Source organism: Drosophila ficusphila, unplaced genomic scaffold, assembly GCF_018152265.1.
Source record: "Drosophila ficusphila isolate 14025-0441.05 unplaced genomic scaffold, ASM1815226v1 contig_198, whole genome shotgun sequence".
Lineage (NCBI taxonomy): Eukaryota > Metazoa > Arthropoda > Insecta > Diptera > Drosophilidae > Drosophila > Drosophila ficusphila.
This window is the reverse complement of record NW_025064092.1, coordinates 14025059-14155790: the sequence shown is the minus strand read 5'-3', so window position 1 is coordinate 14155790 and position 130732 is coordinate 14025059. Positions and strand designations below refer to the sequence as shown.

Here is a 130732-nt window from a genome sequence, read left to right as displayed (position 1 = left end):
CCCGCGGCCGGATTCAATCATCCGGACAGGCAGCCCGGTTCGGTACAGTGAACGTCCGAAGGAGCGTAGTAATTATGGCATAGGAAGAATAGTACACAAATGAGCACAGCTATGGATAATATTAACCAGCTCGAGCTATATTCTGATTGCTAAGCAAAGGGGATTCGAAGTGTAAAGTAACCTCTTTTTTATATAATTTACAAAAAAAAAAAATGAATTATTTACTTCTCAATCAAAATAATTGCATTCCCAAGGAAAAACAAAATGTAATATTTTTTTGCGGTATGTATGTACATTAAACTTTATTTATAAGAGTTGTGTCGCGTCAATCCCTACAAATATTATTTGTACAAATATTTCATTAAGCACAAGAACTAACACAACTGTTTTGCTATCCATCCATTCAAGAGACTGAAAAGAATTTTCGACTTGATTTATTCCAGTTTTGCCTCTTTCCTCTTTCCATTTCGACCAACTGGTAATCTTCGCTCCGGTTTTTTGCAATCCAGGCCGAGGAGGTTGAAATGAAGATCATCCATCAGCAAATCATTGACCATCAAGCAGTTATTGTTCGGGCAGAGATTGTGCCTTTCTTTATGTCCAGGCTATTTCTTTGCCATTTATTTTGAGCCGGTCTTTAAGTGTTTTCGGAGGAGGCAAAGGGAAACTTTCAAAAGCAAATTTCCCAGAGGATCCGGGGAGCCATGGCTGCGGATGCCGTCGACTATCCGTCGACTATAAACGTCATCGGAATTCCCCAAAGCCATTAAGCGAAAATGTATGCAACACCCAACCGGAAAAGGAGAGGAGAAGCTGGAGCTGGAGCTGGAATAACTGAAAAATGTGAGCTGGCATGTCCCGCCAATATCTCACGCCCGATCCGCCCCCCAATCTTGGCAACACTTCATTAGCAAGCTTAGGAAGTAAGCGAAGTGAAAGCGCCGGGACCTCCTGCTCCTCCGCTCCACCGCTCCACCGCCCCACTCCCAATAATTTCATTTTGTAACACTATTGGCTCGCCTTGGACTAAAAAGTAATTTCATTGATTACCAGCGGGTCCTCGCGCAGAAAGGATAACAAGCCAAGCCAGTTCCCCAAAGTAAGCGCTACACTGCTAATTAATTTAAAGGTCTGTACTCGTACAAATACACATAAGGTGCATGCTCTTTAAAGTCCTGCAACTGAATTGGATAAACCAAATAAACAAATAAATAAATAAAAGGCCTCTTTAATAAAAGTTCGCGAATTTAGGCGCTCACAGATTTACGATCACAGATCACAATTAATGCGCCAATTGACTTGCATCAAACACATAAAAAATGTTGATATTTTACCTGCACAACTTAACCAAAATCTTACTCAAATGAAAAAGTGCCCAAAAGGAAGTGAATTCGCTCAGTGCCAGCAGCTAAAAACCAAGCCATAACCGAGCGGTGCCCAAACAAAAGCGAAGCGAGCAACGATGCCAGCCACTTGGGATTCGATGGGGGGATGGATGGATGGAATGGAATTGGTCCTGGTCGTGGTCCTCGTCCTCATCCTCATCCCGTCCTTGTTCTCGTCCCGGTATTGGCATATTGGGGGGAGATTCAACAGCCGGGCTGCGGTTATTCCGGAACGGACGGAGCTTCGATATGGCACCCATTGTTGCTCTGTAAGTAGCACTTTCATAAGCAAACACAACGAGCGCAAATCAAAATCGTAAAGCGTTCGATTTCTTAAGTAAATCAAATAAAAATAAAACAAATCATCCATAGATTTCAATAAACTCGCACATTGGCACTGACTTGTGCCATGAAGTTGCAATATTGTGAAAATACTTCCCAATTTAAATAAGTATTATTTGTGAACCTGGCATTAAACTAACAAAATTTGTTCTTAATAAAATTAAGCGGAACAAATATTAACTCCAAGGACCTCACCCAATCTTTATTTATAATTGAAAACATTTGAATATTATAGCTTATTAAGGTTTTTTCGAACTATGGAAACCCACTGCATGGAAAGGAATGACTACCAACCTTTTTCTGCTGGGGACTCTCCCATCCCATCCTATTTTCCCCTACACTCCACTCCACCCACTTGCGGGGCAATCAAAATGTCCTGCCCTTCGACCCCTTGCAGAAAATGAATGATTGGATCAATGACGATGAGTGACTGAATTGGGGTTATTTTCGGAAGAGCAGAGGGGCAAATGGTGCGTCTTTGTAACTTTGAATGCCCCAGCGTTTCCAGCTTTCCCCGCTTCTCCCTGTTTTCCCCGCTTTCCCCGTTTTCCCTGCAGAACCACAGAGGCACTTTAATGGTTTTGTTGCCGTGGGAGTCCTTTAGGCTGTATGTGCGAGCCAAGGAATCGTTTTCAATGCCTTTAATGATAAGCTGCCATTTTTCCCATTTTTCCTTCGATTTCCTTCCTCCTACAGAGAAAATTAACTTATCAAACATACATTACCCGACCCGAAGCTAACATTAAAATAACCCACGACCGGATGTTTAGTATTCAGTATTCCCTCGACCAGATTCCGACAGTTAATTGCAAATTTATATATTTCAGAAGCATTAATAAAAACAAAAAAAAAACGTTAGCTAAAAAGGCACTATTTTGAATCGCTAACTCAACATTTGGCAATAGTTCATATTGTGCAAATCAAAAAAATGGGATTATTTTAAGATGCGCGTGGCATATTTTTCTTGTGTGGCAGCAGTCGACCTAAACCTTAGCTAATGGCAGAAAACGTTTACTCCGGAGTCCGGATTCCCATAACAATTGAAAGCTGTCGAGTTACTAAGCCGGTAGGGTTGGAAAAATCCGAATCGGAAGAAGAAAATCACAATGCCTGCGGTCGTCGCTGATTGAGTTTCAACTACAGCTTCGCCAACTAATGGATAATGGAAATCCGTTTTGACACATAGATGTCCAAGTTTTCAAGGCAATATTGAGGGGAACTGATTTTTTCTATGGAAATTCGGCCCCATTTAACAATCAATGAAAGAACTAAAGTGGATGCCACGTCCAGCAAGCTATATGATATAGCCGATCTACGAAAACATATTCAAAATTTATCTCTGCAGGCGATGCAAGAGAGAAGGGCCTGAACAATAAGTCAAAATGCGATCATCATGCCAGCAACACATGGATGAAGGATCCTCGACCGCCTTTCCCCATTCCCCATTTCCCATTCCCGGTTCCCAACAAGCAACTGAAATCATTGGAAAATTCATTAATAAAGAAACAGGAAATGGGAAAATTGCGCAAACGCAGCTAAACATCAGAAGCGCGAGGCGACAGAGAGTGTACTGATAAAAAAGGTTTAAATTGTTTTGAAAAGTTTTAGTAAACGTATCTGGAAAAAAGTATTTGTATTTTAAAATTGGCTTAAAAAAAATTGTGGAGAGAGGAGAGAAGCACAATCGTCATTATAATTTAAAAAACTAGCAGAAGTCGTTCAAAGCTTGAATAGTAAACCGGAGTAAATCGCAGTGTTGGATGGCGAAATCCGGGAGGGATGAGGTCGCCAGATGGACGGACAGACAGTTTCGTTTAATTGCACCCACTTGAAGCCCCTCCACACACACACGGTCACACACACACACACACCAATACCCACGCCCACACACCCACACACCCAGGCACACAGGCAGCTTCTGTTTTGTGTTTAGGCTGCATGAATTATTGCCAAACTGGCTTCGCAGGACGCGTGGCGTGGTGCATTTTACTGCCGAGTCGGGAGGTTACAGGAGCACGGGGCACCGGGGGATACAGGATCCCACAGGATTGCTGAAAGTCGAAACGGCACTTAAATCATCGATAAATGAATGAATAAGCAGGGCGGATTGCCAAATGAGCAGACAGCACACAACACTTAAATCATAACCTAAGCATAAAGACAAAAGCTCCACCAGATGTAAAAACACAACAAAAAACACGAACGCCGAGAAGCCGAAGCTGATATACCCTTGCAGTCATCACAAATGTTTTGCCTTAACAACGCAGTAATAACGATTTTTCTACTTATTTCTTCATATTTTCACCGATTGCTCCTATGACAGCTATACGATATAGTCGTCTGATTTTCATGCAATTTAATTAAATTATTTATTATGGGCCAAAAAATAAGAAAAATTCAAGTGATGCCGTTGGTTAAAGAATTTAAAAAATATGAAATATTAATTAAAATTCATATAATGTTAATATAATGTTAATTTAATGTTAATTTAATGTTAATTTAATATAATGTAAATGTAATGTTAACTTAATGTTAATTAAATTAATATGGCCACGTCAGCGACAATGATAATTTTAAATTTTTAACGTTTTCTTGCACTTGCAATTCCCAAGTGGTTCTGGCTGATTCGTAGTGGGATACCCCTTGATTTTGGCCAATTTCTCAAGTTCTCCGGGATGACCGGCAGTTTCTCTAAGAAACTCTCTCCGGTCTCTGGAAGTGTGTGTGTGTGCGTGTGAGTTGGTGAAGTGGTTCCAGAGTGAGAGAGGGAGTATCCGGCCGACTACTCCTACTGGAGTCCACTCCCGGATGCAGTGCATCATGGGTCGACTCCTCCTACTGGAGTCCACTCCCGGATGCAGTGCATCATGGGTCGACTCCTCCTATTGGAGTCCACTCCCGGATGCAGTGCATCATGGGTCGACTCCTCCTACTGGAGTCCACTCCCGGACACAGTGCATCATGGGTCGACTCCTCCTACTGGAGTCCACTCCCGGATGCAGTGCATCATGGGTCGACTCCTCCTACTGGAGTCCACTCCCGGATGCAGTGCATCATGGGTCGACTCCTTCTACTGGAGTCCACTCCCGGATGCAGTGCATCATAGCCTGACTTGGCATGAACTTGAAAGTGGCGGATACCTTCCTGCATGAAGTGGACTCCAGGATGCAGTGCATCAAAACCCGAAGAGGTGGGTAGCAGTTTTTTTTTTTAATCAAGTGATGACGTGGTCTTTTGTAAATGTAATGCAATTACACTGTCTTACAAAGATTTTGCAACGGGGACGGGGTATTTTTTTTTTGGATTAGGGGTGACGAAAGACTACAAAAAAATTAAAAAAAGGGTTAGTTAGTTGTAGAAATTTCGCAGTAGAGGCAATTTTTCATTTTTCCCATTTTTCAAAAAATGACTCCGACTTTCTTAAAAGTATTAGCTAAAATTTTTATCCGATAGAGTTTGTTAATACTTTGTTTCAAAGGTAATACTATTACGCAAATTTTAAGCCCATTTGACGTTGTCTAGCTCATTGCTATCACGAGTTATGGCCAAAAGTGTGGGAAATTTTGTTCAAAAAATCGCATTTTTAGCATTTTTATTCACCTTTGAAATTTTATAACGGTACCGTGGAGCAAGAAATTGAAAAAAATTCCTTTTTGGGGTCGTAGAGAATTCTATTACCAACATCCCCATATATCTCACAACGAATAATTATTCAATTTTAACGTTCGTTTTTGCACAAAGGTGAAAAATTGCGTTATTGTTTCATTTATCAACCGAAACAGTTAGCTGTTTTGTTGTAGATTAAGTTAAAGTATTATACGCTTCAAAATTATTTTACCTACGTTTTCGAGGTTGCTGAACAAGCCTCCGTCATCAGAACTTTCATTCGACCAAAGAAATTCAATACAGTTGCAGTTTTAAGAAAAAAAAAACGAAAATCAGGTAACACAAAGTAAAGATTGACATTTCGATTTCAGATATTGAAACGCTAGACGAATTGTTTCATTAAACCAAGTTATGTAATGGTGGCAATTTAACATTTTCGTCGTCGACCAGTGACCGAAAGGAAACGTTCTATGTACCAGGCATTTTGTCTACTCGTTTGGGCCAAATTTTTATCGACATTTTGATATATACGTGATACCAGCGCGTCAAAATTTTAAACTTTTAAATCTTCATGTTTAGAGTAATTACAGAGTATGTGAACTTGTCATAAAAAAAACGACAGTTTTACACATTTGCACTGAAATATAATATTCTATAACAAACCAACAAATTTTTCCTGATACAAAATTAGGCAACAAAGTACTTTGTGTTACCTGATTTTCGTTTTTTTTCTTAAAACTGCAACTGTATTGAATTTCTTTGGTCGAATGAAAGTTCTGATGACGGAGCTTGTTCAGTAACCTCGAAAACGTAGGTAAAATAATTTTGAAGCGTGTAATACTTTAACTTAATCTACAACAAAACAGCTAACTGTTTCGGTTGATAAATGAAACAATAACGCAATTTTTCACCTTTATGCAAAAACGAACGTTAAAATTGAATAATTATTCGTAGTGAGATATATGGGGATGTTGGTAATAGAATTCTCTACGACACCAAAAAGGAATTTTTTTACATTTCTTGCCCCACGGTACCGTTATAAAATTTCAAAGGTGAATAAAAATGCTAAAAATGCGATTTTATTGAACAAAATTTCCTACACTTTTGGCCATAACTCGTGATAGCAATAAGCTAGAAAACGTCAAATGGACTTAAAAGTTGCGTAATAGTATTACCTTTGAAACAAAGTATTAACAAACTCTATCGGATAAAAATTTTAGCTAATACTTTTAAGAAAGTCGGAGTCATTTTTTGAAAAATGGGAAAAATGAAAAATTGCCTCTACTGCGAAATTTCTACAACTAACTAACCCTTTTTTTAATTTTTTTTGTAGTCTTTCATCACCCTCAACCCAAAAAAAAATATCCCATCCCCGTTGCAAAAAATTTTTTGAATTTTGTAAGACTGTGTTATTTAATTAAATATTATTTTATTTTATTTCAGGTTTTTGGTTGTGTATTTGACTGGTTGCAGAAAATAATTGGTGACACCATCTTACTTGTAACTTGGAGTTGGATATAAGGATGCAGTGCACCAAGTTTTTTTCGCAGTGAGTACATCAATTAGACAATAAATAATTAAGTTATTAATTTTAAGATCAATCAAGAGCAACAGATAAAGATCTGAAATTATTCAAGAACAATAAGAAAGAAATTCAGAAGGCGATTTTGTTCAAATAATGAACTTGAAGTACTCGTAAATCAAACACAATTAATTATCTAAAACAACTAGGGTCATATTATAATAATATATATAGTAAGTAAGTAGTTGTAAGAATGCGGTTACCGGAGATATATGCTGATACAACCTAAATGGACTGGAGAACAGTCTGCAAAACCACGGATTAATGGCGAGATCTTCTATTGAACTTCACTCCAGGATGCAGTGCATCAACTCATTGGGGTATGTATTTTTTAAATAATTAGTTTGTATTAAATAATTTAACTAATATTCTGAAATCCTTTTCAATTTTAAAAAATTAATTTGCATTAAATAATTTAACTAATACTTTGAAATCCTTCTTCTCATTACAGGTGATGACTATACCTTCCTACTTGGAGTGAACTTCAAGATGCAGTGAATCAATAACCCAAAGAGGTAAATACCTTTTTTACTAACAAATCAATACTAACTCTTACTATTTGTAACAAATTTCTTATTTTTTTATTTTTTGTTTCTTATTTAATTTCAGGTTAAAGTGTAAAGTGAAAATGGTGCGGATAAAGTGGTTACTTCAAGAAGACGAAAGATTGCAGTGCAGATCAGGGCTCTAACTAAGTGAGTACCAATTTAAAAAGATTTATTTATCATTGTCTCATAATTATTTGAATATTAAACTAGAAATTGCTTAAACTGGAATTGATTAACATTATTTATAATTTAATCCAATAATTAAATTAAAAATGTATTTTATTTTATTTCAGGTTTATGGATGTATATACATATGACTGGTTGCACAAAACAATTGTTGGCACCATCTAACTTGTTGGACATCAGGATGCAGTGCACCATGATTTTTTCGCAGTGAGTACACCACTTAGACAGTAAATAGTTAAGTAATTTTAAGGAAATAAAAGGAAGAAAAGGCAAACAGGGCGCATTAAAGGCATAAAGGCAATATAGTAACCAAGTGGACGCAGACTAGTGACCCATATACGGAAAACCCTCCTCTGGAACCCGCTCCACTAATTTACGTTCAAGTTTCTGCCACATTCTTTCGAGCTTGGCCCAAAACGCTGAGAGCAAAGGTCACGCGACCGCAAAAGTATCCCAATCCCCCAACGGGTCCAGTCCGGTTCGGTTCGGTTCGGTTCGGTCTGGTCTGATGCTGCGCCTGACCCCCGGGACTGCCCTCATCCCGATTACAACAATCCACAGCTGACTACGTGCCACATGGTGCACGTGAACAAAAAAACAGAAAAACTACTTCCTTTTCATCATAAATGAGTGCCTTCGAAAAAATCAGTGTTGTTATCCGGTGTTAAAAAGAGGCTATGAACCTTAAGTCAACGTAAAATAACATCGTGTTTTTTAAATTAATTTTGTATATTTTATAATCAAACATTTGACTTCCCAATTCTCTGAGTGTGCTCATCCCAAGCCCTGCCTGTATATTTTATTTGATTTTATTGATTTTATAAAAAGGTTATATCTATGACTCCAACGGGGGGGAACTTTGCAGCTCTTTGAAAAAGCCAAGTTGAGGCATTTTTGGCTTCTAATTTCAATTTGACAAGAAAACAGTGGTTACTTTTTCTCCTTTCGACTACGTTTAAATTGTTTTGGGAGTCTGGGGAGTTTTCCCCTTTCTCTGCAGCTTTCCACCGACGCTTTTCGCCCACCGCCGATACATTTCTGTCCGCATTAGAGTGCCAATTGAGGAACTCACTGCACTTAATGACGGCTCCTGAAATTCCCTAGCTTCCTATATTCTAGTACATCAGTGGGATGTGGTTCGGCACATATATATTATATTTATATGCGAAAATAAAAAAGAACTTGACCTTAAACAAAATATTTTAACATTTCTACACTTAGTTCTGTTGAATTTCTTATTATGAGTATATAAGAAATATAGGTTTAATTCCCAATAAATTTCGAATTTAAGACAATGCTCTATCGCCCGGGAAATTATACATTGAGCGAAACGCACTGTCTTAAGTGTCTGAGTTTTCCTTTGCCCCAAGTACGTGTGTTTAAATCTTCGATAACTTTTCGGTCGGTACGTGACTAAAATGCATTTCGACCTACAGAGACTAGCAAATGTCAAAATGTTCGGGATATGTGTGCACATCCCGGGTTTGGGTGTGTGGGATATGATTTTGAAATTTACCAAAAATGAACAAGTCGAAATGGCGAGCCAGGGGCGGTTTTTTTTTTTGAGGAAAGTAAAAGGAATTGGAAAAGAAGATTGGAAATTCGGTGTCGAATGTCTGCCCTGGGGTCTTTGTACCGGCAGATCTAGCATTCGGTTAAAAGTTCCTCCAGAATTAAGTGCAAAATGCCTGCGGAATCATCAAACATTGATTTTAAGTGTGCAGCTGGGAAATACCACTCAGCCCTGCCGCCCAATAAAACCGATTGATTAACGGGCCGAGGTGAAAGGTGATTAAGTAAATGTGTAAAGGATCAATGGCAGGACGATTGGCTTATGGAATGCCAAATGACAATTGATTTAAGTTTCCCTTCCTACAAATTGCAAATATTGAGCACGTTTAGACCTTGGCCATGAAACACATTTCGAAGAAGTTCTTTCGATCCGAACAACATTATGAGAATACAAACCAAGCTATTTTTGTATACAAATCGGAATGTTGGACTCTCGTGTTGTCATTTTTGTTTAAATTGTTTTTTGATTCAATTACTCATCGATTTCTTCCTATGGTTTCTTCTTGCACAGCTTATCTAAATCAATTAACGTTAGATAATTATATTTTGCAAGACCAAATTCCTTATTGAAACATGCAGTTAAAATTGAATTTCGCAAGACAGTAATAAACTATAAATGTTGATTTATATTAGCCTCGAGCACGGGTTTGTGGGAAATACTACCAAAATGCTGCACATTATTAATGAATCGATATTTGGCATTTGTGTTGGACACATAAACCCTTTAAAGTGTGCAACATTTCAGGCATCAAACAGGTGAAAAACTTCCGTTACGAATTTAACATATTTCTAAGAAAATTTCCAACTTCCTAGCTTACATACGAATCCTTCCTCCCAAAAATGTTTGGTCACAACTGGCCAATAAATTCAATGTTCTCTCTCCCATTCTGACCGTCTATGTCTTTCTGTACACTGCAAATCTTATTTCTGCATTTAATGCACTCACAATATTTAAAAATATTTAAATATCAAAACGTAGGTCCAAGCCAGACAATCTTAAAAAACAATAATCTTCCTATCAAAGAGTAATGGCTATAGCGTTTGCGTTGTTCCCAGTGCATCTATCATAGGCAGGGAGCAAAACAATTGAAGATGGCCTGCAGCAGATGTGGGTGTTGACATCTCTGTCCTTCCATCCGTGTCTGTGTGTTTGGGTCTTGCCTGTGGGAAAATGTGCAAGGAAAATGCAATGACAAATAGGCGACAAAACGAAATGAGAAATTTCCAGCGAGGAGCAAGGCAAGATGAAGAAATGCTCGAAGAAGGCAATGCTCCAGCTGAGATTAGAAAAGCATTTGTTCCAATCAAAAAGCCAACAAAAGGGAAACGGCAGAAAGAGAGGTGACTAGATGATGTGAAAAGGACGGGGAAGGACGGGAGGGATTGGGAACGGCTGAAGGGGAAGGCGGACAAGGCCACCAAGGCGGCGTGTCCTTTGGCCCAGCCCAGCCCAGCCAAACAAATTGAAGGAACAAAGGACAAATGTGTGAAGATATACTGCCGAGTCACGTGAATGTAGTTGACTCGGTGACGGAGGCTCCCAAACGGCATAAATGGAAATGGGGTTAAAAAAGGGTGGAAAGCGATTGAAAACGAGCGAAAGAGAGGAGGCAAAAAATGAGTTGGTGTCAATCTAAGGCAAAGTTTCAATTAGTGTTCCAAAACCAAAATTAAAGCACAGTTAGTTGCTCACAAAGTTAGTTGCTCAACACTTTTTTGTCGGACAGTTAAAAATAGTTGTAAAACCAACTTAACCTTAATATCTGTTCATCAAACTTATTTCACATACATTGAATCTAAAAGCGAAAAACCGATTCAAGTCTACAGCTGACGCCTCTATAAAGGTTTGGCTCCATCAATCAGGCCAATAGATGAATGACCATCTGACGAATTGACCGACTAGATGGGAAGCGAATGAATGGTCTGAGTGACTGAGCGGATGGACAGGATGCGGCAAGCGGTGTCGTTAGCACACTCGTCTCAACTGTATCTGCATCTTGGCGTTCTGCTATTGTTAAGTTCGTGAAAAACACGGCGGCAGGATCCTTCTAGAATGTGACTCTCCTGGCTTTCGGCATTCAGTTCCTTTGGCCAGGTTCAAAGCTCAACCGCCGCGTTGCCCGTCGATTTATGTCCACCGGCTGCAAGTGAACAAAGCCGGTCGACCTTTTCCTCTCTCTAACCCCTACTTCACACTGCATTTTCGAAACACATCAGATTCTGTAACGCAGATGCTGGATTTAAAGCAAAACCAGCATCCCAAAACGTTTAAAACATTGTCAAGGGACCCTTGAATCCTACAAAAGGTCAAGAAAAGAGGCTAGCTTCAGCAAGTCGAAGCTTATATACCCTTGCAGTAATCAATTAAATATGCCGAACAAAATACATAAAAGCTAAAACACATCGAAGCTATCACGAGTTTTCTATTAATTTTCCATATTTTCGACTTGTTCGACGCATTTGATGACGGCCGAAGCTAGCTTCCTTTCTTGTTTTGTTTTTTTTTTTTTTTTTGAAAATTGAATCAGTGGCTGTTTATTAACTTAAAGAGGCAGTGGTTAATGGGGCAGGATGCTCAAAAAAAAGCTTTGTATCTATGGACAATCGCTTTTAATTGACCAAGCGGGTAACGAATTAATTAGCTGTAATGGGAAAAGTCCACTCTCCCAAATAACGAACACATGTGTATAGAAAGTGTGCGAGTGCAAGTGTTGATTGTTATAAACGCGATCGGAAACCATTTAAAATGTTTAAAACCCCTTGTCCGTTTTGTATAAAATAAAATATAGACAGGACCAAGCAGTATAAAAAGAAGGATTTTTGGCAGGAGATAATTTGAAGCCTCTTTTGCGGGGGCCAGGCTGCCTGGCGGCCCAATCGCACATTTCTGTTGACCAAATCAATTTGCTTGGCCTAACACGATGCAAGCTGAAGCGATTCAGGTTTAATTAGACAAATCCCCTGCTGGAGGGGGGATTCGGGCTACCGGGACAAGTCCCCTTAGGTGGAACAGGAGCCATTTGCGTTTGATGCGGGCGTGAAACGTAAAGGATCGAGGACGACGCCGGGCAGCTCCGAGGGTAAAGTGCAGATAATGGACTTGCCAACCAATAAAGGGAATATCTTAATTAAATAGCTTATCTTTTGAAGTCTGCCAATTGGCTTCAACTACGTGTCAATATTTTTCTGCGAATGCATTATTATCTGTGTCCAAACCAAAGTCGAAAATCGGCTGTCCATTTTCGCGACGCGTGCTGTAAATCGCCCTTAAGAACCACAAAATAAGGAGTGCTTGGTGCAGATATGACTAAATATTCAATGAGCTTTTGTTTTATTTATTCGCGAGTTGGGCGTTAAATCACCCTTTTGGTGGGGGAGAAAACGGTGCTAATTTAAGTTTTTGTCTAGTGAACAGGTGCCTCGTTTAACCAGAACCACGCCCACCGCCGTACGACGCCCTAAATTGCTTATGGTTTCGATCACGGGTCGGTAATATATCAGAGGTTGGGTCGACTGCTTGGCTCCGGTTTCCACGCATTTTCACGATTTTTTCTACCGATATCGACTAATAAAATACGTAAAATTAAGTGTTCATGTAATGATTTGCTCGACGAAAAAATACTCTGGAAGACTGAACGTTAATATAAATGTTAATAGAACCTAAACACGCACAAAATATATGAATCTCTAGTAAGAATTTCCAAACTTGTTTATTCAGTTTTCGGTTTCTAAAATGTAAGAATCGTATGGAAAATTAGCTATAATAGAAGAAACAGAATGCCAGGGTGCACTTGGGGTTAAAGGCTGTCAGGAAAAATGAAAATATTTGCACAAATGTTGAGGCCGAAAGGTAAAGCTGCGCTGATTGTGTGCGGCTCACGTAGTCGAACCGCAATAAATATTGATGAGCACACAAACACAACATTAAAACATTGTGCGTAAACGGACGGGGTCCTGGGAAAAGGACCTTAAACACCCACCGCCTCCCCCAGCTCCCCGTAATTTGTCTGGCAGCCCAGCAACAGTTAAGGGCAGTAACATTTAATAACGATAATAACGCTAGCCCAGAAAATTCGACGACTTCGCTTTATTTTTATGCCAATTGCTCTTTGGAAGAGGGGACGTCTTTCCGTAGGTTGAATGGAAATGAAAATATTAACTGCTGCAGAGCGGGGTATGCTCTAAAACGCACTCAATGTTTCAGAATACATCAGAATACATCGTTTTTCTTACTTTTAGTTTTACTAGAGGGTTGGTCCATTTTTTAGTACAACTATGAACATATATTTTTTTATTCTATTTGTATGAGAGCATCTGATACCTTGCAATCAATTAACCCTAAATATATTCTAGAGGCCCATAATTGGCTAATCGAATCAAAGTTCGCAGAAAAGAAGAAAGCGCTATTTTGCGACTTTGGCAGGAAACCTGGGAGTTTTATCCCAAGATAATGCTGCAGAGCTGATACTGTATCACTGTCTAAGACAGAAGCTAGAGTTAACAGGAGTCGTCTTGTTATACACACAAAAAACATTTATAGATGTTGACCAACATATGAGAACAATTTTCAATGAAAATACCGCATTTCAGGACAGCATATCGAGCATAGCGAACCCCAGTTGTGAAAATCTAAGGTAACTCAAGTTGGCAAATGCTATTCTGCGCCCCATTCGAATGTAGCTAAACTGCATTTTGCAGCATTTTCCACTCCATCTGATATGCGATTGATTCTCCCCGGCGAGAAAACCAAAATAAAAGAGATTTCAGTTAACAAGTTTAAGTCGCTCATATGCTCCGACAAATCCTTTGACTATGGCAGGGTCCAAGAATGAAATTCGTCTTCGGACAGGACAATTGCTGGCCAAATCGGCAAAGGAAGCAAAATCTGGGGCAGAGATGAGACAGGTATTGGGTGCAAGGGTGTGTGTGTGGGTGCAAGGATCCTTTGGAAGGCGGAAGGTCAAGTGTGGCAGCATCCTGGTCTCTGATTAAAAAGTAAGCCGTTTACTGTGCCGTGTCCTTGGCTGTGCTTTTACTTTATACAATCAACTTGGTCCGAAGACATTATGTGTATACTCTAATAGAACAGTAAATGAACTCCTGCCAAAGAAAAAAGAGAGCCTTTTTTAAATTTCAAAATCACTCTAACTTCGGTTTACTGCCGTCGCGATGCACCTTTCAGTAACTTCGGCAGCCTCGTAGCCTATATCGCAATCCCTTGGTGTCCTTTTTGATTTCTCTTAGGACGCAAGTATCTATCGGCTTGGTGGACGTGTCACTTCCGGGCGCCGTTCATCACCGTCCTGCATCCTGTCAGCGAATAGTGCTTTGTTGTTCTTTTGTGACTTTATTATAAACAAATAGGAGTAAAAATGTTCTTGGCTCTCAGCAAGCTTCTATCGCCTGCTGACAATGACAAGGCAAAGCACAGGATGCACACACAAAAAGGCTGACTGGCAGAAAAGTTGTGTACTCCTACTACAAACAAAAAACAAAAAACCTTTAAATATGTTAAACTAAAATTCAATTTTCGCACAGCTATTTTGTGGCTTATTTTAAAAGAAAGTGCCCAATACAATAATAATGCTTTTGAAGCAACACGTGGATAAGGTTAAATAACACCTAAGATGCACTTGACATTGGCAAATTCTAAGCAGTAGAATTTGTTCTCAGTGTGGATGTGTGGGCGGGCCAAGGCGCTGGGGATGCAGGGCAAAGCAAAATATTGTCGCCTGCAATAAATGCCAGGCATCCGCTGCGACAAGAAGAACCGGAGTGCCGACGGAACGACGACAGGAAGCGACCAAACCACCAACCGCCATTATAAATGCAGCCCCATTTTGTTGTGCCCCTCTATAGAGCTATCTATATATATATGTATATATATGTGCTTGGGTGTGTGCGTTTACCCGTTTTACCCCCCGATGCGTACGCGATAAATAATGCGACTTGACAATTTTCATTGGCTGCTCTGGACTTTATGCCTTTTAAAAGGTTCTTACTTCAAACCATTCCAAACCGTTTCCAAAACCTTTTTGACACCTATTTCGGCTACATTTAGTACTAGGAACTAAGAGACTAAGTCCATAAACAATCTTAGGCAATACTGTAATTATTTACGGCAAAGAAAAAAACATTTTTACGGAAATCGGTCGCATTTGGCATCTCGTAGATACGTACGCCCCATCGGCAGAAGCGTTACCCAGCCATCTATGAATAAAAGCAATCCCGCCCTTTGCCATCCAAAAGTTTAATTAAAACATAAACTAGGAGCATAAACAAATGAATAATTCACATTACGATGAGGCGTACGCCCCACGTGAAGGACCCTCAACTGGAAACCATCAAAACCAAACACTTACCCTGACCGCAACCTGACAAAAATTTGCATTAGCAAAAAACCAACTTAAAAAAGCATGGGAGCATGGGAGTGCAAAAGGGAACTTTTTGGTTTTGGTTTCGTTGGTGCGACTTTTATGCAAAATGGAAAGGAGAAATATGAAATTTCGTTGCATAGTTTTGGGCGCGCATTTAAATTGGTGCGGATCAGCCCTCGCATCCTTTTTCCATCGTCCTGCACTTGCAGCATGCCTTAAAGGCTTTAAAAGCAATTTGTCTACTTTTTTTTTGCATGTGAAATATCAAAAAATGGTTTGCTGATATGGTAAATATGTGCGGGTACATCGGTTTTATCGAATTAGAAATAAATAACTAACAAATTATTGTAATGTTAAATTGTTTAAAAATTAGCATACAATATTTCTGTTTAAAGCATAAATTGTTTATCTTTTAGAAATTTTTATTCAATATTTTTCAATATTTTTAATTGAACGCTACGAGTGAAATGAAGGAAATAAATTAATTCTATACAATTACAGGATATCTGAAAATCCACGCAAAACCGCAACAGAAAATTTGTTTGTTTTGTTAAATTTTTTTTTTTGTTTTGTTTATTATACCACACGAAAAAAAATTTTTTTTTAACTCGTACGAATTTAATCAAAAGTCAAAAAGCGCACACGATTTTCTCCCCCGTTTTCCCTCCTGTTCTCTCAAAGCTACCACTTTTCCCAGCTAGCCCGTTTTTCCACGAAGTTTCGTTTCTCGTTTTGTGCGTGAGACTTTGACCCAAATAAAAACAAACAAAAAATAATAACAGAAGAACTAAGGTGGGGACAACGCACAAAAAGACTCATCAAAAACTCATAAATTTGCCATTTTCGACACATGACAAAAAAAATTGTAAACAAAAGAAAAGCTGAAAGCCGAGAAAACTAACAAAAAGCTGCAAAATAAACTTAATATCCATAAAAATATTGCCCATTTAAAAGCCTCCTTATTTATATTTTATCAATAACAGTGGTGTTTTGGGAGAAAAATGGGGATATAAAACCCTATTGGCTAATGACTAATATGTTTTATAAAATACAATTAAATAAAAAAGTGTAGTTGTTTACTTTAATATATTGGGCATAAAAATGATAAAAATATGTCTTCAAATATGTCGAACAAAATATAATACATTGAGGCTAAACAACATAAAAACTTTGACGATTATAATACCCTTGCAGATACCATTATAATTTCAGTCAAAAGAAAAACTTCACAAAAATCGGACAACTAAAGCCGACATAGGAAAACAAACATCGTGCGATTTGTAAGGGTACAGTGAATGCTGCGTATCAATGCCAACACGGCAAGTAGCATTCAAAAATTAAAAAAGATGAAAAACGTTTTAAAAATACAACATGCAACGTGCAACGTTCAATTTGCAACATGCAACATGCCACATGGCACATGCGACATTTCACTTGCCACATTCTGCACGCAACATGCAATATCATGCATCCAACAAAATATTAACGATTTTTTTTTTCATATTAATATAATTAATTACATTTAAAATAGGCCACGTCATCATAAATGAGAAATTCAAATTTTTAACGCCCACCCTTTTTTACAATTCCCAACTTGTTCTGGTCTATTCCTCATGGGATAGGGCTTGATTTTGGTCCATAAATTAGTGGACCGGACTGACCGGAAGTTCCCTTCTGGAACTTTTTCGGATTCTTGCTGTGCGCGTGTGTGTGTGGTATCGCCTATATGGCGATACCACCTATGGACCAGCTCCAGGATGCAGTGCGTCAAGCATCCGAGTGAGCAGGTACCATTTTTTTGGATTCAATAAATTCGGATAAGTATGCCCCCTGTGGGTAACTCCGCCTAGCGTGGAGTGCGGGATGCAACGCATCTCCGCTATGGACCAACTCCAGGATGCAGGACGCAGTGCGTCCAGCGTCCATGTGAGGAGGTACCATTTTTTGGGGTTGAATAAATTTGGGTAAGGGAACTCCGCCTTGAGTGGAGTCCGGTATGCAATGCATCACCGGTATGGCCCAACTCCAGGATGCAGAGCATCCATGTGAGGAGGTACCATTTTTTGAAATTCAATAAATTTTGGATACGTATTCTTCCCTGAAGATGACTCCACTGGAAGTGGACTTTCGGATGCAGTGTATCGGAGACCCGAAAAAGTAAGTGATTACGTGGCATTCTCAGTGCCGGATTAAGCTAGCGCGGGGCCTGTAGCAAATTCTGTCAAGGGGCCCTTGCTTTGCTTTAGGTTCTCAAGTTTAGGGTATTAAATAAAACAAAATTGTTACAAATAAACTTTTCTGGATTTAATATGGGCAAATTTAGAGATAACACTTTCAATATCGACTTCTTTAAGCAAATCATGCTCTATATTCAACAAAGTGAGATGATTAAGACGTTCTTGGCCCATCGTGTTCCTTAATTCATTTTTAATACGTTTTAATGTTGAAAAAGAACGTTCGCCACTGCAGATAGTGATCATGAGAGACAAGTAAATGCGCAAGGCAATTTCTAAGTTTGGGAAACACGATTCTAAAGACTTATTTAATAAAAGTTTATAAAATTGCTGTTCCAGAGGCTCCTGTTTCGTGCTGTCAATAACAGTAGCCACATCTGTTTTCAGCAGCTCTGCGAACTGCACTAATTCGCCACCTAGGCTGTTCTCCAAATCATCTTCGTAAGCACTGACCATACTTAAGTCATGCAAATTATTTTTAGGCTCCTATCTAAATTTTTTTTTTTACGATCAGATAGGTAGGAGTTGGAGCGCGGCCGCGCGGGGCCCCCCAATGCGCGGGGCCCGTAGCATTTGCTACTCCTGCTATATGGCTAATCCGGCACTGGGCATTCTGTAAATGCAATTTAATAATTAAATTTTTGTTTTTATTTATTTATTTCAGGTTTCGAGTTAGTGGGTGCTTGAAAAGCAGCTGCAGCAGAGATGTGGCTCCAATTTAACTTGGACAACAAGATGCAGTTCACCGAGGATGGGTCGCAGTGAGTACTTAGAACTTTAAATACTAGTCGTTTTGGAATTTAAACACGAGTTTAACAATTCCCATTATTTCCATTATTTTTACATATACTGGATAAAACTTCAAGATGATTAGTTTTTTTTTTTTTTGTCCAAAAGGAGAATTCAAATTTTAATTGAAATATAATATATAGAATATTTTATTCTATATTGATTAGTGTATAACATCTGAATGTAAGACTTCTCTTAACAGTGTTAACTTGGATAGTAGCGCAAAACAGAACAGGATCTGCTGATCCAAAATATAAATACTTTATGGGGTCTAAGGTTTCTCGATCACTTCAAACTCACCTCAAACTTCTGACTGAAATTTTAATACCCTCTGCAATGGTATTATGATTGAGCATATTGTTGATGTTGCTAAAGTCAACTTATTGACAATTTATGGAAATGCATTGTAATGCATTTCTCTCCACTCTTCTTAAATTGAAAACAGCTTTGTTAAACACTATAATACACAATACATACTCATGACTTTATAAGCTACATATTTATAAATTAATGTGTTTAACGACTTTTCAACAATAAAATTAGCTTTAATAACCGTTCAGCCAATCAGCGATGAGTCAGAAGGGAACAAAGGGAACGGGCATTCACCCATCGGTACCTCCCAGATAAATGACACTTGGACGTAATATAATCCTCAAAAGATGTTTATTGATACCATGCCAACCCGCGGTTAAGAAATAATACCTGGTCTTGGCAATTCGAACAAAATATTACAACTAATTTATTATATTATAAGAGTTTGCTGTAAACTTTATATTATCTTTATTGGCAGGCACGGCATCTCGACAAGAATTGCAAACTAAATGAAAAATTAAAAGTTGCAATTGTCTGGTGTTAACGTAATTTATTTTTGTATTACTGCTATTGACGTACTTGAGGAAAGTTCATTAGTTTCGTTTTGTAACCGCAAAATTGTCAATAAAAAAATACCCTGTAGGCATCAAAAGCGCAACACTTTTGCTTACACAACTTAATAAAAGTAGCACCAAAAAATCAGCAAATACTTAATTAAATAACGTTAAAAAAACCAGAGTTTACATAATTAAAATGAAACTGGATTAAATATTTATAAAAAAGATACATCATAAGAAATAAATATTTGAAACAGTCCCATCCGTTCATACCCTGTTAATTGCATATGGGGGCATTACAGCAAGAAAACGGCAATAGAAAAAGTTCAACTAATTAGCGCAAGTGACTTTTGAACGTTGTCGTCGCAAGTTTATTTTTATTTTTTTTTTTCAATTGAACAGCGACATGAAGCGTAAAATGTACTGCAGCAACAGACAGAACAATGTTGAAAGAATTTAACATACAGCAGAGTAATAACAATAATAAAAAACAATTAGCACACTTTTCTAGCCGAGCAAACCAGTTTTCATTTCGAGGGCAAAAGACGATTTCTGTATTTCATTCGGATACAAACAAATATGTAGATCGTAACTAACTACACATAATATAGTATGAGTCTCCATCATTATCGCTCTCAAGCAGAAGCACACGAACGTATCAAATACAGCCGTGCTTGAAAAAATATGATACTGTACACGGAATTTTTTAAAAACTTTTTGAATGGTCATTTTAATTTTTTTCGTGGGCACAAAAAAAGCGTTTATTATGAATTAATAAACTTTTTTGAGTTTTTATTTTGTTTTTTTTAGAAATATATAAGTATACCTATACAAATATATTTTAATGGCGCTCCATTGTGTAAAAAGATTTATTTTAAATGTTGTTGTTGCACTCTATATGAAGTTCAACATTGTACAACGTCGTCTTCAAACTTGATTTTATATTACTTTTTAATATGAATATATTTTTCAATATATTGTAATGTTTTCCGTTTTTACAAAACATATTATTTTGATCTCAAGTGTACAGAGTGTTCGCTGTCTTTAATCTTTTTGAATTGAAAGAAATCTCGGCGCGACTTGGAGGCTCTGGGCTTTTGTGCCGGCGTCAGTTTTTCAGTTTGAAAACGAATGCGACGCGGTCAAGACAAAGAATTCGATTTTCAATAAATCGAAAGTGCATACAAACTAAATAAAGAAAATTTTTGAAAATAATTTTTGTAATCTTTTTTGTTGTGTGTGCAGAGAAGTGTGGCAAAGCAAGAGAAAGAAAAATTTAATTAAAAAACGGAAAATAAATGGCAAAAAGGTGATAATACATAGTGATGTGTTTTGTTCTCTCTAACGTGGTCTATTGAAAAGCCCCTCTCTTTCTCTCTCTAATTTGCAATCGTCTTTTTCTCTTTGTGAGAAGGGCTTTCCGTAAATGTATATGCAAGGTTTCTTATCAGAAACGCGCTGATTAGCTTTGATAGCAGATAGAGTGCTAAATTTCCCTCTCTTTTGCGCTCTCGAGCTCATATTCTCATTCGCAAACAGCTGTTGGAAGTAACAGCAACAACAAAAATTAAGAACAAAGCTCGAAAGCCAGACGGAAAAAAATAAATTTTAAATGAATTGTTGAAAAATATTTAAAAAAAAAACCCAAATTCTATAGATAACAACTATAAATTGAAAATCGAGTACAAGCCAATCCAAGCCAATCAAAAATGGGGAAAGATCGACTTCCTGAGCTTTTACAGGTAAGAGAAGCGACAATACGAATGTTCTAAGAATGTGGGCGGCGATTGCAGGGGGTGTGAATGTGGTGTGAACGAGGCAACTGCTACCTACTAATTAGTTTAAAGCACAGTGATTAAAAGTAATTTGAAATCTAAACAAACCACATTTCAAAATAAACTTATGTGACTAGTTTTTTTCCTCATCTGAAAAAGGTAAACATACAAAAAAAATAACCTTTTTGTTTTTTCTTCATATTACAATACACCAATTGGTCACCACATTTTCATAACTAGTCCTTTTGGGATTCTTTCGCAACTTAATTCTTACGAATCTCTAAAGACTTAAAATAAATTTCAAAGAATCACTGTTCTGTTGTCTCCTTCACAATTTGCTCGATTTCTCACAGTTCTATTGGCGCTTTGGCACTGTTTCGCCTTGATAGCCCAAGGGGTTTGGTGGGGGGGCGCGCTTGGGTGTTTATCAGATCGCCCAGAGATAAGGGCGATACTGGAGCTACACATCACACTGAATGGGCTGCCCGTCGCCCGTGCAAAGTTTCAGCACTAACTGAATTTCAGCACCATAGTCATTTTTATTGTTCATTTACACCGCGCCAGATTGTAAGCACACCAAACGTAAATACTCAACCAAAGTTGGTAGTTTCTATTTGATTTTTCTCAGTTTTTCGCTGCAGCTCGCTAAGATCGCATGGACCTATTTAACTTATTTTTTTTTTAATACATATTCTTTGCCAGCGCTCGCTAAGCACGAACTCAAACTCAAATTCGTCATCCAACGGTTCATTGCTTTTAAACGTGTACAATGGTACCACGGAGTTCCTGACCAACAACACCGGTGGTAACAACAGCTACAGTGCCATTAGCCAAAACTGCAACAATAATAATACAAAAAGTGTCGAATCCAATAATCGGTTAAGCTCGAAAATGTCGCAGCTTGGCTCGAATGTGGATGAAATACTCAATCCGGTGAGTTGAAGACAAGGATTTGTTATTTAATTTTTTGAAAATAACTACAGTTCAAAGTTTTGTTCAAATTTGTGACATTTGTCTAACAGGATCTTAAAGATAGTGCGCAAACTTATATGTAGATATCTACAAGATATATTTTATTTCTAACCCTAACAATGTCCAGTTAACTAGTAAAACTTTCTCTCTGTTCACTTTAAACAGAGAGCGGGAAATAAAGAGAAGTGTTTTCTTTTTGTATATGAATCAGCTGTATTACTCAATCGCTACCGGCGTCGCACAAAAACTCGTGATAAGTGTAAAAAAAAATAACCTTTTTTTTATCAACCGTATTTGATGTGATAACGAGAGGATTGAAGAGAGGAGGTTATAGAAAAGTCCCGCCCTCTTTTTTATGGGGTCTCTTAACTCTCTGTTAATGTAAACAAATATTTTGCACCTATCAACTGGTAGAAAGTTTTCTAAAATTAAAAATGTAAAAAGCTTTACAAATAAAATTCCATTTTAGTTAATTTTAATTTTTTTGATTTTTTTTCGCTCGAACTTTACTAAACCCTTTTCAGTACACAGAGATACGACAACAACTCGCACAGATTGCCGCCAATTTGGAGACGATGAGCAGAATGTCCCAAACCGTGAATCTGCGAACGTTCAACGGTGAGTCTTAGGATTGGTAATATTATCGAATAAAGAATACATATTTATAAAAATAATCCCCAGAAAACGAGATGGATGAGCTTCACAGCAAGAACCTGAGGATAGGCAATCAGCTGATGACGCGATTCAAGGACTTCAAGTCGAATCTACCAGTGGAGAACGATTACAGCTTGGAGGCAAGAATAAAAAGGACCCTCTTTTACGGACTGCACCAGACTTTCATTAATCTCTGGCATAAAAACGAACTATTTCTGCAAAACTACGAGGCAAAAGTCAAAAAGAATTTGAGACTGCACACAAAAATCAGTGAGTATATGGAAAAAGGGGGAATGTGGATGAACTAAACAAAAAATTATACGTATATAGATGTAAAATGTGCATTTAATAGTAAAGCTGTTAACTAAAAAAAAAATTTGGAATCGAAAAGTGGTAAAAAAGTGAATTAAGTGAATGTCAAGTTGCGAAGTAAATTTAGTTCAATACTTCGCGGTATTGTGAGGAAACTCGTTTTGAGAAAGAAATAATTTATTTTTTTGTATTTTTTTTTCAGTTAATTCAGAAGCCAGCGAACAAGAAATAGAGTTACTCATCGAGAACAAGACAACCAAACTCTTTGTGGATAATGTAAGCATGGAAGTCATTGCAAAACAAAAAATATAGCATTGAATAATTCTATGTTTGAAGCAACGACATGAGTACGTATACGTTATATACGCTATATGTTACGCTTAAACAAAATATTGTATAGGAGGAACGCAGTTTGGGATACATTTTCTTAAGCCATTGAAAGCTTAAAAATAATGTCGCCGTTTGTGGTCTGCATTTTATATACAGAAACCACAGTCATTGTGATTCAATAACTTCAATTACTGAAATACATATGTATGTTATTTTGGTTTAAATTGCAGTATCTACAGGAGACGGAGAAGGAGCGGCAGACGCTCCGCGAGATGATGGAGCGGTTTAACGAGCTTCGTCGCTTGGAAAAGTCCATCGAGGAGGTTCACGCTCTGTTTATGCGCATCCAAACATTAGTGATGGAGCAGAGCGAGGTGATCCAGCGGGTGGAGTTCCACGCCCAGCAGGCTACCATCCACGTGGACAAAGGTGCTGACGAGCTGGACCAGGCCGAACAGCACCAAAAAAAGGCACGGAAGGTAAGGAAAAATTCGGAATGCGGTACCAGTTAACCTGAATACATCTTATTCCCTTTTTCATTGGCAGAAAAAAATAATGCTCGTCTTGATACTTGCAGCCATTTTAATAGTATTACTTCTTGTTGGTTATTATTTGTGATGCGTAAGACATTTTTTTTTTTTTTTGTTAAGCTGTAGTCTAAAAAAAATAAACTTTATAACAGAAATAATATTCCCTTTGTTCCACAACTTTTTTCATTTGAAAAAAAGGTAAGCCAAAAACATATTATTGGGAATATGTTAAAAAACATTTAATATACCATTATAATAATCATATGCATTTCCTAATATATGTATTAATGTTTTTTTACTCCCTTTACTTACCATCAAAATTCACACGATCTAGCTGCAGTCTTACACACACATTTACAAATGCAAAAAAGTTGCTTGCACATTTCTATGTATGTGAGTACAAAATTCCTGGTTCCGGAAAGAAAACTGCAGGCTTCAACGAATAAAAAACCGCAGATACCGAGCCAAACTCAAAACACTCACGAAAACAAAATTTTTTGCTTAACAAGTATTCGGTTTTTAACACTTTTTACAATATAGAATAAGTGAAATTCAATTTATTTAACTTTTCCCGGCACTTAGCTACACGTGCTTGTGTTGATGCACCGATGCTCGCGAAGGAAAGAGGAAGAGGAATTTCGCAATTCCACGAATAGCGGTAAAAAGTTTAACAGATCTCGATAGAATTTTTTATAGGACGGAGTGGGTCTAATTGAGAATTAAATTTAAAGAATACTCTGTCAAATTTCGTATAACATTTTTTTTTAAAGTTTTGGAAAGAAGCTTATTAACTGAACATTAACCGAAGATAAAAAGTTGGAAAATATAATTGAAAAACTGTAAGGATTTAGAAGGTCATTAAAAAAATCTGTCAAGTTTCTGTTGATGTTAGTTCTCATGTTGTAAAACATGACTAATGTGGTTTATGTCTTTACTTAATTTACTGTTAGGGTTACAATTGCTCACATTTGATTTAATTTTAAACTCTTCCTTGCCAGCGACGCTTAAAATTCTATTTCAGTACAATTTACTAACTATGAAGTCCGAAATTTTTGCCAAACAATCTTTTGCCCCAGAAAACAATAGCCAAGTGCGCCTGGATTATGGCTGGGCAGTCAGCACTAAGCATTGACGAAACAAAATAACAGCGAGCGCCTTGCGCCTAACAGCACGCAGCTCACTGTTAACGGCACTCTGTTAGGAACATCAACATCCCTGGCGTCTTGATTTTAACTTTTTTTTATAAAGCCATTGCACCGATTTTCCATGTCCGATTTCTAGGTGAGTGTCCTCCGGAGCTCAGTGAAGCGTCCAGGACTCTTTCGGATTTGCGGGAGGACTCACCGGACGCCCGCTCCGGCGGCAATTACAAACGATAAAAGAGTCCGGCGAGCGCCATTTTTCTCCCTTTTCCCGGAAGACTACGCAGTTTAATTGACATTGCCAATTGCAATCCTGCATAGGCGACGAGCGGATGTGGACTGGCCAACATGGAGGACCCGTGCAAACCGCCCCCGCCCGCCGTTTCCGTCGAGGAGCCGTTGCCCAATGGAAAGAGTGGAGTGCACTTTAAGATCCATCTACCCGAGGAAGAACTTCTCGGCTCAGTTACCACCCACAACTGCCCCGGAACGCGGGCCAGTGCTCGGGTCATTCAGAAAATGAAGCAGGACCAGACGCGTCCTATGACACCGCCGCCCAGCGAGCGGGAGCCGAGCAAGAAGGACGAGAAGGCCGCTCAAAAGACGCCCAGCCAGCTGAGGACGGGCAGCGGGAAGACCACCTGGACAAACGTGGAGCGCAACTGCTTCTTTGACGCGCTCAACGAGTTTGGCAAGGACTTCGAGGCGGTGGCCAACTGCATCAACGCCAAGCTGAAGCGGCGCAACGCGAGCAGCGATTATAGCTTCAAGACCAAGGATCAGGCGCGCCAGCACTACTACCAGACCTACCACAAGATCTGCAAATATGTGCGCTACTCGGAGGGTAAGAACCTTTCTAATCTTTACTTTTCTTAGAATTTTTCTATGGGTTTTCTATTAAAATCATTTATGTATAGCAATTTTATCACATTGTGACCCTTTATCCAATTTATCCAATCATTTTTTGATTTTCAGAACTCAAAAAGCTTGCTCAGGAGCTGTACACGTTGATTAACTACGGCGAGATGCGCCGCAAGCTGCAGTTTCTCACGGAGAAACACTTCATGAAGCTGAAGCAGCTGGTTTACCAGGGACAGATCACTGTGCGCTGCAAGGGCAAAAATATCCGGATCAAAACGCCGTCTTGCAAGGCGCTCCGGCGCCTCAATCAACTAGATGGTAAACACTCTTTCCTTAAGACCACGTGCTTCCGAATACCCCTTGTGTAACGTTTGCCCGCCAACAGATTCCCTCGAGGACATCCGGCTGCCCAGCAAGGTGGAAGTGCTGGTGACGCCCGCCAACATGGAGGCCTTCGGTCGAGTGCAGTCATTGGCCCAGAATCCGCGCAGCAGGATCATTGTTCCGCTGCACAAGAAGCTGATCGGCTTCATTAAGACGTTCGAGTACAAATGGCGGAGTGCCAATCAGCGTCTGCACGAGGAGAAGACCGCATTCTTCCTCGGCAGCCTGGGCCCCGCTGCGTCCGCCACCAGCGCCTCGGTGAACAACAATGAGCCGGAGACTCTGCAGCCGGCGGCTCCGTCGCTGGATCCCTCGCTGTGCTTTCAGCCCAGGCCGGGAGTGGCAATCCATCGACCGCTGCTCAGCATCACCGCCTATTTAAGCAGCGTCAACATCTGCCTGACCGCCTACGAGGAGCGCCTGGGCTTCAAGGTGCGCAGCGAAACGCTGGGCAGCTTGCCAGGCATTGCAGCGGCGGCCGGCAAGAGACCCAGGACGGAAAGTGGCTCCGAGAAGCGTTCGCCGGAGGCCAAAAAGCCCAAGTCTGGTGCCAGTCCACCGCTGGAGAAGAGCTTGGACGACGTTCCTTTGGAGGGAAACCTACTAAAGCTGGAGAACAGCAGCGGCGACGAGCTGGGCGACGAGATTCAGGAGTTTCTCGGCGACATTGTGGAGGCCACTGCTGAATCGCAGGCAGCCGCGACTACGGCTTCATCTGAGGCCCTAGCTCGGGCTGCTGTGCCCGAAACTCCCGCTGATCCTGTTCTTGTCCCGCCGGCTCCACCAGTCGGCATTGAGCCGCCTGCTCCATCGGCAACTGCTGCTGCTACTCCTGCGGCTGGTTCCCTGGTGGCTCCCCCGGCAGCTCGCTCCAAGCGCAAGGAAGCCAAGGAGGCGGCAGCAGCGGCGCAGGCTCGAAACTTTAAGCCGCTGCTGAGCGATGAGATCCTCAAGCGGATCCGCAAGGGCTGGACGGAGGCCAATGCTGCGGACATAACCATAGGCGATCTGTACGTGGTCTTCGGCCAAGACTCCAAGCTCGAGCTCGAGTACTACTGGTGCGAGATGGAAAATGCGACGGGCCTGGCGGCCGAAGCCAGCTCGGCGGTTTCCACCCAAGTCCAAGCCGGCACTACCTCCTCCTCCGCCGCCTCAGCTAGCTCTTCCTCCGCCCCCAGCGCTTTCGCAATCAATCCGAGCACCTCGCTGCCCTACAACCCCAACGACTGTGATAGCGTTGAACGCGTCAAGGCTGTCGCCAGCTCGTCGGTGAGCAACAGGCTGAAGCACCTGCTCCTGGTGGCCAATCTCAGCGAGCGCGTGCGCAAGCGCCAGTGCACCTGCGGCCACACCTGCGACCGCAAGCGGGACCTGGTCAGCAAGGCGCAGCAGCTGGCGGAGGCGGCGGCTGCCGGCGGAGTGAGCGTGATGGACGGCAGCTTCCGGACCCCGATGCTCCCGGTGCGGCGGCCTATAGCCAACATCATAGACCCCGTGAGACAGCTTTCAGCGGTGAGTGCGACCAGACATATGCCTCGTGAGTGATTTGCAACGCTGTTCCCCTTTTCCAGCTCACGCGGCAGAAGATCAGTCGCCAGGTACTCGTGCAGCGTCGACTCCTGCACCCCGCCTCAATGGGGGGTCGTCCATACGATCCGTTGAGCGCGCGGCAGCTCCACAGCGGCCTCTTCGAGCCAATCGAGGTGCTCGGCGGCACCAGCTCTGGTTCCAGTGGCGTCGGCACCTCCGACTCCGTATCCGACCCAAATGCGAGTGGAGCCTCGCAGGGCCAGCAACAGGAGCACCAGCAGGCAGTGCAGTTCCTCGACGAGGCATCCGCCCAGGGCGGCGGTCGGGACATGCCGAACTTGGACTTTTGTGTGGCTACCAGCAGCAGCGGAGTGAGCAGTTCCCTGGCCGAGGCTGTCCAGGACGAGAGCACAAGTAGGCATATATAGAAATCTAAGATTTACCAGCATTGCTGATGAGCAAGCCCTGACGTTTTCCTGTTTTTTTTTTTCTCAACTAAATACCATATTTTTCCTGGCAGCACAAAACTTCTTCCACGGCAGCGTAAGCCCGATGCACTTGCTCAGAGACTCAACTTCCAATGCACGCTGGCTGGAGGAAAACATCAACGACTTCTCGCTGACCTCGCTGCTGGGGCATCTGGACGAGATCGACGCAACCAGGGATATACTGGTAAGCCCTCTATTTCCAAAGCATTTCAAATCGATGTGACTGTTTCTCCATTCCGAAGGACCCCTCGTCGAGTATGTCGGTAATCAGCGAGAGCAGCGTGGACTTCCGTCACAAATTCCAGGAGATCGCCGCCCTGCTGCAGCAGCAGGAAAAGGATTAGCAATGGTAACTGCTGGAACTCAGACGTGCTTGCATCGTCTTTGTCCGCAATTCCGCGCCCTGAGCAACGAGAGGAATAGAACCCATGTGTGCCTCCAAGTCTCCTGTCCTAGGTTTTTTCACTAACTGATATTATTCATCCCACATGTTGAATGAACTAGCATCTATGTTTTACACCACTCCTTGTGATCTATTCTCATTTTATGTCTGCCAAGTATTAGCAAGCACTCACATTGTCTTAACATATATATTTATTTATACATTATTTTTATGTATCATGCTATAGAGCCACTCTCTCAGCGTCCTTCTTTGTCTTCTCGCTCGCACACTTGTTCCACACTCCTCTAATTGGTTTATAGCACGTAAGATCGGTTCAGCATATGTAGTTCTCTAGCATTTAACACCAACCTTCCATTTGTGTAGAGATTACCCCCTGTCCGCGAACCCAAGTTTCCCAAAAACAAAACTCAAAGGCTCCATAAGTCTGGAATTGTTTTCCCTGCCACATCCCGCTCCTTGTTAACCTTAGATATTTAATGCGTAATTTAGGCGAGAGCAACAACACAACCTTTAATACTAGTTGTAACAATAACAGTTGAAACTTGTTATGGAAAGGCAAATATCGAAAATAAAAGCGAACATAAACTTAACTTCTGTGGAATATATAAGCATAAGTACCGATAACTATTTTCTAGTTCTACAAGTGAGTGCTGAATTGAAAATGGATTCGAGTTCTAAGTGCTACCTATTTTATTCCTTGTCTTTGTATTTTCCCTTAGTCCTTAATATCCACAATGTTTACGTAGAACTGATTGTCAGAAGAAAAAACTGTTTTTCGAAAGTTCAAGAGTGGTCTGACCTCTAAAAATGTATTTGGTTTTCGCTGTACATACTTTCTTGATTTGAACTGATAATCCATTCATGCCTCTCTCCTTTACGGCCTGTTAGTGCGACTGCAGGTGGATGCTAAGGGACACCTTCCGCTTAAAGGATTTCCCGCACTTGCCGCAGTCGAACAGCCGCTCGCTGCTGTGGACCAGCATATGGCGGTTCAGCTCAGACCTGCTGCCAAAGCTCCGCTTCTGGCACACGGCACAGTGGTGCGGCTTCTCCTGGCTGTGGCACCTCTTGTGGGCGATCAAGTTGCTCGAGTAGCGGAAGCTCCTGCCGCAGACGTCGCAGCCGTGCGGCCTCTCGCCCGTGTGCGTGAGCATGTGCTTCTTGTACCCGGACTTCTGGGTCAGTCCCTTGCCACAGATGCTGCACTCGAAGGGCTTGCTGCCGCTGTGAATCAGCAGGTGGGTGCGGAGAGAAGACGCATGGCGAAAGACCTTGGCGCAGGTGGGACACCTGTTAGGGTTGTTCACGTCGTGCAGCGTCGCGTGGCCCTTAAGGGCGTTGCGCGTCTTGAAAGACTCGTCGCACACCTTGCAAGCGAAGGGCGTCGCAGTGCCGTGGAGCTGCATGTGGTATTTGAACGAGTTGTTGGTGCTAAGTTGCTTGCCGCAGATCTGCATCAAAGAAGTGCTTATCGTTTAAGTCCTTAAATTGTTTGCACTCGATCTAGATACCTGACACTGCAGAGAGACGTTAGAAGCTTTCCTTGGCCTGCTCCTGCTGGCCAAGGGTTTCTGTGTCGCCCACGACTGATCTGGTTTCTTCAACATATCGTAGAGTTCATTGCATTCCTCAATGTTGGCAGCTGTGTTTTGTGGACTGCTTCCCATGCAATCGTAGGACGGGCCATGGAGCTTTATGTGATACTCAAACGTTTGTTTGCAGCTCATTTGCTTTTGGCAAATCTGCAAAAAGGATACATATCGTTATGAAACGCTTTTCTTTCGATGCGAGCAAGCCCACCAGACACCGCAGCGAAGGATTAAGAGCTTTTCCAAGCCTGCACTTGCTGGCCGCAAGTGCCTGTGTCACTAGTTCTTCTTTTTCTACAATTTGTGCTGAATTCTTCGCGACCTTGTAGGGATATTCCATATCCGCGAATTGTTCATCGGTTTCAAGTTCAAAATGCAGCCCTCCCTCCTGTAGATCCAGCTCTACCGGCTGACTCTTTTCTTCGGTCAAGGCTTTCAGATTTAGGTGCTTTTCGACTTGCGGGCTTGGGTCTACTGAATTTGTCGGATCCTGGTGGAAAGCGTTTATTGTTTCCTGGTCATCAAGCACAAGTATAAAATCATTTGTGGCATTGTTAGTCCTTTTGGAACGGCCACACCCCAGATGACTTTGCCTTAGATTCCTGTCCATCCAAAGGACCTTTCTCTTAAATTGCAGAGAGAGCCGCAAGCCGACCACGCAGTGGGGGCAAATGTGGTGCGGCAGAAATAGTTCTGTCTCCAGGATCTGCAGTCCGCTGCAATAGCTCAAAATCTTGGCCAGAGTTGTGGGCTTACCGGCAATCAAGCCATAAAGCGGTTTGAAAAGCGGCAAACAAAGGGGCGATAAGTTGTTGCAAACGCGGCAGAAGACATCCTTTGGAGAGGGAGGCTGTGGAATGGAGCCCGGCTGCTCCAACGACATTGCCTCCATGCTGACATTTACACTTTAGTGGCAGCTAAGAAAATAAATCTTTAATGCGCGTCCTGCCTTGCACCTCCCGTTATCGATTGCCGATTGCCGATATACCGAAAAACCCGTCAGACTTGGTTTGTAATGGGCGAAGCACCACTGGCGTGCACCACGTGCCAAAGGTACTAACGCTTGCTGGCGACAGGCCCCAAAATTCCTAACGCCTTCGACGAGCCGGTGCGAGGTAGAATATTTTATTGGAAATCTGAAAGAAAAAAGTCGCTGCTAGCGGGCAGGACTCGTATTCGGCGCAAGGACTTAAAATTGGGTAGAATGAGCATGGCACCGGCCACCGTCCTTCAGATGCTGCGCGGCCTAAGTACGCCGCGCGTTCTCGCCCGTATCCACCAGAACCGCGCATTGGGTAATCACCAGCCTCAACACTTTCATCACCAGCTCCACCCGCACCGTGCCATTGCCACATTGCTGCCTTCGGTCCAGCACACAGCCCGCGGCTACAGCAGCACAGCCAGTAAGTTGTCGGCAGGACGTCTTACAGAGCCCGCACTTCAACACACCTCTCTCTCCTTCAGAGCAGGAAACGGGCGGATCCGGGCCGGAGGCATCACCAGCAGGCTCCAACGCTCCGCTGTTGGCCAAGCTCTTCCCCCAGACCGCGCCCGAGGTGGACACTAGCGCCGAGCAGGAACGCCAGAAACGGGAGGAGGAGGAGGCCAAGGAGAACGAGCGTGCCTGGAAGCGTATGAAGCTAGGGTAGGTTCCCCACGGCCACTGCACCGCGAACTGCGTACACTCACTCACATTGAAACCCCTTCGCCCGCAGCTTCGCGATTTTTGGAGGCGGTGGCGTGGCCGCTGGACTATGGGCCGTCTACGAGTTCGGAAAGCCTGAGGTTGACCCCACAGGGCAGACCATAGAGGACGAATTCTCACACAAGCCGCTGGTGCAACAGTACCTGCAGCGAATGTGGAAAAGCATCCACTACTACCAGCGGATGATCCAAGAGCCGTCGCGGGCCAAGCTGCTGCCCGATCCGCTGAAGCCGCCGTACGTGCAGCCGCGGTACACGCTTGTCCTGGAGATGAAGGATGTGTTAGTGCACCCGGACTGGACGTACCAGACCGGCTGGCGCTTCAAGAAGCGTCCCGGTGTCGACCACTTCCTGGCCGAGTGCGCCAAGGACTTCGAGATCGTCGTCTTCACCGCCGAGCAGGGAATGACCGTTTTCCCCATCCTGGACGCCCTGGACCCTAACGGGTACATCATGTACCGCCTGGTCAGGGACGCCACGCACTTTGTTGACGGACACCACGTGAAGAACCTCGACAATCTGAACCGCGACTTGAGAAAGGTTAGAGTTCGTTTTTTGTAACTGGTTGCCTAAGACATTTGCCGTTTTAGGTGATCGTCATCGACTGGGACGCGAATGCCACTAAAATGCACCCGGACAACACATTTGGCCTGGCCCGCTGGCACGGCAACGACGACGACGGTCAGCTGCTGGACCTCATCGCCTTCCTGAAGAGTGAGTTGCGCCCGATTGGCGTGGGCGAAGTTCAATAACCAACTCCATCCTGTACTCCACAGTAATTGCCCAGAACAACGTGGACGACGTACGCGAGGTGTTGCATTACTATCGGCAGTTTGACGACCCCATCAGCCAGTTCAGGGACAACCAGCGCAAGTTGGCCGAGCAGATGCAGGAGGCAGAGCGCATCGAGCAGTCAAAGACGAAACCCATGGTCAAGCAGTGGTCGCGCAACATTCTCGGGCGCTAGGAGGCCGGCAATCCTGCGCACCCGCTCCGCGTCCACACATCCACCCTTCGCCTGCCCCAATGCACGCAGCGAGCATAGCCTGGACCCGGAGCAGCACACTGGCCATATTTTCTGCCGATTTATAGTAGGAGTTGGGTGCAGGAAGGCGCGCTCTTTTTATTGCTGCCTCGGGATAGATAGGGCGAATGTTTTTGTTTTAATAAATACCTTAACTTGCTTGTTTTTGTTGTTTGGCAATGTAATCTTATTAATACTATTATACACAAATGACCTAGAAGCAAAACCAAAAACATATCAAACCCATGTGTTTAATGCCTAAAGTAGAGGGAGTCTGATAATATGCAGCTCTGAGTTATCTAATCAAGCAGAATGCATAAGAATGATGATACACAAAACGTTAACGATACCATAAATTGGTAACGCAATAATTTACAAGTAACGCATACTTTCTTATGTGATATAAAAAACCCGTACATGGTACAGTGTCATCAGGGTGTGTTTAATGTTTGGTGTTCCAACAGTTCAACATGGTCGTAAATGTAAAAATCCTAGACTAGTCTTAGAACCTAATCCGCTCAGAGCACCACCACCACTTTGGAGGTGGACACCGGCTGCTCAGGTACTTCGCTCAGATGCAGGGCGGATCCCGCGCCACCCCCCGCGCCCCCTGCCACGCCCCGACGACGATGGTCAACCGCCTGGCCGCCGTTGGTGGCCTTCACTGGCGCCTCTTTGTTGTGGACGCGCAGGTGGCTGTTGAGGCGCTTCTTCGTGGGAAATGCCTTCATGCAGATCTCGCACTTGAACGGCTTTTCGCCGGAGTGCAGGCGGACGTGGGCGTTAAGGTTGCTGGTGAAGGTGAAGGCCCGCCCGCAGATGGGGCACTTGTGCGGTTTGGCGCCGGAGTGGACCAGCAAGTGCTTCTTGTAGCCAGACTTCTGGGTGAGCCCCACGCCGCAGATCTCGCAGGTGAAGGCCTTCTCGCCGGTGTGGCTGATCTTGTGCTGGCGTAGCGAGGAGGAGTCATAGTACGCCTTGTCGCAGAGGTCGCAGGCGTAGGGACGCTCGCCGGTATGGGTGAGTTTGTGGCGACGCAGGTGATCGTACGCCGCGTAGCCTCGATCGCACTGGTCGCAGTTATAGGGCTTCTCCTCCGCGTGCGTGCGCTTGTGCGCCGCAAGGCTCGAGGTAGTGCGGTAGAACCGGCCGCAGACATTGCACTGGTGCGGCTTGACGTTCGTATGGGTCAGCATGTGCTCCTTGTAGTTACGCAGGTGTTTCAGCCGCTTTCCGCACTCTTCGCACTCGTAGTGTTTCTCGTCCACGTGGGAGCGCATGTGCTGGTTAAGGCGGCACTGCTGGCGGAACGCCTTCTGGCAGACGGAGCACACGTGAGGCAAGGCCTCGCCCGCTGTTAGCGGCGAAGAGTCCAGCGACTCCTCCAGAAAGTCCTCCTCCTCGCAGACTTCCTCCGTCTCGGCCAGCTGTGGTAGAGTTCTGGTTAAATGGGGTGCTTGGCCGCCGTGCATACGACTACTTACCAAATGCTCCTCGCGCTCGTCCTCGTCCAGCTCGAGGGTCTCCCCGATCACTTCGTCCATGGCTCCTTCGGCGGGTATTACAATCATCTGGCCATTCAACATCTCGTCGTGGCCGCCGGACTCGTCCATGACCTCGATCTCGTCCTCTTCGGTGACGATCGTCTCGTACTCGTCCTTGATGGTGACATACTCCACTTCTGTGGGCTGGAACTCGTGGACACTCTCTACGGTGATGTGCTCCTGTTGGCTTCCCGTGTGCGAGTGCTTGCGCTCCTCCTCGGCCAGCTCCTCCTCCTGCTCGGCCACTTCCTCGATGACGAAATCCTCCTCGTCGTGGTGCGTCGCCGCCTCGTGTTCCTCCACCTCCTGGAAAAAAGATGTTCCTGGAGTAATGTTCCTTAGCCGTCCAGTGGACTGCGCCCATGTACTTACAGTGCCTGGCTCCTGCTCCTCGTTGAGCATCTCGATCATGACGTATTCTTCCCTGGGCTCGCCGGACTGCTGTTGTTGTTGCTGCTGCTGGTGGTGTGGGTTCTGTGAAGACTCAGACAGATGCTGGGGCTGACTCTGATGCTGATTGCGACTAACGCCGTGCGCCTCGTCCAGCCCCAGGCGCAGGAGCTCGTCCGAGTCGATGACCATACGCTTAAAGTTGAACGCCTGCTCCAACAGCTGCAGGCAGTTGAGGCAAATGTGCTGCGGCATGGCCACGCCGTCCTGCGGCTCGAAGGAGAGCCCGGCACAGTAGTGAAGCATGCTGGCTAGCGTGGTGCTGCCCTCCAAACCCAGCTCGATCTCCTCCTGCAGCGGCTTGTGTTGCTTGCATGCTCGCGTGCACGTCCTGCAGTTGAGGACTACCACCCCGACCGCCTTGCCACTCATCATCACGTTTCCGAGCCTAATACTGACCGTATCCGTATCGGTGTGTGTGTCTAGGTGTGCTGCCTTTGGTTTACCCCGGATTCCCTGCTCTAGCGACGCTTGGCTTAAGTTTTAAAAAATAAAAAACAATTTGTGTTGACAGAAAGTGAATTGGCTTTAGCCCCAATGCTCTAAAAAATCCTGCCTTTTCTAAGTTGGCATCACCGGGCTGTGTTAGTCGAGACATCCTCCACCATTAGCGAGTACACTTTTCGAATTTAGCAAACCTAAAAACCTAGAACTTAGTAATATTTATTTATATATGTACGATTGTGTGAGAAAGGATACGTTATTTTTAAAGAACACATTAGGCTACAGGTTAAACGAGTGGTTTGGCTGGTGAATAAAGCTGGTGACATGTTTCCGATTAAAGTCATTAGAGCTCCGCCGACTGCCAGAATTTTTTGGGGACAGCCGATTTCGGCCACGGACGGAATCCTCCAAATGACTTTGTGACTCTAGGGAGCGGCTCATCTTGGCTTGCGAATTCCTAACGGACAAAATTAATTTAACTTTTAGGTATAACCTCTAAAACACATAAAAAATAGTTCAAACCGTTGAATTTCCGCCTTCTTAATTTCAAGTTGCGTTTTTATTTGCCGCGCCCGTTGCACTAGCTTTTTGCGTTCCACATTTAGCATCTGCACCTCTCGGAGGCGCTTCTGGCATACGGATTTTGCCAGCTCGATATCTCTATTCAGCTTGTACATCTCCGCTTCCTGTGGATACAGAACATGGGATAATTAGGTAGTTTAGTTGAATTTACAAATAGGGAACATTTAATTAAGGGTTGTTGCTGTACAAAACATTTCGTTTTATTGACCTTTTTATTTTTGTGTCTGTCGAAGTGGTGGTTATTGCCCCGCTGAAACTTTTCAATGAAGTCGTTGGTCAAGGTGAAGGGCTTCGGGTGGAAGAACTGCTTAAAATTGTTGGGCATTGCGTTGTTCACCTGGCGGCCGCGCACACTCCGCTTGCAGGTGCGACACTCGAAGATGGGTGCATCACTGGGCGTGCGTCCCGCGACGACCTTGACGCACCGCTCGCAGCATACGTGGTGGCAGGCGAGCAGAAAAAAATCACACTTTTTCTCGGCGTACAGCGCGCAGCAGCAGTTGCAGTGAATCCATAGCTTGTGGGCTTCCGGCTCGCCGGACGGAGTTCGTGGTCGGGCCTGCATCACTCCGTTTAAGTTGACAGCTTAGCTTATACTGGACGGTTTGCCGTCTGTGCTTCGGTCGTAAGGCGCGAAGTAGGCTCTTGTGAGTGGATAGCCCCATGAGCACCTTTCTAAGGGTGGCAGCGCCGAGCGTAACGGTAAATGCAAGACGGAACATTTATTAAAATTTTAAAACAGATTCTCGATTAAAACATAATTTCTCAGATAAAAGCTTAATCGCTATTGGCGCCGCATCCGCTCAATAGGCTCCCGGGACCGGATGCGGTAGCGCTTCGAGGAGCTGGACGGCGATACAGGACCGCAGTACTGGTTGTCCAGCGTGTGCGTGCGCTTTCGCTTAAGGGTCTGTTGGTCCTCAACGGAAGACTCCTTGGTGCCAGGGCGCACGAGGGACCCGGCGATAGAGGCGCACCGGCGTATAATGGAGCCCGAGCCGGCGTTCTCCTTGTCCCGCTCCTGGTGCTGGTCCTTGTCTCGCTCGCCACGCAAGCTGGCCGGCAGGCGCATCATGGAGCTCATCAGCGACCATAGGCGACCAGAGCTGGGTGGCTCCTGCTTTTTCTCGTTGCACGTGGAGGCGTTCGTGGGCCGGAACACCTCGTCCTCCTCCTCCTCGTCCTGAGTCTCGGGTTCGCCCACATCCTGCACGCCGCTGAAGGCCCTGCTCTGTCGGCACTCACGCAGCGGAGGACGCGCCCTTGGGCGCTGCAGTGGCGAGGAAACCAAAGTCAATACCGTCAGCTCCTTCTCCTTGAAATTGTTCTTTCTGGGCGAGAACTCACCGCTTAACTGGCGCGGTACGATCGGCTGGCGACGCCGCACCCGCTCTGGTCGCTCCGGCGTCCCAGAATCGGGTGTGAAGAACTGGTCCTTTGAGTCTTCGGCCTCGCCACGGGCGACCAGCTGCTGGCCGCTCTTAGGCGGAGTCTCGAATTTGATCTGCTTCTTGTTGATTCCAGCACCAGTGACGCGGATGGGCGTTATGGCCGGCACATGGACAGCAGCTGGCTCCGAGGTGGAGCAGATGATCTCCACACTTTCGCAGGAGTTGTACACCGTGGAGGAGCTCTCCTGAGAGTTGGAGTTCATCCGGGTGATAATGATTGACTCGGTGGTGAGTTTCTGAGCGGACAGCAGGAACGGCCGCTTGTAAAGGTCGACATTTTGCGAGCAGGAGCTGACCTCTGAGCTGCTAATCTCGCTCTGGGTGCGCCGCAGGGCTGGGGAGAGGCGCAGGTCCAGCGCGGAGGACCCTCCGGCGGCCGCCTCGCAGGAGCTGTGCTCGCTGAGATCGAGGCGAACCCGGCGCTGGATAACCGCGGACGCGGGCTGCGTCAGCATGCCGCCATGCTCCACGAAGGCCTTCTGGATACTTTTCGACATGACCTGCCGCAGCGGTGTGGCGGCGCTCATCTTGTTGCGGGCGCCCATCTTCCAGGCGCGCTGTTGCGGAGGCTGCTGCTGCTGGGAGGGATTGCTTTCTTGGGGTGGACTAGCCACCGGCTCCTCATGGTAAATGCTGGACACATGCCCGCCGTGGGAGGCGTTGAAGGTGACCGGCTCTTTAGGCTTGGCGAACACCGGCTCCAACTGCAGCGGAGTAGAGGTTGACCTTATGACCTTACCCTTCTCCACGGTTGCCGGCGGATTCACGCCCAGGTGGCCGGCGGAACGCTGGGTTGAGCTGTTGCTGAAGGAGGAGAGGTTGCGGATGGAGGAGACGCTGTCGCTAATGAACTCTTCGTGGGTGACGCGGCTCTTGGCCTTCCACCGCATATTGATAAGCGATATAGGCGTCACACCGGGCGACGTCTGCGTAGAAATGGCGGTGCTGTTGCACGCCTTCTTTACCGTTGCCCTGGAGGCCTCTGTCTCGCCGCTGAGGTCGGTGCAGCCTGCTTCCGTGCAGCTCTGCGCCTGGTCCACGCACTTGCTGAACTCGCGCAGGTCGTCGATGTGGGTGTAGTTGCGCTGGCACTTGCGGCACCGCAGCGGCAGGTGGCAGGTTTCGATGTGGGCCAGCAGCTCGCCATGCATCTCCTCGCGCAGCAGGAGCGGCCGCCGCTCGCAGATCGGACAGAACACGTAGATAGTGGTTGCTCCGGACTCCATCCTATGGCAGTGCTCTTTGATCCCGCCGACGCCGTCTGCGCCGCAGGCTTTTAACCCCAGTGGTTCGCGCACAGCGATGGCGTGGGCCTTGAACTGGTGCTTCTGGCGGCACTGGCCGCAACAAAAAACCCGCTTACAAATGTGACACCTGCCCTGGAACGGCGGAAGAGTCATTACTCGTACCACGTGGACGCGCTAGGAGCCTACCTCGTCGGGCTGTCGCATGATTATTACATTGGAAAACGACATTTAATGTGCAGGCCGTGATTACACACATGGACAGGGACACACTTACTTGGCAATGCAAAGTAACGGTTTCTTAGTTAGATATGGTACTAATGTGTATATAAATATATGTATGTACATATATAAAAATAACTCTTCCCATTAATATCGATTGTCCGTGTGGCCAGCAGGCCAGCGATCTATGAAGACATAGATCACCTTGTCTCTTGATATCCGTAAGCTAACCACTCCGGTTAAGGCTCTTTATTTTATGAACACGCTTTTAAGATCCAATTTAAGTCTGCTTAAAATAAGCAATACTTATACTTCTATTATATTCGTCTTGGTATCAGAAACGAATCAATGCAGTTTCAAGTAGAATACGCGTTTCGAAATAAAACTAAAAGTAAAATATTAAAAGTGAAAAAAGATTTCTCAGTCTTTCTTAGCTGAGTTGGCTGCTTTTGCGGTTGGCCTAGAGCTCTGGACCATCTGCCTTAGCTTGTCCAAGCATCGCGCTTCCTGGTGGGCGCTGAAGCGTTTCACCACAAAGCCGCGCAGGTCGTCGCCCTTGTCGTCGTACACGTTGTCCACGAAGATGGTCGCGTGGATGGTGGCCTGCACTTGGGCATGGTACTCACGACGGCACATAATCTGCGAATCCCGCCTGAAGAACTGGGTGCGCACTGCGTTGCGCAAGTCCTCGGGCCAGAAGCGATCCAGGCTGCCGGACTCGAGGCCTGCAATCCGAACTTCCATCGCCTCGCTGGGTTGATTCTGCAGAGGGTTTGGAAATGGGAGGTTGTTAAGCAAAGTGTTCTTCTAAGGATCAACGTAGTGCCGGAAAAGCCAGGCTTATGGACTGAGTAAGTATGCCCGGAAAGCGTTTAGTGAGATGAAAAGGTTGACCCAGTCCATAATGGACAGTAGACCTCACCTGAAAGATCTTCTCGCAGATGTAAACCTGGCTAGCATTGTAGACGAGAGTATCGGTGGACGAGTCCAGCAGTCGCACAGCGACCCGTCCATCGCCAATCGCCTTCAAAATTGCCACCCGGTCGTATCGGTTCATGTTCCTGACCACCGCCTTCTCCCCGGGGTTTGGGTTCGGGTGCCTGTGCCGGTTCACCTCGAGTCCGTAGTGACGCTGCAGCTGAGCTCCCAGTTGGCTCATCGGGACGCCGTTGAAGAAGGCCACCGTGGGGAAGTCCTTGTTCAGACGCACTGACAGATGAGCGGGACTGTTACACTGCGAGGGGATAAACAAGCCTCCTTCTAATTAAAAACCCCTTTCACAATTTCAGAGTACTCACAGTCAGGACCGTAAACCGAATCTCGCCGCTGGTGGGGTAGTGATCCGGTGGGCGCACCTCCTCCCGCCACATCCAGTGGCGGTAGCGGCATAGGTACCTCAGGCAATCCCCGTGGGCGGTCAGCTGGTTGCAGAGCATCAGCGGCTCCGGTTGGAGCTGCTGCACCAGGTGGCGCTGGGAGAGAATGTCCAGCAGCGGGGCGGGCCGCGGTAGCCCGTGCTTCAACAGAAAGTCGCAGAGCTGCCAAACGCCTTCCCCACAGTTCTCCAGGAGGAAGATTACGGAGTGCCCACGACGTCTGGGGGGCGGAAGTCGGAAGTTCTCGAAGAACAGAGTGAAGCGCTTCTTCAACAGCAGCCAACTGGTGGCTAAGCTGTAGTGGATAAGCAGGTCGATGGGGCCGCAATTCAGTTTGGGCATCACTTCGTCCACGACCAGGAGCGGAAGCGCCATGGACTCTACTCGCCACCGGGTGACCATGGGGAAGCCCACTTCCGAGTAGCAGGGCAGGGCCGCCACTTGCTTCTGGGCCAGCTTCTTGTGCAGATCGCGTACCTCGCGTGGACTCTGGCAGACCACCACGACCCGCTCCGTGGCGAGGTCTCTGTTCGCGACCATCCCCACCAGGCGGTCGAACTTCTGGTTCTCCAGAACCAGCTCGAAGTCGAGCTTGACGTCGCGGTGGAAACTGGCTTCCAGGGCGTCCTCGAAGAGTACCAGGACATCGGGTACCAGCGAAAGGATGGGCTGCATCACCGACTCCTCCTGCCAGCTTCGACCGGAGACGTGGAGTTGGCACTTTCCCGGGCCGAACTCGAAGAACTCGGACAGCTTCCTGAGCAGCTTCGTGGTCTCGACCGGCTGCAGGCAGACCAGTTCGCTCAAGTTCTCCAAGGCTATGTGCTTCACAGCGCGGGCGTCGAAAAGGGGTGACTGACTTGAGTGGAGGGCCAGCAGCTGGAGCATCAGGTCCACGGTAGTCAGCAGAACTCCGACGGGCTGGCCAAGCCGGTTGGCGGCGTCCCTCACGCAGCCCTTCTCCCAGAGAGCGACCACGCCCTCCAAAGCCACCTCCCCTCGCAGCGGAGCTAAGAGCTGCTCCGCCCAGTGGTGGATCTTGGCACCGTGCTCCTCGTTGGGACACAGCAGAATGCTGGTGGGTCCGCAGCCGAGCGTGGGCCGCCGCTGCAGCTCCTCATAGCTGCACTGGCACATCGTGGGCAGATAGCACCAGGTCTTGCCGATCTTCGAGTTGCCCACGACGATCACGGACTTGCCTGCGGAGACGTGTGGCCAGGCGAACCTCTGGACGCCCTTGGCTCGGGAGGCACCGATGCCCAGACGGCGCGTGGCCGCCGCGATGGGTGCGCTTATGGCGGGCACGCCGCCCAGGTCGTAGCAGGAGAAGATCGGGTGGCGACTGCAGGCCAGCACGCCGTACTCACTCCGGGTATTGGACTTGGGCCCCACCGCAGGAGCGTCCTCTGACCCGGCCAGCGGGTGGAACTGTTTGGCAGTCTTGAAGGAGTCCGTCGAGGCGGTTTCTTCAGTGCCATATAGATCCGTAGGTGCAATTTTAGGATCGGTGACTTGGCAATGTAAAGCCGATTCTTCCAGTTTAAGAAAGGAAGACAAGGTGTTATCCCTAATTTCCATTGGGAAACCCAAGTTCTGAGGACCCTCGTCTAAGCATCTTTTTTGGATATCTTCGATTTCTGGCCAAGGCTTCGTTTTATTACTGCCGGATTTCAAGTTTTCCTCGCTGTGGCAAATTATAGCCAGCATGTCCACTTCGATTTGCGACTTCTTCAACAGCTCCAAACGTTCCAAGAACTCCTTCGAGGGCGGAAGCGTTGTATGGATCACGAAAGTCACATCGATCTTTGCGAGCAAGTGAAGCATGTCATCGCAAAGAATCAATGCTTGTTGAATGTACTGAAAACGAATGGAGAAAGACAAGAACAGAGAACTTTACTTCTCTAATGGGCAATAATGCAGAGGGTATTACCTCAGACCCCTTAAAGTATGTATGTATATATATTCTTGATCAGCATCCCGATCTGAATCGAAATAGTCTGTCCGTCTGTCTGTTTCTATGTAAACTAGTCTCTCAATTTTAAAGCTATCTTGATGAAACTTTTCCAAGCAAATAACTTAGCAAATTGCCACTAATTAAGGTATACTTTTGAGCTCCTCTCAACTTTAGCATAAAATAGCTAACTGTTAAAAAATTATGTACATATCTAAAAAAAATTTTATGTGGGGTTTCTTTTTTGAAAGTATGTATGTACATATGTATGTGCATATGTATGTGTGTTTATAGAAGTTATTTCCACTTCAAAAACTCGCACGGCATCCATTGTAAATTATATTAAATATAGAAAACTTACCCCCTTGGTCCAGAGAACTAACATTTGGCCGGGTATCGGGTCATCCGCTGACAGAAGTAACGTGTTGACATTGCGACTGGCGAGCTCCGATTTCAGATGCTTGGCCTCTAAAATTTGCTGACATATCAAAACGATTCTGCTTGTGTTGTGGTTTTTTCCTCTGATTGCCTGGGCTATAAACTCAAAGGAGTCTTCACGGGATTTCGGGCTGGCGAACGTGATAGTGGTTTCTGTGGAATCCACAGTAAAGCTAGGAACCTCTGGGTTCCCCATTTTCATTTTTTACCGATGTGATGGCTTTCGATGTCCGCTATTTTGGAATCTTCTACAAAGGAAACGGGCCAACTCCTTTTTTTTTTTAAATGAAGTGGCAAATAATCAATGTGACCACCTCCACTTAAAATGAAAATCTGGAAAAAGCTTGTTTGGCTTGTTTCGACGATGTATCGATACATCGGTGTTTTCTCCAGCTCACTTCGCCAGCAACACTTCGCCAAAATCGCAAAAGCGACTTCCTCCAGTTGGAATAGGTTGACTGCTCTTCGCCATGCTGGACAACGACACCAGCAACAACAACAGCTGCAACCCACAGAAGCTGCCGCTGGGTGAACTGAAACTCGCGCTTTCCGGTCAGGATGGGGTGCGCAGGCACGTTCCGGCACTGGTAGGTGACCGCCAGTGAGCACTAGTCAGGAGCACACTAATACAGACATTTCGTGGCAGGACGAGCACTGGGTGCGGCGCGAGAAGCCATTCGGCAGCTACCTCTGCCTGATGAGTTCCTATGGCCGCCTGAAATCCGGAGCCGCGCTGGAGGAGTGGACCTTTGCGGCTACCAATTGTCGGCAGGACATGGAGTTCCTGCTGAGCCTTTCCCAGCACGAGTGAGTACCACCTACTCCTTTCCTGGCCACGACCAAACCTTACGTGGTATCTGCCAGGTTCTGGTCCTACATGGTATACGATGAGACGGCCATGGCTGCCGTTGTCACCTTCCTGCAGCGTGCGAATCCCTACTACCGTCAACCCGATGACATCCAAGACAAGGAGTTGGAGCAGGCCAGCCTTCTCTACGAGCAGCTGCTCGACCTCGTGGTGCGCGTGGTGCTGCGACTCTGCACACCTGAGGAGTCAGACTCGGAGTGGATCAGCCCGCAGCAGCACAGCAGCCTTTTGTACAGCAACTACCTAATCTCGGTGCCGCTGCTCTTCGACCTGCTCATCGCCGTGGGCGACGCGGAGCCCTCGAACGCGGAGCTGCTGCGCCAGATCTTCGGGAAGGTTCTGCGCTTGCAGCCGGAATACCGGAAGGACCTGAAGGAGGCGCTGGCCTTCTATGAAAGCGCCTTTCTCAGCATGCAGATCCAGGTTGAGAACGAGGGCTGCGAGGGTGCTGGCGGCGGAGCGCCGTTGGACGCTGACTCGGAGACGCCTTACGACGATGTGGTGCTCTTTGCGCTGGACTGCGCCTACACGTTGCGCCTGCTGCTACAATTCTGTCCCGATCTGGTGGAGACCGTCGAGCAGCTGCGTCTGACCCAGAGGTGTGGTTTGAACGAGGTATCGGCGCAGTCTAGCTGACCTGCTTTTCCTTTCGTTTACGCAGCATCGCCAACTTTTACGACATGACGGTGCCGATGCTTTACAAGAACATCTACATGGTCAACCGGGGGCCAGCTCTCTGCGCTGGCTGAACGAGACGCGCCAGCAGTTCCTTCTCGTCGTGCGCTGTGTGGTCAGCCTGCAGATGGAGGCGCGGCGCGGCCAGCAGCTAGTGGAGCTGCTGCAGGAGTGCCTCTCCGCGCAGACCTTCGTGGTGGACTATCAGCGGCAGTTTCCCCTGGAGCACGACATGGAGCTGCTGGTCCAACGCTGCCCAAGCATGTAAGTGGTCTCCCCATACCCATCTCTCCTGTCCCGGTAATTATATTCATACCCACCGTCCCTGTACCGCCAGCAAGAACTACAAAGTTGACTTCGTGACCGCCGGCTACCAGAAGGCCTTAAGTAGCTGCCCTGGCGGCACAATGGCCGACGACATGGCCAGTAACTTGGACAGCGAGGCGGAGGACGAGGACTACGAAGAGGACTCCTCACGCAACTCGCCACCGCCGTCGCCGACTGCCAACGGAGCCGCTAGAGACTTCGACCTCGAGGTGACCGCTGTGCTGGACGTACTACCCGACCTGGGCAGGGGCTTCATCCGGCGCCTGCTCACGCGCTACGAGAACAGCGAGCAGGCCATCGCCGCCATCTTGGACGACAACCTGCCGCCGGACCTGGCGCAGATGGACCGGCAGGAGGTGTACGTTCCGCCCGACCCACAAGACAAGCTGCAGCGTCAGACCGGCGTGCGCCACTTCAACGTTCACGACGGCGACCGCTACGACGTGCTGACCCGGGACCAGCCAGAGTGCATCATAAAGCAGGGCAAGGGTTTGCCCGGGGCGCCGCGGAATGCGGAACAGCTGCTGGACGACAAGCGGGACCTGGGGCAGCTAAAGGAGCGCTACCAGCAGTACTCCCTGGTAGAGGAGGGCCCGCAGGAAGGCGGCGAGTACGACGACGAGTACGACGACAGCTACGAGGCACTTAACGAGGGCCAGGCGCCGCCAGTGAGTCTGCTGCGGGCAAGGCTCCAGGGTGCGGCCTCCAACTCTGCTTACGAAGCCCAGGACCAGGTGGAGGACGACGACGAAGAGAGCTCCGAAAGCACCTCGGATGCGGATGCGGAGGCGGGGAAGCGGAGCAGCAGGGACTTTTGCGAAAACCCTGAAGTGACCCGTGCCCGCTACCAGCAGCGCCAGCTGGCCAAGTACGGACAGAGGAGCGGCGGGGGGGGAAGCGGCGTACAGCACTCCAACCCCTCTGTGGTGGGAGCTCCCAAGGGCCAGGGCCAGACGCAGCAGACTCAGCGCAGCAGAGGTCAGAAGGAAGCCCACAAGTCGTCGCGAGCCAACCACAACCGCAAGGCCGGAGCAGCCTTCAAGCGTAGCAAAGGAATGATGGGCTAGGAACGCGAGGCCCCGGATTCAGTTGGAGCAGAAACCAATAAATGTATTTAGTACAAAAATATTTCGCCATCAGTGTTGAGTCTTCTTTGGGTAGCAATGGCTGGAACAAGCCCTAGCCTTGCTGGTTACATTTATTTGACAGATGTAACCTCGGAAGTAAGCGGTGCACTCTATCAAAGACTATAGAATATCAAGATGTTGCATCCCATACAAACAATTTTTCGTTTCTGTTTCGAGCTTCATGATGCGGTCGGTCGGGGTAAAAAGGGAAAATCTAAAAATAGAAACACGACGAACTGCTGCTTTCGGCTTTCGTCTTCGTTTTTAATATTCGTCGTGTTCCCAAATTGGGAATTTGTTCACAGCTGCTAGTTTTCAGTTTATCGGGCTTTATACACTTTACAATAGTAGAAGGGTATATCAGACTTGTAAAGCATTATTATTTTATTTTCTTTAATTTTCATTTAAATCATCATTTTTCGTTTATAATAATTAAATTAAAGAATTCATAGGTGCAATATTAATAATGTTCCTTATTCAGATAATTGTGTCGTTAAATTTTCACACATGCGCGTGTACATACGCGTTTTAGGGTATTTTGCTGCTCACCATGATACAATTATACAACGTAGTCCACTCGTTCGGTTTTGGTCCCTTATTTTCAGTGCGTGCCTGCTTGTCAAACTGAAGCACAATGTAGCCGTTTCACTCACACTTACTTGACAAAGTTAAATTAGGGGACTATGGATTTTGCCGAGTGGACTACCTTGTATAATTGTATCAGGCTGTTCACCACTTGCATGAACGCGAAAAAAAATATAAAAACAAAAAATTGAAAAAAAAATGTAAAAATAAAATAATTAATTAATTTACACAAAAAAAAAAAAAAAAACAATTTATGATATGGCTGGGCTCGGCGAGGATACGAACCCGGGCCTTCATGTACACGAGGCATAGCATCTACCACAACACCACCGGGCTTCATGAAGCGCGGCGAACTAATTGAGTATATGGTCTTAGCTGCCTTTAAAAGTGCAAAGTAATGTGGGTCTCCATATCAAGACCCACCATAGAACGATTTTTTTGAGGTCATGCAACATCTTGATATTCTATAGTCTTTGACTCTATGTTAGATTGCATCTGGATTATGGAAGCCAACGGGACCGTTTCGCGAGTGAATTGTGAATAACTTGTGTTTTTTTAAACAAATATATATATTTCTTGTTCAAATATTCCACTTTCATTTGAGTTCCAAAACTTAACGAATCTTCTTTCCATTTTACACTTAATTTTAGATTAATAGTATTAGGTGCTGTAACATACATACATACATAGTTTGAATATTTTACTTCTTATTGCTTACTTGCTTATATTACTCTTAGTTCGAATCTTTGTAGATCTAACTATGATATGCATGAACACTTTAGAGTCTTATTTAATGACTATGAATGACTGCTTCTATTGGCCTCTTTTTTTTACCCTACGCGATCGGGTTTCTCTATCAGGCGGAGAGTTCATCTCCGCGTACTCCCCGCTGAGCTGTATCATCTTGGAGCTGTGCGTGCCACCCCCCCGCTCGCCCAGCTTGAGGTAGTGCTCCCGGACGAAGGACTTGAACGGTGTCATCGTCGTGTCCGGCCGGGTGCCCTGGTACACGTCGTCTTGGTGAAAGGGCTTGACCCCCACCTCGAATTGGCAGTAGTGGCAGCGCAGTTGCTCCGTCCTGAACTGGATCCTTCCGTAGGAGCAACGAGCGCACATGGAGCAGGTGTACTTGAAGGTGACCTCACAGTCGTCGATCGCTGGCAGCTCCGGGAGCGCGTGCTTTGCCTGGTACGCCCTGCAAGTGGACGAAAGTGGGTGATTTTCACGGAATGTTTAATTTTGACGCACTAAAATGAACTCACCATCTGCGACAGTTGTCGCCGTGCCCTGTCTCCCGGTTAAAAACGAAGGCCGCCGCATGGCACATCTCGTGCAGCAGCGGCTTTACGAGCATGGCCGGCTGGCTTATGCGCTCTGACAGCAGGATGCGGGCGGTGCGCTGCCCGGAGTCGCCCACGGACAGCTCGCTTAGGCTGGGTATGGCCATGCCGCGCTTCCAGTTAATGGGCGCCTGCAGGCCGCAGTGGAAGACCGCATGGTTTAAGATATTGAACAGCTGTTTGGCCAGGGCATCCTTGCAGCGGTCGAAGCTGCTCTCGCGGTAGGTCACCGCCATTGGGTGACACATGCTGATCGGGGTTTTCGCTGAAATGCAGGAGATCAGACTCGGCGGCTCAACGCTGGACGGACAACTTACGATTGAGCGACTCCACAAATCCGTAAAAGAGCGGGTGCCGCTTCAGGCAGATGAGGCTTTCCTTGTGGCGGCGGCAGATTACCGCCACATGGTTGCTGCTGGGCAGCTCGCTCAGGTCGATGGGCGTCTTGAGATGGTCGGGCGTCTGCTCCTCTGCTGAGTTGGCGTTGGCCTGCAGCACAAAGTCGTCGACAGCCTTCGCTTGCCGCTCCTCTAGGGTGGGCGGATCACGGTGCGCTATAGCTAGCCTCCACCAAACAGAAATATCCATTGATGAACGCGAAACAATGGGCTTGGGCGACGCAGTGTCCTTTTTGGTGGGCGTGGGGGTGATCAGCCGGCATTGGACATGTTGAGGCGACACCACCTTCTCGTCCTCCTCCGGCACCGGATCGCTGTCGTCCGCCGGGTTGTACAGTCTGCGCCGCGCCGCCATCAGGCCCAGAAACTTGTGCACCTTTGTCTTGAGGTCCTCGTCGTCGTCCAAGGAGAGATCGGCGAGGGGATCGCGCTTGACGAGAGCCACCTGGCTTCCCAGCTGTAGGTAGATGGTGGGAGCCCCCTCCGGAGAGGAGAAGCTGGTGTCAGTGCTGCAGGCACTACTGCTGCTATGCTCTAGGCTGACCCGCTTGCGACCCAGCCGCTTGAGCTCCAGTGCCTGCTGGTAGTCATCGTCGTCGTCGGAGTCCTCTTCGCCGTCGCCCTTCGACTGGGAGGAGGAGTAGTCGAACTCCTTGTCCATGCGCACTTTGACCGCGCGACCACTGCGTGTCACCACCGAGCGGTTCGTGGGGTTGGCCAGCTTGTCTAGACTTCTATCCGGAGAGCGTTGCTTTAGACGCGAATCCATGTCGGTTAAAGCTCCCGGGGAAACAGGACCTACGGCGATCGAAAAGGGATAAACTTGTCATTTTACTATCACATCGAAAACTCACGGCTGTCATCCGTTTCAGGGATAAAATCGCTGTATGTCTGTGCCAATGGCTCTTCGGAGGAGCTGCTCATCTGAGAAGAGTAGAGGTAGCTGACCACCGGCTCATCAGAAATAACGATGATCTCGTCGGCGTCCGCAGATGAAGCACTCATTCGCATTTGGGATTGGGGCGCCTTGCACGGCGACTTGAAAAGAACCAGTTGGCACTGCGACTGGGTTGCCTGGCTGGTGGCTTCCAGTGGCTGATAACCTGCCACCGGCTCATCGTCGTCGCTCAGCCTGCAGTCCAAGAAGAGGTTGATCAGGCTATTTTCCGGGTCACTCGCGGACGACATTTCGAGCGTCGACTTTAAATTTGTATCCCGCCAGTTTTTGTGGCACGATTGCCGGGTGTTGGAAAACGTCCACTTCTGCTCTGTTAGCGGCAGTGCGGGCACTAGCGCATAGCGGGTAAATTGAATGTCAAGATCTACATTTGTACTGAGTTTAATTTAAAGTTTTCTATAAATGCTAAACTTAATTCAACAGATACCTAGTGCGTAAGTATTTGTCATTTTTTGAGCAATACAAGAGTGAACGAGTGTGAGTGACAGGGGACACAAATTTTTTATATAAAGTTTCGTTATTAAATGGAAGGGCTTAGTAATGCCTCCAACCCCTTAATAGCCGTTAGCTTTTTCCCGCTGATTTTATGTGTGGCCGCACTTTCTAGCGACTTTCTGAGCGACCAGCACTAGTGTTTGGGGCAACAAAAAGAAAACAACACCGCCGCTAAGTTTTAAAGTATTATTTTGTTAAATTAACATTGTAAAGATTGCCGGCAAGATGGGGCGCCGCTCTATTAACACCACAAAGAGTGGCAAGTACATGAACCCCACAGACCAGGCGCGTAAGTACAATAGTTGGCCCACGACGAAGTGTTGACCCACCAGGCGCTTTCTTTCAGGCAAGGAGGCCCGAAAAAAGGAGCTTAAGAAGAACAAGAGGCAGCGCCAAATGGTGCGGGCGGCGGTGCTGAAGAACAAGGACCCTTCGCAAATTCTCGAAGAGATGGAGAAAATCGACGAGATGGGTGGGTAAGCGCGCAGTTAGCCTAGAGCCAGCCACTGACACAGTGCCTCCGTTTTATAGAGTACAACGTGCTGCAGCCGTCGCCGTTGAACGAGAAGGTGCTTCGCGACAAGCGAAAGAAACTGAAGGAAACCTTCGACCGGGTGATGCGACTCTACGTAAGTTTGTCTCCCTGGTCACCGGGATGGAGCCCTAAACGCCTCCCTGTTCTTTCAGCATAACGACGAGCCTGAGCACTGGGCGGACCTTAAGCGAAAGGAGGTGGAGTACGAAAAGAAGCGCCTGAAGAAGCAGCAGTACTATGAGAGCGTCAAGCACGCCCAGAGCGTTCAGATCGACGAGATCCCACTGCCCGCGCCCGTGTCTGCGGCCATTCCGGGCGGTCCTACCAGCTCTGCTGGGGGGCCGATTGTCGGGGGCTTCGGAGCCGCCGTTGGGATACGCCTTCCCCCGCCTCCCATGACCATGGCCCTACCGCCCTACGCCCCCGGTGCACCACCGGGCGTCGCAAAAAACAGCGATGCGTCGGCCTGCGAGGCGCAAACTGACAAGGCGAAGGAGGATGAAGAGAAAGATTGGCTGGGAGTGCCCCCGGGACCGCCACCAGACCTGTTTGCACTGTCCGAACTCGATTCCGATGCCGAGGGCAACACTGACTATGACGACGAGGTCGAGGAGGAGGAGCAGGAGGCGCCAAAGAGGAGCAAGGGCAAGGAAAATGAGTCCTCCGAGCCGAACAACCAAAACATAGATGACTTCATGAAGGAAATGGAGCACGTGCACAAGCGCAAGCACCGCAGGCTGGCGGCCGAGGAGGACGATTTAAACAGACTGCGCGACGAGGACGAGGACGCGGAGGTAGAAAAGCGCCAGGAACGAGCCTCCAGCTCGGACCGAAAGACGGCCAGTAGCAGCGACAGCGACAACAACGATGATCCGGACGAGGACTCAGAAATGGCCGAACCGCCGGCCAAGCTTGCTACATCAAAATCCTCCTCCGGCCCGCCGTCGCAACCAACTCCGGCGCCTCCAACGGCGCCGACCTTGCCGACTATTCCACTGCCCCCTGCTTCGGCGGTGCCAGCGCCTCCTCAACTGCCGCAGCTGCCGCCCATGCACAACATAGGCCCGCCGGGCATCATGTACCGCCCTCCGCCATTGCGACCACCTCACGCGGGCACCGGTTTCGGCATGCGCATGCCTCCCGGACCGCCGCCAGGAGCGAGGCCACCGCACGGCCTGGGGCCCATGCCCCGAATGGGCATCAGGATGCCGCCGGGGCCACCACCAGGTCTGCCCCCTCGCCTGGCCCACCACAACAAGCAGGGCGGCGGCGGTCCGCCCAAGGACTCGGCCAAGGGGGTGACCACCATCACCGCCAAGCCACAGATCAGGTGCGCTTCACAGAGCTTTGTGAATTTTTGTTTTGTCATGCTTACACTCTTCTCGCTTGCCAGGAACCTGAGTGCGGACGTCACCCGCTTCGTGCCCTCCACGTTGCGCGTGAAGCGCGAGGATCAGCGCCGGACGGCAAGGCCCAGACACGCACCGAGCGATGGCCACCACGCCCCCTCCGAGGCACACAACAAGCCGCCCACGAAGGACGACGCCTATCTGCAGTTCATGAACGAGATGCAGGGCCTGCTGTAGGCCGGCCGGGAGTTCTGTAAGTTGTGTAGTCTAAGTCCTAGATAAAGTGTCATCTAAACGAACACTCAAGGCGTTTCATTGGGTCAAAAATTCAGAACATCCTTGAGTGGATTAAAAACAATATATATGTATTTACATGCTTCAAGTTTTAGAACATTTTAAGGAGTAATAGGAAATACAAAGGAAAAACACCCGTGGATCCACTAGTTGCCATTGGTCTGGGCCGGAGAGATCGGAGAGGTCGGAGAGGAGGATCCCGACTTGCCCGCCTTCCGGCTGAACGGCCGCATCTCCACAATGTCCGCCTTGAGGGCCCGGAAGCTCCGCCGCAGCGAGTCGGACACCTTTTTCGTATAGCTCGTACTGTTGCTGCACTGGGACAGCTTGTCGTCGCCGTGTCCGTTTCGCAGATCCGCGGCCAGAGGACGTAGCTCGTCCTCCAGAGGCGAGGAGTCGTTCAGCGTGTTTCGCAGATACTTCCGGTTGAAGTGCAGTTGCGGCGTGCCCCACTTCCGCACGAGTTCCGGCGCTCCGCTCCCATCAGCCCCACCGCCGCCGGCAGCCGCGTCCTCCTCCGAGTCCGGAGCGGCTGCCTCGGCCCTGCTATCCGCGGCTGCCTCGCCGATGGCCTCCTTGTATGTGCGCGTGATTATCATGCTGGTCGGCACGCTCTTGCCGTTGCCCCCGCCATTGGCGGTCTGCTCGAGGTCCGCAGGCTGAGGCAGACTCTGGCGGGGAGGTTTCGCGCGGCGCGGCGACTTGACCGCCACCACACTCACGCGATAGTGAAGAACCTGTCGGTGGAAGGGGTTTCAGTTTCAGAATTCCGAACTCAGAATAGTTACCAGACAACCAGCCGTACCGTGCCGGCGATGAACTGACCTTATCGGGGTCCAGGAAGCGGCTGAGCTCGGCCAGCGGGATGCTGACGCAAGTGCCCTCCATCAGGATGTCCTTGTCGTACTCGCTGTGCACGGGGAACTTCTGGGTCATGGACATCGCCTCGTTGTCCGGCTGGAGCATGGCCACCTCAAAGGCGTAGTTGTATTTGCTGTCCCGCCGGTTCGAGGTGCAGGTCATGGTGAACAGGATGCGCTGGTGGTCGTGTATCTCGTAGAAGTTGAACATCTCGTCGTGCGCCTGGAAGACGTAGTAGCCGGTGAGCGGCTTCCGACGCGTGCCCAGGTTCCACTCGAGGTGCGCGCTGCTGGCGCGGAACAGACGGTCCGCGTGCTGCTCTTCCAGGTGCTCCTTCCACTGCACCTCGCGGCCCTGCCAGCGGCAGTCGCCCCACACGCGCCCCATGAAGCACTTCATCGGCTTGTACATGCACTGCTGCTCGTGCCACGGCAGCAGGACCACCGGCATCCGCACCTGGCACCCGCCGGCGGCGTGGCCGCACCGGAAGTGCGCCTTCGCGCAGAGCGCCTCCACAGTCAGCGATCGGGAGGAGGTGAAGGCCTCCTGGGGAGCAAAACAAGGGGAATTAGTCTGTGCTACGAACGTGAATCGTTGGGTTCGTCCCTTAAAAATGCCTCCGCATTCTTTTATTCCACAAAACGTAGAATACAACGTTTGGCCCTACAGCTATTTGAAGTCCCGCTGCGATAAGCACTCCTCGGGGGAATTGCACGGACACATTACTCAAACTTAAGCATTGTGGACGTCTGCAATCCGATTTTATCAATATCATGATCGGATAGCAAGAACTTCCCACTTTGCTTCTATAGGAACGCAGAACGTATGGAAAGTACTCCCAACGGACAAGCAGAAGCGGTGTATCTATCTATCTATGTTCGGTGGAGATAGTGTCTCCTCTTGAGAATCGATTAAAGGTGCCACCGCAGGGCACACAAGTAATCGGTACTGGAGATCACTTCGTGCGTCGATAGTGGCAATCTGCTCCCTAGCAATTTCTCCTAGTTTCTACCCGCGCAAGTACGTCACTAGATAAGAAGCCCGCGGGAGGCGTCAACAGCCGAACCAAAACGGGCGCTGACGTCAGCCGGTCGTCTCACCTTGCACAGTGGGCACATGAGCAGGATGCGGGTGCACTGCTCGCAGACGCTGTGCCCGCTCTTGCAGAGCAGGATGGGCGCCTTCATGGCGCCAGCGCAGCCGGGGCAGCGCAGCTCTTCGATGAGTCCCTCGTAGTGGCGGGCAGACACAGTGGCCGGCGCTTCTTCGGCCGCGGTAACTGGCGGCGCGGTCGGGGCGCTCGGTGCAGCCAGGATCACGCCCTCGGGGAAGCTCTGTCGGATCAGGGGGCCGTCGGGCCTGGGTGCGCCGTTGCCCACGGGACTCTTGCCGTCGCCGGAGCCTATGCTTCGGGTGCGGCCCAGCATGGGCGGCTTGGGGGGCGGCGAGAGCGGCGATCGCAAGGCCACCACACTCGGACTCGGCAGCGTGGCGTACTTCACGTTTAGGGTGAGCGTGCTTGGGGGCTGGGGCTTCGGCTGCTCCGCCTGCTCGGGCGACTTTTCCTGCTGCTGCGTCGCCGGGGCCACCTCCTCGGGCACTTCGCCCGCCTCCAGTTGCTTTAGACCCTTCTCCAGGCTCTCCTCCGGGCTGCTCTCACCATTTGGGCCTTCCGACGCCTCCTCGTTGATCGTGCTGCTCAGAAAGAGGCGGCGCTGCTCGTTGATCTGCTCGATGCTCTTCAACTGGCCCAGGATCTTCAGATCCTCCGCCTGTCCTCCGTTGGCCAGCGCGGACATTTTTCAGAGCTTTGTTGCGTGTGTGTTGTATAACCGGCGGGAACAGTCGCTCCAAGCACTGGGGCCAGAATGGGCTCTTCTGGTGGATTTCTGCGCGAGCGCTCGCCACTCGTACTCCGTATCTTATCTGAGAGACGCCTAACTAAACTAACTGGGCCCGCAATCGATTGGACCTGTGATATATGGGAACGCGGGAGGAAGCAAACTAAACCCAGAGCGGCGCAGACATATCGGGTGCACGCCCGTCGGCCTGTTCTTAGCTTTCCCCGAGGTGGGGACAAGTCTCTCCGGACACCGCCAATAGAAATGTTACATTTGAATTTGAGTTGCTGCCCATTTGTGGTTTCCTCCGTTCCGTTTCAGCGGCTTTTCCCTTCCTCGTTCTTCGCCGTTTCCGCCGGCCAAGTGCCGCAGCAATCAATGTCAAGGCATTGACGTGTGGCCCGGGTCTACAGCACAGTGCTCTAGGTGATGGAGGCAAAACAAACGATTTCCATATGTGTACCATGTCCGTTTCGTTCTTAAAGTGTTCGCCTTGTCGAGAGCTCACTGTGCCTGTGCATGCTTAGTTGCAAGATGGACGGAACCACTAAAAACGAATTGCAACCTGTAACGATGTAAACAATAGGCCTTCGCACCGCGCCGATCGATAATCCCGCACATCGCCCTCACTTACTTGACCTCTTTTCAATTAATAGACCTTCGTTAAAAAATCTATTATTATTTTTGCACCTTTAAGTGAATTTTGGGAGTTACATGAAAAATCTGACAAGGTGAGTATTCAAAAAATGCAACAATTTAAACGCAATTTGCTGAGGAAATATTTTTAGAGATCCGACACATTGAATTCGGATCAAAATTGTGATAGTTGTGGGCTCTGGATGCGAAGATTTGGGGCTTCCTTTTGCAAGTTTTGTAAATTTTTATAAAGAATTTGATCACAATCGGATTACATTCTCAAATGGCTAATCACCTACATTCAAAAATCCAAATGTTCTGAAAAAAACAATGAGTACATTTTTGCGGATGATAAGCAGGAAATAGACAGCTCACGCGTCTTTCATGCCGCGTCCAGCCAGAAGTGGCATCTATTTACATACGGAATCTTATCGGACGAGCACTCAGCTCGGCTGGCTAAATCGTGTAATAAAAGATATATACCTGACATACACACGTATGTATATTTCGGTGGCCGTGGAATCGGGGAGCCAATGTCAATGCGTTGACATTGAGGGTTAAATGCCGGCAAAGGCAGTCAGTCGGCTGTGGAACTTCCGTGCGCGCGCAACCAGCATCTGTTCATAAAGAGCGAAAAGCCCACACAGCCCACAACATTTTCATGTCGCCACCTCGCCACATTTTGAAGCTCAGCCTGGAGGAGCAGCGCCAGTTCGTTGACTCCTTCGACCTTGTGATCAGCGACTGCGATGGGGTCGTATGGCTCCTGGTGGGCTGGATCCCGAACACCGGACCCGCCGTTAACGCTCTAAAGGCGGCTGGCAAGCAGGTTAAGTTCGTGTCCAACAACAGCTTCCGTTCCGAAGAGGGCTACATGGAGAAGTTCCGGCACATAGGCGCCCGGGATGTTCAGGAGGACGACATCGTGCACCCGGTGAAGACCATCGTCAGGTACCTGCAGAAGCACAAGCCGGGGAGAGAGGGTCTTCTCCCTCATGTCCCTGGAGGCCAACGAGACGTTGCGTAAGCACAACATTGAGTTTGAGTCGCTGGTAAGAGAAAATAGAAAAGTTAGTTGGCCAAGCAATGTAAGGAAAAGCTGACTCAATATGCCGAGCAGTCGCAGGCAACCCAAGTATTGCCATTCTTTTGCTGCCAATAGCTCTAGCTTTAACTACTTGGATCTGAGCTTGTTATAAAGATCCCGCTTTTCCTCGCAGCAAGTCAAGGAGCACCTGACCGCCGCCTCGCTCGTCGATCACCTGGCCATCGAGAAGCCCGTGGGAGCAGTGCTCTTCGACATCCACCTGGACCTGTCGTACGTGGAGCTCGCCAAGGCCATAAGGCATCTGCAGGAGAACGAGAGCTGCCAGCTAATAGCCGGGGGCAGCGACGTCATCATGCCTCTGGCCGAGAACCTCAACGTGGCCGGATTCTTTGACTTTCTGGAGCACGTGAAGCGCTACACCCGGCGGGAGGCTACCTTCTTGGGCAAGCCGTCGCCCGTTTTGGGCGAGATGTTCGGCGAGATGTTTGAAATCCGGGACCCGGCGCGTTGCATTTTCATCGGCGACACCCTGGTGCAAGACGTGCAGTTCGGGAAGGCCTGCGGCTTCCAGTCCCTGCTGGTGCTCAGCGGTTGCCTGACCAAGGAGGACATGCTAAGCGCCCCAGAGGAAGCCCAGCCGGACTACTACGCGGACAGCCTGGCGGATTTTACTCAGCTCCTCGAAAACATAAAAAAATAGACTCGAGACTCTGTCACGCGAATATGAAATGAAAATAGCTACCTGAAAGCAACTATAAACGCATAAGGTGCAAGTTAAGTTATTCCTACAGCTAAACCAATCCATCGCATGATGACTTGTTATTGCTGCTAAGCAAAACTAAATACTGTTCAATATTTATAAACAAAACTCTGTTTGTTAACAATGTTGATTGGTCACTCAGGCATTTACTTTTGAACGAATAAAAGCATGTTTACAAGTGTTTACTATCAAGGCTGCAAGTTCTTCTGAGGCGTTGCTACAGCGAATTAAAATCAAACCAATCTTCAGGAAGCCTTTTTCTGCCGAACTCAAGGTCAGCGTTTATTGAATGATTTTTTGCGAAGAAAACCTAACCGAGACAATCACGACTTCAAATCTCCAGGTCCTCGGGGTGATAAAGTTCCGTGAGTAGGCGGTACACATACGACGGGGCGTGGCCACCGCTAAAGAATAGTATCATGGATAGTAACAGCACAGTAAAGAGCAAGAGGGAAACAATTACTACGTACGTGTTTGATATAAACAGGGTGACCAGTTCCGGTGGCACATAATCGAACATGGGACTGTAGACCTTTGCCTCGCGGGCGGGAATCGAGTCATACGGGATCACGTCCTCTGCGCAGCCGACCATGTTGAAGGCGTCCTGTTCGCACAGGTGCAGTGGCGACAGCTTGTACATGGGCGCCAGCACGATCACTGGCACGGAGTAGTGCTTGGCGGCCAAGGCCACCGTGTAAGCTCCACATGCCGCCCTCAGTCCGCCGTTGGCCAGCACACTGTGCGTGCCGATGATTACCTTGTTGACGCGCGACATCATCGCAAAGATGGCCGCATCTGGGATCACGACAATCTCCACGTTTTTCTCGCCCGCTAAGCTGGCAGCCAGATTGTGGCCCTGTATTGGAAACGCGGTAATATGTTGGGTATATACAGGATATTATTTAACGACTGTATCACAACTCACCCGACAAGCGGGCGCACACTCGGCCACAATGATGGTGAGGAACTGGCGCTTCTTGATCGCACGCTTGAGGAAACTCTCGACGCTGCGCGAGTGTCCTAGTGTCAGGATGATCTCCGAAGAGTGGATATGCTCCTCGGCCTGTACGCATATATTCTCCGAGCTGGTTTCCAGCTCGGTCTCGACCTCCTGCAGATGGTCGAGCAACGCCTCGCGCAATCCCTGCTGAGGCACCGAGTAGTCCACGCTCACGTTACTCTCACTGGTCTGGGTGACCAGTTTGTGGAGCGATAGCGAGGCCTGAGAGTCGTCAGCAAAGTGCTGCACCTTGGCGTGCAGCAGATCGAACTCCTCGCGCGTCAGCTTTAGGATCCTCCTTGCGATGTTCGAGGTTACCGTCTCCTGGGGCAAAGCTGCCTGCAGGATCTTGCACTGGGCACGCACAATCTGCATAAGGGCGCTGCAAATAACGTATGTAACAGTTGATCCAGGCGAGAGCATCCCCAACTCACTCGGCGTTTTGCCAGCTCTTGCTCATGATGATGTACTTGAATATATCCAGCGTCTTGTTCGTTATGCTGTAGGAGCCCTCCACCATCCTGCAGAAAATAGCCACCTTAGTAGCGTTTACGGGTTTACGGTATCTTAGCCCACTCACCCCACTTTGATGGCGTGGATTAGCTGGGTCACCTCCTTCAGGGGCTGTTCGCGCATCTTGGTTGCTGAGTTTCACAACTCCTCAGAAACTTGCAAGTTTCGCTAACTGTTTTGTTAATATGCCACTGAAATCGCCACCCGGCCCCGCGTTATCGATAAATGGGCTCCCACAGCACGCACGAGTGATAAACAGCCCCCTATCGATAACAATCAGCGGACTTGTGCAATAAAGCGGCAAAATATAAAAGTTAAGATGCAACATTTTAATATTGAAAAATAGTGTCAAATTGTAACTGGCAACATTCAGCAATCTAACCATGCAGGATTGGACACGCGGCTTACAACAAGTGGCATGGCCTACATGAAACAATCGAAAAGTTGTATATGCAGTAGATTCACTCTACCTTATAAAAGACATTTACATCTGTTGTTGCTTTATAAAAAAAAACTATAAATAGCTTATTTTTCTACCGACTGGAAAACTAATCAACTTGGTTAGCCGGTTACAGGTTTTGGTGTTTTTTTTATGGCTGCTTCAGTTGCAAAGTTTAACTTCAACCACACCTGAACAAATAAAAACAGAACTTCGCGGCAGCACTTCGACATGAAAACAAGGAGTCAGCAGAATAATTTTGTGCATACATATATATATTTATATGCACTTTTGAATTTATATTATTAGCATTCAGCGATGCTTCCGCTGCAATGCCATCACTGGGTCTATCGAAAGCCGTCCACTGCCGCGAAAGCAACAACTGCAACAACCACACAGCGTAGCGGCGATAAAAAAGTTGCCGCTGGCCGAAGCTTGGGGCTCAAATTGTTGTTTACGTGTCGCGCGGAACGGAGTCGTCTGCTTTTCTCTCGAACGGGTCGATCGGATCGGATCAGATCAGCGCACCAACGAAGACTGAGCGATCTTGGCCAGAAAGGCCTGCGTCAAGACAATTTGTGTGCCTAACTCTTTTGTTTGTTTGCCTTTGGCTCTATTGGTTTTGGAGTTTAGAAAACAATAGTTCGAGCGGAGCAGCATGAACATACACAGTGAGTAGTTAGCCTCCAGTCGATTGGTGTCGCTCCAGCCGAACTGAAATGGCGCTTCTGCCCGCACCTGCCACATACTCATACTCCTACTCGTATCCCCGCCGCCTAGTGAACGCCAACACGTTGAAGTACATCAGCCTGCTGACGCTGACCCTGCAAAATGCCATCCTGGGGCTCAGCATGCGGTACGCCCGCACCCGGCCCGGCGACATCTTCCTCAGCTCCACGGGTTAGTATTCAAGTCTCGACTTCAGGTCATTGGTCTCGCTTGGTCATCAAGTTCAGGGCTTAGCGACAGTTCCGAGAACTCAAGAGCTCGACGTGGGTCTGTCTGTCCACGCAAGCAGCAACATCATCAGAAAAGCGAAGGCAAAAGCAATAGCGAAAGAGGAGGCGGGGAAGTAGCAGCAGGCGGGAGCCGAGGAAGCTGATAAGAAGTCACTTCCGCATGCGGCACCCACTCTCGCCCATAGAAAGTTAGATATACATAAATTGCTTGTGTCTTCTAATGTAGAGTCTTTTGAGGGTTTAAAGTACACCTAAGAGTTTTGTTTTCGTTCACATTCGCCTTGTTTTCTAATCGCTTCTAACACCCTTGTTTGTAGCCGTCCTAATGGCCGAGTTCGCCAAGCTCATCACGTGCCTGTTCCTGGTCTTCAACGAAGAGGGCAAAGATGCCCAAAAGTTTGTCCGTTCGCTGCACAAGACCATTGTTGCCAACCCCATGGACACGCTGAAGGTATGTGTGCCGTCGCTGGTATACATTGTTCAAAACAACCTGCTGTACGTGTCCGCCTCCCACTTGGACGCAGCCACCTACCAAGTTACGTATCAGCTGAAGATCCTTACCACGGCCATGTTTGCGGTGGTTATCCTGCGGCGCAAGCTGCTAAACACTCAGTGGGGCGCGCTGTTGCTGCTGGTGATGGGCATTGTGCTAGTGCAGCTGGCTCAAACAGAGGCTCCGGCGACTGGTTCGGCCGGTGGAGCGGCAGCTGCGGCCACGGCGTCTTCTAGAGGAGCAGCCCCCGAACAGAACCGTATGCTCGGACTGTGGGCCGCCCTAGGCGCCTGTTTCCTCTCCGGATTTGCGGGCATCTACTTCGAAAAGATCCTCAAGGGAGCCGAGATCTCCGTGTGGATGAGGAACGTGCAACTAAGTCTGCTCAGTATTCCCTTTGGCCTGCTCACCTGCGTCGTTAACGATGGCAGCAGGATCTTCGACCAAGGCTTCTTCCACGGCTACGATTTGTTTGTCTGGTACCTGGTACTCCTGCAGGCCGGCGGCGGTTTGATCGTGGCCGTAGTGGTCAAGTATGCGGACAACATACTCAAAGGCTTTGCCACTTCGCTAGCCATCATCATCTCGTGCGTGGCCTCCATCTACATCTTTGAGTTCAACCTTACGCTGCAGTTCACCTTTGGAGCTGGTCTGGTCATCGCTTCAATTTTCCTGTATGGTTACGACCCGGCGAGATCGGCGCCGAAATCCAGTATGCAGGCTCCCGGCGGCGACGAGGAAAAGCTGCTGCCCCGTGTCTAGCTCCAAGTTATCTGGATCTGTCAACAGTATTTTCCACAACCCGGAGGCCGACGATTACATCCAATGTTCTTGATATTCCCCAAGTTGTGTGTATATAAGTAAGAGTGGATATTAATGTCTGGAAAATTCGTAGCACTTCTCCCTGAAGAATCGATATTTCCCATGCAAGGGAAAAGAAACACCATAAAAATACTTAATTATTTATGTACTTTAACTATTATTAAGGTATACACTACCTGAACTAAAGCGTAGTCGTTAAAATTATAAAAACTTTAGGTCATTTTAAGAATTAGTTTATCAAAGCCACGAAATACCAAGAATATTTACTGGATATATTCTTTTATTGACCTATGTATGTTTACTTATGTAAATATCAACTTAAAAATTAATGACGAATTAACTAAAAAAATGTTACGCTAGAAGAATTCTTTGCATTTTGTGTAATGATTAACTAGGCATATATTGTTTCAACATTCGAAAGCCCGTAAACAACTATAATATTGTTGCTCACATTGCTTAGAAATGTCCATCAGTAAATTTTCTCTTCCCTATAATATTTTCTTTCGCAAATACCTATTTTTGGGCTATCCAATAATATGCTAAAGTCGAACTACTCGCCAAGCGGTTTAAGTGCGATTTCACATCGAAACCACGTTATTCTCAATAATTTGCCACTGTGTTTTAATAAAAATATAAAAAAAGTTGCATATTTCAGTTCCTAATTGTATGAAAAAAGAACATTTTCTTGAAATTTCATAGGTTTAACTTAAGAATTCTTGTTCACCTTATCTAAATGCTCGTAACTTTTTAACGAGACCGTCCCAAATTGTTTTGACGAGGTTAATTGCCCACTAAAGTGTCACGTGCGTTTGTTTATTTACCTTTTTCATAACTTCCCGTCAACAAGAAACATAACTTTGGGCCCTCCACTTCCCAAAAAGCATTTAAACACAAAAACGTATAGTTATTTGCAAATATAGCAGATATCATTTACAAAGTATGTGCATTTGCATGGGTGGAGTTACATGAAGAACAAACTTAAAACTGGAGCGCATGAAAGCCGTTCGCCAGAAGACTTAATATAAGCTTTTATTGGTTGGCGATGGCTCTAGATGAGAGTATTGGGATAAAGTTACGGGGGGGCGCGTGATCTTAGGAGCTAAGGAGGTAGGCCGCTACTCGAACCAGGCGAGTCTGACATCGTCAGAGCGACTTTGCAGGGACATCACGAGCTCGAAGACGCGCAGCGCCGGTCCCAGCTTCAGGCCGAATCCGTTCATCACATCCTGGCGGGTGAGCAGAAGCAGGGAGGCGCCATCGATGTCCTGGTAACGGAACACGTGCGCTTCCTTCGGATAGTGCTTCGCCACAAAGCCAACGACCTGCTCCACTGACCATGTGGAAACCGGTTGCCCCCTAAAGTTCAGGGAGCAATCTGGTGCTGCATGTTGTGCTGGCGGTGGCGTAAGACGTGAGGGAACCAATTCCTGAAATGACTCCTGCTCGCCCTGACTCTCTGGCTGCGCGGGCTCCCAACCCTTCTCGTCCTCTTCAACCTTTTCTACTTTAACCACCACTGGCTGATCTCGTTGCTCCTCATTCTTTTCCTCGCTCCTCTCCTTTTTCACCTCAGTTTTCAGTGGCGGACTGCGCTTGCCCAGCTTCTCGATCTTCGCTGGCTTCTCTTGGCCTGTGGGCTCGGATTTGATGCGCTTCTTGCGGCCCGCATTGGATTTTCTGGCCACCACTAACTGGTCGTCGCGGCCAGCGTTTGATTTCCTGCCCGACGTCTGCTCTTCGCTAGGCGGGCTCGTGTTGCTTCCGTTGCTGCTCGCCTCGCATCTAAAGCATTTCCATTTGGGATTGGTGTCCACGGATTTGTTCTGCTTGATTGTGGGGTCGTTGCAGTCCGCGTGGTAGGCCGCCACGCAGGTGCTGCAGATGGCCAAGTCCCGACCGCGAACGTTGCACACCTGGCAGTAGCGACACTTGTCGCACTTGTACTTCTTGCGGGCCAGGCTCTGGTTCTCGAAGTTTATAGGCAAGCAAGGAAAGTGCCCTGAAATAATACGAACAGAGGAAAAAAACGTCGGTTTTTAGCTTTTAAAGTAAAAAAGTGTAAAAACTGTTAAAAGACTTTTATCTTGCTTAAGACAAGGAAGGAAATAGTCATTTTTATAGAATATAAAATGGAACATCTAAATGTGTAGGTATCATTTTCTTTTTTATATGAAACTCGAAGCAATTTAAAAATACGGAAAAAAGAAAGAAAGCAATCAGATGGCAAAATTTTCAACAATTGACCTAAATGGTAATGTTACTAAGAGTGAGCAAACTGTGGGTATACTTTATAGATATTCTACCTGTTACTAACATTGGGTATCTTGAATTGCTAATGGCTGTAAGTTAGGCATAACGATTATGCTTATAAATATTGCAGGTTTTTTTTTTCGTATATGCACTTAATATTGTAAGATGGCAGATGTCTGTGATAATAGGGGAACTGGATATTTACATTTCTGCATGCAGCCCTTGCAAGTGAGGAAGTTGCTTTTGTGTCCGGAACCGCGTTTCGGCTCGCTTTTGGCACACTTTTGGCACGTGTCGAAGTTGCGACTTTGCGACGGCTGCTGCTCGGGAAGCGCTGGGCTGGGTGTGGAGTCCTGGGAATCGCTGGCGTCCTTGGCAGCCCCATTGTCAGGCGGTGACTGGGCGGTGGTGGCAGCCACGGCTGCTGATCCAGCTGCCCCACCAAGGGAACTGCGATTGCTGCTGGCCCGAGACACATAGTTGTCCGAGGGATCATACACTTGTTTGGGTTTCTGGAGGAGATGCAACCGGTAAGGTAATGCGCTGGCGAGCAAGGGAATGCCTGCGGGGTGCAAGGATTTCGCACTCACCTTAACGCGTCCTGTCGTGCGAACAGAGGCTCCTACTGCGGTTGCCTCGAAAACCGCGAATGAAGTGGCCGCCACTGCGGAACTGGCCGCCGAAGATGCGGATTCAGGCCCGTTACTACCAGCGATAGAATTATGCGTCGTCGGCTGCGGAGACGACTCTTCCTTGTCCTCGTCCTTGCTTCTCTTCATGGTCACCGGCGTGTCCCGAAATCGCAGCAAACAAAACAAAATGTTTGTTACTTGCGCGCTAGAGAGAGTTGCCACATGTTGCAATAGTGTACCCTCTCACAATACAAACACAACCAAATTGAGACCTAGCATCTGGCATCACCGGTCAGAGCCCTGATTGGTGGGAAACTCGGATGTGTCGAGTTTGTGAATCGCACAAAGAATAAATGCGTTTGCCCATCTCCAGCCAGCCATAGCCGAAATCTAACGGATAATTTCTGCATAAACAGACTTCCTATATGAAGTTTGTAAAAATTATCAGTGGCGGCTACCTGCTATAGTTTCCGTTGGACTAGTGTTTAAAACCGAACCAACTGGTGAAAAAAAGATGTATGACGTTCCACAGGCAATTTAAAATTTACAGTTGTATGTAGGCCCCTTAATTTGTTTAACAATGATTTGCATTTCGTTAAATCCTTGAGTTTATTTGTTTTAACTATTTTAAATTTGGACCAATAACAATTAACTTTCAGAGTATGGGTGACTCCGGTAATAACATTCTTTCCTAGTAACAAATGAATATTAAGAAGCTATCGTTGTCTTTTAATGCAAGTCTTAACGTTAGATAAGCAATCAAGGCTCTACAAACACTTCATAAGTACACATCTTAGTTTCGGAATTAATTTACAATTGTCAGCTATGTATAAATATGTTGTAACTTCTAACTGTGCGTCTCATTGCGGTCTAAACACAAGTGCCCTTACTCGATCTTGATGCGGCGACCATAGCGCCAAGCCAGTCGCACCAGGTCTCGATGAGCCAGCGCCCAGGACAATAGGCAGGCGAGTCCGGCCAGGACACCCACTCCCAGGTGTGTGGCCAGACCAGAACTTTGGTACTGTAGAAGGAAGAAGGAGATTTTATAGCAGGTATCCAAAGGAAAACGTCATGCGGAGCTCACCCAATAGCAGACGATCCCGGCCAAGAGAAGAGTGCTCCCGAAGAGCTTTCCCGGCCAGAGGCCCAGCAGCGGATCCAGCGACAGGGGGCGGAACTGGTGCCGGATGTAGTACGTGCTGTACAGAATCCTGCTCAGCATGTTGATGCAGTTCGCAAAGATGAACCCCACTGGTCCGAAGATCCCCGTCAGGATGTAGGAGAGCACTAGGAAGCTTACCGAGAAGATGGCCATCAGGTAGTTGTACCTGTCAATGTCCCGACTGGTGTTCGTGGCGAACATGTAGCCCTCGCTGATCCCGTTGACGGCCAGCAGGTAGATCGCCAGGCAGTGCCACTGCAGCAGGCTCTGCGGCAGTCCGCCGACCACGAAGTCCGGCCCGCCGTAGAGCAGCAGCACCGGGTGCGAGTAGCTCTGTCCGAAGACAAACGCAATCAGGCCGATGGAGCTTACGCCCAGTAGCAGGTTGTTCAGAACGCTGCTCGCCTGGCGGACGCGCTCCTGCGGCTGCTTCGCCAACTTGATGTCTCGCGAAAGTGTCTGTGTGAAGTAGAAGTATGAACTGTCCTCGATGGGCCGGAAGATGAAGCGCGCGGCCATGCTGCCGAGGTTGTTCACCACGTCGTAGGTGGCCTGCTCCCCGAAGCTCAGCACTGGCGACACGGACATCACGTACTTCTCGCCCTCGGTGAGGATTTGCTTGAGCACGCCCTGCTTCACGAAGCTCAGGGTCAGCGTCTGCAGCTCCCGGTTCAAGTGCTTCCCGTTCGGGTTGAACATCACGCCGGGCAGGAAGTCGCTCAGCCGCTTAAAGGGGAAGTCGTCCATGTGCTCGTACAGCGAAGTCTGCCAGGCTGTTGGGGCCGGTGGCTTCTTCCGCGTCTGCTGGGCCCCGAAGGCCTTGATGCCCCTTAGGTAGAGGTAGAAGAAGCCGTACTGGCCCAGGACAATGGTGGCCGCGCTGGAGAGCTGGGCGATCGCGAAAGCGTTGATCGCCGCGCTGCGGTCGCCGGTGACGATCCACAGAAAGATGGCCGAGCGCACCAGGATGTGAAGCGTGTTAAGCAGGATCTTCAGCTTGACGAAGCAAAACACCTGAGCCACGAACACGGCGGACTCGGCCAGCAATTCCAGGACGCAGGACAGGGCCACGGCGTAGCAGGCAAACTCGTACTGCTGGGCGTAGACGGCGTCCACCGCCGAGAGCCAGTTCAACCAGATGTACAGGCAGGGAGCACACAGAACCGCGCATATGGGCACCCTGCGGATGGGGAGAGTTCGCATTGGTGGCCACCGGGGAGGGACATGCCCGGCTACTTACGTGAGCCACATCTGGTTGATTAGCTGCGCCCAAGAGCAGCGGTCGCCCTGCTGGGCGTTGGCGCTCAGGGCCGCCCGGTTGATGGCCTCGCGCGACAGGAAGAGCAGGGTGCTCTCCAGGAGCAGCAGGCGCACGTTCATGATGCCCAGCACCTCGCGACCCACATGGCGGACGATGTACGCGTTGATGCCGAAGGTCAGGATGCGGCACAGTATCTGCGGGCGATAAGACACTCGGTGGATGAGTAATGCCCGGCCCCAGGGTTCCGGGCCAGAGAAAATAGAACGCAACCCGGGGAACCTCACCTGAAAGATGATGCTGAAGCCGGCGCCCAGAAGGCTGCTCTCGAGCACGTTGCGCGCCATCCGACCCGTTGGCCAGGCCCCTCCGATCTGTGTCCAGAAGTCGCCTTCAAGTGGCAAAGAACGGTAGAAACGGGCTGTTTAGCTATTTAGTTGGCCAAAACAACACAAAAAAAATCAGTTTAACAAACGATAGTATCGATGTTTCAAAGTTGTTCGATGCATCGATGTTTTCAGTTTTTTTTTTAAATTTCTTTATCGATGTTTGGCCTCCAATGTTCCCCACCGATCCTAGTGGCTGCTCCCCAAATGTGCCAAAAAATTGGCATCACTGTCTAAATTTGACTTGTACCCAACGGCCTTTTATCTGATAAGAAAAACTGTCAAAATGATTCTGATTAGAAACGTTAATCTCAAATGTTAAGTTTGGTGAACTGGTATGTTGTTAAGTTAGGCGTCTAACTATATGCTATATGAAATGGTTTATTGACAGCATAAAAGCAGATTAAAAGTAACTTAAATTTAAGATTTAAAAATTTATTAAAAATTTATTAAAAATCTTTTGTTACCAAGGTACGATGCCTTTTTCAAATACTTCGTTGCGGAAGAAATTTTACAAAGCATAAAGTCAAGTTTTTCAGTTTTGATCTCGGAAATCTAGAGACTGACGCCACCGGACCAGTGAGATTTGCAAAGATGAAATCTTGACATGAGAGTCACGCAAAAATAAAAAAATTACACGGGCCCCAACAAGAGGCACAGCCACAGAAACAATGCCAGCAGCACGGGTGACAGACAGACGAGCGATGATGTTGTTCCAGTCGCCTGGAGCCGCCGCAGATGCAGAGATACAGATACAGCACAGATACAGTATCTTTCTGGCGGGGTGTGTGTTGTGTGTCTGGACGGACTAACGCACGATTCTGTGGGATCGGTCGGAGCGTCGGAGCGTCGGAATCTGGCTCCCATTTGGTCCCTGGCGACCGGCGCCACTGTCAGCCATTCAGCCATTCGGCCATTCGACCATTCGGCCTTCTGTGGGTGAACGCGTGACACGGCGCAGGATTTCGCAGCTCGATAGTTTCGGAGGCACGAACTTGGGCTCCGAAAACTCAATTTAAATACGCATTGTGGAACACCCACTCAGAGCTTAGGAGGTGGGATCAGTTCAGTCACGAGCTTTGTTGGCGCGAGAGGCTTCATGCGGAAAGCAGTTCTTTGGGCCACGCTCTACCAGGATCCCTGGGGTCCTTCGTGACCCAAGAGCTCTTCGTCTCTATTGGGTCTTCATTGGCTCACCACCTCTAGCGCGCTTCGCAGCCAGGTAATCAGATAAAAATATATTATGACGTACCAGCGCGACTTCTCATTGTTGTTTGAGCGGCAGCGGCAGCGCCAGCTACGTAAACGTAAACCTTTCCCGGAGCCCAGCCCCGAATGATTGAGATTGAAACGTGCTTGAGCCCCAGCCAGCCAGTGCACTGGCAGAAAACGCGTGTGCTTCGTGGCTGGCTTTCATCAGAGCGGAGAGTGCGATGCAAAGAAAGCACTTGCCAGCGAAAATACCTCGGAGATGGGAGCCCTTGAGTTGGGAGTCGGATTGGATGTTTTCATGTGTGCTGCAAGCTTGCTTCAACTTTTTTTCAAGTGCAGTGCGAGGCTGCGTCTTCGCTTCGGCCGCGTCATTGTTGTTTTTGTCTTGTTGTCTGGCGTCTCTTGGCTGTCTCACTTATCTTGTATCTCTATCTCGGCTGCTCCCTGTCTCGCTCGCTCTCGTTGGCCTTATCGCCCTGAATCTGCGCTCTTGTGTGTTAATGTGTCCACTCAAAGAAATCAAAAAGAAATACCTGCTTCAAGTGCAGACAGTGCAGTGCTTAATCCGGTCAAATACGATCAACTGAGAGATTCACTGCCACCAGACCTGCGATCTCCAACCAAGCCTCTTTCGCTCAGTGTATGCCTGGCTGTGTGCTGCCACGCTCCAGACGTGTTGTCGCAATTTGCAGCCAAACGCCGGCGACATCGGCTTGGCGCCTAAAATCAAACGGGGGCCGATCGAAACGAAACGAAATTTAAAAATAACGTGCAGCAGCAGCGCCGGCTGCTAATAATGTGATTTGCTTCGTCTTCGGAGGAGCAGATGCAGTGCCAGGAGCAGTGGCAGCAGCAGGGGGAGGAGCAGGGGGAGGGGAGCAGCGTCGCCGTCGCTTCCCCGCGGCGTCTCTGCTCGAAGTACGAGTATGTGATAATTTTAAACAATTTACTCCCCTTTTTGCAGGCCGCGGGCGATCGTTCGCATTTAACGGTGTGTCCTTGGCGGGACACGTCGCCCGGCTGGCCACCCCATTTCCCTCACCCCACACCCCTCTCCGGGGCCGGGGCAGCGGAAGATAAGGCGGCAGTTCCTGGGGATCGCCGCCATAAAGCAGATGCACCATGGTATGGCACATGATGCGATTATAATTGCACGGCGAACACGCAGGGCATCTATCTGCGGTACCACAGTGGAGCCTGGCGATGAAGGGATGCAACGGGTGCTGAAGAGCGGAGGAAGTCAGCTCTTCCTTTTCGAATTTACCTGCATGCATACACCCAGTGGAGCTCTTGGGACCAATCCACGACATTTTGGAGCAGCGTTCACAAACTGTAAGAGGACAATTGGCAACAGCAAATTGGCAATACTGATTGGTCCAAGCGTCCAAGTGCGTATTTGACCCGTTTGTTTCAATTTCAATTTGGAGAGACAAGCTTCGGATTGGAAAACAGCTGCACAGAGCCATCTGGCGGGAGTGTTCACTGTACCATACTATGTGTACTATACGTATAATTGGAATACTTGGCCTATAAGATTCTGCAACCCAAAATATGCACATCGAACCTGCAAATCGAATATGTGTTGCTGTCGCGAATCATAAGTTCCGAAAAGAGGTCAGTGTAAGCTGGCAGAGAGTGGAAGGAAAATGTTCCCCTAAGATCCACATGTACATCTAAACCTTTGGCCCCCAATTTCCGGCCAGCTTTTCAGCCAAGGGCACTTGCAGACTATTTTCACTGTCAACACGAACTTCCCCACTTCCCCAGGCGACAAAGCCGAGCTCAGCTCGACATCGAACCGGGCTCGAACTGGTTGGGAGAGATCGGGCCAGTGCTGCTTGGTTGGGTTAATACAACGGATATGTCGAGAAATACGAATGTACGAACATGCAGTATCTTTAAGAGTCAAAGGACCAAGGGTCAAGGGTGAAGGATCTGTAGTTTTCCCAATGGCACCAGCAGGTATTCGCACTCCCAAAGAATCTCAATTTTGCTGTTTGGTGTCAAGACTGTTAAGGTACTGCAGCCACACGTTCGCTATGAATTATATAATGCCTTCGGGATTTCACCGTTAAAAAATGAACCGAGTGGCCGGGTGGGCAGCACTGGATGAGGTTCGACGTCGAGCCAGCGGTTCGAACGGATCGAGAGGAAAATCTATTTAAGCAACCTACAGCTCTCGACACTTTTATTGGCACGATATCTTTTCACCCGCGCTGCTTGAGCTGCCTGAGCTTCGCTCCCCACTGAAGCACTGAAAACGTCGTCGTCGTCGAACCACGTACTCGTCGAAGCGCCGGAAGAAACAGTTTCCGTGCCCGAAGAACGAAGACCGAAGACCGAAGAACGGCCACCACTCACTCTACTCCCCACTCTATGTGCAGTGCATCTGTGCATATGCGCACTGCGTCTGCGCAGCGACCTCCGAGTTCTTGGAAACTGTAGAAGGCCCGTGTGCGATGAGATGAGAGTGTGACTCGAGTCGAAAACAGAGTATCTGTTTTCAAAACCGCGTTGTTTTTTACTTGTTTGGCATTCAATTTTTTACCTGTGCTGTGAACCGAACTCTGGTCTGTGACTTGTGAAATCTTCGGCCATTGTTGTGAAAGAGCGGTTGTCTGGGTTCTCCTACCTGGCGCTATATCGCTATATCGCTATAATCGCCGCCCCGAAAAGCTAAACTGCTGCCGTCGGGCTTTCGTGTGCGGTTGGATTTTTTGCGGGCCTCGCCGACGGCCCCTTTCGTCTGTCGGAATTGGAGTTGGAATTGGAATTGGATTCAGGCTCGAGTTCCAAATTCGAATCGGAATTGATCGGCATCGGAATCGGCATCAGAATCGGTAAGTCGAGGCATCCTAGGAATGCCCTTAGCTTTTCTTCAATGGTCTAGTTCTTCTAAGCTGCTATCGTCTTAGGTGGCCTCACTAGTGCTTGCTAGCTTGCTAGTCATTATTTACACTAAGGTGCGCTGCACATTCACATTCTCACATATGTATGTCTTCCTGACGACAAGGATCCTTCGCTACCCCCAAAACCCTTTTAATAAGTGTGCCACCCTGGAAAGGCAGTCGAAACTGCTCTACTCCCATTTGTTTAGTCAGTTGGCAAGTCAGTTAGTCAGTTAGTCCGGTAGTTAGTTAGTCAGTTAGTTAGTCAGTTAGTCAGTCAGAGAGTCGGTCTGTGCCTCTGGGGGATCTTCCCATTCCCGTTCCCATTCCCACACTTCCCCCGCTGTTTGGGGTCCTCGTCCGATTTCCGGTGCGATCTCAAGATCACGCATGGCGACAACGAATGGAAGCACACTCTGTCTCTCAGCAGAGCCAAGTGCAAAAACGAAAACAAAAACAGAGACAGAAACAGAAAGAGCAAGAGAGACAGAAAGAGCAACAGAAACAGAAACAGAAACAAAATCACGACTCCCAAAAACGGTGGAGAACCGACTGACTGTCATGTATGGCAACAATGTCGTGCGAGATAAGCCAACACCAAGTGGCCTGCTCTCTGCTCTCCACTCTCCACTCTCCACTCGCCACTCCGGAGCAGCCTGGCTTTTGGCTTTTGGCTCTTGGCCGGGTTTTGGCCAGCTGTCCATCCGACCATCCGGACATCCCCGAACATCCAAACACTGCGCCAAAGAAGCCCAGCCAAGCGAAAGATACACACATGTGTGTGGCTCGCTAATAGCAGCGCAGAAAACAAATGAAACAATAAATCGAACGACGTTGCCATAAAAATACATTTTCGGCCCACATGCGAGCGAAGCCATAGAGATTCAAATGTGCCCCGAGATAGGAGCGAAACCGTCGAGATGGCTGGCGGACTGGCGAACTGGGGTTGGGGATTGGGGATTGGGGATTGCGGATTGACGATCGGGGAGACTGGGGATCGGTGTTACGGGGGAAGCGAACCAAACCAAACACAAACACAAACACAAACGCAAACCAACCCAACCCAACCGAGTCGAGCCGAGCGAGCAATACGAAATCGTCGTTTTACGTGAAAAGCTTCATTTCATTCATAAAAAACGCCATAAATGAAAAAGAAGCGAGGCAGGAAGCCGACGTGGCGAGCCAAGCCGAAGTGTGGATACCCTCCGAGTGGATTGCAGCTAAGGGGTTCCCTTTGGGAGTTGAGCCCCCCAGCCTTGCACCCCTCACCTCTCTTATACCCATTGCATCGCCCACATCGGATCGCAGAGATCCGTCGGAGAGCACGCCCACTCGTGCCCCTTCGAAGGGTATCCGAGAACCGAGTAGCCCAGGTGCCGAAGTGCCGAAGTGACGAAGTGCCGGCCCGTGCCAGTTTCGTTTCTCAATGGAGCCTCGGCGCACGAGTGGCCAAACATCAATGGGGCTTCCAGCCAAGAGTCGGAGGTGCCCCGCGAGGGGACCCATCCCACCCGGTCACCCGGTCCGTTGGGTCCGGTCTGCGGTCTGCGGTCTACTATGTACGATGTGCGGTGTGCGGTCGGAAGAGTCCGAAGTCTGGCCACTGGAGGCTGCGCCACTGGAGCCGACCGCCGACCGAAGACCACCGACTGGTGGGCGTGCGGATTGCCCCGTCTCGCGACTGGAGGCCCCACGGAGTGAAATCGGAAATTCGCCAGCCAGCCAGAGGGCCTTTCCCAGATGGACGGGGGAATCGGAGGGGGGAAGGGGGATCTCTATTTGGTGATCGATGGGCCGTTGACCAAAATCCATAAGTGTCAAATCGGTAATCCGGTGATAAATGCCCAAATTCACCCAAAGACAGAGGAACGCGAAGCGCTGAAACGCCAACGTCTGCCAAAGCCAATATGCATACATAGGAAGTGGTCTCGGCTCTTGCGGAGGAGGGGCTGACGACCTCACCAGCTGGAGGAAGTTGAGCCCAGTTCATGAGCGGATCTCGGTATCTCCTCTACTTGTGGATGAGATCACGCGCCGGAGCCATCCCTCCCTCCGTCCCTTTGCCAGTTAGGCTTATCCTTGGGGGTTTGCTGTCCATCGAAAGGGACAGCTGGAGCAGAAAGTGGGAAAAGGGAAAGGGAAAGGGGAAGGGGGAGTGGCTGGGCGGGGCGGGACAGACTGACTCGGCGCTCGCCGTCCAATTGGCGGACATTTAATGGAGGAGCCGTCGGGCGGCAGTGATTGATTGATTGATTGATAATTAAGAGTGGCGCCTGCTGGTGGATTGGGCGGCACTGCAGCACAACGGGAGGAGCAGGCCAGCAGACCAGTAGACCAGCACACCAGCAGGGCAGGGGAGCAGCGGACGAGCGAAGGCAACAGTTTAATATTCGAGCATGTGGCGCTTGCTAATTCAGGCGGGAAGTCTTTCAAGTTCGCCGCGACTCGAATTCACCGCGATTCACAGAACAAACAGCGAAACAGGAATGGACGGATGGGAGTGGGAATTTCGGGTATATCCAATATTTAAGCGCATATTTTATGGCCATTATTATGGGCTCTGAGTCGCGACTGGGTTCTGAATCAGAGACGGCCTCCGCACGTCGTTCTCACTTTGGAGTTTCCAGTTCCTAAATGCTCTCGGAACTCCGAGCCACTTGGATTTCCCCGAAGCCCAAATTTTTTCGATTGGAGTTTCATGTTCAATTTCCCAACAAACTGCATCTTCAGTTAATTTTTGTTTTTTTTTTGACACTCATTTAAATTTTAATAGTGCGACCTTTGAAACTTCCAAAATATGGGATACCAAATTTAACTACTTCTGAGTTTATAACTTTTATAATTTAATCAGACTAGGAAGTGGCATACCTCTAAAAGTTTATATTTTAATTCTCTAATTTTTTAATAAAACCCCTTTCATATTTTTCAAAAAATAGGTCCGATTTCTAAGTGGCATACCTCAAAAAACTCGAAGTTCAATTGCCTGGCTGCTTAAATTTTTTTTTATTTTTGTGCCAATTTGTCAGCTTTTACGATCCCCTTTCCCAGACAGGATTTCGATTAGTGGAGGAACTCCAGTCTGGAGGAACCCAGATCGGCGATCGGCGATCCCCTGCAGAGTCGGCTCTTAGCTAATGAGCTTTTGTTTAATTTTATTAATGGAATCGGCGACATTTATCATAAATTACGAATCGTGATCGTGATAAGAGCGCCGCTGCCTGCGTCGCTCTCTTGAATAATTAAGTTGTCGTGTTGCCTTGATACTGATAATGATAATGATAATGATAATGACCGGACAGCGAGTTGTTGTTGCTCTCCGGAGTTGTTGCTTTCATTTGCTTTATTTTACGGCCCGTGTCTTAGGTTTACTTTTGGCCCGGCAATTGTCTCCGTTCCATCTCGAGCTGGAGATTGTTTGCCGAAAGCCAAGAGCAAATCACCTTTGGTTTATTGCATCTGGAAGTGGTCTCCCCCGTTTTACGGCCACCACGATACTGGGCCACAAGCCAATCGGATCTGGTTCGGGTTCGAATTGGGGTTCGGGTTCGGGTTCGATGGGGTTTGTTTGGGTTCGATGGGGTTCGTTTGGGTTCGATGGAGTTCGATGGGGTTCGATGGGGTTGGTTCGATTGTGTTGGGTTGGGTTGGGTTGGATTGTGGTAGTCCTTCTTCAGCAGATCCCCTCCCATTCCCTTTCCAGGCAGAGCTGACCTCGACCGGGCCAAGACCCGTAGCATGCCACCGCTGCCATGCTGCTGAGACACCGCCTGGACAACGGCTAGGGCTGTGGACCAGGATCAGGACCAGAACCAGGACCAGGACCAGGACCAGAACCAGGAACAGAACCAGGAGCACCGCAGCAGGATGCGGCGAGGGAGCCAGTGGCTCCGCCTCCGCCTGCACCTCTGCCTCCAGCTCGGCCTGTGCCTCTGCATCTGCCTCTCGAGGGCGGCTGCGCTGCGCGGAGTCCACTCCGAGGAGCTGGCGCCGGGCGAGGGGCAGCTGGTGGTGCCGCGGCGGGTGCACCCCGACGGCTCCTTCATGACCCTCTCGCTGGAGTACGGACATGGGCGGGACCACCGGCGGCACCGCCAGCGGCGGGACTTGGACGCGTCCGTGGAGCCGGCGGAGCTGCACCTGCAGCTGCCGCTGGAGGAGGGCACCCTGCACCTGGAGCTCTCGCCGCACAGCTACTTCCTGGCCCCGGGCCTCGTGGTGGAGCGCCACCGGCGGGAGCTGCGCTCGCGGACGCCTCTGTCCTCGCGGCACCTCGGCTGCCACTTCCAGGGGCGGGTGCGTGGGGAGGCGGCCTCCAACGTGGCCATCTCCACCTGCGCCGGACTGGTGAGCACCGCGTGAAGTTCATTCCGACACGGAAATGGAGCCAGGCTCCAACTTCCAACTCCGATCCCTCTGCTCTGCTCCTCTTCGCCAGGTGGGACACGTGCGCACGGCCAGCAGCGAGTACTTCATCGAGCCCTCCCAGCAGCACGCGGCGCACCCCCTCGACGGCCACCCGCACGTCGTCTTCCAGCGCTCCTCCGTCCAGCCGAAGCAGCAGAACCCGCGCCAGAATCCGCCGCAGAAGCAGAAGCAGAAGCCAAGCCCGAAACCGAATCCGAAGTGGGGAAAGCGGAAGCGGGGTGGCGGGTCGCCAGCGGGATCAGGAGCATCGCCAGCGGAGGTAAGCAACTGCGGCACGCGGGAGCCGCGCCGGAGGATGGAGACGCGGCTGGAGTGGCAGGCAAGGGGCAAGGTCAAGATCCAGGGGGTCGCCAAATCAGGCGCCACCACAGGCGCGGCCACCGCCGTCGGAAGCTGCCGCACCTGCCGCACCACCAGCACCACCCGCAGCACACTAGGTTCCAGTACGAGACGCAGTTCCAGGCGGAGAAGGAGCAGCAGCACCCCGATGAGGAGCAGCCGCGCAGGAGGCGCTCCATCAGCAGCCCGCGCCACGTGGAGACGCTGGTGGTGGCCGACGCGACGATGGCCGCCTTCCACAAGGACCTCAACGGCTACCTGCTGACCATCATGAACATGGTGTCCGCCCTCTACAAGGACCCCAGCATCGGCAACTCCATCGAGATCGTGGTGGTGCGCATCGTGCAGCTGGACGAGGAGGAGTCCCAGCTCCAGCTGAACCTCACCCAGAACGCGCAGAAGAACCTGGACAGGTTTTGCAGGTGGGCATCCTGTTTCTCCTGATTGCTCCATCTCCCACCTTTCATCTTCCATCTTCCATCTTCCACAGCTGGCAGCACAAGCTGAACAAGGAGAGCGAGAAGGACCCGCACCACCACGACGTGGCCATCCTGATCACGCGCAAGAACATCTGCGCCAACAACTGCATGTGAGTGAGCTTACCTCCTCTCTCTCCCTCTCTATCTCCCTCTCTCTCTCTCTTGACTCTGATCCTGATCCTGATCCTGACTCGCCAACAGGACACTCGGACTGGCCAACGTGGGCGGGATGTGCAAGCCAAGGCAGAGCTGCAGCGTCAACGAGGACAACGGCATCATGCTCTCCCACACGATCACCCACGAGCTGGGCCACAAGTGAGTATGGCACTAGGCCCCTGATGGATTCCCGCCTGCATCCTCAGCTGCATCCGGGAGCACCCTCGAGCCACGGCAAAGTATCGTTTCTGTCCAATCCAGTCCTCCATCCATCCATCCATGTGCGAAGGGCCTCGGGCAACTGAGCAAGGTCTCGGCGGGCACACCACTCCACACTTCCGATCACCGGATCACCAGATCACCAGAACGCCGAACCCACACCCACTGACACTGACAACGACAGCCGGGTCCGGTTTTGCTGGCTGATTCAGATTCATTCGGATTCTCATTCTGGTTCGGATCGGGTTGGCTGATCGGTTGATCGGTCGGTTGGGCGATCGCCAAGCTTTCCGGTTTCTGCCAAGTGGAAAGCCAGTGGGCGGCTCTCTGGCTGCTCTGCACTGCGAGAAAAGTATCTGCTCTTCGGCCGAGCCAGGTGCAATGGTGACTAGTCACTAGGAATGGTTGACCCGGTGTTCCAACTGGTTTCCGTTCGCTTGGTGGCCCCCTTTTCTCCGAGTGCAGAGTGGCCGTCAGTCCGTCTAGCGTGGTGCGACCCCTTCCCACTTGCGATCGCGATCCCCTTCCACCAGCGAACAGATGCAGTGGATGCAGCGGCGATGGGTTGTGCAATTGGACCGCCGACCGGAATCGGACCTGGCTCCGGGCGGAGCAGCAGGTGGTCCGTCTGGGTGCTCGGCTCGCGTGCTTTCGATCAGGTGTGGATGTGGATGCTAATGTGGATGTGGATGTGGATGGAGTGGCCCAGTGGCTCCATTTGGCACCAATGCTAGCGGGGAGGGAGGAGGGGCTCCCCACTAACTCAGCAGAACTGACCCGTTCTCCGCCCACAGCTTCGGGATGTTCCACGACACCGCCAAGATCGGCTGCCACCCGCGCGTGGGTCCCATCGTGCACATCATGACGCCCACCTTCGGAGCGGACACCCTGCAGGTGTGCTGGTCGAACTGCAGCCGCAAGTACATCACGCACTTCCTGGAGTAAGTGAATGGATTCCCCCCACTGCATCCTGACCACCACGCACCTCCCATTGCCATTGCAGCCAGGGACTGGGTGACTGCCTGGATGACCCGCCGACGCCGCTGGACGAGTACAACTACCCGGACGAGCTGCCGGGCACGCGGTACAACGCGCGCGGCCAGTGCCGCCTGCAGTTCAACCTGACCGCGGACAGCGAGGTGGGCGCCTGCTCGGCGCCGCACGAGTTCTGCTCCACGCTGTGGTGCCGCGTGCGCGGCGAGTGCGTCACCCACATGCGGCCCACGGCGCCCGGCACGCCCTGCGGCCGGAACAAGTGGTGCCAGAGCGGGCGCTGCGTGCGCCGCGAGGAGCTGGCCGCGGTGGCCGGCGGCTGGGGCGCCTGGAGCGAGTGGAGCGAGTGCTCGAGGAGCTGCGGCGGCGGGGTGTCCACCCAGCAGAGGGAGTGCGACAGCCCGGTGCCCGCCAACGGGGGCGTCTTCTGCATCGGCGAGCGCAAGCGGTACAAGGTCTGCCGCAAGCGGCCCTGCCCGCCGGAGGAGCCCGGCTTCCGGGCGCAGCAGTGCTCCCGCTTCGACAACGCCACCTACCAGGGGGCCACCTACAAGTGGCTGCCCTTCTTCGACAAGGGTGAGTGACCACTAAACATTAACGTTCATGAGATTAATTTAAATGAATCGAAAATAAATGCAATGAATTTAAATGAAATGAAATTAAACGAAATTAAATGAAGTTAAATAAAGTTAAATGAAATTAAATAAAATTAAAGGAAATGAAGTTAAATGAAATAAAATTAAATTAAGTTAAAAGAAATTAAATGAAATGAAATTAAATTTAATTAAATGAAATGAAACGAAATGATCCTGGGATCTGCCTCCACAGACAACCCCTGCAAGCTGTTCTGCAGCGACGTCGACGACACGATCATCGCCAACTGGGGCTCCACGGTGCTGGACGGGACGCCTTGCAAGCTGGGCACCAACAACATGTGCATCGATGGCATCTGCAAGGTAGGCTGATCCCGTATTCCGTATCCCGTATCCCGCCATCCCACTTTCCACCTTCCACCTTCCACCTTCCACTTCCGCCTGCTCACTGCGCTCTGCGTCTCGTTCAGAAGGTCGGGTGCGACTGGACAGTGGACTCGGAGCTGCAGGAGGACCGCTGCGGGGTCTGCGGCGGAGCAGGGGACCAGTGCCAGCCGGTGCGGGAGCTCTTCGCGGAGCCCCTCGGGGGGCGGGACGGCGCCTACGTGGAGGTGGTCACCATCCCGGCGCGGGCGCGGCACATCCAGGTGCGGGAGGAGGGCAACGCGGCCCACTTCCTGGCGGTGGCCGCGGCGCACGGCGGCCGCTTCTTCCTCAACGGGGACAGCCTCATCTCCATGCCCGGCAAGTTCGAGATCGCCGGCGCCGAGAGCCTCTACGAGCGCGTCGACGAGCAGGAGACCATCACGATCCCGCAGCCCATCCAGCAGGCCATCTCGCTATACGTGAGTTTCCACATCCAATCCCCTCAATCCTCCCAATCCACTGCGAATGCTAACCGGTTCCCAATGCAGGCCATCGTGCGCGGCAACGAGAGCAACGCGGGCATCTTCTACGAGTTCACCCTGCCGGCGCTGAGCGGGAACGCGAGTTCTGCTGGGAGGCAGCTGGTGTGGCGCCTGGGCAACTGGACCGCCTGCTCCGCCTCCTGCGGCGGCGGGCTGCAGCACCGGGAGCCCCTCTGCGAGGAGGACGGCCAGGGTGAGTGTCCCCTCGGAAGCGAGATTCCACTTGGCAGCCAGCCCGCTGATAATTCACCCCTTCCTTCCTTCCCACCATGCAGCTCTGGCGGACACGCTGCCCTGCTGGACGCTCGCCAGGAACCGGAGGCCGTCGCGGCAGTCGCGGCCCTGCGCCGAGCAGCCCTGCCCCGCCCACTGGTGGCCGGGCCCCTGGCAGTTCTGTCCGCTCACCTGCCGGCCTCTCTCGGACGGAAAAGAGGGGCGGGATCGGAATTGGGGGCGGTGCCTCTGAGGAGGCGGTCCGTCGTCTGCCTCGATCAGCACGACGTGGTGGTGGCCGACGCGGAGTGCGGCCTGCTGGCGAAGCCCCCGGAGGCGGAGCCCTGCGAGGGTCCGCTGCCCGAGTGCAGGAGCAGCGAGTAGGAACAGCGAGTAGGAGCAGCGAGTAGAAGCAGCGAAAAGGAGCAGCGAGCAGGAGCAGCGAGTAGGAGAGGTGCAACGTATTTATTCGGCGAGACGTACTTAACTAATCACACACAAATCGGAGTTACGTAGACTAAGGATAGAGCTAAGGATAGCTAGCGTTAGGCATCTTGGGTGCATCTTTGACCACTGGACCACTGGCCCACTGGATCACTGGACCACTGGCCCCCTGGATCACTGGACCCTAGAAGCGCGTGTTGTCCGGCATCTTTCGGAAGTAGGCGATTTTGTCCTTGGGCACCCGGTAGCCGTGCATCCAGCGGCTGCCCTTCCGCAGCGACCCGTCGATGCCGTCCTTCCAGACGCCCTGCGGCAAGTAGACTGTGGAGCACAGCGGACAGTGGTTAGTGGTTAGAGGTTGGTGGTTAGTGGTTAGTGAGCAGGGGACCCCCTGGATCAACCTGGAGGTGGACGCACCCGGAGTATTGTACATTTAGAGGAGGCAATCCAACAAAGAGTGCTTGATTGGAGCAGCAGATTAAAGAGCCACTTGCCAATTGCATTCGCGGGTGATCATACGGATATTCCGGGCAGTCCACAGGTTTCGCAGGAGGATCCCCCCTCGGAACGAGGACGGAGTGACTCACCCTCTCGCTCGCGACGCCCCTCGTGCAGGATGGGGGCCACGATGAGCTCCTCGCCGACGGAGAACTCGTCGCTGACCATCAGGCAGGCGGGGTCGTGGGGGTCCATCATCCAGAGCGGGCGCACCAGGGGCAGACCCTCGTTCATCGAGGGGTTGAGGTACTTCTTCAGCAGGGGGATCACCACCGTCTGGCGCACCTCGCGCAGCTCCTGGGCGACGCGGGAGACCAGCTCGCTGCGGTACTCGGAGGGCAGGTGGCCGAACTGCATGGCCGGCAGGAAGGTGGCCAGCTGGAGCCAGCGCACGAAGAGCTCCGCGCTCGGCAAGGGCGGGGCGGCCAGCGCGTAGAAGGAGACCATCTTCGAGAGCGGCCGCTGCAGCAGGTAGTCGCCCCCGATGGCCCCGGGCAGCACGAAGGGGTACCCGATCACGCCGTAGTTCAGCACGGCGGCCAGCGTCTCGCGCAGGCCCTCCCAGGTGGCGTTGGCGGGGGGCGCGGCCAGGAAGGTGGGCGGCTTGGGCACCACGCTCGCCGTGGAGACGGCCATCAGCCCGGCGGACTCGAGGCTGGCGGTGAGGAGGCGGGCGTAGGTGTCCGGGTTGTCCAGCGTCTGGCGGCACTGGTAGTAGTGCGGCAGGTTGTAGCCGGTGCCGAGGTCCAGGTAGAAGCTGTGCACCCCGTACTCCTCCTTGAGCCGCTGCAGCTTCTCGAGCAGCCAGGGCACGGAGGCGTTGTTGGTGATGTCCAGGACGCCGGCGCTGGCGCTGCTCTTGTAGCGGGTCAGTGCGGGGATGCTGCGCTCCGAGTGGCGCTCGTAGATGAGCAGCTTGCGGCGCACCGCCTCCTTGAAGTTGGCGCTGTCCGTGCTGATGAACGGCTGGATGGTGAGCACCACCTTGAAGCCGCGCCGGTGCAGCACGTCGATGGTGTCCTTGAGCGTGGGGAAGCGGGCCCTGTCGACGGCGAAGTCGCCGATGTTCTCCTGCCAGAACTCGCTGATCACGATGTGGCCCAGTCCGACGGCGATGGCGTTCTCGGAGTAGTCGCAGATGGCGGACTCGTTCAGGGAGTCCGGCTGCTCCGAGTGCGGCACCCGCCACACGGGCTCCTCCAGCAGCTTGTGCAGCTCGCGGATGTCCTGCTCCTTGAGCCCGTCCCACAGGCTCTGCTGGGTCATGAGCATGTGCAGGCTGCGCATGTCCTCGGTGGTGCAGATGCGGTACTCCAGCTGCGGCAGCGGACTCAGCCGGTTCACGAAGGTGAACTCGTCGTGGGCCGCCCGCAGGCAGAAGCGGTTCTCGGTCCGGTTGACGCCCAGCTGGAGCGGCGACCGCTCGCTCACCTGCATCGCCACGCCGATCGAGTTGATGAAGTAGCGCTTCACCCCGTTCCCGAACTGCTGCACCTTGCTGTCCCCGGAGGCGTAGGGGGCGAACTCGAAGTTCGCGTAGCTGAGCGACCACTCCTGCCCCTTGGTCACCCCGCCGCCGAACCACAGCCCGTTGTCCCGCTTCAGCTCGTAGCAGTCGGTGGGCAGCAGTCCGTCGGCGAGCGCCTGCCACTGCAGCGAGTAGCAGCGGAAGACGCCCTTGTCCTCGAAGTTGAGGTGCAGCCGCGCCAGCCCGTTCCACTCGATGCAGACGCTCCCGTCGCGCCGCCGCTGCTCCTCGAGGCAGTGGAAGGGCGCCGTGTCCGAGCCGAGGGTCACGCCCAGCTGGCCCATGATCACCTCCTTGTCCTCGTGGCTGAGCAGGCGGAAGACGCGGTCCTGCGGGTTGAACTTGATCTTCTGGAAGTAGCTCCTCGTGAGCACCTGCTGGTGGTAGGCCACGTACGCGTACCCAATCTGTGGTAAAGAGTAAGTAAGTGGAGTAGGTGGAGTACACTAAGCGAGGGATGTGGGAGGCGTCCAGTTAACCTGGTGGTTACGCCTCATGACAGCAAGATAGCATTCCGCACCGTAGTCACCGATCAGCTTGGGCCGTCGCTTAGGTCGCCTTCAGCGTCGACAGCCTAAGCCGCCGGCTGTCAGCCGGAGGGCTTTCGTATCTCGGAAAGAATGCCGAAGGTGGAGCTGCTAAGCTCCTAAGCTCCTAAGCTCCTAAGCTATCTTACCAGGAAAATGATGATGAAGAACATCACGACGACGAAGATCTTGATCTTGTAGTCCTTGGTCTCGCGCCGCTTCTTCCTAATCAGCTGCGGGAATGCCTGCGGAGGAGCGAAGTTAGGGGTGTTAGATGTTCGACCTTTGACCTTTGACCTTTGACCAGGGGCTCACCTGCATCTTCTCGCGCAGCAGGCTGGCCAGGGAGTTGACGCTGGTGATGGAGGCCTGGTTGGAGGCCACGCTGTGGCTGTCAAAGTCGCTGGCCAGCATCTCCTTGCTGTTCAGCCGCAGAGCGGGCAAAGGGGCGATGGAGGCGCGTCTGCGGCTGCGGAAGCGGTCGCTGCAACGAGAAAGGTTGGCTGAGATTCCGGATTTGGGTTCGGAATGGGAATGGGAATACGGTTACGAATACGATTCCCCCTCTCCTCCGGAGCCAACGCCCCTGGTGGGGAAGCCTCGCGGCGAGCAGCAGATACTATACTATATCTACCATATAATTATATGCTGTGTACATACTCGCTCGCCCTGATTTATTTGCTCTGCGAATGGCGGCGGTTGATAAGCGGCTGTGGGCTGTCGGCTGTCGCCTGTCCAAGTCGTAAACACTCCCCGCCAAGTGTGCGGAATGCGGGGCGACTGGAATGCAGTTCGGAATAAGCAGATAGATGCTCTGGTATTCAGATATTCGGATATGCGGCTCCTCTGGCGGGCGGATGTTATCACGCCCGATCGCGGTCGTCAACTGAGTTCGCTGCCAGAGCACAGAGCACAGAGCACAGATCTGTAGAGTCGAATTAACTCATCATCCGCACGGATTGGATTGGAGACCGAGTGTAACGAGCTCGGCCACTTAAGTTGCCCCGTCGCGTGTGCGGACCTTGGAGAAGCCCCGGCCTGCTCAAGACGCTTTGTGGAGACCGTATCTGCGACACGGGCTCTAGGGGAAATCCGGGGAGATCAATGGGAGCGTTTCGGAGCCGCCTGAAACCGCGGGTTTCAGGTCTCGGAACCTGCGAACCAGCAAACCCCAGAAACCCAGTCGCGTATCTTATCTTGTCCCCGAGCCAAGCGATGACACTTTGGAGTCAAGTTAAGGGGCTTTCGGAGAACGAGCGCCGCTCCAGAGGCACCCCCACTCATCCCGGTTCGGATTATTCGAAGGCTTGCACTGCAGTCACTGATAGCTGTTGTTGATAGCTGGTGACTGATGGCTGATAGTTGATGGCTGATAGCTGATAGCTGGCTGCTCAATGGATAGTCAGCCCTTCGGTCAGCAGTCTCAACTGCCTTAAAACCAGCCATAAATTGCCGCCTCCCCAAGTGAAGGGCAGAGTTTTGCGGTAGCCCCGGGAATCTGCCGAACAGAGGGAACCGTGCAACCGCAATCGAGTCTCCGGGAAGCGGGCGGTGCAACCCGTGTTCAAGTGGTGCGGCGAAGGCATTCGATCGAATGTTGGGGAATGTTGGGGAAGGCACGTTCTACGCGCAGTCCACGCCGCAATTGAATCACTCTCGTTCGGAGACAAGGGCGGCTCTCAATTAGTTAATCCAACAAAGTGTTTTTACCAAAAATGTCAACTAATATTTTCTAAGTTGGTTTTCATCAACTAACTAAAGGATCAGCTTAATGGCAATTAAATTGCGCTCTATTAAATAGTTTGTTGGGCTTCTCTGTTTTTCAAAACTATACTTTGTTCGGCTGTTAGTTGTTTCTTGCGCAAACAACACACAAAATTCATTTGAAATTTGGTAAAAATTGCATAAAATCATTAAAAACAAGAAAGGAGGCTATATCCCCTTGCAGTCTTCAACATCGAAGTAATGACGATTTCTATACTTATTATATATAAACATAGTCTTCTGATTTTCATGAAATTTAATTAATTTATTAAATAAAATCAATGATAATAATTATTTTCAGAGGCATCCCACTTAAAAATCGGATTAAAATTAGAAAAGTTATGGACTTGGAGTTAGTGAATTATGGTCAATTTTTCAACAAACCCATTTTCAAGAAACTTGGAAATTTTGAAAATTGAAAAAATCGGCCAACAAATTAAAGAATTTAAATTATGTGAAATGTGTATTAAAATCCATATAATGTCAATATAATGTTAATTTAATGTTAAAAAAATGTTATTTTATTATAATGTTAATGTAATGTTAATTAAATTAATATGGCCACGTCAGCGACAATGATAATTTTAAATTTTTAACGTTTTCTTGCACTTGCAATTCCCAAGTGGTTCTGGCTAAATCGTAGTGGGATACCCCTTGATTTTGGTCAATTTCTCAAGTTCTCCGGAATGACCGGCAGTTTCTCTAAGAAACTCTCTCCGGTCTCTGGAAGTGTGTGTGTGTGCGTGTGAGTTGGTGAAGTGGTTCCAGAGTGAGAGAGGGAGTATCCGGCCGACTACTCCTACTGGAGTCCACTCCCGGATGCAGTGCATCATGGGTCGACTCCTCCTACTGGAGTCCACACCCGGATGCAGTGCATCATGGGTTGACTCCTCCTACTGGAGTCCACACCCGGATGCAGTGCATCATGGGTCGACTCCTCCTACTGGAGTCCACTCCCGGATGCAGTGCATCATAGCCTGACTTGGCATGAACTTGAAAGTGGCGGATACCTTCCTGCATGAAGTGGACTCCAGGATGCAGTGCATCAAAACCCGAAGAGGTGGGTAGCAGTTTTTTTTATAATTAAGTGATGACGTGGCCTTTGTAAATGTAATGCAATTATTTAATTAAATATTATTTTATTTTATTTCAGGTTTTTGGTTGTGTGTTTGGCTAGTTGCAGAAAATAATTGGTGACACCATCTTACTTGTAACTTGGAGTTGGATATTAGGATGCAGTGCACCAAGTTTTTTACGCAGTGAGTACATCAATTAGAATATAAATAATTAAGTTATTAATTTTAAGATCAATCAAGAGCAACAGATAAAGATCTGAAATTATTCAAGAACAATAAGAAAGAAATTTAAAAGGTGATTTTGTTCAAATAACGAACTTGAAGTACTCCTAAATCAAACACAATTAATTATCTAAAACAACTAGGGTCATATTATAATAATATATATAGTAAGAATAGTTGTAAGAATGCGGTTACCGGAGATATATGCTGATACCACCAAAATGGACTGGAGAACAGGCTGCAAGATCAAGGATTAATGGCGAGATCTTCCATTGAACTTCACTCCGGGATGCAGTGCATCAACTCATTGGGGTATGTATTTCTTAAATAATTAGTTTGTATTAAATATTTTAACTAATATTTTGAAGTCTTTCTTAAATAATTGAACTAATATTTTGAAATCCTTCTTTTCATTACAGGTGATGACTATACCTTCCTACTTGGAGTGAACTTCAAGATGCACTGAACCAATAACCCAAGAAGGTAAATATCTTTTTTACTAACAAATTGATTCCAACTATTATTATTTAACAAATTATTTATTATATATTTTTTTTTATTTAATTTCAGGGTGAAGTGTTAATGTTGCGGATAAAGTGGTTGCAGTGATTATCTTATTGAAGTCCACTCCAGGATGCAGTGCATCAACTCATTGGGGTATGTATTTTTTGGAGTAATTGATTTGCATTAAATAATTTAACTAATATTTTGAAAACCTTCTTTTCATTACAGGTGATGACTATACCTTCCTTCTTGGAGTGAACTTCACGATGCAGTGAATTAATAACCCGAAGAGGTAAATACCTTTTTTACTAACAAATTAATACTAACTCTTACTATTTGTAACAAATTACTTATTTTATTTTTTGTTTCTTATTTAATTTCAGGTGAAAGTGTAAAGTGAAAATGTTGCAGACAAAGTGGTTACTTCAAGAAGACGAAAGATTGCAGGGCAGATCAAGGCTCTAACTAAGTAAGTACCAATTTGAAAAGATTTATTTATCATAATCTCATAATTATTTGAGTAGTTGTTACATTAAACTGTAAAATGCTTCATTTGGGAAATATTGGGAGAATTACTATCTAAAATATAGACCAAAAAATTTAATAAAATATTTTTTTTTATTTTATTTCAGGTTTATGGATGTATATTTTACAGCTTGCACAAAACATTTGGTGGCACCATCTAACTTGAAACTTGAAGTTGAAGTTGAAGACATCAGAATGCAGTGCATATTTTTTCGCAGTGAGTACATATATTAGACAGTAAATAGTTAAGTTATTTATTTGATGATGAAATAATACGAAAATTACGAAATTTCCAAAAAATGGATTGGCTGAAAATTGACCAAAGTTCTCTAGTTCTAAGTCCCTAACTTTTCTAATTACCATTTTTTGAGATTCAATAAATGACTATGTAAGTGTCTGGACATGGGGCATGGGCAAGGGTATATCCTGTCGGCGGCCTTTCATCCGCAGGATCTCATGACACACATCTTGGCGTGCTCAACTGAGAGCATTGAGAGCATTCGGCTTGGTCTCTGATTTTAATTAGATTCTAGACCTTGAAGAAGCTGGCAGCTGCTGCTTTGGAATCGATTCGAAGTGCGTGGAGCACTTGGTGACATCCCACCCCACTCACCGGTGAACTGGTCTCCTGCCGCCTCCGAACTCGTCGTCGCTGTCATCGTTGGCGCTGACGAAGTTGATGGCCGCTCGGCTGACGACCTCTTCCGGCGTGTTGGCCGACGTCGTCGGCGCCGGAGTGTCCGAGGTGCCCGGAGTGACTGGAGTGCCCGGAGCTCCCGGAGTGCTCTGGCTGGAGGTAGCGTCGTCAGCTATCTGGAAAGAGGAATCGAGGAAGCACTGTAAACACTGTCCGGAACAAAGTCAGCACCGCATCTGGTGGAGGTTAAGGGGGAGGGTGAACGGGAATGGGAGGGGCACCTCGACAATACTGGCACCTCGACACCTGCCCACAGCCGATACCCGAGCAAGGTAAGCGCAATTAGCACGGAGGCGTTACCGCCGAGAACGCGGTTCCCACTGAACCGCAAAAAGCGGGCAAGCAGACTCAGATTCACATTCAAATTTACACTCAAATTCACGTTCAGATTCCCGTTTAGATTCACATTGAGATTCACATTCAGATTGCGGTTCCGATTCAGATTAGGCAGCCGAGTGCAGATGCGCCACAGGCTCACGAAGTACCTGCCTTATCCGTATCCGTATCCCAGTCCGAACCCAAGTCGAGCACCAGGGCGTCCCTCTGGAGGGGCTGATCCTCTCCGGGAACGCTCGAGAGGACAAAGCGGCTGATGGGGGAGCTCATTTCTGGCTCCTGGTCATTATACGGGTGTTGCACAACACTCTGGCTTTCACACTTCTAACGGGTTCGGCGGTTTGCACAACACTCTTGAACAGTTTTGCACAGTTTTGAACAGTTTTGGGTTTGCGGTATCTTCTGGGCTTCTGGACTTTCCTGCGCTGCCAAACATTGGAGATAATGTGGCACCGATCCGAACTCTGATGTCGCCGCGATCGCACTGGTAACCGCTGATAATTGCCGGATCGCTATTGCCTGGAAATCGTATTGAAGCCTCAATTTATGCGTTTTAATCGCTCCGCTCTCTCTGCCGCAGTCAGCGGCGCAGTCAGCAGCGCAGTCGCGGCGGGCGTCGGGTGAGAGCGTTCACACCCACACTGAGAAGAACGCGGGCCAAGTCGGGCCGACTCTAAGTAATTAGCAGTTGATGGAATTACCCGCGGCTCGTAAATTAATTGCGACCGCAGCGATTGCCACGTACTTCTTGGCGATATGGCGACATGGGCATATGGCGACTTGGCCCTTGTTGCAAACTGAATGAATTAATGCATGTGGCCCTACAGATCCGCAAAGTGAGTAAATGCATGTGGCACTACAACTACAAGTTGCTAATTAAGCAGTGTCCAGCAGTGGGCCATCGCAGTTGGAGACTGATTTCCAGCTTAAGGGATGCCTATATGCCTATATCCGCCGTTCCATATAGTAATAAATCTGGCGATTAGCCGTGGGACTTCTTCTTGCTGGCTTCCTTCGCCGCACAGCAGATGGACGATACAATTGCATACTTCTGGGCGGCCTCTTCAAAGACAACTCTGCGTATGTGTGATTTTTGCGACAGCTGGCGGCTGGGGTTCATCACACATACGACGCGTTGGCCGGACCACGCACCCCTCCCGCCCGCGGCCTCATTTGCAGCTCTATAATTAGCGCAAGTCATGCCCCGCTTCCTACTGACATCACTGATATTGCCGGGAATTTGCACATCGAAACTAACAGAAGGGAAAAAATTACAAGCGCTAATAACTGAAGATGAGTAGCCGACATGGTGGCCATCACTCATTACTGCATACATTCAGTACTCAAGTACACATATATATTCAGCTGCACAGTGTAAAAAAGGTAAAAAACTGGCTGAGCTTCAGTGCCTTTGTTTCGAACTCGTTTCAACTTCGATTATTCCAGATCGCAATAACTTAGCTTCCGCAGCAGAAGCTGGGAATTCGAATGTGGAGCACTATGCATACATAATGGGTGTTTCATATTTATCAGACTCTGAGGCATCTTATTAGAATTTATCGTTCCGCGGCGGACACTTTGAACTATAACTCTGTGCCAGAAGCAGATTTGTCGGAGCAGAGTGCCATCATGTGACTTCCAACTGGATTTCGGGTCTCGACACATGTGAATTTGTTATTCGGATTGTTTGCACACTTCATATAATTATAATTAAGACCCAATCAACGGTTGAATATTTTGGGAAACTTTCTGTAGTCACTAAATTACGCATTGTGTTTTCATTTCGCGAGGGCCTCAACTGGTTTGCAGCAATTATATTCAAATATATACATACTCGTATGTATGTATGGTATGTACACAAAAAAAAACAGAAAAAAAACACTGAGTGCATTAGTTGGAGATCCGATCTGGGGAGGGCCCTCTGCTTGAGGAGCAGCACAACTCACCATCTCCTCGTGCAGGGCGTCCTGTGGCTGCATCTGGTGGCGCAGACGCAGTGCCTCCAAGTCGAGGGCGTTGATGCCCGAGGGCATGGATATCGAGTTCCGCCGCAGACCCGGCGCGAACGCTTCGGGGGAGGGAGTTGGTGTGGCTGTCGGTGTGGGTGTGGGTGTAGATGTGGATGTGGCTGCCTCTGGCTCCTTTGGCTCCCTTTCGTTGACCACCTTCAGGAGGGGCAGCTCCACGTGACGTCGTTCGCTCAGGGACTGCTTTCTGGGCATGGCTGCGGCGCCCAGGAGCTGGCGCTGCTCCAGCTGCTCCATCCGATCAGTCCGCTCCTCCTCGTCCGAATCCGCGTCCGCGTCCGCGAAGGCCAAGTTCGGGAGCTGGCCGTTGAGCGCTTGCGCGGCTCCCGAGTGAGAGGAGTGGGCCATTTGTACCGCTTCTCAGTGGCGACGTTCTAAACGCGATCGCGCTCCACTGGCGAATGAGCTGGCCGAGCGCCAAGCGGAACCCAAGAGCCAGCGGAGCGACGGAGAAACAGGTGACGAACCGAAAGGGGGATGTGGATGTGGATGGAGAGTGGGGAGTGGGGAAGCGCAGGGGGGCGTCTCCGATTACCATCGCTGTTTGCTTTTAATCAACGCTTATCGCTGGCCAGCGATAATCGCACTCGGATCGAAAGGGGTAGCGGAATGTCATTACTTTTCGACCGATCAGTTCGCCAGAGCTCCACCTGCAATCCCCAGTTGTTTATCTGTGCTCTGGTTTCTCAGTGGATCTTCGGTATACAGGTGGAATGGTTACGCAGATCCAGCATGTTTGGCTGATCCCTTTCGGCTTTCTTCTGCTTCTGTTTGAACTCCGCGACTGGCGTCGTATTGACTCAGTTAATTAAATCGCTCCGGCCACCAGTCCATTCCGCTGATCGCGCTTGTTTGCCCAGCTAATTAGGCGTAATCTCACGGCTCCCTCCCCCGCTCCCCCGCAGATTCGAATTGGAATGAGATCTCGAGAACTCGAGGCCTTGTTTCGGCAGAAGGCGTTCACAGAAAGCACAGCGAACACAGTGAAAACAGCGTGCCCGGAAAGTCAACACGAAATTAATCAACTGACAAAGTCAAGAGCTGAACTCGTTCGCTCGTCCGCCGATCCGATCGATCCAATCGATCCAATCGAGCGACGGCAGCGAGCAGCTTTAATAATTACATGTGTTACCTGATAAGGTATACAAAAAGCCACCCACCACCCACCTACGCCCCTCCCACAGGCCTCCCACTCTGGTCGGAGTGTATAGTAATCTCGTGGGACTAATTCGCAATATTGTTTAACAAATTGCACTCATAAATCCCTCGAAGTGGGCAAATATTTGGCGCTTGAACCGTGTTTATGTGTGATACATCATTATTGAGGGGGAGTGATTATGGGAAACCACTACTAAGCAGGAAACCACTATCCTTCCCGCAAACACACCTTCACCTTTCCCTGGGAGTGCTTTTGTGAGCCAACGCAACGGGCAATCAGACTGAATCTCCTATTCGAGGCAGTAGTAAAACGATTTAGTGCAACAAAAAAACCTACACAACCATTCGTCTTTATTGGGTGCTGGCTGGGCTGATAAGACCCACTACAGTGGGCCAGGAAAGTATCAATTGGTGAAAGGCAGTGGTAAATCAGCGAAATAACTCCACTCAACTTAGCCGAACTAATTCATGAGGTCCCAGAGGAGAGATAAGTAAACTCTACCGAGTTTATTACGTCACTAAAGAAGCCACTTGGCCAATACAAAAGAGAGGGAGAGGAAACCAGCTCCGATCGCCAGGTGATTATCACCTACACCCTCGTTTTAATGCGGCGAAGCGAAGCCCGAGTCCGGAGTAAACAAAGTATAAATAATGCCTGAATAATGCCTGAATAAAGCCCGAATGAAGTGAAGGTGGAAGGTGGCTAATTGAAACGCAACTCGCGATTTGATGCCAAAGTCAGCATGTGCCATTATTCGCAAAAGGTCATTTCGCTTTACTAGTTTCAGCACGGACCATCCTATGTACGAGTACATAGAAAACTCTTCAAGAGAAAGTTATATCAAACAAACCTTTGTCGATCGGGGGGGAATTATAGCTATTGGCATTTCAAAAACCTTTAAGAAGCTTTACTCCTTCAATTCGTTTCGCAGCGTTGTTCAAAGTCCGATTAACTTCGATCTACATATAAGAAACCAAAGTCGCACAAAAACTCCTTTGAGTAATTTTGAAAAGGGGAAAATGCAATTTATTTTATTATGTTTTCAATTAATTTGATGGTTTCATCTTAGTTAGGTTGTACACATGAACGTTTGATAAGTTTTCCCAGTTCGCATACGCTGTGGCATTAAATGTGTAAGAAAACATTAATAATTATTTCGTATTTGTGTTTTGTTTCGAGGAATGTATTTCTTTGCTGGCATATGTTTTTCGGATGAGTGTTGCTCTTCGCTGTTCGCTGTCTTCGCGTCCCCCCAATTGTCCACCTTACTCGACAAATAATAGTAATCAAATAAAGGCGGAGCCAAGTTAGTAGCGTAGTATTATTAATTATTATATGGAATACAAACAAATCTAAATTAAGCGCTTGCTAAATGGCCAAAGGTAGACAAAAAAAGAACAATACAAATAATTACGATACCTAATAATTCACATTGGAGGACTAAACTAAATACAATAAATATGTTACGCGGACTAAGCATATGGAGAGATTAACAAATACAGATACGAAAAGACGTGGAATCAGTTAAATAATATGTTAAACTAATCGTAATAATCGTGTAAATTGTAAATATCACAAGCAGACGTCACTTGCATCGTTGATAAATATTTGCCTATATGCCATTCCTATAAGTTGCGGGTATGTGATTGCGATCTGCCTTAAATCGTGTAAAATGGTTTTGTGATTCTTGTTGTTGTTTATTGGTTGTTTGTTGTTGGTTGTTGTTTATTGGTTGTTGGTTGTTGTTTTGCTGAAGTGAAAGAAAGCTCGCTTTGCCCGCAATTTTCGCTATTTTTTTCTTTTACTCCCCCGCTCCTTTCTAGGTTCATTTTGAGTTGGGTTTTCGCTTCACTTCACTTTAGTTGAGTTGTAAGTCTCGTTTTCGCATTTGTTCAATAACTGTTAACGTTACCTTAAATTTAACTAACAATTTCTATAGAAAGTTTTCGCATGAGTACAATATGTTCAACATTTTATCATCGCTTAGTTTCGGCTATACTTGAATTGTTTCGCTTGTGCCCCGTGGCACTACATCGACGTTCGCTTGAGCAGTTGGGAGATGAGGAAGTTTTTCGTAGAAGGGAAGGGTTCCTAAGCACACACATTCGCTCCTTGACCTTCTGACCCCGGCTACGCATACTCTTTTCTGAAGCAATCGTTTCCTGAACCTTGAATTCTCCCCAAGATCTATCGTAGGCCCCAGGACCTGAGAAAAGCTGCTCCAGCGACTGAGAACGCTGATGTAGTGACGAGGAGACAAAGACGCCTGTGTTGCTGTGTTTTCTGCCAACCCAAATCGATTTCTTTCTGGTTGCTTGGTTGGTTGGTTGGTTCTAGGCCCTCCTACGTACATACAATTAAATAAGTGATCAATCAAACGGCCTGTTGAGTTGGCTAAACAGTAATGTATATGCATCCATATGCTGTATATTTGTGTATAATTAAAATTGACTTTTTACAAGATTTTACTTTTCAAAGATCTCCTCTAGCTTTTCATCTGTTTTCTGTCTTCTGTCTTTCCTATGAGCAAAATATACAAAAAAGGGAGCAATTCGGGTAGGTGTAAGTCTGAATTAAATATTACGCTGAGGTGGTCTTAAATATATTGATCTATAAGTATTTGTGGTTCGTAATGTATGCTTGTCTGTGAGTGGTGCACATATATATTCATAGATATATATATACTGCATGAGAATCGTCGGTTCTGCTTGATCTAAATTGGTGCCTGTGTTGCTCTATGTGCTAAGTGCCGAAAGCATCTGAAACATCCTCGCTGCCATGGCAGCATTCTCCAACTCCAACTTCGACTCCGACCGACCAGTGGAGCAGACCACCTCGGGAGCCGAGGCGATGGCAATTGCTTGTCAATGTAAAATCATATAAACGTATATGTATATATATATCAGTGCCGGGTGTACTTCACAGCAAGGGTGAGGCAGTGGCAGGCACGAGCCCGAACCCGAACCCGAATCCACACAGTCCGGAGCCCCGAAACCGAGCAGCCGAAGGACAGGGAGCGGACAGGTCGATGCAATGGAGGGGATGCAATGACCGACTAACGAACAATGTGCAATGCCTCGGCCCGCCTGGTGATGGTGATGCTTGCTCTGTGCTGGGTGCTGGTCTGCCTCGGTTGCCTCGTCTGCCTGGTCTGCATGGTCTGTGCCTCCTGCTGCCGTCGCCGCCGCCGCTGCTGCTCCCTCTGCTCCTGCGCTGCCGTCCGCCTTCCCTAGTCGCCGCTGTCGTCCCACTTGCGCTCCTCCATGATCCGGTCGAAGCAGTCCGCGAGGAATGCGTGCTGCGGAAGGGGGAAAACTCCGTTAGTGTTGTCACTTGTACCACGAATCACATTAGACATACATATGGCGTGTAGACCTTGACCCAACGAGCCGGCTTGTCTGGACGATTGTACTGAAAGCAGAACGACATGGACTCCTCGTCGCTCTCGGAGCGCGTGATGCTGTCCCAGGTCAGCTCGACCATCTGCGCCTCCAGCGAGCCGTCCTCACGGCAGGCGTGCAGTCGAAAGCTCTTCATTCCTGCCGTGAAAGTAAGTGAGAGAGAGGTAAGGCGGGGGATAGCCAATGCCAGAGGACAGAGGACTCACCTACGGCGGGCACCACGTGCCCCTCCTTGCGACTATCACAGGAGCAGTGGGGGAAGACGACGTCCCCGTACCCGGGCAGTGTGCGGGCCAAGGCCAGGTAGTCGCCGGCCTTCTTGGCGTCCTGCAGCGCCTTCAGCTCGTAGAGGCGGCCGTCGGCGCGGATGTTGCCGCGGTTCACCTCGTCGACCGCCTGGAAGAAGATGAACCGGCCGGCCTGCTCGCCGTCCGGCAGGGTCAGCTCCTTGGCCACCGAGAAGAGCCAGCGGCGGACGCAGAGGCAGGTGGAGGAGGCGGTGCTGTAGTTCTGCACGTACAGCTGATGGGGGATCTCGTGCGGCTGCAGCTTCCGCTCGAAGTTGTACTCGACGATCTCGAACAGGTAGAAGTACTGCTGCGTGTAGGCGGTGAGGTTGGCGCGCTGCACCAGGATCTCCCACACCACCTGCGCGTTGGAGGACTTCTTCACGGACACGGTGCTCACCTCGTGGTCGGGCAGCATCACCTTGATGTCCACCGGCGAGGCGGAGATGTCGTCCTCGGTGTCGGTGAGGAAGTCCTGCACGGCGTCGCTCTCGGCGATCACCCGCACGGCGCACACCTTCTCCAGGTACTGCTCCAGCCCGCGGCGGCGCGTGTCCAGCTGCTGCTCGCTCAGCTGGAAGGGCCACTTGCCGGGCAGCTTGGGGAAGTTGAACCCGGAGAACTCCTTGCGCAGCAGCGAGTGCAGGTTGGCGAACTCCCTGTAGCGGCGCGAGCACAGCTGCCTGCCGGCCATGTGGATGTTGAACACGATGTACCGCTCGCCGTTCCTGTTCACGATCCCGTAGTCGGGTATGCTGCGGAGGAGAGTAGATGGGAGGAGGTCAGACGAGATTGGAGGGTGTCGGAGGAGGAGGGACCCACCTGATGGGCAGCGAGCGCTTGTCCGAGTAGTCGATGTAGGAGTAGCCGCTCTGGTCCTCCTGCGGCTCCAGTCGGTCGGCTTCCTACATGGGGCACATGGGAACGGATTAATGGCGGTCAGAAGCTCCTTTAAGACGAGAAGGCACTCACCTGCTGAGTCACTGATATCACCGTCAGAGTAAGGCAGTCCCCGCCGGATTTGATCAGGTCCACCACCTGTTTGTGGGTGGCTCCCTCCACGCTGACGCCATTTCTGCAAGGGAAACGGAACGGAGAGCATTCGTGAGACTTTGTTCCTGGACACGGGACACCGATCCGATCGGAAGAGGAGGAGGAATCGAATGGGAGGACCGCACCGGTGGCAGCGTTTCTCCAGGGCAGTCAGCTGCGCAAACTGGATCGAGTGGAAGGGCAGCATTCCGAGTGGATAGTGGTTAGTGGACAGTGGGCAGAGTGGAGCGGAGGAGTCGGGGAGTGAGTCGCTCGGTTCTGGGCGATCGCCACTGGCGAATTAAGGGCGTTGCCTGCGACCACAGATCAATTTAAGCGAAAACAATGGCAGTGGGAAGCGGATCCGCGGATCCGCAGATAGCGCCGATAACGGGTGGATGCACCGCCATCGGAGAAGCGGAGGAGCGTTGATAAGGAGGCCGCTCCACTCAATCCGATTCGATTCGGGTCAAGATGGAACCGCGTCGAGTGCTGCATACGCGTAGTACACGGGTCGTACCTATCTAGGATCGCAGCGATCGCAGCGATCGAAGCTCTCGAACGGAACTGAAGGTCGACAAACGTCAAACGAGGGACCGAGGAGAAGATAAGATAAAAGGCCAGCGACGGAACACCATCATTCGGCGATTATAAATGCATTGATTGAATAACTACACAAAGAAATGTGTATTAAATGCAGTTGAGTAGTTACTACTGTGCGTTGAGCAGACCTCGAAGTCAAAGGGAACGACAGCAAATGTCATTATACAAACCCCATTAAGTGAAATCAATTTGATAGCAATAAAGGCGAACAACAAATGGAAAGGCCTGTGATAAGCGCAGAGTCCACCCGCGTGCACCTCCTCCAGTTCCTCCACTCCTCCAGTTCCTCCTCTTCCCTTGAGTTGTCTGACATTGCAATTTGCCATTTGCCATCCGTGCTGCACCGCACAAGTAAGTAAGTAGAGTAAAGTAAGCAAATCGCAGCAGCTATCAACGTGACGCACTCCGGAGCATTCTGAAGCATTCTGAGGCATTCTGAAGCTCGCAAAGCTCCAGAGAGCCCAGCGTGACTCACATAGCGACATGTCGGAAATCGGGGACCAGGCATTCCACACAACACAGCATATAGCAGCATTATAGTGGCCGATAAGAGGAGAGGGTAGAGAGGAAGAGGAAGAGGAGGGGGAGAGCTGCAGGAGACTGAAACTGAAACTGAGACCAAGACGCTACTCCGGAAACCAGTTTGCCAGTTTGCCAGCGAGCCCAGTCACTCGGCAGAAATAGTTAAAAACGAGACGAAACTCACAAATGCAGAAAAGGCCGAGAGAGAAACACAAGCTTTCTGTGTTGTGCATTTATTTATAGGCGAATGCGAATGCGAATGCGAATGCGAATGCAAATGCCTTTCCCTCCTAATTGTGTTCGACAATATGCGGCAAATTTGTCTTGTTGGCGACTACCATTTGGATGTCCATTGATTGTTCCGCGTCTTTTGTCGAAGTCTTCCCGCGAAACAGCTTAAGTGGGTGAGCTGGTCAAGACTGAATGGCTTTGTGGGATTCAATAGATGCAATCCCGGATCCCCTGACCCGAAAAGCAAGCTGCTTCTCCGCTCCTGTTCCTTTGCTCTTCTGCAAACACCAGGGATATCTCTGAACTCATGTTGGCCAATGCCTACTCGCGATTGTCTATGGCAAGCTGGCCCTCCGCCCTAATTGGACAACTTTCCTGCGTTGTGCCCACATGAACATTGCGGAGAATGCAATTGTTTAATTTGGGCAAGCCACCGACGAGCAAATAGCAAAGCGACCAACTGTTTACGTACAGATTTGCAAAAGTTGCGGCCAGAATGAAAAGATAATTCGCATATACGCAATAAATAGAATGGAAATAGTGGTTCAATATCTAAAAATAGGCAGGGAATGTGGAGCGCGAAATCTGTGCTCGTACTTATCCCCCGGAACTCGCAGCCGGCATTGTTCAATGTCTGCGTTCGATGTTTGCTTTTAATTTACCTGGGACACGTACTCGCTGCCAACTAAAATGTAATTCCATTAGCGGGAATGGAAATCGAAAATTAATTAAGCCCAACAGGAGTCCGTCCGGTGGAGGACTTGACACGAGTGCTTAACAAGTGTCCTTCCACCGCTTAATTTTCGTTTCTGTTTCTGTTTCAGTTTCTGTTTGATGTGTTTTCCCCACTCGACGGCAGCAACCCCCGTGCTTTCCGTCCGTCGTGTTTATTTCTGTCTTAGTCCGAACGAAACCAAAAAGTGAAACCTGAAAACATGAAAACCTGAAACCGCCACCGAAGTCTCGTGGCTCTAGGAAATGCGGAAATGTGGGCCAGCCAACCAACCAACCAGCCAGCCAGCCAGCCAGCCAGCCAGAGCCAGGCAACGGGCAACAAAGTCGCAACAACGACGACCACATTGGACTCCCCCATCCATTGGCCGTCCATCCAGTGACGCAAATCTATTGATTATTGTCGGGGCATATGCCACAAACCAACAGCAACAGCAACAGCAACAACATTGACACAGAACCGAAACCGCAAACAAAAATTCGAGGGAGCACACAAGAACTGAAGTCCCGATTTAAGGATACCCATTACTGTAGCCACTGAATTACTGGCCTCCTCTAGAAGTTGCTGAACCCGCCTTTCAAGTGACCTATTCCATATTGTACAATACTTTCAAGATCAGACCTTACCTAGATGGACTCCCAGATAACTTGTTAATGCCGAAGACTAGTTTCAACGAACTTTTGGGTATCACCCAGGTCTTTGTGTGGCACCCACTACTCCTGTTGTGGGTAATGGGCTGTCATATGGCTGGACAAAGACGTTTATCAGCTAATGACCCTTCAATAACTCAAGCCACACACCACAACAACATCCATCCACCTCATGTGGCAAGTTTGAGTTGGAAAATTGTCTGGCACTTGCGTGTGTGAAGACGTTAAACACTCAATTTTATTCAAGCCCGGGAAGATGAACTTTGAATTGTTTGTTTCGTTAATTTGAGGGTAGATATTTAGATAGATTTGAAGGGAAACATGAAGGAGATTTCCGGATCAGGAACTAAGAAGGATCTTTAGGTGTCAATTAAATCAGAAGAAAACCAAATAGGCAAAGCAACCTGTTGAGGGAGGCTGCCTTTTCCTAGGGACTCTGGATTTTGGACAGCGTTTTGCCTTTCGCAGAAACTCTTCTCACTCAAAGCAAATCTGCATGCGAATGAATGTCACGTTCGAAGGAACGGAAAGCGGAAGCACCCTCACATTTTCCTGTTTTCTTTCTTAGTGCTGCTTTTCAGATACCTTCTTAATGCTTCTGCTTATGTGGGTGCATTTGTTTTGGCATGGACGCTTTTAACGAGAACCTCCAAGAAAGCGAAACGGAACGCAAACTGGAAGTACTAATCCCCATTGATCTAATTCCGCCCACGACCATGTACACTGTACAATGTACAATGTTGAGTGGACTGCGAGGTGGCCAAGTGCCACAGAGTCGCACAAAAGGTGCAGACGGAAGACGGAAGACGGGAGATGGCTGAAGAGACCGTCAGTGGTCCATGAAGTCCTAGATTATGTCATCCACCCACAAGTATCCATTCGGGGATATCCATTCTGCTTCCCAGCTTCGTGGCTCAGAAGGCGGCTTCAAAGGGTTCGTGAGGTCATCTAGCGTTTTTTGGGATTACCCCTTGGGTCGACATCTGCTTCCAGTCAGTTGGCCAAATCCGTTTCACTTTAAAATGGACAAAGTCCCGATTGTTCTCTGGCCGAAAACTACGCGAGTGCCTTAGCAAATAAGCAATTGATGGCCCATTTTCTCGTTGAAACGAATTGGGTTCCATACACGAGTATGTGAGTAGTCAGCAGACCCTACACAAATTGTCCAAGGAATTTCTTGATTCAATTTGATTAGCTAAGTGGGAGTGTGAATTTGTGGAATTTGTGGGATTTGTGGATTTCAATTCTTCTAGTATTTCCTACGAGACGCGGAACTCATGCAACTCTTCTTTCCATCCAGTTCGGTTTGCTTTAGGACAGAACCAGTGGCACTCCCCTCTAATCTGCACCGCCTTCCCAACCATCAGAGATATATCCACTCGAAAACTTCGCCGCGCAGTCAGAGCCACCCAAGATCCACTTGAGATTGAGAAGCCAATCTAATCGCAGTGTAGCCTGCATTATTCTTAGCCAGCTCTTGGCCAGTTCTTTGTCCGCCAGTCTGAACAGCAACTCGGAACCGATTGAACGATGGCCAAGAGAGGAACATTGGCTTCGCAGTGGCTTCTCCCCGCAGCGCTCGGACTGCTCATCCTCGGACTGGCCGTGGCCAACGCCCTGGAGTGCTACGCCTGCGACTCCGCCGAGAACGCGGAGTGTGCCACCCGACCGGGTCAGCAGCTGGAGGTGGAGGACTGCCTGCAGCAGGGCGACGAGTGCGTCACCTCGATATCGGCGGGACTGACGCGCCGCGGCTGCCTGGCCCGCCTCTATCCCAATGGCTACTGTGCCGCCCCCTGCGACAGGTGCAACACGAGTCTGTGCAACCGGCACGTCTATCCCACGGACCGCCTGCGGTGCTACCAGTGCAGCGGGTCCGAGTGCATCGACGTGGCCAACAAGCCGCAGTACCTGCTCCCGTGTCCGGTCTACCGGGAGGACGACCGCTGCTACACGAACGTGCTCCACCTGTCCAACACCCAGCGCGGCTGCGAGTACACCAACCTGCCGACCACCTGCCCGCACGTGTGCCTCAAGTGCAACTACAACGGGTGCAACGTGGAGCGGACCGTGACGGAGTCGCGCTGCCTCCAGTGCACCCACAGCCGGCTGGCCCCGAACCCGGACTGCCTGCGGGACCAGGACCCCCAGGAGGCGCCGGAGGAGCTCCCGCAGTGCGCGCTGAGCAACGCATCCGTGGCCCACTGCGTGAACAAGGTGATGTACGGGCACCGGGAGAACTGCTTCAGCTACCGGAACACCCAGACGGAGGTCCTGCAGCGGGGCTGCTCCACGACGATGGGCTTCTACCCCACCGGGGAGCTCAGCGAGTGCCACGGGGAGTTGTGCAACGCCGGCTGCCAGGACATAGTCTGCGCGGCCTGCAACTCCACCGCGGACCCGGGTTGCCGGGCGGGTCGCAACCTGCCCACGGAGAAGTGCGCCCCGGGCACTGCGGCCTGCTACTCCTGCGAGCAAGGTTAGGCTCCGAGCCAGTGGAGGCTCTTTTCCAAATAAAACGTGGTTGCATCGATCGATAAACCGTCGCTTGCGAGAGTTTCAATCGCCAAACCAAATCGGGGGGTGCAATCACCGCACTGATATGTACTTGTACTCCTAGTAATCCTCCTTTCCAAGTGCCCTTGTAACCACCAACTTCTTCCCTTGTGCAGACACCTTCCTGCGACGGGGCTGTGCGGACGCGGACTTTGCTCCTGCTGCTCTCGGCGAGAGCTGCCAGCTGTGCCGGGATGCCGACTCCTGCAACCGCTTCTCCGTGCGGAGCTGCTACCGCTGCAATGCCCAGGACCAGGACGCGGACTGCGCGGCCATGGACCTGCCCTCGGCGATGACCACGAGCAACTGCTCCAGTCCCACGGAGCTGTGCGTGAGCACGGTGCTCAGCAGGCTGGACGGGATCTACACGGTGCGGGGCTGCGCAGGGGAGGTGCCGGAGTGCTCCGCCAACGATCCCTACTGCGTGCGGTGCAACGGGAGTCTGTGCAACGATGCACCCACGCTCTGGCGGCAGACGCCCCTCGATCTGGCCACGGCGCACGACTTGCCGCAGAGCTGGTGGTCGCTGCTGCGGTACTGGTGGTCCAGGAAACTTCGATAGCCACCCGAGCATGGAGAGCAATGGGGTTCTGCGACTGAGGTGGCCGATATCAAATTCATGGGCGTGGTCGATGGCCAGCGAAGCGAGAGGAACGCCCCGCAAAAACACTCAGGAGCTGTGGACTAGACTCATCTAGTGGTGATAAGCACATCAATCTGCCAAAGCTGACAAAATGTTTTTCAAACTCAAATTAAAAAGCACAGGTACCAGTGCCCAATGGGAAGAATACGACTCCCAGATAAGGCCAGCCTTTCATTTCACTTTCAAAGTGGTTCGAACTTCGAAGCAGGATGAGCGCACATGCAAATTCGTTTGCTTTTCGCTTGCCCTCTGCAGTTTGCGCTTTTTCGTTATTTTTGCTTGCGCCCCTGCTTTTGTTAACTCACGCGCAGCCGAATTATATATAATGTTGTTGTTGTTCTCGCTGATAATGAAACAAGGGGAACTACAAACAGCAGCAACAAGCCGCATAACGGACAACGCCCGCCCCACTCCCTTTCCCCGCTCTTCTTCTTTGCACGTGACAACGTGGAAAAGTGTGGAACACTTTCCAGCTTTGCGTAGCCGAAGAGAATACGACGAAAATAGTTAGGTGGCTTATTAATTGAATATCATCTCAAACAAGGCTGTCATGTGCAAGAAGGGGAGTAAACCTGCCCCTATTGCTCTATCTGCGGCAGCGAAACCTCTTATGTGGCTAAAATGTTTGATATCATGAACATGTTGGAGTTTTACAGTAATCACTTATTCGCAGTTCTCTGAATTCAGCTTGTTTATTAACGAAAGAGAGGGGAGAAAAGGAGAGGAGATGCGCATTGATTAAGGGTACTGGAACTAAAATGTTTAGACTCTTAACAAAAGCTTAGTTAGAAAGAGAGCGAAAGAGACGAGAGACAAAGACCAGCTTGGAAGAAAGAAAAACAAATATAAAATAAATACAAGTGAACATTTTAATTAGCCTGTGTGCGATAGTGTTCGCATAAGTATCCGTGTGTGTGTCATAATATTATGCCAATCAAGAGAACATACGTACATATAGTATGTACAAAAATACAATACAATACAATAAAAAAGGCACAATTGCTGATTCTATCTTATGAAATGGCAAAAGAAGATGCTTACAAATTAAAGTAATAATCATTACATTTGTCTCAAAGCCTGAAACCTGAAATGCAAAGGCAGTTAGTGATGTTCCCGGCTTTTACAACCCACTGTACGATAACTCCCACCTATGACTTGAATCCCAATTCCCTTACCCAGTGAAGCTCAACGAGGTCAGAGGTTGGACATGCAAGCTCCTCGTATGGTTAACTACTTAACCTACTTAACCCCTGAGGACTCCAAAAAACAAATACTGCAAGACTTTAGCTCAAAAAGCTTATTCTACCGATTTCTTTTCGAAGTTCAGCTCACTGCTTTCGATGTTTTTAATATGCACCGGGGGTCAAATGCTTTTAACGAGTGGCCAAGCTTACATTTTTACATACTTATTTCGTAACAGTGATGAATAATAATTCTGAGCTTACAGTGCTCTAAAGAGTTATTTAATTACAAAGCGAGGACAATACTTACACCTCCAGAATGCGGTCGCCTTTTTTGATGCCCGCCTTTTCGGCGGCTCCATTTTCAAGGACGGCGCTCACGTGTTGAAGGGGGGCGTATAGCTCGCCATTGATCGAGCGCAGCTGACCCCCTTCGGAAACCTGACCGCGCACATTAAATCCGAACCCCGTTTCTGTTTTGTAAATGGTGACGACACGGGGTCCGTTTGCGGTGGTTACACCCACGCCGACGCCCAGGACGCCCCCTCCTGCTGGAGCGGACACCACTGTGCTCGCTGGGGGTTGAGGTGGGAGAGGGTGGTTTTCGCCAACGATGCTCATTGCGCCGGTCGTTCTTACTCGCTCGCACTCAAGGGCTCGGAGGGGGCTCCTCTCCCCTTCCTCTTCCCCTCACTCACACCTCTGCTCCCCTCGACTTCGCCTCCCCTTCCACTCCGTTTTTTGCACAATATCTTTTGTTGTGGTTATTCCCCGCTTTGCTTTTGCGTAATGTTTTCTGCAACTTCTTTTCGGATCACACAACTGACACACACACGCGTATAGAGACAGGCACCGCCACTTTTACTTTTTCTCCTCCTCTTTCGCACCGCTTCTCCTTCGAAACTCCGTTCCTCGTTCGCTCTCACACACGCGCACCCACCGAAAAAAAATAGGTTTGTGTTTTATTTAAATCTCCGCCTGTCTTTCCGCGCCGCGCATTTAAGCTTGCGTTTAGTCCCTGTCGAATGATGTTCATTAATTTGCCCGTAATTGTGCGCAATTTAGCCGCTTTTTGTTTTGTCGTCGAAAATCCGAAACAGTGTTGCCAAACGGTCGTCGACCAGCCCAGGCCAAGCCCAAAATCCTGATTTACTGGGTTGCCTAATTTTTCCCTACAAAGCCTGTTTCTGCACCGGCAAATCGTGGATTGAAACTCGGCTAGCCTTTCACGTACTCACATAAAGAAGAGCTAGAAATCAACGAATTTTTAACAGTGCCACATAGTTTTGTCACTGTTATAATGATTTTAAGTTTTCCAAAAAGGTATGTAGTTCTTTAATGAGAAATCTGACGATAAATACTAAAATTCAATTTTGTTCAAGCTTGTCGGCTAAGCCGTTCCCTCAACCCGACGAAATATTGGTTGGAACATCAGATTGGCCTGTTCCCTAACAGAAATTCCTTAACATTTAAAAGCGTGACGAACGACTCTGTGAGAGTAAACAATAACAATAAGCAAACAAAACAATCGACAAAACATAATTATGTATTTAAAAACATTTTAAAGATGTATTTAAGTTATCTAGTACTGTCCACTATGCAGCTCGACCAACCTGAACATGAGCAGTAAAAGCTCCGCTTTATGTACATATGTTGTAACGGACGATTGAGGGATTGCACTTTGAGGAAATTTAATAAACCCTTTGAAAAAATTTTTATTAATATTAATTATTATTATTAAGAAATCAGGTTTCTTAAGAAAAAAAAAAAACTCTGGAGTACTTCCCATTCTACCAATCGACTTACTACTCAAATTCAGGTAGTCAAGAAGTGGTTCATAAGAGGGTTTGGGACGAGCATAAAAAAAGGGGTCATTTAAAGATGGATGATGGTCGCCAACGCTTTGGGGAAAGGAATGGGGGTGCTTCGAATCATTGGCAGATATTCCCCCCAACACATAATGACGGAGTGCAATGGTTCCTCTTTTTATTTTCGTTTGATTTCGCATCGTTTTCCGTTTGTTTTGCTGCTGCTCACTGTTTTTGTTGTCTGATGTCTTATGAAATTTGTTAGATACGCATACTATAAATTGTACATAATTATTTAATCCTGAAGCAGTTTAAAAATCACTGTCCTGCGCCTAACTACTAGTACACGTTTCCTCCTTTTGTTATTACTCAATTGCTCACAGGCCATGCATACAAACATACACGTAAAAAATATAACAATCGGTTCGTTTTTCTTATTGTTTTGCCTGCCTTTCAAAAATTATTGTTCTTTAACCTATGCGCTCACAATTTTCTTATTAAATTAAATTTACGTTACATAAGATTAAAAAAAAAAAAGAAATAATACGATTATTTAAGATAATATAACGCCGACCAAGTTTAGGCAATAAATATACGTATATATCTGTACATATACATATTTATATACATATTTATTGCCTAAATATATTTATATTTATAAATACATGTGTAGTTTTGCATTTTTTACGTTTTCTCGAAACAGATCCAACAAAAATTGGCTAAAATGTGAGGCTCAATAAGCTCAAGCTTTTCCTAAACATTCCCTTTCGTTTATACACATACAATATACACTGTTACCAATAAAGGTCTATTTAAAATATTTCCTAAGTTCTTGGTTGTACAAAAGAAAAATATAGTATATGTATCACTAGGTAGAAAAAAATACAACTGAAACGGCTTCTACAAAATCTTTTCGCTATTTTTCCTTAGACGTTATCGTTGACTACCAGCTAGCTTAAGTATTTATATATAGTACAATTACATGGATACCAGCGGGCTGACTGGTGAGTGGACTTGACTCCTCCGAGCGGCCTACAAAAACTACTAGTTTCCTTAATTACCGAGGATCGACCCCAAAAATGTGGCGATCGCTCTGCTTTAGAATTGTTGCTGCTTGTTGGTTTTGTTGTTGATTATTGTTGCTGGTTGGCTTGGTGTGCGATACAGATATAGATATAGTGGCTATATCTCCCAGCGTTGATCCCGATCCAGAAGCTGTGAGGGCCGTCCCGGCATTTATTTACAGTATACTGAAAATTGACGAGAACTCTTGACTGCAGTAACTGCAGTGGTTGCTGCGGCTGCTGCTGCTGCTGCTGCGGCTGCTCCCTCCTCCCTCGATTTCGTTTCGTTGACATCACAGACAGATGGTTCTGATGACCCCGCGGGCTCAGTGGTACCACATGAGCCATCGTTAACTCTTGGCGACGGCCTGCTCCGCGGGCTGGCCACCAGCTGGCAGGGCGGGACCAGCAGCGACTCCTCCCTGCAACTGCTGCTTGCGGTCCCACCACTCCTGGATGCTGGACACCATGCGGTGCCGGCGGAAGCGCAGCGACTCCCCGATGCACATCTCCACGAAGTCGGACTGCATCTCGTGGTCGCCCTTGACCAGGTTCATGTGCTCCAACAGCTGGCTGTAGTCGCGTCCGGGTCGCCGGATGTCCCGGAAGATCTGCAGTCGCAGCTCCACGTTGTGCAGCCGGGCCGCCTCGCGCTGCTCCTCGCTGAGGATGTGGGGCAGCGATAGACTCGGCGAGTTCGCCTCCCCGTTGTTGTGCGTCGGCGAGGAGCCGCAGCTGGAGCTGCCCTTGCCCTCCAGCTTGCAGGGGCTGCTGTTGTTGTGCGCCCGGTGGTTAAGGTTCAAGTGTAGGTTGTTGCCAGTCGCCGGGACCGAGCCAGAGCCAGAGCCAGCCGCTGTTCCCGCGCCACTGCTGTTGCTGCTGCTGCTGTTGCTATTGCTGCTGCTGTTACTGTTGTTGTGGTGGTGGTTGAGGCCACTGGCCCAGTAGTAGTGGGGATTGCCCGCCGCAGTGCCGCCCACCAGTCCCGCGGTGCGCTTCAAGGCGTCGAAGCTGTTGACGCCCAGCAAGGCGTGGTCGTCGGACGAGGTGCCGCCGCTCTCCGAGCTGCCGTTGCCATTCAAGTTGCTGTTGACCGCGCCGGATCCGCCCGAGGAGCTGCTGCTCGTCCCGTTGTGGCAGGTCTGCAGTATCCGCGAGATCTCCGAGGCGTCGTTGATGTCGTTGTGGCTGAAGTAGGCGGAGCTGCTCGACAGGCCCGTGGAGCCGACTGCGGGCGCACCTGCTCCTGCACCTGCTCCCAGCGGCGACGGAGGCACCAAGGACAACGGCGAGGGTGGCGAGATCGCTGAGCTGTGTGCGTGTCCATAGCCATTGGCCAGCGGCAGCGTGCCCGGCTTGCCGCCACTAAGCAATGCCGCTCCTCCCCCTCCTGCCGTTCCCGACGTTCCTGCTGCTCCTGCCGCTCCACCCAAGGAGCTCAGGCTGTCCAGCGGCGAACTAAGGACGCCAAGATTGCTGCTGTAGGCGGCATGGGTGGTCAGCCCGTTGAGCGGCACGTAGAGCACTCCCGACGAAGCGCTGCTCGAGCTGGTTCCACCAGTTTCGCTGGCAGCGGCGGCGGAGCAAACGTCTCCGCCATTGCTGGCCTGGATCAGTGACGTCACTGGCGCTGCCGCCACCACCACCGGCGCTCCAGCAGGCGGCTCGTTGGCAGCGGACGCTCCCGGTACTAAAACGCCGCCTGGAACCGCATCCGTTTCCCCCGCGGCCGAGTCATCGCTGATCCCGTTGATGAAGTTGTGCACGTAGCCGTTGAGCGGCGTGTCCTGGTCGCTGGTCTCCTCCTCGTTGAAGTCGAAGGCAATGCCCAGGCGGTCCGTGTGCGACATGGCCATCCCGGAGTCACTCGAGGAGGCTTCCGACGTGGAGCTCACGAAACTGCTGTTGCTATTGGTGTCCTCGTCGAAGCAGCTGGAGCTGGAGCTGGCGTCGCCTCCTGCAGAGGAGGAGTCGCAGCCAGCGACGGACGACGCGGCCCCCGGCAACGGGGATCTCGGCCCACTGCCCGTCGTGGAGGACACGACGCTGGAGCAGGACGGCCGGAAGTCCGTGGACATGCGGCGAAACTCGAACCCTCGGGGCAGCGGTCCGGCCTTTCTCTTTCGCCCCCTGGACGTGCCGTCGAGCTTCTTGGAGGAGCCGCCACTGCCGCCGGAGCCGAGCATGAGCCCAGACATTCCGCCGCCCATTCCGGACATGCCGGGCCCCGCGCTTCCGCCCGGCGCGGATCCCGGCGACGAGGGTCCCGCTCCAGTGGGCGAGCCCGATCCAGGAGGCGGTCCCGGGGGCGCTCCGCCCGGTCCGTTGCCATTCGGCGACTTCATCGGGGCCACATCGCTCAGATCCGCCTCGTCCACCATCACCATGTGCTTGTCCTTCTTGTAGGGGTTGCCGAACATGTGCTGCCGCACATTGGTTGGCTCGATCTCGCGCAGCGGATTATCCTTGTTCTTGAGGTACTCCTGGTAGTTGCCCATCTCGGCGATGGGCAGGCAGTGGCCCGAGTCCTTGGCCACCAGGGAGGCGGGTCGCAGGAAGGTCTCGCGCATCCTGGCTATCTCCTCCACCAGGTCCCGGCGCGGTATGTCGAAGGGGTTGCGGTACGTCTTGGCGGACGACTGGTGCGTCAGCTGGGGCACCACGATCGTGTAGTTCTCCACGGGCTCTATCTCCGCGTGCAGCTTGGCGAACGTGTCCCGCAGCAGCGGATGGCGCACCAGGTCGCGCCGCAGCGCCGCCCCCGTGCAGAGCTTGGCCGTCTCCACCTGGCGGTAGGGGGGCTTGGGCTGCTTCAGCTGCTTGTACACCTTCAGGCAGAGGTTCTCCTGGTCCTGCTTGGCCGTGTTCTTGATGTGCTTCAGCTGGTTGGCGATCGTCGGCGACAGGTAGTTGTCCACGTTCTCCGGCAGCAGGAACTGCAGCAGCTGGTACGGCACGTTGATGTTGACCAGCGCCTTGCGCAGGAACGGGCAGTAGTAGGGCGGGATCGAGCGCACGTAGGCGTTGAACCTGTACATCAGGTCGTTCGGCGGACTCATGTTGTACTTGTGGATGAGGTCGTGCAGAATGGGCAGGAGCGCCGGGTAGTTGTAGGCCAGGACGTAGAGGTGGACCTGCGAGAAGTTCGGCGCCGCCTTCAAATAGCCAAAGGGCAGCTCGAACCCGTGCATCCCGTTGGTCACGATCACCTGCCAGCACTTGTTCATCTCGCGCTTGTTGAGGATCTGGAGCGTCAGCGGACAGCCCTCGATCTCGTACTTGTCCACGGGGAAGCTGCGCACCAGCTGCGGCTCGTCCATGGCCGGCGTCAGGATCTTCAGCTTGGGGTGAGCGTCGCGCGGCGGCAGTGTGATCGCCTTCGAGTCCGGCCAGTAGGGCTCCGGCAGCGGCCAGTAGCCGATGGGGAAGGTCTTCTGCGTGATGTGCTTCTGCACGTAGATCATCTTCTTCACCGGCTGGAAAACGATGTCGGGCGGGGGATCCGTCCCGGAGGCCAGGGAGGCGCCGGATAGGGATATCGAGCCCGTTCCCGCAGCCCCGCCGCCTGTTGCGCCACTGACGGCCGCCTCCTTGGGGAGCAGAGGCTCGAACTGCAGCACCACTCCCGGCTGCACCTTCTGCACGAGGCTCTCGATGCACTGGTTGAGCACGTAGTGGCTTCGGACTCGATAGGACCGGCCGCCCGTCACCTCGCACATCCGCTCGATCGGGGAGTCGTCGTGGGGCACCTTGCCGTCCACCCGCTCGTCGATCTTGTTGCCCGGCATCCGCAGGACCAGCGAGAAGAGCCGCTGGTCCCAGCGAAAGGGCTCCTTGGTGAACTTGGTGCCGGGTATTTGGTTGCTTAGCGGCAGTATGATCTCCTGGTGAACCCCGTTCCGGTACGAGTACCGCCCGCCATCCGTGATCACGATTATGACGGACGGCTCCAGGTAGAAGGGGCACCTGCCCTGTCCGTACGTGTCGATGCCCGACTGCATCCGGTTCAGGTTCAGGAGGTCGAAGGCGTTGCGCAGGGACTCGCCCATGGAGGTGAGTCCGTGGCTCTGCAGGTTCTTCAGCTCGTTCATGAACGTCGCGTGGTTCTCCTTCCAGCCTGCCTTCACATTGGCCGGCGGCTCCTCGAAGGTGAGCAGCATGTAGCGGTCCCCCAGGCAGTCCTGCGTCCGCTGGCGGTATTTGAGGAAGGTCTCCACGGCGCCCTTGGCAATGTCCAGATACGTCTTCTGCACCCCGTTCACATACGCCTTCTGACACATGGACGAGGAGGTGTCCACCAGGAAGAGTATGATTGTCATGGCGGCGGTTTGTCCTGCTTTCTATCCACCACCCGCCCTGTAATCCTTGACAAAATATAGAAAGTTTCAGTGTTAGAAATCAATTTCATATTTATCTTAAGCTAGTGGTGCATGTGTAATGAATTAAATTAAAAAAAAAAACGTTCTTCAACATAATGTAAATTATTTTTAAGGAAAAATGTTTTGTGATTCCCAAAAGTTATCAGTAAAATTGTTAATGCCAAATATCTAAGATCGGTCATTCAAATTGAGGTTTGTGAAAAAAAAAGTATTTTTTTTAATTAAATAAAAATTGCTTTTGATATTTTTTTATATATTCAAGCTGTGCTTACTTTATCTTTTATCGGTTATCTTCTCTCCTCACTGAGCTCAGCTGCACTTTCTCCTTATTCTTCCGTTGCTCTTTTTCTTCTAGTATTCTCACTTTTGTTGTTGTTGTTGTTGCTCTACCTTCTTGTGTAAGTGTGAGTTAAATTTTGTTTACGTTGTTAGCAGTGCTCTTCCTCTGCTTTTTTCTGTTGTTTTTGCTGCAGATTCTCTAGATTTCCTTGTTTGTTTTGTTGTTGTCCTGGGCTTGATCGATTTGCTCTTTTTCTGCGTTTCGCTGTTCCGCTTTTATGGTACATGTTGCGTGAAACAGTTGACATTTGGACTGGATGAACAACAACAATGAACTGAAAGTGGAAATAAAAATGGTACGAAACGGTAAAGAAATGGCCATGCAACTGGTTGTTTGATATCAATAGGTTGCGCATACGCACTGTGCACAATCGCCTAAAGGGAAATGTGTACATATATAAATATGGATAGATAATGGAACTGCGTAATCACTGCTATCACACAAAAATGTTATACACAGTGTATAAAAGCAAGTGCTAATTAAACAGCAAAATTAAATTAAATTCCCAGAGGTTCCGTAAATATTTAGGGTGAACAAATCGCTTTGACACAAATCCACATCCACTCCACTTACTGGCCATCACTCCTCGTCTCGCCCTTGCTCCTTCTAATTCGCCTATGCCTTTTTCTCCTTCTCTTTCTATTGATGCCCCACTACGGAGTCATTCACTCGACGCTGGTGCCACCACTACGCTCTGTTGGCGTCGCCCGGAGATGGGCGCGTGAGACAGGTAGATTAGGCTCGTGCCCGAAACTTCAACATTAAACAAAAAATTATGTAAATTGTGCATACTCGATGTTTTACAGCTTAATTGACAGAAATTTAAAAGCGTGTTTTTTTTATCATAAAACGCTTAAAAGGTTTTCTATTTTCCTAGGAAAACCATTAAACCAGTTTTCTCGTTTTATGATTGCGAAAAAGGTTACCAAAAGGTATATCGATCTCAAAATTGTATTCCTCACGATCGTGAGTTTATGTTCGACAAGAGCGCGGCCAATCAGCATCTCTGATAACAACCAAAAGAGAGGGAGATGCCAGAAATGCGATTAAGCAAAGCCGGGATAAAATTAACGATCACTTAGCTATCCCATGTCCTTACGCTCGGAATTGGGACCACTGGGAAGGTGCAACTACCAGGCGAGATGTTATTAACTTGGATTTAAAGTGCAAAACATTGAATGTCTATTTGAATAAGAGCGCAAACACACCAATGGATATGGATATGCATACGCTCACACACACACACACACAAACAAACAAACTCTCGACGCGCTGAGCAAATGTCCGCACATTTACCAAGTGATTAATACCACGGATCTAAAATTTTTTTTTTCAATGCTGCTTTAAAATGTGTAGGAAAACTTGCAATTTCTGGGATTAAACTATGTGCCATGTGGTTTATCGCTGGTCTGGCAACTCGTCTACCCGTGTGGGTGGTAGTGAGGGTGGCTGCGGGGACAAGTCAGCCTATTGTGTTCGATGCCTCACACACAACTCACACGCGCTTCAAAAAAGGCGATGGGGTCGAGCACTTTAAGAAATCGAGTTTTTAAGACTCAATAATATCTGTAAATTGCTGTTTGGGGCAGAATAAGACACGGCTCTTCGTAGGAATCCACTTATGCAGCTGCAGCGCCAGGGTTGCCAAAGCACGGCACATAAAAAGGCGATAAGCAGAGTGTTCTGTGTGTTCGCCGGAAAGGGGCTGGTGAAGGGTGCACAACCACGGGGAGCCAGACAGGCATTGATGGGTGGTCATTTTCGTTTGGATGACCTTAATTTGCATGTGATAATGCTGATTAGTGCAGCCGAGCTATCGTCAAGCAATCGTTATCGCCAGAGTTGCTCTACACACGTATCGACTGCCCGCCAAAGCCCTTGAATTTCAAAAGCCATGCGGATAGTTTAACTTGTCAGGATCGCATGGCCACTTTAAACATTTTTTGGATTTACAATTAAAACGAGGACACTCTAACACACTACACCGACAGCACCTGGAGCGAGGGATTCCGGAAAAAAAAAACAAAGAAACGCACTGACATTAAAAGCATCGTCTCCACTCCATAATTGCAATTATTTACGATTCACTGCTATACTTTTTACTTTGCTATATTTTTACTCTGCCAACGAAATTTATCACCACCTCGAGAGAACGCACACAAACACACACACAAGCACACACGGGGTCATAGCGAGAGTATGTGGGGCTCTCTTTCCGCCGCCGAGGTGCGAGAGAACGACTGACGGTCGGACCGACCGAACGACCGTCGCTGATGCCATCTCGCTCTCGCTAGTGGCAGAATTTCTGCTTACACGCACACACACTCGCGCGCCTCGTCACCGTTGCTGCGTTGCCGTCGTCCGCTGCCGCTTTTTCTTCCTCTCGGTTTCGGGTCTTTTCCGAGCAATTCAGCTCCACCAGTTCTCAAAATTCGAATGACTTGGCCAAGTGTTGCCAGCTGCCGAACGCCCCAGCGACCAGCCCGAGATCTGCGAAAAATCCGCTTTACGTACACAACCTTCTTCCTCAACCAGGTTTGAGGCCCGGGTGGGGCTGAATTTGAAAGGAATTTGCAGGGTTGCCAGGCCCCCGCGAATCGCATGCACATTTCAGAAAACTTGTACCCAAAAATTAAAAATTGTATCGCAATTTATTCAATAATTTAATAACAAACGATTGGGTAAGCTATTTTGCAATGAGGTTCAAATTGTCAAAGTTATGGAATCTGTATTACTATTCTGTAAACTACAAAAATATTTAATACAATTGAAAACCTGTAAAAATCAGATAGAAAATGGGTCAAAATCTCGACCTTCACCAAAATGAAAAATTTAAATGCAGTTTTGCCATTTCGAATCGGATCAAAATTACAAAAGTTATGGGCTTTAGAGAAGCAGTTTTGAGCCACATTGCTGGAAACCTCCGGAATCCTTAAAAAATTTGAAATGAAGAAGGGCGAAAAATCGACCTTCTCCAACGTAAAAACAATTTAAGCGCAGTTTCTTATTGAGTGTTATAAAAAAATATATTTAAAATTTCATCACATTTCGAAAAGTTATGGCCTCAGAACAGCAGTTTTTTGGTTCGAAGCTATGATTGAGCTATTTGCTTTCTCGATAGGTTCTTATCGTTCCCGCGCCTATCGTCATCGACCACAATTGTAGACCGCCTTGAGCGATCAAAAATTCACAAAAATAAAGGCGGGAATTGTCGGGAATCGCAAATATGCCGGAAAGCTTGATCGCCGGCATCCCGGTGCATTTTCCTTTTGAGCCGTACCCGGTGCAGCGGGCGTACATGGAAAAGGTGATCCAGTGCCTCCGAGACGGCACAAACGGAGTCCTGGAGTCTCCGACTGGGACGGGTAAAACGCTAAGTCTGCTCTGTTCGTCCCTTGCCTGGATTCGCACCCGCCAGTCCGAGCAGCAGCAGCAGATGCTCAAGATGGAGAAGAGCGACTTGCCGGGTCAAAATGATACGCCTGGCGGGGATCTATCGGAGTTAGCGAAGACCGTAGGCCGTGCCAATAACTGGGGCGTACCCAAGGTCATCTACGCATCCCGAACTCATTCGCAACTGGGCCAAGCCATGAGGGAGCTCAAGAGAACGGCCTACGCCAACATGCGATCCGTGGTCCTGGGCTCCCGGGATCAGCTGTGCATCCATCCCGAGGTCATGAGGGAGCAGGGCAACTCAAACAAGACGAACATGTGCAAGCTGCGGGTGCACTCGAAGACCTGTTCGTTCCAAATGCGCGTAGAGTCGCGGAAGGATCATCCGGACTTGCGGGGTCCCACCATAATGGACATCGAGGACCTGGTCAAGGTGGGCCAGCGCCTGAAGGTTTGTCCCTACTTTGCTTCGCGAGAATTGGTTGCCCAGGCGGACATCACCTTCATGCCTTACAATTACCTACTCGATCCCAAGGCTCGCAAGGCCAATAAGATCGAGCTGGGGAATACCATTGTTATTCTGGATGAGGCTCACAATATCGAGAAGATCTGCGAGGAGTCCGCTTCGGTGCAGATCAGGTCCTCCGATGTGGCCATGGCCATCGAGGATGTCACGCACGTGATGAAAGTGTTTGCCAGCGGCGAGTCGCAGGACATGGGCGGCGATGAGCCAAAGGACTTCACCCTAGACGACCTCACGCTGCTCAAGGAGATGCTGCTGGAGCTGGAGAAGGCCATAGATGCCATCGTAGTGGATAACACTGCGGAGGGCACCACTTTTCCGGCCTCCATGATGTACGAGCTGCTCGGCAAGGCAAATGTAAGGCTGGCAACTAAGGCAACTACACATACAAAGCTCTCAATGTGTCTCTTAGTCTCATGTTAGCTGTGTGCTAAGCACTACCTTGATAGAACATCGATATGACTTCCCGCCCTTTTCAGTTCACGCATGGGAACTGTGCCACGATAGTGTCTCTGCTGGATAAGTTGGTGCAGTACCTCATGGTGGCCTCCCAGCAGATGAGTATCCGCAAGGGCGGCACTTTCACCATGCTCAGCGACCTGCTGACCATTGTGTTTGGCAACAAGATGGAGATGATGAGCAAGGTCTACGCCAGCTTCAAAGTGCACGTCCAGGTGGAGGAGCCCAATAAGGGACAGCCAAAGCAGCAGGGTGCCAAGCAGCAGGGCTGGCTTAGCAAAGGAACCACTTCTATCGGTTCGAATAAGGCGGCTAAAATCGTGAACTTCTGGTGCTTCAATCCTGGTTTCGGCATGGAGCAGCTGCTCAACACGCAGGTGCGCAGTGTCATTCTTACCAGCGGCACGCTGGCGCCACTTAAGCCGCTGATCGCGGAGCTGGCGATACCAGTGGCCCAGCACCTGGAGAACCCGCACATTGTTGACCAGTCGCAGGTGTACGTGAAGATCATTGGCACCGGACCCGATCGTCAGCAGTTGATATCTAACTACGCGAACCGGTAAGCATTGCTCGCGCCAGAGCTTTGATACACCAAATTGATAGCGACTTCTAATCCTTTTCGCCACCCTCCTGCAGTGATAATCCGAAGTACATCAGCTCCTTGGGACAGACGATCCTGAATGTGTCGCGGATAGTGCCCGACGGCCTCCTGGTCTTCTTTCCGTCGTATCCCATGCTGAACAAGTGCGTGGACGCGTGGCAGGCGAGTGGATTGTGGGCGGACATCTCGAGCAAAAAACCTATTTTCCTCGAGCCGCGCGGCAAGGAGCAGTTCACCAGTACGATGGAGGAGTTCTACCAGGCGATTCGCGATTCCAAGGGCGCTGTTTTCATGGCCGTTTGTAGGGGAAAAGTCTCCGAAGGCCTGGACTTTGCCGACCGAAATGGTCGGGCGGTGATTATCACAGGCCTGCCTTTTCCGCCCCTGAAAGATCCCAAGGTGATACTGAAACGCCGCTACCTGGAGACGAACCGGACGCGCGAAAACCAGCTATTAAGTGGCCAGGAGTGGTACAACCTGGACGCGACGCGGGCCGTGAATCAGGCTATCGGTCGTGTGATCCGGCATCGCAACGACTACGGCGCTATTCTTCTCTGCGATTCGCGGTTCAAGGACGCCTCCCAGGTGCAGCAGCTGTCAAAATGGATTCGCGGTCACCTGGGCGACCGGCCGCAGTGCTCACCCTTCGGACCCATCGTCAGGGAGCTGCGCCAGTTCTTCAAGAACGCCGAGGCCAACGTGAGACTCTGGAATTGCACCATTCTCTTGGTTGTTATCAAAGTCCTTAATACCCACAGATGAAACAGCCTGAGGAGCGGGAGTCGGATCCACCTTTGGAGACGGTTTGCAAGATCGCTGATGAGCCCTTGGGCGCCATTCCCAAAATTAAAAGGGAGCCTGGCTCCAGTAGCACCTTTAAAGAAGCCAATGAAACTGCTATGTATGTAGACTTTTATTGTCAGCATTTTCGTTTTTGGATTTTAAGTTATTATCTCATAGTGTCGAAGCAGTTCAATATAAAAATCAAAAACTTTATAGGGAACCTTGACTAATTCGGTCGCGAAAACACAATGGTCAAGTTTTGTTTGTCCCAGTCATAATGTGAAATTCGAATTTTACCGCGGGCGTATACAGAATTTAACTCAGATAAGTCAATTTCTGGCACCATTTATTTTCGTAAGTGGTTCCAAAATATTTGCTAAAAACTACATTTTGAATTGAATTGGCCTTTGTTGTGTTGGCTGTATTATTAATTTTTTCATTTTGTAGTAAAGTGGAGATGGCCAATTCCATAAAGACATGGACTGCCGCCGATTATGCCAGTGCCGCTGGACGAAAACTGGGCGGCTCGGCGCCCAATGCCATGGACTTTATGAGTCGCCTCGACTCAAATGTTTCGGTAAACACTAGTTTCCCACAAATCTGCTTTACTTCGCACGATTTTCGATGCTCAGATGCTCAGGAAAATATTCTCCTTTCAGAGTATTGATTTCAATTGCTGCACGGCAAGCAAAAATGATTCCACTGGGCTGGTGAAGATTCACAAGAGGGAGCGCAGCTCCCCGACTCCGCCGGAAAGTTCCAGCCAGGTGGCCAAAAAACGGTACAAATTGGTGGAGAATATCAAGGTGGAGCCTAGTAGTTCGCAGGCAAAGGAGGCGCCCGAGTCCAGGACCGATTTCCTGCGAGAGGTAGGACAATCCGAGGAATGTATTCTTTTTAGTTGTTATTCCCACAACTTGTGTTACAGCTGCGCAGCTTGGTTAGCCAGGATCAGTTTCGCCGCTTCGGAAAGGCTCTGTTGGAGTACAAAAGCGGCAGCGTCGAGAGCTTCCAGGCGCTGATGAGTGTGCTCTTGGAGGTGCTTGCCGCGCCCAAGATGCGCTACATGCTCGTCGGGATGCGGAGATATCTCAAGAATGAACACAAGGCCGAGTTCGATCTGCGGCTGGCCAAACACGAGAAAGTCAGATAGTTCGTAAGGTAATGTGTTGACCATTTCAAAAAATTATCCTCTCTCATATAAGCCTGGCTGTACTTTGTTTTTTTTACCATGCAATTTTTTAATTACTAAATATATATAAAGATTAAATGTTGGTACTGCATTCGCGCCAGAATTTTTTTAAAACTTAACTTCCATTATTTTGAAAGAAATGTGTTATTTATAAAAGTATCGTTGTTTATATAGCTTGTAGGGGACATGCTTGGCATTTTTTTAAATAACCATTTCGAGTTGGCAGTGGACAGCAGGCTTGGCAACAAATCTGCGAACTGCAGGCAGCGCACAGCGCATCCAATAAGGTCATTGTCAAACGGGCCGAGCTCCTTTGTGCACAGTCCACATCCCCATCGTTTTTTGCACCGAGTCCGAGTCCGAAAAAGAGACCGAGTGCAGTGAAAGCGCTCCGACTTCGGACTTGGGAAGGCACTCGTGTGGCAACAATCGTCCAAGGCGCACGGCACGCACGCAGAGCTGCCGGATCAGATGGCTGTAGCCATAGAGCTGTAGCTATAGAGCTTTTGGGGCAAGAGCCGAGCCCCCGGACCAAGCCCAGACCTGCTGATCCATCCGCCGCTTAGTTTGGGGCACGCAGTAAGTTGGACTCATTGCACCTGCCTCCGCCCTTCCAGTTTGCATTTCCATTTGCAACAAGTAACAAGGGTGGGTGGTGCCCCGTTCAGCCCACGCAGCAACCTTGGCCTAGTTAAGCCACTTGCCTTAATTGCATTTTGTCGTCATCGCAGCGCACATGGTGGAGGAGATTGGCTGCCAGAAGCAGACGGGCATTGTGGTCGCCATGCCCGGCCAGGTTGCATCGACCACCGGAACTCCTACCCCAGCCACCGGCGTCATTCATCATCACCACCAGCAGCAGCAACAGCAGCACCAGCATCAGCAGTAGCAGCAGCAGCAGCATCAGCAGCATCAGCAGTAGCAGCAGCAGCATCAGCAACTCCAACATCAACAGCAGCAACAGCAGCATCAACAGCAGCAACAGCAGCATCAACAGCAGCAACATCAACAACATCAGCAACAACTGTCTAGCAACATGAGCCTGCTGACCGTAAGAGGCGGTCGCTATCTTTACACCGATCGCGAGCTGTTGATGCACCTCCAGAACTACACTCCCCTGATCCTTCTCATTGACTTCGTGGAGAAGACCCGTACCAAGCGATTCTATGAGCATTGTAGTCGCCACCGTCGCCATCGCCTCCGTCGCCCGCCTCCAAGTCCGGCAGAGCGGCTGCCGACGAATCGGATCCCTCGGAGTCTTTCCCCTCGACCTCGCCATTGTGGGCGGGTCGCAGGTAAACCGACACGGAGAGCCACAGCAGATGGGTGGACAGGATGAGGAGGCGTTTCAGGAACTGGTTCTGCGCGAACGTCATCCACTTCTCCTCCAGCAAGCGCTGGATGATGCCGCCATCCAACATGTCCAGATGTTCCGGCTTTGTTCCATTCAGGATGATAAACAGAGCGGAGTTCCAATCTTATTTATCCAGTTAATGGAAATCGTAACAGGGGAAAAAAGTAATTGTGATGGAATTAGTATTTTTGTTAAAATTATAAATATAAATAAATTATAAAATAAATATAAATAAAATGTTATATGTATAATGATACTCACTGGTCCTCCCATCCGGCAGAAGGATATCCCGAGCAGGTGATGTTGCTGTACCGCCAGAACTCGCGGCCGGAGAGCTCCAACATCTCGCGGAAGACCTCCGCTCGTCCCAGCTTGCAGGCGAGGGTGAGCGGCGTTACTGCATCTGCCAGCAGGCCTTGTGGTTCTCCCACATGCCCAGCGGATCGTGGATGGACAGCGACGCCTCGATGGGGATGGTCACCTCGGTGTGGTCGCGGTACTTCCAGCGCAGGAACTCCGCCCGGTTGATCACCTGGCCCTTGCCGTCGTTGTACATGAATACCCCGAACTGCTCGCGGATCAGCTGCTCCACGGCGATCAGTCCGCCGGAGTTTATGCCGTCGATGAGGTCGCCGCCTGGTCAGTAAATTCATATAAAATAATTCCATTCCAATTTTAAAATTTTAAACTTTTAAGTTAAACAAATAATGCTGTTCATTGGGGAAAAAATGTAAAAAGCTATAAACTTATGTATACTGTGCTGGGCTTTGGCTATTTTTCAGCAAAGCAATATTTAACAACTTTGGAAAGGGGTTAAATTATATAAATTAAAAAAAAAAAACTAATGCAGTTTGTTAGGGAATCAAAATACAATTTCATAGAGGAATACCACTTTGAAATCGGAGATAAATTAAAAAAATTATGATAATAATAGTGCAGGGAAAAGACCACTTTTCGGTGAAGTCAATGTTTTAGAAATTTGGAAAGGGGTTACATCATAAAAATTACGAAAAAATGGATCGAAAAATTAAAATTTATTTACTGATGCCGTTTGTTGTAGAATTAAACCACAATTGCATAGAGGTTATACATACCATTTTAAAATCGAAGATAAACTAAAAAAGTTATGGACTAGAAGCCCTGCGTTTTGCCAACTTTTCTGCGAAAGGATTCTTTGGAAACTTAAAGAATACAAATTAAGAAATAAAAATACAACAAAAAAATAAAACAAAAATGTATCTAATATTACTTAAACTTACGTCAGAGGAAACCTGCCTTAAGCCAACCAAACGAACATTACTTGAATATAGATTAAAAAGCTATATCATTGGTTCCTTGCCAGTTGGATAAGGTTCAAATATAGTACAGGATGAATCAGAAACTCATGTTTAATGTATATTTTCCGTTGATTTTTTTATTGAATTGTGTATATAAATATATTTTTGCCTTCATTAGTATTATTGTAATTATAACTTAGTGCTAGAGTATCGGATGGGGGTTATCGGAAATACTCGTACTGTAAAATAAATTGTATAAATAATGTGTATGCTTCTGATTCCGATTCTGCTGCTCCTGCTAATTGTTTATTAACTTTATTATTCCATCTTTCCTACTCTCAGCTTACACTCATACACTTAATCGCTTCGATTTCCGCTGTGAATCATTAATAAATTAATCCTTCACTCGTTTATCTTCGTATTTTATATCGCTTGAAGTTGTATTTTCATATATTGGTATTGTTATAGATATATATAAATATAAATATAAATAAGAGAGACGTTCAAAAATCGTAATCGAATATGGCTAATAAATACAGAATGACATAATATCTGCGGGCGGTCGGGGGATTTGATTCGGAGTGGGTCTCATTGGGACATGGGACTTTTCAATCATAAAACGCCATCCCATCCAACCTTTTGAAATTCTTGATTTTCTGCTTTTTCGTTTCGGGATAATCTCTGACATATATGTAAGTACTAGTCGGGTTGGGTTTGGGGCGGGGCAGATCAGAAGATCAGAATGTTTAGCGAATACTTTTGTTTCTGTCTGTCAGTCGTTCCATGGTGTTTGGATTTAAATGCAACTTTGACTTCGATTTGGAATTGCTGGGCTTCAGCTTGGGGGGCACCTGCTTTGCGACGTACATATATATGCCTATAACTATGCGTATGGTATGTGTGTATATATATATCTGTATAATAGAACCTTGTCTAGCACAATATTGCCCGTTACCCGAGAATTGGTTGTTGGTCTGTTTTGAAAGAGTTAAATTTGAATACGCCACGCTATTCGCCCTATGCTGTTGGATCAGTCAATTTAGCCAGGAATTCGAGTTCTTGGCCTGTTTTAGTTACGCTTGGTATACAAAATATATAATATATCATGTATATATGTAAATGTATATTCTATTGCAAGTACAAAACGTTATTGCCTATGGGTATGCTTGCTACTCGAGTTACGTTACGTTCTATTGCCTTCCCTCTTTTTTTTAACGTATTACAAACGGTTACGTTTTAATGGCAACTTATTACTTTCCCCTTGTTCTCTCTCCTTCTCTTCTCTTCTATTCTGTTAGTAGGGGGCGTTCGGGGAGGAGGATTCAGAGGATGGAGATGGGCAGCTGGGCAACTGGCCCACCCGCTGTTCAAGTCTTTTCGTTTTACATTACATTTTGGAATTGTTACTTGTCATTTGCATGTCTTTTCTGTTTGATTCGGCTGTTGCAGTTTGTTTGATTTACGCATTTTACAGTACAAAAATTGTCTCGCTTGGTTGTAATTCTCACCATTTCTTTTTTTTGGCTACAGTCTATATATGTTTAAGTTTCTTGTATTGGATGGGGAATGAATGGGGTTCTTCGGGGAATCGAGCGATGCGAAAGACTAGAGGAGGTGTTTGGCGGCATCATCAACTCGATTTGGCCAGGTTTCCCCAACGGATGAGATTGATTGTGTTGAAAGAAAGGTGGCAGTGATGCGAAAGAGGGGGATGGAGATGGGGATGGGCAGCACAGACACACAACACACACACTCTCTCTCTCTCTCACTCACTCGCATGCAAACACGAAACAAACTGAGAGGGAAATACATATGCGTATATGTAAAAGTAGTATCATCTAAGTCCTTCTCCTCCCTTTTTTCCTATATGGCCACACAAACTGAAGGACACAGAAGAACCAAGAAAATTATTCGTAAGTGTAAACACCTAAATAGGCTAAACTAATTTTGGACTAACTACTTAAATAGCACACAAAAAACACGAACATATATAAGGTAAATCAAAAATAAAATACACCCGACAAAAAAAAAACACTCACAAAAATAAACGTCAAACAAAACGAACAAAACTGGCTTATGATTTGTAATTTGGCAATTATTGAGCAACTGCAGTAATTGGCGGAGGAGCGAGGAACTTAATGCAGGGATGATGATGGTGATGATGGTGTGGGAAGAGGGTGTGTGTACTTGAGTGTGGGTAATGTGTTAGTTTTATACTTTCGGCTTAACTACGAGTTCTCTATATACGCTCGCCCACAAGTATACGTCCGTCTATGTGTCGAGCATTTTACTGGTTTGTCATGATGCCGCGTCATGTCTAAATTGGTAAAAAAAAATTACGCCCAATGGTTAAACGCTAAATTGTGAACTGATTTCCATGGTTCATGTCCGCCTTAGACGCTGGATGCGCTGCTACTCCTGCCACTCGTTCTCGTCCACGCCCTCCATGTCGTCCTGCTCCAGCTTGGTGGTGAACTCCATGCGTGCACTGACCGACTTCTGGATCTGTTAATGTAAAGTCCGGTTTTTAGTGTGGACACCAACCAGTGGACCGTTTGAGCTCACCTCCTGCTGCTTGTTGATCTCGTACTCGGACTTCTGGCCTCCGAACTGAGTGTGATCCGATTTCCTAATGGGCTGCGCTGGCACTTGCTGTATGGAAGATACTGCAAGAGGGATATAATCGGTCAGTGGCTTGGCCAGAGTCTGAAAGTAGTTGTCACATACATGTTTCCATGCCCTCTGGCTTGAGGCTGACCTTGGCTGCCGCCTTGTCATTGCTGGCAAACCAATCCTCGGCACTTAGTGTGGCGCTCCAGGTGATGCGTGTGGGTGGGAACAGGTCATCCTGGAACAGCTCGCTCTGCAAACATGATGGAGGAAAATGGGTTAGAATACAGGAGCTGTTTGATTTGGGGCACCAAAAATGCACCTTAATGCGGGGCACAGTGAAACTGAGGGGCTCAATCGTGGTGTTGGTCAATCGATAGGCCTTGGAGAACTCGACGCTGGCCACGTCACAGTGGTTCTTGGTCAGGAAGCTGAGGCCCTGGTGCAGCGAGGTGCAACGATGGTGCGACAACGGGCAGATGTACGGTTCCTCGTCGGTGATCTCGTAGCAGTAGATTGTCGAGTCGCCCTTGCCCGTGACAAACAGTGTGGAGCTGTCCTCGTCGTAGAAGGGTATCAATATCGAGGGCGACACATCCAAGCTGGCCGTGTTCAACGGCGCCGAAAGCTTCTGAGCGTTATACACACTGATCTGACGCTCCGAAACCCTGGAAAAGCAATTGAAGTCGCACTCAAATTTTCACTCATTTGCAGACTCGGATTTCGTGGGATCTTACTTGTCAAAGCCAGTGCAGACGATGTAGTGCCCGTCCAGCGCCCAAGTGATGCGAGCTCCACGAGTACCCACCGGCCCATTGCCCTCTCGGATGGGCGTCTCCGATTTTCTCGGGTTGTACACCCTAATCTTGCCATCCTTGCATACGGTGGCGCCCAGCCGGCCGCAGGGACTCCAGGCAAAATCGAAGATCTGATCCGTGTGGCCCGACATTGAACACTTCTCGCTCATGGTGCGCAAGTCCCACAGCTTGATGGTCATGTCGTAGCTGGCGGTTAGCAGAACATCGGCAGCCAGCGGGTGGAAGCGAATAAAGTATATCTTGTCCAGGTGAGCAGTTAGCTCGCCGGCGGGTGTGTTTGTGGGCTCACTCAGTCCGCCAGCTTCGATTTGCCAGATCTTGACGATGCCATCGTCGCAGGCCACGGCCAGTCGCTGGGCATCGAACGGATCCCACTGGAAGTCCATGATGTTGCTGCCGTTCACGAGCGAGGGAATGACGCCATCGGGCAGTCGTCCGGGTCGGCTCAACTCGAAGATGGCAATCTTGCCGCCGGGTCCCGAAAGTGGCACAGCAACGCGCTCCTGATTGGCATGGAAGCCATTGCACTCGCCCGGTATCTGGCGGCTCAGGTTGCGCAAGTTCTCGATGTGCGTCGACTTGTGCCCGGGAGTGCCCTTCAAGTGACGGAACTTGGACACCTTGCCGAAGACTGTGGAGGTGCGCTTGGTGCTGGCGGCACTGAAAGCAGCCTCCGTGGCGGATTTCTTGAGTCCAGCGCCATTTCCCCGGCGGTGCTCCTCCATTAGCTTACCTTCCGGCACCGAAATTCGCTTGGTGTCGATTATATTGCCCTGTTGCTGCTGCTGTTGGCTGGGCTTCAGTGGGTCCACCTTGGAGTGCTCGCGACGTCTGTGGATAAACAATAAACGGTGAGATAACTGGCATCGGTGCGGCTTGGAGTTCCCTCTTACAATGGCACCGGCGACTGGGGCTTCTCGTCCACCTGACTCTTGGAGCGGTTCTCGTAAATGCGCCGCCGCTCTGCGAAGCTGCTCCTGGAGGAGGATAATCGCCGCATCTCGGCGTCTGTCCGGTCACCGTCGCCCTCCATCGAGTTCTCAGACGACTCCGAGTTCTGCTCAAATATCTAAGAGAACAAGGGGAAAACCGAGTACGGGATTAGCTTTTGCAGAGATTGTCGAGGGGCAACCCTTTAGCAGACCTTGTCGGATGATTCATCATCGTCGGCCGAGGACTACACAGTTGTTACAGTAGTTCCCGTTGCAGGAGTGGCAGTAGTTCAAGTACAGAAGAGGAAGTTGGTTTTGGCGGGTTAGTTGGAAGTTATCGGGGGAGTTTCAAAATTAGTTAAGCGTAGGGAGACGAATTTTGATGTTGGCACAGGCATGTAAAAAGAGGGCGAGCAGAACGTTATGACAGAATTGGAGTAGATTATACAATATAGACCCTTTTTGGCAAGCGTTCTTACCTTGCGGCGCTCCGAGGTGGTCAGCGACTTCTGGACTCCGTTTCCGGCCACCACAGGCTCCCTCTCGTGTTTCTCTGCAAAAAGTATATAAATACATATAAATAATTACATCCATAGTTGAAAAAAGAGTAAGTTCCCTTACTTTTGATTTCGATTTCCACAATGAGATCCGGTTTGGAGCCCTGGGCGGGTGTCATTTCAACTCCGCTGTCCTGGCCAACGCTCGATATATTCTCATGGGATCCCGGTGCCAGGGGGACTGCGAAAACCTTGTCGAATGAGACGTCACCTGTGGTGCTGGAGAAGGGCTTCGGGCCCAGTCGTGGCTGTGGATCAATTTCATAATCGTTAATCAACAACTGAAATATATACCCACTATATAAACTGATTATAGAAAACCAAAAAGTTTATCGTGAATCAATATCCACCAATACAAAAACAAAATGAGAAACTGTGTCAACTATAGAAGATAATCCCTACTTAAACAAAGGAAAAAAAAAATCAAAAAATCAGGCATTACTAGAAATAAGTAACCTTAATCAAAAGACACTTTCTACAGAAAAATAATAATAGTAACATAAGCATATTGGGTGAAAAACAAATCTAAAATAAGGTTCTCCTACACTCAAAAAAAGGTGCATTGAGGTATACAAACAACTAACAAACCAATTGTTTTTCGATTACAAAAAAACCTAAATATACATTATAAATACAATACCTCAGGGAAAACTTAGTAGAATCAGGCTCATTTGAAAAAATCATAAATATGCCTTGGGTATGGCAAGAAAGCAATCAATAAATATGAACACAAGACCCTTAAAAATCAAAAATGAACTAGGAGTGCCTGCAAGTGGATTGTAACGTGGTGGTGACGGCACCTTGTAGGCGGACGCAGCGGTGGTGCGCGGCCTCGGGCGCGGCGTAGTGGTGCTGCTGCTTTCCCCAGCGGAATCGCTGGCCTCCGGTAGGGAATTGTTGCGCGAGGTGCGTGGCATGGGCTTCGGTGGCGAGTGACTGCCACTGGCCGAGTGATTATCCAGGCCCCCAGACGAAGAGTGCTCCTCGCTACTGCCCGTCGAATGCTCCTGCTCAGTGGGGGACTCCTTGTCGTCCTCCTGGGACTGGGCGTGGGCGTGGGCCTTTTCCTTCTCCGAGTCCACCTTGTATTTGGCCTCGAATTTGCGGATGAGCTCACTGCACTCGCCATCCGGCTGGCACTGCGATTGCGAAGGTGTCGTCCCCTTCTTGCCATTGCTCTCGTTGCTGTTGTCATTGCCGTTCTTCTCCTCAAAGTTATTGCCCTTGTTTAGCATCACAAAGTGCTCGTTATCGTTGCGCTTGGCCTGCTGATTGGGAGTTGGCTTCCCAATGGTGGTGCTCTTGGCCCGCTGGTTCTCCAGGTTCTTAACAAAATCACTTAGATTGCCGCGATGAATCTGCATTGATGGCCAAATGGCGGTTAAACGATACACCGAACAAATGCTAACTAAAGACCCTGAATATTTCAAGTTTCTTAAAATCTATTCCTTCCGAAAAATCCTAGCACTGCACATGTCACGTCTAAAATAGTCCCCATTGTAAAAATGATAACTTACAATAATTGGCTCATCGCCGTGCTCGCGCTTGGCGGGGTCAAGGCTCATCTTGGGCACCATCTGATTGCTGCCGTTCAACCACTCGCTGGCCACCAGTTCCGTCTTGTAGCCAGTGGTCTCCGGATAGAGATCGGCATGGAAGTCCCGGTACGTCTAAGAAACACTCTTTAGATTAATTGGCCAATATTTAAGAGGTTTAGGGTTACGAACCTTTCTGGGCACCTGGTACATAATGGGTATAACCATGTTGGAGGTCAGTTGCAGCACTCGATTGACCTCTGCTTCCATGACTTTGAGTGCCCGCTTGGGAACCAGACAGGCTCCCTTTGTCTGCTCGCCGGTGTGACGCAATCCTTCGATCAAATACGGATCCTTGTCCGTAATCTCCAAATAGTTGATGGTTGTGTCGCCCTTTCCGGCTAGGAAAAGCATGTTGGTGTCTGGATCGAAGAGCGGCATTAGTATGCCAGTAGAGCAGTCGAGTTCGAGAGTCTTTTCCGGAGTGTTAAAGTTGCGCACATCACGGATTATGACCTGACGTAGGCGGGCCGCATCAAAACCGGTGGTGAGAATGCGCTGTTGGTTGCCCAGCCAGACAACACGTGAGTCCTTGATGCTCTGGTGCGATTCAGCTGTTAGCTGGATCGGTGAACCGGCAGCGCGGGGATCGAAGATACGCACACACTTGTCCTTGCAGCTGGTGGCCAAAACGGAACCATCCTCACGCCAACTGGCCGATTGTATCACCTCAGGATGTTCATTGTTCGCTGCGGCAATGAAAACCCGAAGTTAAAGATCGCTAGTCCACATATGTAATTGCTTTTTACTTACAGAAGATCTCCTTTTGAGTGCTAAGATCGAAGAGAGCCACACAACCAGCGGCTGTGGAGTACATCAAGCCATCGGCCGTTGGATGGAAGCCCACTGTCTCTACGCGCCTCTGCTTGTGTGAGAAGATGGCCTCTGGATCGGACAACGACTGCTCCAAACCTTTTTCCGGTATGTGCCAGATCTTAACCTGCGTATCCGGAAGTGGGTTGATTAGAGGGGTGAGTTTTAGGGTTCGTCATTCTTTCTGCTGTGCTTATCACTTTGTAAACCATTATGATTTTCTTATAATTATGGGTATGCAATACAACTAAAACAAATGAATCATTTTAAAGTAAAAGATCCACTTTTAAAAGATTCTACTGAAGGATTGCCTATGGGCTCTTGACCGATCTTTGTCCCCGCATCCTTACCAGGCAATCCTGCGAAGCGGTGGCTAGCAGGCCGTCATGGAATGGCGAGAACTTTAGGTCCGTCACCGTATCAGTGTGTCCGTGGAGCAGCGGCATGGTCTTGCTCTTCCGTCCGCAGTCGTCCAGCGGCAGGACTGCGACACTGGAACCGGTGTGCTCCCAGTTGAAAGCCATAAAGGCACCGGAGGCGGCGATGTTGTTTCCGTACGTCTGGTAGCTGCCCACGCAGATCTCGCGGACGCAGGCCTCCGCCTTGGGCACAATGGGTGCGGCATTTTTGTACTTGGAAGCCTTGAATCTCCAGGCCATTTTTGGCTACTCTACTTGTGGCTCAGATTCTGATCCGATGCGGCTCTGGCGGATGTGGACCGTGGATTGGGCTCGATTGGATTCGATACGATGTGCTCTGGTCGATGGTCGGTTGTCGAGTGTGGCTAGTTCGCTCCAGTCGCTCTCTTCTCGCTCGCTCGCTCACCTTCTTCGCTTCTGGAAAATGGCAAACATAGCCGTTTAAGTATGATATCACTTATGTGTGCGGGTGCGCGGGGGACATTCCACAGTTTGTTATCGGTTTGCGGCTCCTGACTCATCGTCATCCGATAAGGCAAACAATAGGCGATAACAAAACTTATAAATAATGCAAAGAAAGAGAGATGCACTTGCTAGTGCGACGACACGACTATTGAAAAGAGAAAGCTGGACAAGAATGGTGTCCACTAAAGCCGGATGAGCCACACCAATACTCGCGCACTCACTTGTGTGTGTGTGCCAATGTTGTTTGAACAACAGGAAAGGCAAGGAAAATCACTGGACAAAAAATGGTGTGATCCTGCTGTAAGGCTAAATAGAACATACATACATATGTACGTAAGGGTTACCGATCCCTGTGATTCAACTTTTGGTTCCCCTGTGATTCCAATTTTGGGATAAGTAAAACCATACTTTAAACATTTTCTGTTGCAAACATTTTTTTCACTGTATTTATGGTTCACTTTTTCTGGTAAACCAGTGCAATTTTCCCAAGTGCAGTTTGCACAAAAGGAAATGCGGGGAGAAGCACTCGGCCAAAATGGCAACACTACAGTACGATCTAAACAGCAGAAAGGGTTCATATGTTATACCAAAGCATTAACGATCCTTTTTATATTTCATGGATTTATTCACGCTTAATTGAATTGATAAATACAGTGAACACTCAATGGGGTAACTTTAAAACTAAAACAGATTACTTGAAAATTAAAGTTTGCTATAAAAAAAATGAACATTATTAACCGACAGATATGAATTTTTTTTAAATTTTTATTTTGCCATTATTATTTTGTTTTGTACATCCTCCAAAAGCCATACTGTTATTGCCCAAGTGCAGTTGGCAAAAATAGAGAGAGACGAAGAGAGAGCATGCGCCAATTCAACTGTTTCTGTTTGTTAGAAAGCGGCAAAACAAATGACCACTGGGAAAAAAGGAGACGTCGAGGGATGGGGCCGGGGCGTTAAAGCAGGTATTGGCCAGCCACCAGGTAATGGGGTCAAGTGATTAAGAAAAAAACCGAACCGAGCCAAGCAAAAATCAAAGGCGAGCGCTGATGTTGCAAAGTGCGAGTGAGATGGGACAGGTGCAACCTGCAGGAGAGCTGCTAACGGTTTGCGGCGTGGGAGAGCAGAGCGAAAAGGAGCGGCATCCGCATCCCTCTCTCTTTCTCTTTCTTTCGCTTGGTTGGGGGTGGCTAAAAACAAGCCGGCTACAGTTTTTGTTGTTTTCACCCACTGCCCACTAAACACACACACACACAAATGCACTCCTGGTGGTTGGTTTTTGGTCACGTAGTTTTGTTGTTGTTGCCGCCGCTTGTATGTAGTTATTGACATTTTCTAAAGTTTTGCATATAAAGCAGACGATTATTGGGTATTACTTTCTAGTTGCGTGCAATTAATTGGGAAAATGGGGTGCTTTTCTTTTTCTAGTTCCTGAATTGCCTTTTTTCTCGCTTTTCCTCTTCCTTTTTTGCAGCACACACCCTGGCGCCGGCAGAAGAAAAAGAGGAAGAAGCTCAAGCCGCGGCAATGACAATGACAACTACAAATGCAACAAAAAAGGGTGTGGGGGTGGGGGCGCAACTACAAAAACAACAATTGCGCAAAGGCGACGCCGCTTTTTTATGGGCAAACAAAGGAGCAGTTTCGCACACACACTAACACAACTGCATCTAGGTTGCAGCGCTGCAAATGCGCACACACACACACACACACGAAAATACGCCGCAAAGTCACATACAATAGCCGGCGGTGATGCAGGTGTCGTAAAAGTTAGTTAGCGAACTCTTTTTGCAATTACCAATGCAATCAATAAAACAAACTACGATCCCAGCTTTTTTCAATTTCTTCGCGTACCGTGCCGTGCCTTAGTGTTACCAGACTGTGAGTTGGCGCTTAACCCTAATGCGTTAACCAAAAATAAACTAAAAAATACTAAATATAGTGGTTTGCGACTCAGATAGTGAAATTGTTGTTTGATACTATCGAGACTATCGATTATTCTCCCTATTATTATGAAAGGGCCTATGTTTAGACAAATGACTCAAAATTGGCGCTACATTAATTCCATCGATTGTGGCACGGATTGCGATAGGCAATTTCAATTTAAATCGATAGGAAGGTTCAAAAATTATCGCATATTCAGAAGACGAGATGCTTAGGAATCCGGTAACACCAAGGGATTTCAACAGGACCGTACGACGGTCACACTTTCACACAGCTACAAGCAACCACTTCATTTTGTTGTTGCGTTCAAAGTTGTTATTTTTTTGTATTTTTTTTAAATAGTGCCGGCCTAAGGTGCAGTGTTAATATGAAACGCGGGTCGTATATATATTTAAATAGCGGCTAAAACGAGACGGGGCGAAATATCAAATCCAAATACAATACTGTAGTGTGTGTGTGTGAGCAAAGACTAACACTAATAAACTGGTCGTTCGTGTGAGAGAAAGAGAATTTTGTTTTATTTTGTTTTGTTGTTTTTTGGCAATGGCGATCCACGGACACCGAATGTCTTTGCGGGAAAAGGAGCATGTTAATTGCCCAAAGAAAAATCTGTGAATCCTGGCAAAATCACACGGACTCATCATGAATATACTGCAGAAAATCGGTCAGTATTCCCCGCATTTTACGGGCTCGCTCTTCCTTTGCGCTCTCTTTGCGACTCCTCGATTTTCCCTTCCAATTTTCCACAGTTTACCGTTTGCATTCGCCTCCAACGTTCCCACACATTCCTTCCCTACTCCCCTCCTTCTCCTTCTCCCACGCCTTCGTCTTTTGTTGTTGTTGCTGCTCGTTTTGGGAGCTGTCAACAAGTCTATTTTTAGACTTTTAGATGCTGCAGTTGCAGTTGCGCCTCTTCCAGAAGTGCTAAGCA

The 130732-nt window shown here is 49.0% G+C and overlaps 25 protein-coding genes and 1 pseudogene across 47 annotated transcripts in view; 12 read left to right on the top strand and 14 right to left on the bottom strand.

The window, feature by feature from the left end:
- Positions 1–20609: 20609 nt before the first annotated feature.
- On the top strand, positions 20610–24201 carry LOC108097389 (syntaxin-4). 2 transcript variants are annotated; one of them, XM_017199645.2, is made up of 8 exons: positions 20610–20799; positions 21148–21232; positions 21968–22198; positions 22762–22855; positions 22919–23161; positions 23406–23479; positions 23764–24012; positions 24080–24201. In XM_017199645.2, exons 2-8 carry the CDS (start codon positions 21200–21202, stop codon positions 24149–24151), a joined length of 996 nt encoding a protein of 331 aa, XP_017055134.1. In that variant the 5' UTR covers positions 20610–20799; positions 21148–21199; the 3' UTR covers positions 24152–24201. The 2 variants fall into 2 exon arrangements, with proteins under 2 accessions (XP_017055134.1, XP_017055137.1); XM_017199648.2 differs by lacking the exons at positions 20610–20799; positions 21148–21232 and adding an exon at positions 21824–21847.
- Positions 24202–25241: 1040 nt separating this feature from the next.
- On the top strand, positions 25242–29461 carry LOC108097190 (protein cramped). The gene is made up of 7 exons (XM_017199334.2): positions 25242–25344; positions 25527–26049; positions 26181–26384; positions 26452–27962; positions 28022–28394; positions 28501–28652; positions 28711–29461. Exons 2-7 carry the CDS (start codon positions 25554–25556, stop codon positions 28810–28812), a joined length of 2838 nt encoding a protein of 945 aa, XP_017054823.1. The 5' UTR covers positions 25242–25344; positions 25527–25553; the 3' UTR covers positions 28813–29461.
- A 205-nt stretch (positions 29462–29666) lies between these two features.
- On the bottom strand, positions 29667–31450 carry LOC108097193 (zinc finger protein 26). Its single transcript, XM_017199339.1, has 3 exons — positions 30672–31450; positions 30383–30613; positions 29667–30322 (listed from the first exon to the last, which is right to left on the bottom strand). The coding sequence occupies exons 1-3, from the start codon at positions 31350–31352 to the stop codon at positions 29756–29758; spliced, it is 1479 nt and encodes a 492-aa protein (XP_017054828.1). The 5' UTR covers positions 31353–31450; the 3' UTR covers positions 29667–29755.
- Positions 31451–31529: 79 nt separating this feature from the next.
- On the top strand, positions 31530–33430 carry LOC108097194 (mitochondrial import inner membrane translocase subunit TIM50-C). Its single transcript, XM_017199340.2, has 5 exons — positions 31530–31863; positions 31925–32105; positions 32176–32704; positions 32755–32878; positions 32941–33430. Exons 1-5 carry the CDS (start codon positions 31665–31667, stop codon positions 33129–33131), a joined length of 1224 nt encoding a protein of 407 aa, XP_017054829.1. The 5' UTR covers positions 31530–31664; the 3' UTR covers positions 33132–33430.
- Positions 33431–33609: 179 nt separating this feature from the next.
- On the bottom strand, positions 33610–35742 carry LOC108097192 (zinc finger protein 16). 2 transcript variants are annotated; one of them, XM_017199338.2, is made up of 3 exons: positions 35105–35742; positions 34673–35035; positions 33610–34615 (listed from the first exon to the last, which is right to left on the bottom strand). In XM_017199338.2, the coding sequence occupies exons 1-3, from the start codon at positions 35555–35557 to the stop codon at positions 33707–33709; spliced, it is 1725 nt and encodes a 574-aa protein (XP_017054827.1). In that variant the 5' UTR covers positions 35558–35742; the 3' UTR covers positions 33610–33706. The 2 variants fall into 2 exon arrangements, with proteins under 2 accessions (XP_017054827.1, XP_017054826.1); XM_017199337.2 differs by having other exon boundaries at positions 34673–35038; positions 35105–35740.
- Positions 35743–35840: 98 nt separating this feature from the next.
- On the bottom strand, positions 35841–36805 carry LOC108097196 (RING finger protein vilya). Its single transcript, XM_017199341.1, has 3 exons — positions 36417–36805; positions 36149–36312; positions 35841–36083 (listed from the first exon to the last, which is right to left on the bottom strand). The coding sequence occupies exons 1-3, from the start codon at positions 36771–36773 to the stop codon at positions 35906–35908; spliced, it is 699 nt and encodes a 232-aa protein (XP_017054830.1). The 5' UTR covers positions 36774–36805; the 3' UTR covers positions 35841–35905.
- A 110-nt stretch (positions 36806–36915) lies between these two features.
- LOC108097191 (mitosis initiation protein fs(1)Ya) lies at positions 36916–39199 on the bottom strand. 2 transcript variants are annotated; one of them, XM_017199335.2, is made up of 2 exons: positions 39093–39199; positions 36916–39038 (listed from the first exon to the last, which is right to left on the bottom strand). In XM_017199335.2, the coding sequence occupies exons 1-2, from the start codon at positions 39132–39134 to the stop codon at positions 36993–36995; spliced, it is 2088 nt and encodes a 695-aa protein (XP_017054824.1). In that variant the 5' UTR covers positions 39135–39199; the 3' UTR covers positions 36916–36992. The 2 variants fall into 2 exon arrangements, with proteins under 2 accessions (XP_017054824.1, XP_017054825.1); XM_017199336.2 differs by having other exon boundaries at positions 36916–39033; positions 39093–39193.
- A 73-nt stretch (positions 39200–39272) lies between these two features.
- On the bottom strand, positions 39273–43163 carry LOC108097371 (putative ATP-dependent RNA helicase SoYb). The gene is made up of 4 exons (XM_017199617.2): positions 42814–43163; positions 40424–42358; positions 40048–40359; positions 39273–39887 (listed from the first exon to the last, which is right to left on the bottom strand). Exons 1-4 carry the CDS (start codon positions 43090–43092, stop codon positions 39546–39548), a joined length of 2868 nt encoding a protein of 955 aa, XP_017055106.1. The 5' UTR covers positions 43093–43163; the 3' UTR covers positions 39273–39545.
- Positions 43164–43287: 124 nt separating this feature from the next.
- On the top strand, positions 43288–45888 carry LOC108097275 (activating signal cointegrator 1 complex subunit 2). Its single transcript, XM_017199473.2, is given in 6 exon segments — positions 43288–43477; positions 43537–43697; positions 43755–44357; positions 44420–44475; positions 44478–44697; positions 44771–45888. Coding segments are annotated over 6 exon segments (2214 nt in total). The 5' UTR covers positions 43288–43360; the 3' UTR covers positions 45828–45888.
- Positions 45889–47244: 1356 nt separating this feature from the next.
- Positions 47245–49602, bottom strand: LOC108097276. Its single transcript, XM_017199474.2, has 4 exons — positions 49065–49602; positions 48130–49008; positions 47735–48077; positions 47245–47667 (listed from the first exon to the last, which is right to left on the bottom strand). The coding sequence occupies exons 1-4, from the start codon at positions 49396–49398 to the stop codon at positions 47286–47288; spliced, it is 1938 nt and encodes a 645-aa protein (XP_017054963.1). The 5' UTR covers positions 49399–49602; the 3' UTR covers positions 47245–47285.
- Positions 49603–49773: 171 nt separating this feature from the next.
- On the top strand, positions 49774–51846 carry LOC108097200 (WW domain-binding protein 11). The gene is made up of 5 exons (XM_017199345.1): positions 49774–49952; positions 50010–50135; positions 50195–50292; positions 50351–51528; positions 51592–51846. The coding sequence occupies exons 1-5, from the start codon at positions 49889–49891 to the stop codon at positions 51782–51784; spliced, it is 1659 nt and encodes a 552-aa protein (XP_017054834.1). The 5' UTR covers positions 49774–49888; the 3' UTR covers positions 51785–51846.
- A 45-nt stretch (positions 51847–51891) lies between these two features.
- On the bottom strand, positions 51892–54529 carry LOC108097199. The gene is made up of 3 exons (XM_017199344.2): positions 53803–54529; positions 52667–53248; positions 51892–52578 (listed from the first exon to the last, which is right to left on the bottom strand). The coding sequence occupies exons 1-3, from the start codon at positions 54499–54501 to the stop codon at positions 51988–51990; spliced, it is 1872 nt and encodes a 623-aa protein (XP_017054833.1). The 5' UTR covers positions 54502–54529; the 3' UTR covers positions 51892–51987.
- A 1307-nt stretch (positions 54530–55836) lies between these two features.
- Positions 55837–57172, top strand: LOC108097204 (glycerol-3-phosphate phosphatase). Its single transcript, XM_017199350.2, is given in 3 exon segments — positions 55837–56152; positions 56154–56231; positions 56400–57172. Coding segments are annotated over 3 exon segments (918 nt in total). The 5' UTR covers positions 55837–55840; the 3' UTR covers positions 56928–57172.
- Positions 57173–57231: 59 nt separating this feature from the next.
- On the bottom strand, positions 57232–58733 carry LOC108097203 (translation initiation factor eIF-2B subunit beta). Its single transcript, XM_017199349.2, has 5 exons — positions 58568–58733; positions 58422–58508; positions 57913–58369; positions 57458–57843; positions 57232–57391 (listed from the first exon to the last, which is right to left on the bottom strand). The coding sequence occupies exons 1-5, from the start codon at positions 58621–58623 to the stop codon at positions 57319–57321; spliced, it is 1059 nt and encodes a 352-aa protein (XP_017054838.1). The 5' UTR covers positions 58624–58733; the 3' UTR covers positions 57232–57318.
- A 401-nt stretch (positions 58734–59134) lies between these two features.
- On the top strand, positions 59135–61860 carry LOC108097202 (UDP-N-acetylglucosamine transporter). 2 transcript variants are annotated; one of them, XM_017199348.2, is made up of 3 exons: positions 59135–59610; positions 59720–59839; positions 60216–61860. In XM_017199348.2, the coding sequence occupies exons 1-3, from the start codon at positions 59598–59600 to the stop codon at positions 61151–61153; spliced, it is 1071 nt and encodes a 356-aa protein (XP_017054837.1). In that variant the 5' UTR covers positions 59135–59597; the 3' UTR covers positions 61154–61860. The 2 variants fall into 2 exon arrangements, with proteins under 2 accessions (XP_017054837.1, XP_017054836.1); XM_017199347.2 differs by lacking the exon at positions 59135–59610 and having other exon boundaries at positions 59623–59839.
- A 252-nt stretch (positions 61861–62112) lies between these two features.
- On the bottom strand, positions 62113–64341 carry LOC108097201. Its single transcript, XM_017199346.2, has 3 exons — positions 64054–64341; positions 63669–63975; positions 62113–63212 (listed from the first exon to the last, which is right to left on the bottom strand). The coding sequence occupies exons 1-3, from the start codon at positions 64240–64242 to the stop codon at positions 62329–62331; spliced, it is 1380 nt and encodes a 459-aa protein (XP_017054835.1). The 5' UTR covers positions 64243–64341; the 3' UTR covers positions 62113–62328.
- A 338-nt stretch (positions 64342–64679) lies between these two features.
- On the bottom strand, positions 64680–66998 carry LOC108097357 (protein RFT1 homolog). The gene is made up of 4 exons (XM_017199597.2): positions 66806–66998; positions 66501–66715; positions 65183–66440; positions 64680–65119 (listed from the first exon to the last, which is right to left on the bottom strand). Exons 1-4 carry the CDS (start codon positions 66863–66865, stop codon positions 64982–64984), a joined length of 1671 nt encoding a protein of 556 aa, XP_017055086.1. The 5' UTR covers positions 66866–66998; the 3' UTR covers positions 64680–64981.
- Positions 66999–70275: 3277 nt separating this feature from the next.
- On the top strand, positions 70276–79680 carry LOC108097098 (A disintegrin and metalloproteinase with thrombospondin motifs 7). The gene is given in 12 exon segments (XM_017199162.2): positions 70276–70956; positions 74705–75348; positions 75440–75767; positions 75770–76190; positions 76259–76357; positions 76449–76562; positions 77417–77563; positions 77626–78191; positions 78444–78571; positions 78679–79053; positions 79123–79309; positions 79392–79680. Coding segments are annotated over 11 exon segments (3036 nt in total). The 5' UTR covers positions 70276–70956; positions 74705–74868; the 3' UTR covers positions 79583–79680.
- Positions 79681–79775: 95 nt separating this feature from the next.
- On the bottom strand, positions 79776–90522 carry LOC108097099 (myogenesis-regulating glycosidase). Of its 3 annotated transcripts, none has more exons than XM_017199164.2 (6): positions 89397–90522; positions 87031–87230; positions 82642–82810; positions 82476–82571; positions 80361–82206; positions 79776–80094 (listed from the first exon to the last, which is right to left on the bottom strand). In XM_017199164.2, the coding sequence occupies exons 1-6, from the start codon at positions 89823–89825 to the stop codon at positions 79958–79960; spliced, it is 2877 nt and encodes a 958-aa protein (XP_017054653.1). In that variant the 5' UTR covers positions 89826–90522; the 3' UTR covers positions 79776–79957. The 3 variants fall into 3 exon arrangements, with proteins under 3 accessions (XP_017054653.1, XP_017054654.1, XP_017054655.1); XM_017199165.2 differs by lacking the exon at positions 89397–90522 and adding an exon at positions 87604–87947; XM_017199166.2 differs by lacking the exons at positions 87031–87230; positions 89397–90522 and adding an exon at positions 82987–84345.
- A 3224-nt stretch (positions 90523–93746) lies between these two features.
- LOC108097101 (sorting nexin-27) lies at positions 93747–103592 on the bottom strand. Of its 3 annotated transcripts, none has more exons than XM_017199167.2 (6): positions 102786–103592; positions 95297–95399; positions 95147–95229; positions 94244–95079; positions 93997–94175; positions 93747–93934 (listed from the first exon to the last, which is right to left on the bottom strand). In XM_017199167.2, the coding sequence occupies exons 1-6, from the start codon at positions 103094–103096 to the stop codon at positions 93866–93868; spliced, it is 1581 nt and encodes a 526-aa protein (XP_017054656.1). In that variant the 5' UTR covers positions 103097–103592; the 3' UTR covers positions 93747–93865. The 3 variants fall into 3 exon arrangements, with proteins under 3 accessions (XP_017054656.1, XP_017054657.1, XP_017054658.1); XM_017199168.2 differs by lacking the exon at positions 102786–103592 and adding an exon at positions 96130–96149; XM_017199169.2 differs by lacking the exon at positions 102786–103592 and adding an exon at positions 95503–95579.
- Positions 96137–101452, top strand: LOC108097102. The gene is given in 2 exon segments (XM_017199171.2): positions 96137–100590; positions 100733–101452. Coding segments are annotated over 2 exon segments (1446 nt in total). The 5' UTR covers positions 96137–99625; the 3' UTR covers positions 101214–101452.
- Positions 103593–104444: 852 nt separating the features above from the next.
- Positions 104445–112551, bottom strand: LOC108097097 (integrator complex subunit 6). Of its 6 annotated transcripts, none has more exons than XM_017199155.2 (3): positions 112380–112551; positions 109999–110340; positions 104445–109711 (listed from the first exon to the last, which is right to left on the bottom strand). In XM_017199155.2, the coding sequence occupies exon 3, from the start codon at positions 109664–109666 to the stop codon at positions 105698–105700; it is 3969 nt and encodes a 1322-aa protein (XP_017054644.1). In that variant the 5' UTR covers positions 109667–109711; positions 109999–110340; positions 112380–112551; the 3' UTR covers positions 104445–105697. The 6 variants fall into 6 exon arrangements, with proteins under 6 accessions (XP_017054644.1, XP_017054645.1, XP_017054647.1 ...); XM_017199156.2 differs by having other exon boundaries at positions 112386–112551; XM_017199158.2 differs by having other exon boundaries at positions 112408–112551.
- Positions 112552–113215: 664 nt separating this feature from the next.
- On the top strand, positions 113216–117963 carry LOC108097329 (regulator of telomere elongation helicase 1 homolog). Of its 5 annotated transcripts, none has more exons than XM_017199556.2 (8): positions 113216–114339; positions 114462–115000; positions 115078–115741; positions 115801–115943; positions 116273–116402; positions 116485–116694; positions 116754–116986; positions 117192–117963. In XM_017199556.2, exons 1-7 carry the CDS (start codon positions 113293–113295, stop codon positions 116976–116978), a joined length of 2958 nt encoding a protein of 985 aa, XP_017055045.1. In that variant the 5' UTR covers positions 113216–113292; the 3' UTR covers positions 116979–116986; positions 117192–117963. The 5 variants fall into 5 exon arrangements, with proteins under 5 accessions (XP_017055045.1, XP_017055042.1, XP_017055044.1 ...); XM_017199553.1 differs by having other exon boundaries at positions 117749–117852; XM_017199555.1 differs by lacking the exon at positions 117192–117963 and having other exon boundaries at positions 116754–117108.
- LOC108097330 lies at positions 117754–118553 on the top strand (annotated as a pseudogene).
- Positions 118554–121718: 3165 nt separating this feature from the next.
- Positions 121719–129765, bottom strand: LOC108097255 (coronin-7). Of its 6 annotated transcripts, none has more exons than XM_017199441.1 (15): positions 129712–129765; positions 127324–127809; positions 126914–127100; positions 126293–126849; positions 126083–126235; positions 125366–125923; positions 124630–124813; positions 124488–124561; positions 124221–124253; positions 123970–124145; positions 122996–123907; positions 122581–122926; positions 122376–122511; positions 122214–122314; positions 121719–122153 (listed from the first exon to the last, which is right to left on the bottom strand). In XM_017199441.1, the coding sequence occupies exons 2-15, from the start codon at positions 127630–127632 to the stop codon at positions 122061–122063; spliced, it is 3819 nt and encodes a 1272-aa protein (XP_017054930.1). In that variant the 5' UTR covers positions 127633–127809; positions 129712–129765; the 3' UTR covers positions 121719–122060. The 6 variants fall into 6 exon arrangements, with proteins under 6 accessions (XP_017054930.1, XP_017054928.1, XP_017054929.1 ...); XM_017199439.2 differs by having other exon boundaries at positions 129656–129741; XM_017199440.2 differs by lacking the exon at positions 129712–129765 and adding an exon at positions 129596–129694.
- Positions 129766–130049: 284 nt separating this feature from the next.
- The window catches only part of LOC108097222 (guanine nucleotide-releasing factor 2), a 24088-nt gene continuing 23405 nt past the window's right edge, over positions 130050–130732 (top strand). The window contains exon 1 of the mRNA XM_017199374.2: positions 130050–130465. Within this exon, the coding sequence (XP_017054863.1) occupies positions 130444–130465 (22 nt within the window). The 5' untranslated portion in view covers positions 130050–130443. The remainder of the gene's footprint in view (positions 130466–130732) is intronic.

Bases quoted from the DNA above. Each gene is read 5' to 3' on its own strand.
- LOC108097203 (XM_017199349.2), bottom strand. From the start codon at position 58,623: ATGCGCGAACAGCCCCTGAAGGAGGTGACCCAGCTAATCCACGCCATC. The intron at 58,370-58,421 runs GTGAGTTGGGGA...CGTTATTTGCAG, and splicing joins AAGAGCTGGCAAAACGCCGA to CGCCCTTATGCAGATTGTGC. The intron at 57,844-57,912 runs GTGAGTTGTGAT...TTTCCAATACAG, and splicing joins AGTGTGCGCCCGCTTGTCGG to GGCCACAATCTGGCTGCCAG.
- LOC108097202 (XM_017199347.2), top strand. From the start codon at position 59,659: ATGGCGCTTCTGCCCGCACCTGCCACATACTCATACTCCTACTCGTAT. The intron at 59,840-60,215 runs GTTAGTATTCAA...CCTTGTTTGTAG, and splicing joins CATCTTCCTCAGCTCCACGG to CCGTCCTAATGGCCGAGTTC.
- LOC108097101 (XM_017199167.2), bottom strand. From the start codon at position 103,096: ATGAGCATCGTTGGCGAAAACCACCCTCTCCCACCTCAACCCCCAGCG. The intron at 95,400-102,785 runs GTAAGTATTGTC...TTTCCCTTGCAG, and splicing joins GGCGACCGCATTCTGGAGGT to AAATGGCGTCAGCGTGGAGG. The intron at 95,230-95,296 runs GTGAGTGCCTTC...TGCCCCATGTAG, and splicing joins TGATATCAGTGACTCAGCAG to GAAGCCGACCGACTGGAGCC.
- LOC108097190 (XM_017199334.2), top strand. From the start codon at position 25,554: ATGGAGGACCCGTGCAAACCGCCCCCGCCCGCCGTTTCCGTCGAGGAG. The intron at 26,385-26,451 runs GTAAACACTCTT...GCCCGCCAACAG, and splicing joins GCGCCTCAATCAACTAGATG to ATTCCCTCGAGGACATCCGG. The intron at 28,653-28,710 runs GTAAGCCCTCTA...TCCATTCCGAAG, and splicing joins ACGCAACCAGGGATATACTG to GACCCCTCGTCGAGTATGTC.
- LOC108097201 (XM_017199346.2), bottom strand. From the start codon at position 64,242: ATGAAGAGAAGCAAGGACGAGGACAAGGAAGAGTCGTCTCCGCAGCCG. The intron at 63,976-64,053 runs GTGAGTGCGAAA...CATCTCCTCCAG, and splicing joins GCACGACAGGACGCGTTAAG to AAACCCAAACAAGTGTATGA. The intron at 63,213-63,668 runs GTAAATATCCAG...GTATTATTTCAG, and splicing joins CAAGGGCTGCATGCAGAAAT to GGCACTTTCCTTGCTTGCCT.
- LOC108097194 (XM_017199340.2), top strand. From the start codon at position 31,665: ATGAGCATGGCACCGGCCACCGTCCTTCAGATGCTGCGCGGCCTAAGT. The intron at 31,864-31,924 runs GTAAGTTGTCGG...TCTCTCCTTCAG, and splicing joins CGGCTACAGCAGCACAGCCA to AGCAGGAAACGGGCGGATCC. The intron at 32,106-32,175 runs GTAGGTTCCCCA...CTTCGCCCGCAG, and splicing joins TGGAAGCGTATGAAGCTAGG to CTTCGCGATTTTTGGAGGCG.
- LOC108097199 (XM_017199344.2), bottom strand. From the start codon at position 54,501: ATGTCCGCGCTGGCCAACGGAGGACAGGCGGAGGATCTGAAGATCCTG. The intron at 53,249-53,802 runs GTGAGACGACCG...TTTGCTCCCCAG, and splicing joins TCATGTGCCCACTGTGCAAG to GAGGCCTTCACCTCCTCCCG. The intron at 52,579-52,666 runs GTCAGTTCATCG...TTCCACCGACAG, and splicing joins GCTTCCTGGACCCCGATAAG to GTTCTTCACTATCGCGTGAG.
- LOC108097371 (XM_017199617.2), bottom strand. From the start codon at position 43,092: ATGAAAATGGGGAACCCAGAGGTTCCTAGCTTTACTGTGGATTCCACA. The intron at 42,359-42,813 runs GTAAGTTTTCTA...ATTCGTTTTCAG, and splicing joins TAGTTCTCTGGACCAAGGGG to TACATTCAACAAGCATTGAT. The intron at 40,360-40,423 runs GTGAGTACTCTG...ATCCCCTCGCAG, and splicing joins TTCGGTTTACGGTCCTGACT to TGTAACAGTCCCGCTCATCT.
- LOC108097255 (XM_017199441.1), bottom strand. From the start codon at position 127,632: ATGGCCTGGAGATTCAAGGCTTCCAAGTACAAAAATGCCGCACCCATT. The intron at 127,101-127,323 runs GTAAGGATGCGG...CCGGATACGCAG, and splicing joins CCGCTTCGCAGGATTGCCTG to GTTAAGATCTGGCACATACC. The intron at 122,927-122,995 runs GTAAGATCCCAC...TTGCTTTTCCAG, and splicing joins GTCTGCACTGGCTTTGACAA to GGTTTCGGAGCGTCAGATCA.
- LOC108097193 (XM_017199339.1), bottom strand. From the start codon at position 31,352: ATGGAGGCAATGTCGTTGGAGCAGCCGGGCTCCATTCCACAGCCTCCC. The intron at 30,614-30,671 runs GTGGGCTTGCTC...TCCTTTTTGCAG, and splicing joins ATCCTTCGCTGCGGTGTCTG to ATTTGCCAAAAGCAAATGAG. The intron at 30,323-30,382 runs GTATCTAGATCG...TCTTTGATGCAG, and splicing joins ACGTCTCTCTGCAGTGTCAG to ATCTGCGGCAAGCAACTTAG.
- LOC108097200 (XM_017199345.1), top strand. From the start codon at position 49,889: ATGGGGCGCCGCTCTATTAACACCACAAAGAGTGGCAAGTACATGAAC. The intron at 50,293-50,350 runs GTAAGTTTGTCT...CTGTTCTTTCAG, and splicing joins ACCGGGTGATGCGACTCTAC to CATAACGACGAGCCTGAGCA. The intron at 51,529-51,591 runs GTGCGCTTCACA...CTCGCTTGCCAG, and splicing joins ACCGCCAAGCCACAGATCAG to GAACCTGAGTGCGGACGTCA.
- LOC108097192 (XM_017199337.2), bottom strand. From the start codon at position 35,557: ATGATGAGTGGCAAGGCGGTCGGGGTGGTAGTCCTCAACTGCAGGACG. The intron at 35,039-35,104 runs GTAAGTACATGG...TCTTTTTTCCAG, and splicing joins AGGAGCAGGAGCCAGGCACT to GAGGTGGAGGAACACGAGGC. The intron at 34,616-34,672 runs GTAAGTAGTCGT...ACTCTACCACAG, and splicing joins ACGAGCGCGAGGAGCATTTG to CTGGCCGAGACGGAGGAAGT.
- LOC108097191 (XM_017199335.2), bottom strand. From the start codon at position 39,134: ATGTCGTTTTCCAATGTAATAATCATGCGACAGCCCGACGAG. The intron at 39,039-39,092 runs GTAGGCTCCTAG...CCGCCGTTCCAG, and splicing joins TCATGCGACAGCCCGACGAG to GGCAGGTGTCACATTTGTAA.
- LOC108097196 (XM_017199341.1), bottom strand. From the start codon at position 36,773: ATGCAGGCCCGACCACGAACTCCGTCCGGCGAGCCGGAAGCCCACAAG. The intron at 36,313-36,416 runs GTCAATAAAACG...CTGTATCCACAG, and splicing joins ACAGACACAAAAATAAAAAG to GAAGCGGAGATGTACAAGCT. The intron at 36,084-36,148 runs GTTTGAACTATT...TTTGTCCGTTAG, and splicing joins AAGAAGGCGGAAATTCAACG to GAATTCGCAAGCCAAGATGA.
- LOC108097099 (XM_017199164.2), bottom strand. From the start codon at position 89,825: ATGGCCCACTCCTCTCACTCGGGAGCCGCGCAAGCGCTCAACGGCCAG. The intron at 87,231-89,396 runs GTGAGTTGTGCT...TCCTCTTTCCAG, and splicing joins ACGCCCTGCACGAGGAGATG to ATAGCTGACGACGCTACCTC. The intron at 82,572-82,641 runs GTGAGCCCCTGG...GCTCCTCCGCAG, and splicing joins TGCTGCGCGAGAAGATGCAG to GCATTCCCGCAGCTGATTAG.
- LOC108097329 (XM_017199556.2), top strand. From the start codon at position 113,293: ATGCCGGAAAGCTTGATCGCCGGCATCCCGGTGCATTTTCCTTTTGAG. The intron at 115,742-115,800 runs GTGAGACTCTGG...TAATACCCACAG, and splicing joins TCAAGAACGCCGAGGCCAAC to ATGAAACAGCCTGAGGAGCG. The intron at 116,695-116,753 runs GTAGGACAATCC...CTTGTGTTACAG, and splicing joins GGACCGATTTCCTGCGAGAG to CTGCGCAGCTTGGTTAGCCA.
- LOC108097357 (XM_017199597.2), bottom strand. From the start codon at position 66,865: ATGGCGCGCAACGTGCTCGAGAGCAGCCTTCTGGGCGCCGGCTTCAGC. The intron at 66,441-66,500 runs GTAAGTAGCCGG...CCCCATCCGCAG, and splicing joins ATCAACCAGATGTGGCTCAC to GGTGCCCATATGCGCGGTTC. The intron at 65,120-65,182 runs GTGAGCTCCGCA...TTCCTTCTACAG, and splicing joins CCGGGATCGTCTGCTATTGG to TACCAAAGTTCTGGTCTGGC.
- LOC108097389 (XM_017199645.2), top strand. From the start codon at position 21,200: ATGGGGAAAGATCGACTTCCTGAGCTTTTACAG. The intron at 22,856-22,918 runs GTGAGTCTTAGG...AATAATCCCCAG, and splicing joins GAATCTGCGAACGTTCAACG to AAAACGAGATGGATGAGCTT. The intron at 23,162-23,405 runs GTGAGTATATGG...TTTTTTTTTCAG, and splicing joins GAGACTGCACACAAAAATCA to TTAATTCAGAAGCCAGCGAA.
- LOC108097276 (XM_017199474.2), bottom strand. From the start codon at position 49,398: ATGTCGTCCGCGAGTGACCCGGAAAATAGCCTGATCAACCTCTTCTTG. The intron at 49,009-49,064 runs GTGAGTTTTCGA...CGATCGCCGTAG, and splicing joins CCCTGAAACGGATGACAGCC to GTCCTGTTTCCCCGGGAGCT. The intron at 47,668-47,734 runs GTGAGTTCATTT...GTCCACTTGCAG, and splicing joins GGCGACAACTGTCGCAGATG to GGCGTACCAGGCAAAGCACG.
- LOC108097097 (XM_017199155.2), bottom strand. From the start codon at position 109,666: ATGACAATCATACTCTTCCTGGTGGACACCTCCTCGTCCATGTGTCAG.